Consider the following 103,001-nt stretch of genomic DNA (forward strand, 5'->3'; position numbering starts at 1 on the left):
AGGTTTCCGGGCTTTGGAGAAACAGCCAACGGGCGTTGGAGAAAGACTAAGAAAATACTGAAGGGACGGGTTGAGAGGAAGAAAGAAAAGGTTACTGAACAACTTAATAACAATAGACACCTGTACAAAAGATCATCATACAGATAATGGAGGCTAAATTTTATTTCCAGCTTGGCAGAAAAAGAACCTGCATACATAGGTGGCAGCACAAAGGATTCAGTTTCAATTTAAAGAAGTCAGTTTTGAGTCACTGATACTAAATAATGGGATAGGGTCCGCAGGATGGTGTGGGACCTTCAAAGACAAGATATGTGTGTCCCTGAAAGGCTGGCTGAAGGGAAGACTTATGTTCCCGTATTTTCTGTATGTGATACTGCGTGTTCTCTAACTCAGACGCAACACCGTACACCTATCATGAGATCCGGAGTTCCCCTGGGGTTATCAATTATCCGCACAGCCCTCCTCTACGAAAGGCTTGTGACTGGTTCATATTCAACCCTTAATGTGATAGCACTCTTGTGGGCTTCACGATGGAACAGAGGCACATGGAGATTCTCATAAATTTTATAAAATATAGTTAATTGATCCCACTTTGAAGAAATTTTATGAAAGATTAGATTTTCTTTATCAGAATAGATAGGTTCAAGATGCATTTCTTGCACTGCACTGTTTTAATGACATTTCATTTTTATATTGGTATGCCAGTTAAAAATTATGAATTGACATATTACTGGGGGATTTTGCTTAAATTCTAGAAAAATTGAAAGACACTTTTTTTTTTTATAAAGTAGGCTCCACACCTAATATGGGGCTCAAACTCAAGACCCTAAGATCAAGAGTTGCATGCTCTACTGACTGAACCAGCCAGATGCCCCTGAAAGACACTTTTTATTCAGTTTATTTAAGCCTGAGGTCATTCAGCATAGGTGATTTTTGCATTTCACAAAGGTTATTCTGTAGTTTAATAAACATTAAGAATTCAAGCACACTAAATCTTTAATATACTAAATCTAATAGATGAGAGAAGATTTAAAAGACAATATGTTCCTTTGTCCACTTGAAAGGGTTGCTTAAGTTGATGACTAATTAATCTTGCATTGTTAAATTCCATTCCTAAATATTTTGATGAGTACTGTTAGTTTGATAACTATTTGTAAAGTATTTGTGGTTACGTGTTGAATTCTCATGTCAATAGTTTTTAGTCTGTTATTATTAATATGACATGAAAAGGATGAATTCCTAAAAAACCAAATGCAAGAATCATTCTGCTAAAATCATGTGCAAAGAGAAAAGCTGAAGCTGCAATAAACATAGCAAAGCTATCTGGGTTTGAACAAAAGATTATGGAATTAGGCACATGTATTTTACACTGTATGTAACTCTATCTTTTCAGTCCTAACAAGCTCACTTGGATTCATTCTTCCTCAGATCCAAATACGTTTAAGCTCTTTAAGGATTGGTACTATCTCATTTTTTCTCGCTGGTTCATTAGTACAGCACCCACTAAAGAACAACTATTGTGAGCACAGTGACAGTTTAGAAAATATAAAATGAAAGAGGACGGAAGCAAAAAAGCCCTTTGCTTGCAGCCAAGAAGACGTGGGGATTAAATATGTATTTCTTTTGAACAACTGTCTGGAAGAATTTCCACAACTGTTTTGAAGAAATAAATGTCTATAAAATATGGAATTCTATAGTATAAACAATTTTGACATCTTTTGTTGAGAGACCAAAACAAAAAACATAGTGTATGTTCTGCGGCTCGGAAATTAATAAATCCCCAAGTTTCAATTTCCACTAAAATATTTAATTAATGATATCTTACAGAAATAAATAAGAACGGTTTTTTTTTCTAATACAGATAGGTATATTTATATATATATATTTTTTCTTTTTTTACAAAATTGAAGCATATCAAATTGTTTTCCCTAAAACTTTAGCTTAAAAAGGAATACTAGGAAACAAACAGAAATACTGAAACATGCTCATCATTAAATTACAACCATGGGCCTTCTGAATCTCAGTATGACACAGGATTTACAGAAAGACCATGAGATGTGGAGTAGGGGATCTGGGTTCCACTGCTTCCTTGCTACGTGTCACAAGCATGGCTCTCTGTATTTCTGAACCTTGGTTCTCCAACTTCAAAACAGGAATGATAATAGTTATATCAACTTCACAGGATTATTGGGCAAATTAAAGCTGAATGTGAATGTGTAGGAAAGCTCTTTGTAATGTGTAAAGAGCTACAAAAATAATAGTTTTGTTTAATTTCATATAAAAGAATTGATGCATATCTTCCTTCAACTGAGGAATAAGCACCAAAAACATGTGTGTGTTTTCTTCAGTTGAATTATGTCACCCTATAAACCTAGAATAAGAAAATGCACCTTAACTAAGCACCAAAGCTTCTTGGACAAATATGATATAAGGGATATTTCTATTACAGTTTTCTGGGCAGCTGAGTAGGAGCTAATGAGTCCTGAGGGTCATTTAAAACTCTGAAGGCTCAAAGAAAACAAAACAAGAACCTCTGTATTACATCAAATGGCTAGGATGAAACAAGCTACTCCTTTAGTGACTTCAAAGTCCATTAATTCTTCACAGAAGAAGAAACACTCAGGTGTTATCAGTTGCAATTATTTGCTTATGTAAATATGACATTCTCTTGTTCCAAAGATCAAATACTAGTCCTTGAGAGAAGTCCTAGTGAAATAAAATAACAAATTATCACAAAGTTAGATACCAGTGGTTAAAAGTCTAGTTTCCCAAGAACACGGGAAAGGAAAAGAACCCAAAACATCAGTATAATAATGATAAAAAACAAAACAAAACAAAAAACTAAAAAAACCCCACAAAACCCTGCCATAATTTCCATGTTATAATGATTAAGAACTAAAATTATAAAACTTGCAATATTTACAGACACATCGATCTTAAAACAAGTAAAAACTTAACGATAAGAAAAATTAAAAGTAGAGAAAGCAGTTTAGATCATTTTATGGTAAATATGAATATACTTAAAATGCTAAAGTTCACTGCTTACGCTGACACTACCTAACACATCATAGAAATAAGAAGTGTTCAATGTTTCAATTTTTAGTAGCAACACACAGAGAAAGGAATTACTTGCCTAATATTAACTTATTGTTAGGAGTTGTATTACTGTAAAGTTACTATGCATGGAGTTACAGTCTAAAACTACTCAAATAACTAGGAGTTAATATAATTCCCCATGTACTTTAAATACTACTAGCAAGATATTGGTGAATCATGTGCTAAAGATACCGAAGGCCCTTCCAAAACTGAGATTTATGTGGGTCAGATATACTAGGTCATATAAAACCAGATCACTTTACTTTTTTCCCTTCCTCCAACTCTTTTTAAGACTGATCTTATCAAAAAAAAAAAAAAAAAAAAAAAAAAGTACACGTTACCTCTCTTAATTCCCTCGCCTTATCAGATACAGATATTCTTTGGGGCAAAAAATAAATGTTTTATTAGGAGTGTAAAATTAAAAATCTTTATAGATCTTTTGGAAACAAGATATTGGAAAGGACTCAGTAACTACTAGGACACTGTACAACTAAAAAAAAGAAAGAAATTCATTCAATGAAGAACAGTGTATTTACTGACATCTACTGGAGTTTTTACTTATAACTTTGCTCTATAAGCTATGAAAAAATTTAAATACATTAAAGTCTGTGGATTGAATCAAGTGTACTTCATTCAAGTTCTTCAGTTTCTTTGGTAAACAGGTCTGCCAGATCAGCCAAGGTTAAGACAGAGGCCTCTGGATGCTTCACCGATGAGTTCGTGTGACTGCAGGATTTTCCAAGTGAGTAGAGTCAGAAAGAAACCAAGGAATAAATGATTATATTTGTCTTATATTTTGCTCTAGTCCTGTAATAATCTAAGACATTATGAGATAAGAATATAATATTCTTATAATGTAAAACCGTATTTGTTGATAAGTGTTTGTAAGTGAGCCAGAAACTCTGAGTAGAAAGTTGGTGACAGGATCATTATTACTTCTTGTCAAAATTAGGGAAGACTTCCATACAGTATTTTCAGGCTTTGTTATAAAATGTCTTTTCTCTCCATGATTAATGAAACAAAGAAATAAAACCCATGCCAACAGCTACGAAGGCTCTCACCTTACAATTTACCTTCTTACTATCAAAAGTTAGTGTATTTCAAGAGAATTTCAACAGCTCTTCTAACTGGTATGTCATTTAAGTGGCTTAACTATAATCACTGAATTCTGTTCCACATGGAAACATGAACAAAAAGCCTTCATGTCTGATGCAGACGGCTTTCAAGGCAGACTCTTCCCTTCCCATTAAACCACAGATGGAAGGAAACTTCTGGTTTCAAATGGTTTCTTTGCTATGCACACTACCTCTGGAGAGACACCCCTTCTAGGGCAATTATTCTTTTGTATCTTCCAACCATTACCTATTTCATAAGGATGTAGTAAGCCATTGGTTTATATTTTCAAAATGACTTTATAGGAAATTATAGAATCAATATTAGAAAGTTTTATAATTCTAAAGTTAAGTTTTTAAAATTAAGGCTACTCTGGTCTCTCTGCTTCTGTTGTGCCTTTGGAACTAATCTCACAATTCCCAGCTGAGTTTTAAGTCCAGATCTTCCTCTGTGTATATAACTAAGTTGTGTGATGTATAAAGAAACACTATAAGTTTCCTTTCACAGATACCAGACTAAGGCTGCCAGGTGGGGCATAAAGATAGATTTCTTTAAAAAGTAATCCAATACGGCAAAGAAAAGTAGGACGTTTAAATATTTTTACACATTACAATCCCTATTAACAAATTAAATCAAATATAGGATGCCAGAGCATTAACTGGGACATTTTACACGGGGTAAAATGTCCCATCTTGCTTTTAAAAAGTATTTGCACTTAATATTTTTTGGTTGACTAAGTGGTCATCTAAGTGAAGAAGTCCCAAACACTCACACGATGTCATGTAAACAGGAAACGCCCAGGGGCTTGGATAAAGCGTTACCTACCTCTTCTCAGCAGTTTTCAGCATGGCTTGCATTCTTTCTTCTATTGTTGCCTTAATTAAGAATCTGTGTACAATAGTAGGTCTAGAAGGTACATAACAATGATACATTCAAAAACATCTTAAAACTAATTAGGACAAACAAGATTTCACATATTATATGCTACATTCATCAGTCACTTAGTGCCACCTGGCAGGTACTCATCAGTGTGCTGGGGTGGGGGGGGGGGGTCAGCGGTGAATAAAACAAACTAGCCTTAATGAACTGACATTCGAACAAGGGGAGACACACAATAAACACGTAAATCAGATGGTACAGATAATGACACAAGGCAGCTGAGACATATGAGTTAAAACATGACCGATGGGAAGGAGGCCACTCAGCAAAGGAGAAGCAGGAAAAGCATCCAAACAGAAGAAACAGTAAGTAAATGCAAGCTCTTGAAACACGCTTGAAACAAGCCTAAGGCTGGCGTGGCGGAAGGGTACTGTAATGTAGGGGTAGAGAGTGGAAGTGAGTTTGCAGAGGTAGGCAGGGACCAGATCGTGTAGGGTCTGGAGGGACATGGCAGGAATCTGGATTTTTATTGTGGTTATGGGGGGAAGCCATCCATGGGTTTTAGGCGTGATTTCATTTGTACTCACTTATACTTTAGACATCTCTTTGGCTCCTGCATGGGGGATGAACTATTAGGTAGCAAAAGTTAAGGAGTTCTGTAAGAGTCCAGGTAAGGGGTGGGCTGTACTCTGGTTGGGTCAGTGGCAACAGTACGTAGCAGAAGATTTGGAATATCTGGCAAGATAGAGCTGGCAGGTAGAACTGGCAAGACTTCAGTGATGGTGTGGACGTGTGGACAAAGAGACAAATCTGGAAGAGTCCTAGACCTCTGGTCTGAGAAACTACACATGAGAGAGGCAGACTATAAGATGGGGAGGGCTTGGGGTGGGTGGGAGCGCAGCCTATGGGAAACCAGAGTTTTCCATAAGCTAGGTATCTAAGGGGAGGTGGAGTCCAGATATGTGTGAAGTGGCAGAACTGGGTGTGTGGGTCTGAGACGGGAGCTGAAGGGGCATGTCTGGACCAGGGACATGCGTCTGAGAGTCATCAGCGCATAAGTGCTACTTAGAGCTCTACGACTGGATGAACTCATTTAGGAAGCATAGATGAGAAAAAAAGAGCCCTCAGGGACCACTGGCAAGAAGTAGGTCATTAATAGCATTTTGAAACCTTATTTTGGTGGCACGGTGAGGACCAAAACCCCACCAGAAAGGCTGAGAGCGGAGGGGTAAGGAAGTGGATGGAGGTGGAATGCAGGGGAGTGTTTCTACAGATGGGTGATACTAAGACATATTTATGTGGTCATGTGTTACAAGAGGAATGCCCTTGAGAGAGTAGGAGAACGGATGGCACCCATGACAAGTGGAAAGGCTGCCTTTTGAAAGAAAAGGGACACTCCCCCGACTGTGACAGAAGGGAGGGAACATACTGTGCCTTCCTGCTTTTTGCTACTGAGGAAACATCCCAATGCCCACCTATGAGCAATGCCTGCACTTGAGCGCTGTTTTACACTCTCTCCTCTCTTGCTTTACTAGTTGTTTTGTCTTTAATGAACCATTCCTTTATTTCTCCCATATGAAAGGAAAAACAACAAAAAACCCCTCTTGATCTCATACTCTTCCTTTTCTCTGCTCTTTGCAGCAAAACTGCTCAAAATACGAGTCCTACCAGGGTGCCTGGGTGGCTCAGTCGGTTAAGCTTCCAACTTCAGCTCAGGTCATGATCTCGCGGTCTGTGAGTTCGAGCCCCGCGTCAGGCTCTGTGCGGACCGCTCAGAGCCTGGAGCCTGCTTCAGATTCTGTGTCTCCCTCTCTCTCTCTGTCCCTCCCATGCTCACGCTCTGTCTCTCTAATAAATAAACGTTGCTGCAAGTCCTACCAGCAATGCAGAGGCAGCTGTGTGCTGTGCTTACAAGCACGGACTGCGGAGGCAGAGCAGCTGTTTGAAACCCGCCACCACTTTTGCTAGCTATGTGACCTTGGACAAGTGACTTAACCCCTCTGTGTTAGATAAGTGTTTGTTCATAAATAAATAAAACCCTATTCTCTCTTACTCTCAAATCAGACCATCTCCTCCCCTACCGGCTCTCTGACTTCATCTCCTACTTCTCTCCTCTTTGCTTATTCTACTTTAGCAACCCTGGCTCCTCGCTCTTCCTCAAATGTACCCAGCACACCTCTGACTTAGGGTCTTTGCACTGAGTGTGCTTTCTACGTGAATATTACTCTCCATGACACCTGCATGACTTTCACATCTCTTTCAACTCTTTGTTCAGATGTTAACTTCTCTATAAAAATACTGCATGCCATCCTGCCCAGCCAATGCCCTCTTAATCCTCCTTACCCTGCTTTACTTTTCCAGCTCCTAACTTAGTAGATGTTTTACTTCTGCTTATTGTTTACCATCTCTCTACTGGCTGTCTTATAACTAGAATTTAAGTTCCACAAGGGCATCTCAAATACTTAGAACAGTGCCTGGCACACAGAAGATCCTCAATGACAATTTGCTGAAGGAGGCATGTGGGTACCGATGCAGGCAGACGGCTCAGGTTGGTGATGGAAAGATGAGATGCTTCAAATCTGAGGTATCTGTTTTGCACATGTGAGGCAAGCCTGCCATCAGTGGGGAGCAGGAAGATACAGAAGACTTTTAAGACCATCTCTTCAGAAAGTGGAAAAATCTATTTACTAGGGAAGTATAGTAAGATGAGTCAAGTAGTGTTGAACGGTCTTTTTAGACTGTGGTCTTACATATGAGCTGCGTCTAGTCTATGCCTTGGAAAACACTGAAAAGACGAGAGGTCAATGTTTAAAAGTGTAAGAAAAAACAAACCAAAAAAACAACATAATAAGACAGAACTGCATTTTAAATGATACTCAACAGGGCTTAGAACAAGCATGCATTTATCAGTTATGTTACCTTGCCATATTTTACTAAGGGTTTATTTGATGAACATGTCTCTTGCCTGCTAAAAGTTAAAAGCCCTCATTTGCTCTCTTGGCTATTGCTTACAAGGCCCTTCAGCGTTTTGAGTAGGGCACATAAGATCAGATCCCCCGCCACTCCTCTCCGCAGGCTCTATACCCCAGCAATCCCAAACTCCTTCCAGTTCCTAGGAATATCATGGCGTTTATCTGCTCTGTGTTCCTGCACATGCAACTCTCTTTGGTTGTGAGATCACCCTTTTCTAGCCCAACGTTGAAATAATTATTTCTTCAAGACTCAACCCAATGAAGCCTTCCGTGACTTTCTAGGCACAACCGATCAGCCCCTTTTGTTACACGGTACTTCTAATGTATTTTTGCACACTCTACTGCAGTATGTCAAATCTTCTGTTTCTGGTACTACACAGTGATTTCCTTGGGGGAGTAGGTTATGTCTTACTCAGTTTGAGTCTTGAGTATCTAGAATAATGCATGACATATAGTTGCTGCTCAATCAACATTTATTTAATGAGTACTCAGTATGGATTTTTTCTAAACATTCAAGGCATCTAATATCTAGGAGGTAATACATCTAACAGGTCTTATGAAGGATAGTTTTCTATTCTAATATTTGAATAAAAGTAGTAGATATTACATAGTATTCACTATTAGGTTTGCTTTGGGTCTAAACTAAATCTAATTATTTCTCAGAGTGGACCTATGGGACTGTCTTTCCCTAAGGGGAAGAATTTAAAAAAAAAAAAATTCTTTTTAACATTTATTCATTTTTGAGACAGAGAGAGACAGAGCATGAACGGGGGAAGGTCAGAGAGAGAGGGAGACACAGAATCTGAAACAGGCTCCAGGCTCTGAACTGTCAGCACAGAGCCCGACACGGGGCTCGAACTCACAGACCGCGAGATCATGACCTGAGCCGAAGTCGGACGCCCAACTGACTGAGCCACCCAGGCGCCCCCTTAAGGGGAAGAATTTAAAAAGGGGTCATGAATGAGATCTGCCTTCTTTTAAATACAGGCTACTTTAGACAATCAAAAATCAATTCTTCTCAAAGTCACAATGGATATCTTCAACTCTGCAGCTGTCTTAAATATTTTTTTTTTTTTTTTTTAAGTTTATTTATTTTTGGGACAGAGAGAGACAGAGCATGAACGGGGGAGGGGCAGAGAGAGGGAGACACAGAATCGGAAACAGGCTCCAGGCTCTGAGCCATCAGCCCAGAGCCCGACGCGGGGCTCGAACTCACGGACCGCGAGATCGTGACCTGGCTGAAGTCGGACGCTTAACCGACTGCGCCACCCAGGCGCCCCTGTCTTAAATATTTTAAGAAACTGTTTTGGTAAAGTGATCAGGGTAGAGTTTGAAGACAAAAATCTGGGAGAATTTGGGATTTGCTCGAGTAGGGAGGGCTGGAAATCGCAAAACGTCTGTTGGTCATATAATGATACTTGAAAATTTAATACATTAAGGAAGTAATTAATGAATAGGTTTAACGAACATAAATGAAGAGCTTAAACACTGATTTGTATCTTAAAAACTTGAAGCAAAAGTAAGTGATGTTAATTTTAGGCCTTACTTGGTCTGTCCAATTCGGTGCACCCTCCCAATGGCCTGAAGCTCGTGGGCAGGGTTCAAAATGGGCTCCACCAAGAGAACATGAGTTGCTTCAATGATAGTTAATCCGTTAGAACCTGTGTGCAGGGGCAGCAGCAAAATATTGATTTGGGGATCATGTTTAAATGCTGAGAGGTTCTCCTAAAAAAAGAAAGGTACATTTAAATTTTAGCTGCATCAGTTAAAAATAAGAGCGGTATATTATAGCTCATATTAAAGAAGACTAGTGGTATCCAGGTCATTGTGAAATGTCATAATTAAGACAAGTAAATGTAAAATTATTAATTTTAGAAAATGTAAACTTGTTGTTTGACTTCATGAGGAAAAGTATCACATAAGCCCTCTTGTTCACTGAGATACGGTGGAGGCAAAAGATACATGTATGTGATGGATACAGATTAAACTACATGAGCTTCCAGGAAAGAGAGAGAGGAGGAATGTGTTAAGAGTGAGGATGAGGTCAGAGGTATGAAATCTGCTACATTTTCACTTGGTCTTTTTGTTTTTTGACTCTCAGGGTGTGTGCCTGTCATGCTGAGTGTCATGTAAGGACTTGGGTCATATAGTTTTGCCTGATGCAGTGTCTTGAGAACTTAATCCTGGCACGATGGCCCTGTCCATTCACAAGGTGAATCCCAGGCTGTCTCCTCTATTAAAGCCAACACCCTCAAGTCAGAAGATCTTAAAAAAGAAAAAAATGATCTTGCTATAGGTATAACTGAACAGATAGAAAATTAATTATAGTTTCTCCACCTTGCTTTTGAATGTTAATTTTATAATCAGTAACTCAAACCCTTACACAAGACAATAAATGGAAGTAACCTAGTTAGCAGCAGTTTAAATTTGCAACTAAATCCCCACCTCCCCAAACGCAAGTAAAATCTTCTTGACATACCTGAAATGTCTTAACACGGCTGATCTGAGCAAATTCCATGTTGTTGTCAGTGAGGGCTTTTGAAATAATATCTAATACGTCTTGCCACTAGAACACATAAAACAATAAGAAAACAAATATTTACACATAGCTTTCACATAAAAAGGAGTTGAAAAGGGACTAAATGAAAATAACTTTTGTACCTTAGAATTCAGAAAAAAAAATCTTCAAATGTAGTACCATCAATATTATTTAGTTCTATAGTTTTTTTTTTTTTTTTTTTTGTTTGTTTGAGATCAAATGCTGGTTAAAGACAGGGTAAAAAACATGACTGCCTTTGGGAAATGAAGTTAAGATAAAGAGAAATAATATCAAATAAATAATGGAGTGCTTAACGGATATAGTTGCTTACCTTTTAGAAATGAAAACTAGAATTTTTACTCATGATATATTTTTTTAATGAGCAGCAGGCAAAAATTTAATTATTAGAATATAAGAACAGAAAGGAGGAATAGTATGAACGCTCTTTTTACAGAGAGGGGACATTCAAAAGTGAACGCCCCTTTACTCAATATTTTATTCAGCAGATTTTTTCTTTTTTTTTTTTTTTTTTAAATTTTTTTTTTTCTCAACGTTTTATTTATTTTTGGGACAGAGAGAGACAGAGCATGAACGGGGGAGGGGCAGAGAGAGAGGGAGACACAGAATCGGAAACAGGCTCCAGGCTCTGAGCCATCAGCCCAGAGCCTGACGCGGGGCTCGAACTCACGGACCGTGAGATCTTGGCCTGGCTGAAGTCGGACGCTCAACCGACTGCGCCACCCAGGCGCCCCTCAGCAGATTTTTTCTTAAACAACCAATTTCATTTGTGAAATGAGACTTTCAAGGTTATAGGTTCTAATTTTTAACATATTAATACCAGAAAATCCCCATAAACCACAAACAGGACGTGTAGCTGTAGAAATTGCCTTGTGAAGCATCACCAAATTCCTCTAAAAATAATTCTATCCTGGGGCGCCTGGGTGGTGCAGTCGGTTAAGCGTCCGACTTCAGCCAGGTCACGATCTCGCCGTCCCTGAGTTCGAGCCCCGCGTCAGGCTCTGGGCTGACGGCTCAGAGCCTGGAGCCTGTTTCCGATTCTGTGTCTCCCTCTCTCTCTGCCCCTCCCCCGTTCATGCTCTGTCTCTCTCTGTCCCAAAAATAAATAAAAACGTTGAAAAAAGAAAAAAAAAATAATTCTATCCTATGGACATAGGAAAATAAAACATGAACATGGAAAATCTAACAGTAATTCTAAATCTCTACTATATGAGGGTAAACATTAAGCACGAACTCTCAGATATAAGCTGATTAGAGCCAGAAAGCCAGTGTGAGCCAAGACCAAGGAAGAACATGGTTGACTGTACCGTTGAGAAGACTAGTGCTTTAGCGCCCGGGTCTCTAAGCTGGATTCTCATCAGAGTTCTGACCACAGCTTCCACTTTGGTAGAATGGCTGCCCTTTGAACACAAAGAAGAAAACACGTCACTGCCAAATTAAATCTAGTTCATAATGGAAAGGAAAACCAATATAAGACACTTTTATTACCAAAACTACAGGTGCATCAAAACAAACTATCAGGTACATATGTGTCTATTCTTCTTTATTCTATATTTGCTGGAAGTTTTCTTTAAACTCAAATTGTAGAAGTTATAGAATTTATACCCAGGGAAAATTGGAATATGAAACACACCAGGAAGTTATAAGTGATATGATCCTGAAGAGAAGATTCTTAGGTTAAAGTCGTTAGGTTTTGTAGTTGCAAGATTTTGTTATTTTAGATAAGCAGAATTGATATAGAAAACACTCTATATTTATATGGATATAAGCTATATATAAATATACATATTTAAATATATATTTTATATAAATATATATATTTATACAGATATTACAGCATTAGAAATGTTAAGAATACAATGAATCAAATTCCAATGCAAGCAAACTGCGAAGAATCCTTTCTTGCAAGGGAATTACAAAGGACAAGGACAGAGGTACAAATGACAGCCACCTGGACAGCAGCAGATTTCTACAAAGCTAGATAAACACTCAACGAGTGGTTTTTGCATCTTCTGGAACCACTTCCATCATAAAAGTATAAAAATGCAAAAATAAAAATGGGGAAATAACAAAATGAGGAAATGAGCCAGTGTTTTTATGGCCTTCATAGAGAAACTTCCTCCTGGAATGCTCTGGGAGATGGCATGACATGGAGAAATTAAGGGCATGGGATTCTGAAAGTGATAAATCTAAATTCAACAGCCAGTTCTGCATCTCGCTAGTTATACAGACTACCCTTTCTGAGCCATAGTTTCATCATCTGTCAAGCAGGAATAATTTTACCTACTTCCAAAGATTGCTGTGATGGTTACATGAGAAAATACATGTATAACATTGAACTCAAACCTGGCAAAGAGCACTCAATACCTTATTATCTAAGACATTACATATGAGCACTATAATGACACAGATAATCCCACAAGGGCGCAGAGCTAACCAAAAAGAGTAAACCGACTCTACTCACCGCTTTTACACAGAGACACTCAAAGGTAAAATATATGAACAGATCAAGAAAGAAAGGCATAGCATTTTTAAGTCAGCAAGACAGAATTATAGAAGTTTTAAAATTCTAGTATTAAAATCCCAAGTCTACATATGCAGATTTTCTTTTTTTTTTTTTTAACGTTTATTTATTTTTGGGACAGAGAGAGACAGAGCATGAACGGGGGAGGGGCAGAGAGAGAGGGAGACACAGAATCGGAAACAGGCTCCAGGTTCTGAGCCATCAGCCCAGAGCCTGACGCGGGGCTCGAACTCACGGACCGCGAGATCGTGACCTGGCTGAAGTCGGACGCTTAACCGACCGCGCCACCCAGGCGCCCCCAGATTTTCAATTATACTTAAAAGTTTGCAGATTGTCAATTATACTCGAAGGGTTAAAAAATAGAAGGGATCTGTTTCAGTCTAAAAACTGTCTTAAACAAGAGCAAAATTATCTCAAATATGAGAAAACAGGAAATCAGCATAAAGCGAGTGTTTAACGAGCTTAGACAGAAAAATCCATATCCTTGCAAGGTCTCGTGTTCAAAAATATTTTCAAGTAAAATATCATGATAACTATAAAACCTTCCATCTATTAAGCTGCTTTTTATGAAAAGTTCAAAAGAAAACATAATAATCTTCTATAAGCAACATTCTAAACCAGAGTGCTAACTCTCTGAAGGAAAAGACAAGAACATTCGCTTTGATCAAAGTTTGGCCAGTTCGGTGATAGCTCTCAATGAGCCCTTGCAAATGTCACAGCTTGGAACCATTTGGTCCTAGTCCAGTTACTTCCACTATTAAAGAAGAATAATAAGGAAGTCTAAGAAATCCAAAACTCTGCTTGGCAAAAAGCTACATGGGAAGTGAGACTACCTTAATACCCTTTCCTTCCAGATGGATAGAAAATGGCTACTGAGAATGAGAACAATAGAGGAAGAAGTGGGTGGCCCACATATATTGGCAGGTTTTGGTTTGAGCATGCAGGTCCTGCATAATGAAAAAAACCCAAATCCAATAAATGCAAATTCCTTACGTGAGGCCAATATGTTAAGGTAGTTTCTGTCAAGATGAAAGATTCATGTTTTAGACTACTTGAAGACATTTATTATAAATGGTCATTGAAAATGTTGCCTCAAGTCACAAGAGGATATGTTGAGTTTATTTCAATAACAATTCCTAATTTGTTGCTAAATGAAAAGAAAATACTACGAACAATGAAGGATTACTGAGCTAAAAAGTTAACAGAGAAACGCAATAAACTGTCGGAGAAAAACTGAATAGAAGTTAGATAAGGATCTGGTTTCTATCTTACCTACTAGATTTATCACAGGCACATTTTAGATAATTTAGACTTAGGCATTTTAGAAGCCTAGATAAAAATGCATACATACTCCAAAATATTTGTAAATATGTTTTATAAAATGGCATTTTCACTTAACATTGTATCTTAGCAATCTATTCACGTAGGACCTTTATATTTACCTGACCTCAATGGCTGCACAATATTTAGGGTACAACAATTTATTAAACATTTGCTTATCAGTATACATTTAGGATTCTTGTTCAGTACACATTAGGCTTCACATTTAATGCATTCTTTCTGACTATTATAAACAGTACTTTGGGTACATGTGCGAGTACTTTGTTGGATAGGCACTTCAAAGTAGAATTAATTGTTGGTCAGAGGCTCAAAGAACTTTAATTAGATACTTGGATTTCGGTAGATTTTGGTATATCAAATTGCCCTCTAAAAATGCTGGAAGTTTTAACAACCAACAGTTAAAAATACTTCCTTCTTTGCATGCTTGTTAAAATTTAATTTTTTTGCCAGTCTGATAGGTGAGATAAGGGGTCAAATTTTTATTTAGTCTACATTTCCCAAGGGTGAATTTGAACATCATTAATTGGCTATTTAGAACTCCTCTTCTGTGAACTGTACTCATATCCTTTGCCAATTAAAAAAAAAACTAAGTTTTCATTTCTTACTGATTTGTACGACCTCTCATATATTGTACATGCTAAATTTATGTTGTAAATGTTTTCCAACCTCTCTGTATGTAGTTCACAGTTGTGTTAAATGCACTAATGTCAGCAAAAGTGCTATATTAATACACATTAGTTACAGTAACTCACAAATGTTGGATGAATGACCACTGGATTTAAAAACGAGGTGTTCTTTGGTTTATTCTTTTATTAGATTCTTCTATGCTTGACATTTACTCAGTCTTTCATAAGGGAAAGATGAGAGATTTTATTTGGAGAAGAGCAGCTTTTTCCTCAATTAATTGCCCTGCCATGGTTCTTTTTTTATTCTTTATTTTAAGTAGGCTCCATGCACAATGTGGGGCCTGAACTAATGACCCTGAGATTATGAGTCACATGCTTACCAGCCAGGTGCCATTGTCATGGTTCTATATGACTTCATATGATATTATATCATATCTCAGAGTATAGGACACTTGTCAGTATCAGTCAATATACTGTTTGAAGACAAGGACCAAATGGCATTTACTTTTATATCACCTAGAGCCTGGCATCATCCTTTGTAAACAGTATACACTCAGTCAGCTTATTTAATGCAAAAAAAAAAAAAAAAAAAATTTACATATAGGCTTCTCAATCCCAAATATGCTGAGTAAAAAAATGAATAAATAAAATAAAATTAAAAGGGGATTAGAATACAATTTAAAACTCCCAATGTAGTTTTTATTGGTTCAGAATGATCAACAATAGGCAAACCAAATCTTGTGATTAATCTCTGGCTTTCCCACCTACACTAGCTAGAGACTCGGACAAGAGCAGTCAAGAAAGACAGGGGGGATTTGATCTAGCACAAAGCAGGCTCTAGGTGGATTCTGTATTAGATACTAGGTAATGAAATCACTGGAACTGGTCTTAAAAGAAGCCTACAACTGGAGGGTGGTACCATTTCATTATATAGGTTGATAAACACTAAAAAAAAAATTTTTTTTTTTAACCGAACTATCAGGAGCTACAGGAGAGGTTAATAAAGTTGGCGACCCCAGTAGGCTTTTATTTTCAATCTTTAGAATCTCAGATTCCCACTACATTATGCCCTGATTCATGAACTTTTCTTCTCTTTCCTGCTTGTGCTTTTTACTTCCAAATGAAAAAGCAAGAGTCCCAAAATAATACTGAAAAGACCATGGTTGCTCTTAGAGCAAAGTCAATGGAAGTGAACAAAGAGACAGGGCAGACTTTCTTCTGCATTTTTCTCATAACTCAAGTCCCTCCAACATTTAAAGTCAGTTCATATTGATTATTCAAATCATTCATTTATTTATTCAACAAAAATTCCAAGAACTATATTAGGCACTGGATATACAAAGATCAAAAGATACACTCTGTTACTCTCCCAAATATACAGTCTAATGCAAGTTACAGAATACAGAGGAAAACAAAAAAGATGGTTTATACTGCTGGTTTGGCCTGGGTGCAATTTAAGTGGATGTTTTATTATACTGTCTTAATGAGTACTACACATATTCTACTACTTATTTATTTATTTGTTTGTTTGTTTATTTATTTATTTAAAATGATTATTTTTGAGAGAGAGGGACAGACAGAGAATGAGTGGGGAAGGGGCAGAGTGAGAGGGAGACAGAATCCGAAGCAGGCTCCAGGCTCTGAGCTATCAGCACAGAGACTGATGCAGAGCGCAAACCCATGACTGGATCATGACCTGAGACAAAGTCGGATGCTTACCCGACTGAGCCACCCTGTCGACCCTCTACTACTCTTTTTAATGTTTCTGTCTCAGATGCATAAATGAACTTTGGCTCAAATCTGTCAGTTTCTGAGAAGACTATTCAATGTTGCCACAGCTACAGAAAACAAATCTGTTAAAAAAGGTAAAAACAAAAAGAAGGGGATGGGTTATATGACAGGCAAGCCTGGAGGGGATCACAGAAGAGGCAGAAAAGAGATAAGGATGAGGCGATGCGGACACCAATCTATCCTTACGCAAGGTGTTAACAAAGTATGAATATTCTCAAGCCAGGTAAAATGGCAGCCTCAATCTAACTTGGCTTATTACTTTTTTTTTTTTTTTTTTGTTTTTAGCTATATCAGTAAATATACAGATGCAAAGATAGGTTGGAATATGTATTCTTGAGGAGGGTACATGGAGAGAGAAATCCCGCAAGACTACTAGATCACTTAATATATTAGGTTGATAAAGTTGCATTTAATTATAAGCACCTTTGTCCTCTTCTGAAATTTTTGTCCCTTTTCTCATTACCATTCTTTCTTGATAGTCTCTTCGGTTTTTCCAGATACATATCCACCAAACCTGACTTTGTGATCAATGCTTGGCTTTGATCAAGTTTCTGAAACATTAGTGACGAAGGCCCAGCTTTGGAGTAAAGATAAATCGTCTGTCCCCTGCCTTCCCTTGACCTTATCTTCATGGTTGCTCTCCCTAAGGCACTAGTTCTAAGATCAACTGGAGAGCCAGGATGGGAGACATACAAAGTACCACCAGTCAGATCAAGTCAGTACCTTTCCTGGTGTTCCACTCATGAGATAAGCAGCCAAGAATATTATAACAGTTAATGAAGAAAAAGGATGGAATTTTTCTTCTTTACAGCAAAAGAATCACAAAATGTTCTTTATGAAAATCTTTGCTCCCCTGCTTGTAATTTAATCAACAAAATCAAATAAGGTCTCTAAACTACATATACAGGAGGACTTTCACTTTCTGGAAAATAAACTGCAAAGTTAAAAGTTCTAGACTTTGGGTAGGATGTCAAGGCAATGAAAACATAGCAGATACCCATTTGCACCAAAGGCCAACAAAGACTATTTCTTATGAAGTCTGGCTTAGAAGTTGTCTAGTAGCATAACTAAAGATCAGAAATGTCATGTACCTCTTATCTACTCTAAGTAGGTGCAACTAGCTTATTTTCATCACAGAGTTAAAATTCAATGGAGTAAGGAAGCCGTATAGTCTTAGGTTCCTGTTTTAAAATTCTGAGAACCTAAAGTTTGAATTAAAATTTGTTACATGTGTTAAAAGGATGGAAAACTCACTTTTGTTTCTTTATCATATATTCACTAGATTGAAAGAATTCTTTTTTTTTTTTCTTTTTGATGTTGATTTTTGAGAGAGAGTGTGAGGAGAGGGGCAGGGAGACAGGGAGACACAGAATCCGGCTCCGAGGTATCAGCAAAGCCTGAGGCGTGGCTTGAACTTGCGAACTGTGAGATCATGACCTGAGCTGAACTTGGACACTTAATCGACTGAGCCACCCAGGTGCCCTGAAAGAATTCTAATAATAAAGTAACCAAGGAGTATCTGACTTAGACTTTGATCAACCCTTCCCCTCAAGAATGTGATTAAATATCTCACCAAGTCATTCTTAGAGTGAAATACTGCTTTTCATTGTCTGAAGTCTTATTACTGGGGAAAGAGGTGGGAACAGGTAAAATTCTACAGTATGGTGCAGAACATATGCAGTGGTTGGCTTTAGTCTATTCCCTTCACATCCATTTCCTGTTGCTGAGAATCCTTATTTAGGGAAGGTAGGAAAGGAAGGAGAACAGACAGGAGATCTCCCTAGTACAGCAGCAACGTGCTACTTGCACTTGATTTAATATAAATAAAACTAGTGTTCTATGACTGGAGAGTTATTATTGCTTTGTATTATATTCCTTTGTCATCAGTCTTGCCTTTCTCCCTTGAGCCCCTCTATATTCTATTTACGTAATCTCTCCACATTCATCTCCCACTTTTTCTCTGCAATATCTATGGATTCTCATGGTCATGGTTTGCTCCATTAGTAGAATTAAGCCACTAAAGTGGCTGCTGGGTCCTGAAGAACATCAGAAAAAAGTCAAACAGTGGAGATGATGAATGCACTCAGTCTTATTTCTCATCAAACATTAGAGAGAATATTCACGTTTAGAGACTACTTTATGTCAACACACAGGGCATATCTTTAGAGATTTTACATGTATTATATATATTCCATATATGTGAAATACATACACACTAGTTTATGTGAAGCATTTGCAATCATGTCTTACATCAAAGGGTGATGTCAGTCACTTATCACTCTATAGTGAAGTCAAATTGAAGTCATTTTTTGAAATTTGCCATTTACACACTCATCCTGCTAAAATTTCTTGAAGCAGTATAGCACAGTGAAAAAAAAGAATATTACAATGATTACATGGATACTGGTGCCAGATGAAGTTGACACAGAAATTAAGGAAGATTTCTAGAAAAAAGTTCGAAGTTTCATTAGGCTGGGGTGCTTGGAAGGTTTTTCTTTGAAAAGCAAATTTTAAATCTACAGGATTAGAATTATATTCCTTTCCACATGTCTTCAATCACTCTACCTGGTTCCACAGTGAAAATATTGTTCACTATTTACTGACTTTCTTTGATATGGAAGACATATCTACAATTAGGTAATAAAAGGTGCATGATACGTAACAGAAATTAGGATGTGGAACAGAGAAGAAACATTGAAAGAGGAAGAGATGCGCTAATTTCCGCATATTGTAAAGTGAGGAGAGAGCATATACTGTCTATGGTCTCCGGCTAGTATTTTAAGGAAGAAAATCTATGTGTGTTACCAGAAGTCATATAGGTGACCTTTACAACGAACAACAGAAACTGATCACTGTGGTAAGACAAAGAAGGGGGAAGGGAGGACAGCATTGCTTTTCACCATGTGCCATTCCACTTGATTCTGAATAGATTTTTCTTTCTTTCCTACCCTTATTTCTTACAGATGGACAAGAGATTTAGGGGGCTGGAGGAAGACCTGTAATTCTGGGACCTTTTTAACTTGTTCGCTCCACAGTACGATCAGCACTGTGCTTATCCAAGCGAACGTGAGTACTCTAGTGCGGCGTGCTACTGCACCTGCAGGCCTCTTCCTGCCCGAGGGCCAAATGGATGCCTAGCCTGTGCTGTCTGCCACAGATGAGGGGTTTCAGCTTTGGGAGAGGTGAGACAATCACGTCTAAACAGAGCACAGATTTTATTTTCATCTTTCAGTTACTAGATGGATTGATTTTTGCACTCTTTAAAACATTCTACATGCAAGAGTCAATCTTAAGATTAGAGATTTTTTGAAGATTTCATCTGACTGAAAAACACCACTTTAAAGAAGACAAATTTACACTACTTACCCAACCCCCACCACCCACGAAAAAGAACTATGTTCTCTAATCAGTAATATGACCAACTAGGATTACAACATGGTTATGGTGACAAATAATACATTTTTTTTCTTTAGGTTTCCATGGTGGGCTTGTAACTTGCAAATAACCTGAATATTCAGTACAAAGAAAGTCATTTCTGTCTTGGTATTGCCTGACATTGAGTACTTTTATTCTGGACGTTTCTTTTTAAAAGAGAACTAATTCTTTGAATGCATCTGTGCTGTCCATAGTAGTTTCTGCTGAGTAAGATCAGTTAACATTGTTTTATTTCTGTCTGCACCTGTTCACCATGCTAAAAACCCATGTTGGTAGTGGCAGATATAATTTAATGCAGTTACAAACAGCTTGGTCTGATTGGTCTCATGAAGTAGGAGTGTTTCTCAAGCACATGTCTGGGGCAAATGTTGGGTTCTTCAAGCATTCACATATTACAATAAAGTTCAATGGAAACACCACCTATGCTGTGGGAAAGCTTACAAGTGCACTAGGCCACCAAAATATCATTCTGTCCCTTTAACTACTTTGCATAAGGATTTCAAAGACATAGGTTAGCAACTGCAAAAAAGTTAAAAATTTGGGTGCTCCTGGGTGGCTTAGTCGGTTAAGCATCCGACTTTGGCTCAGGTCATGATCTCACAGTGCATGAGTTTGAGCCCCGCATTGGGCTCTCTGTAGTCAGCACAGAGACCGCTTCAGATCCTCCTCTGTCCTCCTCTCTTTCTGCCCCTCCCCTGCTCATGCTTGCTCACTCACTCTCTCTCTCAAAAAAACCATTTTTTTAAAAAAAGTTACGAATTTTGTTATATCCAAAGGCTTTTAGGGATATTATATGTAAATACTATTCAACCATTTATGTCCATCTGTCTGTCCATCCATCAGTCTATCCATCCCACTATCCACCTACATACTCAGTACCTGTTAACATACCAGGCATTGTTCTAGATGCTGGGGATACAGTAGTGAATAAACCAAAAGTCCCTACCTCATGAACAGTGTCCTTTCCACATTTTAATGACGTGTATACCCCACAAAGTGTTAAGTTTTTCAGAACAGTAATTTCATAAAGATAATTTATAATTTGTATCTTAGAAGTCTCTATTATGTGCTTGATGTTTGTAAGCTATTGCTAACTTTAACACAAGACTCACTAACAGTTCAGAATTACAAATGCTAACTTGGCCAGTGAATATAAATTGCTTTTTGTGACCAAATTATACTTACTCATGACATTTTCTAACAAAAATAAATGAATGCCTTCTAAAATTATCAGTTAATGTTCATATAAAAGTATCTTATATAAAAGTATTTAGCTAAGTATATTGAAATATAATTGCTTGTGGATTATATTCACCCAATTATTTTAGGATCAACCAGAATTCTGGAATCAGTTTTTTCCCATCCAGATGTTTAATTATATTAAGAAAGTGTAAGATAGACTTCACAACTCATCCTTGAATAAACTGAACAAAAACTCAAAAAAAAAAAAAAAAAAAAAGAAAAGAAAAGAGGGGTGCCTGCGTGGCTCAGTCAGCTGGTTAAGTGTCTGATACTTGATTTCGGCTCAGGTCATGATCTTACAGTCATGGGATCAAGCCCCGTGTCAGGTGTCAGGCTGTGTTGGGTATGGAGCCTGCTTAAGATTCTCTCTGTCTCTATCTGCTCCTTCCCTGCTCACGCAGGCTCTCTCTCCCTCTCAAAAAAGAAAAAAAGAAAAGAAGAGAGAAGAAAACAAACAACAGAATTCTACACATACAGTTTCACACATGACATCGCTAAAATACTCTGGGAGTCTGAATGTAGAAATACAGTTATTTTTGTTTTCGCTACAAAGAGGCTGTGTAAAGACATCTCTATTATCAATAAATTTACTTGTTAAGGATGCAGATTTCTGGACCAGATTCCAGATCTAATGAGTTAAAATTTAAATGGGAATGGGGCAGGATAAATACGTCTTTTTTTTTTTTTTTTTTTTTTAAGAAGGAGGCCAATTATTAGACACTCAAACGTTTGAGAATCTGAAACGGTTGTGCACCTGTGCAGGACGGTGGGAAGGCTGCCGTTTCGCTGTGGCTAATACCCATGTAGTGTATTTTCTCCTGGGTAGAAACTTCGCATGACATAAAAACCTTGCCCATCATAGGGACAGGGTTTCCACTGACAAAAATGCTTTGTATGAAACCTCTCCAAACTTAGAACACAGGGAACATGCCACGTGGGGCATATGTTCTGCCAGGAAGCCTACTTCACCATCCAAAATGCCTGGCAGTTGTCAGAACTTGCAAGGGGAATTTTGTTTACTTTGTGAAATGCCCAGTAGGTTCCAAGGGTCATTTAGGAATACTGTCACAAAGCCGTTAGGGTAGATACAGTCTTTAACTTAAGTGCATCCACTAAAGGGAACACCGATTCAGTTTGTTTCTATGGTCCATCAAAAGGATTCCTCATATTGTGAAATACCAGTAGAAAACAGGTCATGTTATTTAATACTATTTTTGTTTGTCAAATATCTCTTATCTAAGACCAGCTACATGATTAAGCACTATGTATGATATACTGTCTACTGAGAGTCTTGACATGAATACTTAAGAGTGAAGTAAACATTTCAGGTAATACAAAAACTTCAATGAAATAAAAAATTTACTTCTCAGTCTTGTGTAATAAAGGCCAGAGATTTGATAATCCACAATAAAATAAAAAATCCCTAGGTTTAGCAATAGTTTGATGTAATACTTAACAAAATTTCAAAATAATGCCATAATTATTTACATAGAGTCATCTTTATTTTATATATGAATACTCCCTCAACTTCACAATTGATGATGTGACTATTCAGTAGGATAGTTTCAGATGCAGGGAGTCTGAAAAAACAATAGGCAGATGCTTCAAAGAGAAGGTGGCAGACAGTAGGGCAGAAATATGACAACAGCCAGAAAAGGGGGCGGGCAGCAGAAGGCAGAAGTGGCAGACACAAATGGTGACAGAAAAGGCGGTGAGAAGCAAAAGTAAATGTGGCAAGAAGCAAAACCTGCAAGCCTATCAGGTCCAATATTCATTCAGTCACTGTGTTTAATAAAAAGGGAATACAAGTATTGACGCATCTGTGACAAAAGAAAAGTTACCTTTAGTAAATTCTGTAATCTTACAACTTTTTATGAGATGCATCAATTAATTCGTATGTTCATCGGTACCGAGGTAAGACAGGAAGAAGTCAGAGCATAATAAATAGCATTTGTACACCGATATTCCCATCCCAACAGGACAGCAAATGTAACTGCCTTGATCTCTCTCCTGTGTATCTAGGAAAGGTGCCATAAAACGAACAGGTGTTTGGGTTTGATGGGCTCAATGACTCAGTTTCATAGAGGCCGTGCTGTTTACTGGTAGCTAGAGCAATCACTTCCTAAACTTCACGGCATGAAGCCTGACACAGCACTTCTTTCTCACACTCATTCCTTATACTGTGATGAACGCTTTTATCTAATAAGGGTCAGCAGCCCTTCTTAGCCACGAATGCCATCTGTGGCCTTGGGATGTCTAAGGCCAAAGAAAGAATTAGAAGAGAAACAAGGGCTAAGAAAGACTTTTTTAAGGGAAGGAGAAGGAAACTGCAGGATTGGGAAGAAAGGGAGAGAGGGAACGTGGGAAGAAAGCACTTTTTAAAGAAAAAAAATTTTTTTAAAAAATCTTTATTTTTGAGAGAGAGAGAGAGTGAGCAGGGGAGGAACAGAGAGAGAGGGAGACACAGAATCCGAGGCAGGCTCCAGGCTCCGAGCTGTCGGCACAGAGCCTGACGTGGGGCTCGAACCCACAAACCGCGAGATCATGACCCGAGCTGAAGTCGGACGCTTAACCGACTGAGCCACCCGGGTGCCCCAGAAAGCACTTCTTTGGGTGGGAAGGAAGATCAGGTCTAACCATCAAATGCCTCAGGGCTGGTCAGCAGATTGCACCACAGACCACCTTAGTCTTCCTTCACTCAGTAACCCTTTGGCATGTGGCTTAAAAATACACATTTATCCAGGGGATTCACCAGGATCAGGGCTACATGACCCCTGTAAGTCATGATCCTCTCATCACTCAGTCTGCCCCATTCTGTGACTCCCCTACTGCTCTGCAGTTCCCTCCCACTCCCCGCCCTGCCTTTTCTCTTTCTACTCCCGAACTCTGGTGGTTCCCCAGGAATGAGGGCTTTATGGCCAACAAACTCTTCTACACTTTCAACCTTTTGTGGAAAAGCTGCTCTCCACTTCCTTGCTTTAACTAGAACACGGCTGTCCTTGGAGCACACCATTATCTCAGCAGGCCTCTCGATGGAGACATCCACTCTAATATTCCTTACACTACGAGCTCTGGTATCCTCTGGTCCCTGATGCAGGTTTCAGATCATTCTCTCTCACTTTTGTAAAAATTTCCATTCTTTTGGGCCTCATGAAGCCCAGTTATCCCCTAATTCTACCCTTTGCTGCCATCATTTACTGAACACTATCTCTCATTCACGAAAGGATTCGGCGGCCTATCTCAAAATCGTTAACTCTATACCTCAGCTCTAGATAGGGTACACTGTCCACGTGGACAACCCTTCAACATTCAAGTTACCTCTTCCTTTCTAGCACCTTTTCTCCTCCACCTCACTTGGGTCACCTACTTCTGCAGCCACATCTGGAGTACTGAATACCTGTGCTTTCTGAAATGACTAAAATATCCCATCCTCTGACAAGTGCCCTTACAGCTTATTTGCTCAGTAGCCCAACCTCTCTGTTATTTGATTTCAGTGGGATTTCCACTTTCTCTTTATGTCAACACTGTCTTTTCAAGAAACTTACACTGCAGATTATCCCTTCTCTCTCTTATATCTTCAAACTATCCTTCTTTGCCACAGATTAAACATACTCCAGAACATTTATCTTAAAAAAACCCCAAAAAACCCTAAAACAAAACAACCCCCCTTTCTGCACTTTGTATCTCCTGCTGGTTATAATTCTCTCTTTTCTACCTCATAGCTAAATTTATTATAAAATATCTGGGCATTTTCTCTATTACTCATTTTTTGTTCACTCCTCATTCCCTCCTAAACAGTTTTCTGCCTCTACGTTTCCAGGGAAAGAGCTCCTTCTGAGGTTGTCAATGCCCTTCATTAGCCAAAATGGTCCCCAGTGGCTGAGCCCCTTCAACATCACTGATACAGCTGATAGCTGCCTCCTCACTGAGGCAGTCCTCCTGTGGCCTCTGTGGACAGCATATGCTCCTCAGCTGCCCATGGCCCCAGCTGTTCCTTCCTGGTCTCCTTTTCTGCTCCTCCCCTTTTACTCAACTTTCAAACAGCCCTGGAGTCCTACGGGACCTGGTCTGAAGCTAACTTCTGTGTCTCTTCTCGGGTAATCTCATCCACTTCCACAGCCTCCAACATCACTTATGCCAGTGGCTGTGCTGCACAGCTGTACTTGAGTATCTTAGGCATTTCAAACACAGCATGTTTAAATATACCTTCTTCCAAATACCATCTACTGGCAACTGTACTACTTATTATCCACCTGATTTTTGACTTCAGAAACCAGGGGGTCACCTACAAAGTCTGCCTCATCAACTCCTCCAGCATTCTACCTTACCATTCACCTTACTTTAAATATCTCATGACTAGATCTGCTTCCTTCTGTCTCCACGACCAGAAACCTAATCAAAGCCACCACGGCTACTGCCACAGCCTCCTGAACCGGTCTCTCCAAAGTTTTTTCATTCTTTTTTATTCCTGCTAATCTAATTTCCACACTACAAGGAAAGGGATCTTTTAAAGATTCCAATCTAATCATGATACTTCTCTGCTTATAACATGTAATGCCTTTCTGTTCATATGAAAAGAAAATTCTCAAATCTTCAGATGGCCCCTCAGCCTCTGGCCCCTTTTTGGTTTCCAGACGCATTTCATTCAATTGTCCCTTGTGCCTTCTACACTGCAGCCACTGACTTCCACCGAGTTCCTTCTTGTCTCAGACATTCTATGTATTCTATGTATAGAATTCTGTGTATAGACGTTCTATGTATTGTTTTTTGCTGGTTTCTTTCTGGCTGCAGCCTCCTCCCCACTAATTCACTTCTCTCCTCACCCCAGCTGGGTTCATTCATTCATTCTTTGGACATCTATTTAACTGTCATTCCCTCAGAGGAGCCAGGTTTGATTTTCTTTTGTAGGGCTGATCATGATTCTAATATATTATCTGTGTACTGTCTGTGCTTCCTGCTCCAACTCAAATTCCTTCCCCAACATTGCCAAACTGTAAAATCCACGGGGGCAGCAATCATGTCCGTTTTATTCAGAAATGTACTTTGTATCAGTGAGGCTCAGTACACTGCCTGGCACACACAATGTATCCAATAAACACATATGGTATGAATGAATGAATCAATGAATGAATGAAAGGAAGTTCATTTCAACGTCGGGATTCTGCTTATCTCAACACACTAGAGAGCAATGTGACTGACATTTTCAGGTTTTACTCAAATAATAGTAGGAATAAACAGCAATTACATATTCTTCAATTCAACCACACTTTTTTCACGTGGCGGAATCCTATCACCTGCCTAACTCCTGATAGTTTCAACCTGTAGTTAATTTTCTTCAAAAAATACAATCCTTAAAAATAAGGATTTTTAACTCTCAACTACTCCTTCAGGCCCCTATTCCCTGCTACAATCATATATTGATTTGTTCTTTGTCTAAGTTTGGTTAGGGAGGAAAAAAAAGCATGTTTAAGGAAGACAAAGAACAAAGAATTCTAGTAAAGGTTTGTTACCAAATAGATGCCCCTTAGACAGAAAATCCAAGTACAGATCCTATTTGGATTTCAAATTCTAGTCACTTTCTTAAAATTTTAGATGAAGCATGGGAGAAATTAGGAAAATAAAGCCAAGTTTTGGCTATATCATGAAATACCAATCCATGTCATTTGAAAGTATACTATCTCCCTTTTGGGTTACCTGAGTGGCTCAGTCGGTTAAACATCTGACTCCTGATTTTGGCTCAAGTCACGACTGAGCCCCCAACAGGCTTCCATGATCAAGGGTCGTGGGATCGAGCCTGGCATTGGGCTCTGCACTGAGCAAGGAGCCTGTTTGGGATTCTCTCTCTCCCCCTCTGCCCACCCCTGCCCCCCAATAAGTAAATAAACATGAAAAAGAAAAAAAAAGTATACTATCTCCTTCTTGTGAGAGTCTTAATTTTAGCAACCACTGTATTTTTTCTTCCAATTAGGTTGGGCTCACCCCTTTTCCCTGCTATCTAGGGTAAATGAAAGAATGAGGAAGAAGCTTTCTTTAAGTAAATCTCTAATTTAATCAGAGCTATATTTGTAGTAGACAGAAATATTATTGAAGATGATGGAGAACTGAAATTCTAAAATGTTACTTGCTTGCCACAGTGGACCTGATGATGGCCAGCCATGTTTGAAAGTGTTCTTGTGTTTCTCCCACACAGAAAGGAAAGATGGTAAAGCTGAGGCTTTTGGGCAGTGTTCCTACGGACAGGAACAGTGGTTTCCACATAGTCACTGTGCCAGCCTTGTTCTGATTTTGATGCTCTCACTGCTAGTTACGGATTCCTATTACATTGCTCTGACTATGCTTCTACACGTTCTTAACCTACTGTACCTTCACAGGGATGTCCTCTTCCTGGCTGGCTTTCTCTGAGGTGAAGACGTACGAGATTTCTTTGTGAGATGTGGTCTGGCGGCAGATGGCACACTTAATGGAGCTTCTGTGAGACCCTACGCTGTACTGTTCAATAATAATTGAAACGCATTCATTACAGAAGCAGTGTCCACAGGTCAGTACTGCCCACTGGAAAAGAAAACACACAGAACATACCTCAGTGAGATGCTGTCAAAGATGTCTTCCAGTGTATACACATATTAAAAGGAGAAGGGAGTCATTTCACTTCCTAAATGTTTCAGGACATTAATATTCTTTAAGTCATAAACGCTAAGTTGTACTTTAAAATTAACTATTTTTTCGTCCAACAAGAGTAAGCTTCCATAGTCTTTAGTTCCACTCACACTAACTGTGAGCATAACAGCCAGTCAACCATTATTTTCTAAGTTGGTGTTCTCATTTCGGTATTTAGGAAGAATGCAAATTACTCTTAAAAATTTTTTTAAAATGTTTATTTATTTTTGAGAGAAACAGTGCGGGAGAGGGGCAGAGAGAGAGAGAGGGAGACACAGAACTGGAAGCAGGCTCTAGGCTCTGAGCTGTTAGCACAGAGCCCCATGTGGGGCTTGAACTCACGAGCTGTGAGATTATGACCTGAGCCAAAGTTGGACGCTTAACCATCTGAGCCACCCAGGCGCCTCTGCAAATTACTCTTTTAGCACTGTAACAGCAGATATGATGGAAGGACTGAGAACAACATTAATTTGGAGATAATATCATCATCAGTATATTCTATATAACTCATTAAATGGATTTACAACTTCACATGTTACAGTAATCATTATATTGATAATGAGATGGGCTAGTATCTCACATTTATTTTAACGTTTATTTATTTTTGGGACAGAGAGAGACAGAGCATGAACGGGGGAGGGGCAGAGAGAGGGAGACACAGAATCGGAAACAGGCTCCAGGTTCTGAGCCATCAGCCCAGAGCCTGACGTGGGGCTCGAACTCACGGACCGCGAGATCGTGACCCGGCTGAAGTCGGACGCTTAACCGACTGCGCCACCCAGGCGCCCCACTCACATTTATTTTAAAAGCAGTTCTGGGGGGCACCTGGGTGGCTCAGTTGGTTGAGCATCCGACTTTGGCTCAGGTCATGATCTCGCAGCTCGTGAGTTCAAGTCCCACATGGGGCTCTCTGCTGTCAGTGCAGAGCCTACGTCAGATCCTCTGTCCCTTTCTCTCTCTCTCTGCCCCTCCCCACTTGTACGTTCTCAAAAATAAAGAAAACATTTAAAAAATAAAATAAAAGTGGTTCTGGATACATTAAAAAAATGTAATAAATAAATAAAAAGACATTTTTGATACCCCTTTGCCCTATTTCAAGAAAAGTACAATAATTCTGACTCTTGGAATATACCATGGAGACACCATGAGGGATGCAGAAGTCTATTGGCTTTAGGTGAGATGTCAGTTCTGAAAGCTGTACATCTTATGCAAGTTATTTAACTTTCTCCCCTGGTGAACAACAACAACTGAGCAGTGTTATGAGTGACTAGGTCCCTAAGCACTAAGCTGTATTTTTCTAGGGTTTGGACACATATGGACGTGCATGGAAAGAAGGTGCATGGGTGGGTCCACCTGAGGAATTTTGCAGGACAGACTAAGAAGCCCCTTAGGAAAGAATTCACAGTCAGGGAAGAGAAAAATGAGGCATATCAACTTGTTTTTAAAATAGTTTTTGCCAAGGGGGAGGGGCTGTTTGGGGCTTTACTGGCTGATGCTGTTCATGCCGTTGTTCAGCTGCACACGTGCTCTCAGGGACTCGTGTCATTCGTCAGGAGTTGAAGCTTCAGTAAAATTAAAGAGCTGTTTCATGCGCATTTCTGTAGACACAGCAGCACTCTGCTGTGCCTGTGTGCCTCCACTGCCAGTGGGGGTGAAGGGCACTTCCTCCAATAAGAGAGCTTTTGTGGCTCATGACAGCTTCGTATGAACAGCTGAACAAGACAAATTCACCTATATCTGCAAATCAGGAGAACCCAGAGACACCTGGCGCTGGGGCCTCAGGGGTGACTGGAAGTTGACTGAACCAGCCCAAACCCAAGACCAGACAATTGGCAATGGCTCCAGGGATTATCTCTGGATAACCAAAGATTATCTGGATAGCCAGTTATCTCTGACCGATTCTCTAAATCAGGAGGGGAACAGGAGAACCAGGAAGCTAATCTAGATTTCCTACAGATTGTGGCTAGGAAAAGAGTTAAAAAAGTAAAGTTTTGTTACTCTTATTATAATCCAGAATGTTCTCCTAAATGTAGGAAATACAGCTTATACTACAATATGGGCTGTACTAAAATTAATGAAATAATGTATATGAAAGAACTTTAAAAACTGGAAATGTTTAAGACATAAATTAAACAAAATTTCTGATTCATCCAGTTGCATGAATCTCATCAAAACTAAAAGTAAAAAAGATACTACTTACATCATGATTCTTTCCATTTTTATCACTTTTATCACATTTTCACCAGTGACTTTTCTCAGAAATCACCAGGGTCTGTACATTTCTAGTCTCAGTTTCCGAAGTAGCATCTATCTATTTAAGATTTATTATCAATAAAATGTCCTTTAAAAAAATCTCACTTTCTGCATAACTTGTGTAAACTAAAAGGTACTTTTTTTCCTGATTATTGGTGGTCAGAATGTGGAGCTCATATAGTTAACTTTCTACTCTCAGTTCATAGAAAAAACAGCCAAGAATACTTTTACTCATTTCAAATTTTGAGGAGCAATTAAAATTAATATTGTATACATTGATTTATCATACAAAGTAGAAATTTATACTTTCAAAAATCACAGTTGGTAGGATAAAAGAATCTGAGGAAAGCTAATACGGTGCCATTAAGTTTATAGACATTTGTACACCAACATTCAAAAAGAAATATTCTTAACTGACATAATAGGCTTGTAAAAATCACATCTAAATTCCCCCAGGAGAGATATTATTTATACTTTAAAGCCTGGTATTACTAGATATTAATAATCCCAAGTAAATGCCATGTTACTATACCCTTGTAATACCTTACGTAAATCTATATATGCTATATTTCTGTATGATTACCAAATAAACATGTTAAACTGACAAAGTCAAATTACTTAGACTTGATCTTGTGACTGGAAACAATAAGCAAAACTATGCACCTTTAACGAAAAACGTGGGGTTATTCTAGAAACATGTTTTTACCTATCACTTAAGGAGGAACACTGCTCAAGCATATGTAGCACTAAAGCTTATCACCTAACCTTTGGCCCTATCTTAAGATGGAGGGAATTTTTGCCTTGGACGTAAAAGTGTTATGAGAAAAAAAGAGAGATTGTAGGTAAATGCCTTTGAAAGTGTAAAGTGTTTTATAAATGCATATGATATTTATTATTTCACCTGTTTTCCCAGCTGCCGAGCACAAATTGGACAAGGTTCTGGATTAATGCCTCCTGATGTTTTATCTTGAGACTGTTCAAAAAAATAAAAACTAGGTTAGTTGCATTTTAAAACCTGATATGCATTTTATAATTCATTTATAAAAGTAGATGCTGGCAATTTCTATTTAAACAATCCAGTAATTGGGGCGCCTGGGTGGCGCAGTCGGTTAAGCGTCCGACTTCAGCCAGGTCACGATCTCGCGGTCCGTGGGTTCGAGCCCCGCGTCGGGCTCTGGGCTGATGGCTCAGAGCCTGGAGCCTGTTTCCGATTCTGTGTCTCCCTCTCTCTCTGCCCCTCCCCTGTTCATGCTGTGTCTCTCTCTGTCCCAAAAATAAATAAACGTTGAAAAAAAATTTTTTTTAAACAATCCAGTAATTAAGGTGATTTAATAATATATTATTATAGGTGCCTGGGTGGCTCAGTGCACTGGTGCAGTGGGTGAGCACTGACTTCAGCACAGGTCATGATCTCAGGGTTCCTGAGTTCAAACCCCGTGTCAGGCTCTGTGCTGACGGCTTAGAGCCTGCAGACTGCTTCAGATTCTGTCTCTCTCTCTCCCTCTCTGCTCCTCCCTAGCTCACACTCTCTCTCTCAAAAATAAATAAACATTAAAAAAAAATTACTTAATACTAATATTCCCAGGTTTTACAAATAACATTCAAGGAACAACAACAACAACAACAACAAAAAGGAAATAAATTGCATTAAAGTTTGTTAAAAGTTATCATATTACTATATATGTGACTATTATAGCAGGCAAAATGAAAAGCACAATGTGATATAAAAGGTAAATTCTCAAAATTTTATTTTCAAGCTAAATTTTGTTATAAATAAATATGTATTATTTTAAAAAATGTAATTTGGAATTCTGAGATAAAGGCTCCTTAAAAACTGGAAAGATAGTATTTATTCTGTACATCCACTGGGTTTGTGATCATAGACTTGGGAAGAGGCAGCATTTATTTACAGGTCTCCTTAGGTTTCTTTTCAGTATCTTTTGTAATCTCATTAGGGCAAAGCAAAATATTTTTGATTTGAGACTTATTTCGCCTGGAAATTATACTGAAGTATAATAGTTCTCTTCAAAATCTCTTTATAACTATTTCAAAAATTTTTGAGCTTCAAAAAGGTCATCAAATTGTCAGGTTTTAATGCTGAGGAAACCATAAAAGAAAGTAAATGACTCACAGATCAGTGAAGTTGTAAGTCTGTGGTTTCACTGACCAAATAAACATTAAAAAAAAAATTATTTTTGATTATCCTTTGACTTTTGCAAGTAGTTAAAAAAAAAAGGTAAATTGTGCATAGATTCAGCAACTGAATGTGTTCAAAACAATTCCTTTAACTTAAATATAAGTATTTTTTTAACAAGCTGAATTATTCTTTTTTTCTATTTGTTGATTTTGGTTTCAGATAACATATAACCAACCACCTAAAATCTGAGCGGCTAAAACAAACATGAACTTCTCATGATTCCATAGGTCACCTGTGTGCTCTGGGACTGGATGGTGCACTATGTCGCCATGTTGATGTCTAGAAGCCAGAAGACTAGCTAGTCTGGGGAGAGGGCTGAGCTGAGGTTTCTGCTCCTCAAGAAAGATAACTTGTGCTGCTTCACATAGATTCAGAGTTCCAAAGAGCAACAAGGTTGGGAAAACTCTAATGTGCACATACTTTGCAAATCTCTACGCTTGTGTCACATGGCCAAAAGTCAGTGTGGGAGTTTATCCACAGGCATGCATATAATAAAGGGCATTATGTAGCATTCTGTAAATAATTTATCATAATTTACAACATCTCTTCTCTTTAGATTTGAAGTACGATTACTGTTTTTCCATAAAGGGCCTGGTTGGTTCAGCTGGTTGAGCGTCTGACTCTTGATTTTGGCTTAGGTCATGATCCCAGGGTTGTGGGATTGAGCCCTGCATCACTCTCTGCACTGAGCGTGGAGCCTGCTTAAGATTCTCTCTTTCTCTCTGCCCCTCTCCCCCTCTCATGCATGATCCTTCTCCCTCTAAAAAAAGAAAAAGGGCCTGGGTGTAAATACTGTAGGCTTCGTGGCCATGTGGTTTCTGTTGCAACTACTCAACTCTGCTATTGTAGCATGAAGCAGCCATAAACAATATGTAAAGGAACGAGTGTGGCTGGGTTGCAACAAAACTTTATTTACAAAACAGGTAGTGAGCTGGATTTGTCCCACGTATGGTACTTTGCAGATCCTGACTTAAAGTTATAAATTTCCTCTAAGCACACCTTAGCTGCACATTGTCACATAATTTTTAAAAAAAAAAAAAAAATTTTTTTTTTTTTAACGTTTATTTATTTTTGGGACAGAGAGAGACAGAGCAGGAACGGGGGAGGGGCAGAGAGAGAGAGGGAGACACAGAATCGGAAACAGGCTCCAGGCTCTGAGCCATCAGCCCAGAGCCCGACGCGGGGCTCGAACTCACGGACCGTGAGATCGTGACCTGAGCTGAAGTCGGACGCCCAACCGACTGAGCCACCCAGGCGCCCCCATAATTTTTAATTTTTATTTTTGTTCAGAACGTTTTCTAATTTCCATTGTGACCTATTTAACTCACGGGTTATTTAGGAGTGTGTTGTTAATCTCTGAATATTTGGTTCTTTACCTGGTTATCTTTCCATATTGATTTCTAGTTTAATTCCTCTTTAGTTAGAAAACATAATCTTGTATAATCTTAATCCTTTAAGAATCTTAAGAGTTGTTCTTTGAATCAGCAGAAGGTCTATTCTGGTGAGTGTTCCATGTACTCCTAAGAAAAGTGTATTTTGTATTTGCTGGGTATTACTGGTCTGTGTCATTTAGGTCATGGTTGTTCAGTGTTCAAATGTTAGATATCCTTACTGACTTTTTTGTCCATTTTTCTAACATATGGAAGAATCTTGTAATAGTTTAGCTCTGCTTACCTTCTTCCTCTGTGTTACAGTTATAGCTTTCAGAGTTCTGTATATGATGTATATCCTATACAACAGTACTATTGCTTTGCAGAGTCAATATTCTTTTTTATTTACCTACATATTTATGCTTACTCTTAACCTGTGTTCCTTCCTGTAGTTCCCTTCAAACTGGGATAATTTCCCTTCAGTCCAAAGAACTCCCTTTAATATTGGTTGTGGTGTGAGTCTACTGGGAAGGAGTTCTTTCAGTCTTTATCTAGAAACATCTTTCTTTTACTTTTTGTTTACTTAACATAATTTTTTTTTTTTTTTTTTTTTTTTTTACATTTATTTATCTTTGAGAGACAGAGAGAGACAGAGCACAAGTGGAGTAAGGTCAGAGAAAGACGAAGACACAGAATCTGAAGCAGGTTCCAGGCTCCAAGCTGTCAGCACAGAGCCGACACGGGGCTCAAACTCACAAACTGTGAGATCATGACCTGAGCCGAAGTCGGATGCTTAACCCAATGAGGTACCCAGGCACCCCTTTGTTTCACTTTTTAAAACAGTATTTTAAAGATGTTCTTCCACTGTTATGTTTACACAGCAAAGCTATGGAAACGTGGTAACAGTGGAATGACATCTTTAAAATGCTAAAAGAAAAGTTTCCCTGTGTAGTCAACAAGGAGAAGGTATACAGTCACCATTTTTATGGTGCTACTTTGGAAGTATTATTCTTTTTTTCTCCCAGTTCTAGTTGCTTAGTTTTTTTTTGTTTTTTTGTTTTTTTTTCATTATTTTTTGGTTTCTGGCAGATTGATTAGGATACTTGTAGGTGTTTAAAAAATTATTTATTCTGTTTGGGGTTTTCTGAGCTTCTTGAATCTGTAAGATATTACCATATTATCTTTCAGTTTTGGAAAATTCTTAGCCATTATTTCTTCACGTTGCTCTAGTACCATTTTATCTCTTTCTCTCCTGGAGCTTCAATTACATGTATGCCAATCATATGACTTGTGTCCCACATCTTTCACTTTATGCTGCTCTTTACTTTTATTTATATGCTTCTTCAAACTGGGTATTATTGGTTGAACAATACTTGATTTCACTACTTCTGTCATTTTGTGTCTGGTCACCATCCAACGAGTTTTTAATTTCAGGTACTGGATTTTGCCATTCCAAAATGTCCATTTGATTCTACTGTATATATTCCAGTTCATTTTATCTATGTTGTCTAGCTTTTCCTCTCTTTAATGTATTAATCATAATTACTTTAAAGTCCTTTCCTGCTATGTCCACAATCTGGATTATTTATAGATCTGCTCTGACTGTCCACTTATTACCTTTTAAATTTTTTTTTTTTTCAACGTTTATTTATTTTTGGGACAGAGAGAGACAGAGCATGAACGGGGGAGGAGCAGAGAGAGAGGGAGACACAGAATCGGAAACAGGCTCCAGGCTCTGAGCCATCAGCCCAGAGCCTGATGCGGGGCTCGAACTCACGGACCGCGAGATCGTGACCTGGCTGAAGTCGGACGCTTAACCGACTGCGCCACCCAGGCGCCCCACCACTTATTACCTTTTAATTACTGGTCACATTCTCCTGCCTTGCACATTTCTTGGAAATTCTTATTGTGTGCTACATTTCCTAGTTTGTTTATATACAACAAACTGACATACAACAAACTGACAAAATTAGATGTTATTTTCCTTCACAGGGATTACCCCTCCCCCAGTAGGTAGTTAGGTTAAGGGGTGAGTGGCTACTCAATCCAATAAAAAACTGAGCTGGTTTTGGGGATCTGTTTTAAGTTTAGTTAAAAACGCAGGCCACTATGGTTTCAAATGTCTCAGTGGTTAAGACCTGTTATGTTCATTGTTGGCTCCTTGCTCTCTTGGGGACGAACTGTTTCCTGAGTGCTGTGAAACTAAGATTTCACTGTGTATTTCTACTTCAGGCCTAACTGTCAAGTGTCACTTAGCAAACGAGTAAAGTTTGTTGTGCATCTGAGGCTCCTCTAGGTTCAAAATATAATACTAACTCACCTGGCCATCAAAAGTACTACTGATTTCTCTTTCTCCTGTTTGAGTCCCTCTGCAATACTGACCTTAATCTCAGTCTGTACCCAGGTATGGCAAATGTTTTCAGGCAAGACAATGGCCAGCAATCTCAGCTAACCTAGAAAGAGCTCTTCCTTTCCTAGAACGTCATTTCACTCAACCTTTTTGCTTCTATAGGTCTCTACTGTCTTTAAAAACAAAATGTTACTAAGGTAATGGCAAGACATCACTGCTATTCCCATATAGAAGTAGCAGTCCTCAAATAAATAGAGTATTAAAGATATCATGTGGTTGCTTAGTATTCAGAAAATTTCTTCTGAACAACTTATTTTTTTAACTGAGATAGTTGACACATATTAATTTCAGGTGTACAACACAGTGACTCAATATTTATGTACTGGAGACCTTCTTTATGCTTTGAAATCTTACTGGAAATTTACCAGTTTTCTCTTACTTGATACTGAAAACTGCTGATCAACAGTGTAACACGTTCATCTTTAAATTTCTTCAGAGCTCTTAAATGTATACCGCTCTGCTTTAAGTGATTAATTTATATTTTATTTCCCAAGTTTAGTTGACTTGCTAACTAACATCTTCTTAAATCACTATTTGATCAGTGCTTATGATCTGTCTACATCAAATTACATCAAATCACATTAAGTTCCTTGAGGCCAAGGACCAACTCTGTCTATCTCAAACTCCTACTATAATGCATATACGTTAAATGGTGCTCAGTTAAGTCCCTGCTGACTGCCAGAAAATTTTGAAAATTTGTTTAGTTTACTATTTTTATTTACTTTAACTCAACACAGTCACATAAAATTGGGATTATACTCCATTTATAGTTTTATTTTTTGTTTAATTTTGTTATTTTTTTCTCTCAACTTTCTTATTTTGAGAGAGAGAGCGAGTATAATGTTGTAATAAATATCCTCATATCTAATTTACCCCCCAAATTTCTGTTTCAGGAAAAGTTCTAAGAATTACTGAGTCAAAAGATATGAATTATCTAAAATTGTTAATATATGTCCAAGTATTTTCGGGAAAGGGCTATATAAATTTATATTCCCATTGGTAATACACAAAATATCCATTCACTGCCCTTTCACCACTGTGGAGTGTTAAAGATTTTTTTTTGGTTTATTTATTTTTGAGAGAGACCAAGAAAGAGCATGAGTGGGGGACAGGCAGAGAGAAAGGGAGACAGAGAATCTCAAGCAGGCTGTGTGCTGGCAGCACAGAGCTCGATGTAGGGCTTGAACTCATGAGTCATGAGATCATGACCTGAGCCAAAACCGAGAGCTGACACTTACCCCACTGAGCCATTCAGGCGCCCCTGTGGAATGTTATTTTAAAAATCTTTCCCTATTTGGTGGCAGGAAATGGTATGAGCTTAATTTGATTTTCCTTCACTTACAGATTAAATGTTTTTTTCTTATATTATTAGCTGAATTGGGTTTTCTAGGCAGATTATATACTCTTACTTAGAACTTTAATTAAAAAAAACCCATTCAACAAATCGATATCCTGATTTATATCCTATAACTAACAATTACCTATTTCTTTGTTTTGACTTTCACATGTAAAGTGTAGAAATCTAACATTAAAAAAACTCACATTTAGGAACAAGAAGAAATTTTTTCCAAATGTTATTTCTCTAGTGCTAGCATTTTGCATGAGACCGACTTTTAAGTTTTCTCCCATCTTTTTTCTCCTGCCAGGATAACAGCAGTCATCATAGTAATATTAGTAATAATATAATAATATTAATAGCAAAGACCTAGTAAGTGCTTAATAAATTAGGAACTGCTCTAGCACTCTTCCTATATTAATTTACACAGTCCTCAAGAAAGTCCTGCAAGATAATGTTATTATTCTCATTTTACGATGGGGCAAAGTGAGGTAAATAACTTAAAGACCTACATGTAGAAAATAGTGCTGTCAAGAACCAAACCTGAACTGTCTGGATCCCAAGACTATCTTCTTAGCCACCGTGCTGTTTTACTTATAATGAATGTTCAGCTTTTCATTTTATCACCACTGGGATTTACAGATCCACTTAAATGTATTTTGTATCAGTTTTCAGGACCAACTCTAGTCTACTGCTTTCCTTCACTTGTCCTATCCAAAAATCTATTGTATCTCTTTCTGGAAGGTACTGTCAAAAGCTATTTATTCTCACAATCAAATGGAATTACATTCATCAATGTCCAACACAGTATGTTGCTCACAACTCAGAAAATGTGTTTTGAATTACATTAAATAATTCATTGTTATATTTTCTGATTTAGTAGCCTTCCAAACATTTTATAACTCCAAATAACAAATTAAAAATCTATTTATGTATTAAGGAATGCGTGTGTGTATATATACCTATATATAGACATATATATACATCTATATATAGACATATATATATAGATATATATAGAGAGAGAGAAAAAGAGGAGAGGGAGAGAGATTATACAATGTAATCTTTGCCTAGAGGTATGTTGTAATACTTCCACTATTCAAGGTTTTGAACTACAATCTGTTTACATTCTTCTATACTCTACAGTACACATCCTTTATAGAATCTGTATAACACAATATCATCTGTTGTGATCTGTGTAGCTAGTGTAGATATAACTTGTGTTCTGATACAATTAACACACACAAAAAAGACTGATTATAAACAAAATGCTGTACCATTAATTGTGGGACTAACAGATTAAAAGGAAAGAGTCACTAAGGTTTACAGGTATACAGCATGGGAAAAAGTAGCATCTTTTAAACACAATACCTTCTCCAAGTTAGTTAGGTAAAGAAGCTGCCCAAGTTTCTTCTGAAGTTGTGATGTAGCAACAGCTTTATCATTTAGTAGTTTTATACGATTTTGTTCTACCTAAAAAAAAACAACAACAAAACAACTTCTTTACTGTCTCTTAGAAAGATTTTATTCTATTAAACATGCACAATTCTTCCTCAGTAATTTAAGGGTGTCCTATTTAAGCAAATCCATTGACATATGAAAACTCAAATTTGCAAAAACGGATACTAGATATTTCAAAAGGGCATCTCTCTCTATATATATGTTGCTCTACAGAAGACAAACTTCAATAAATACGAAGTTTCCCCATAAACTTGAAGTTGGATAAAAATCAACCCAAATTCTATTTATGTACCATTTTTCAGTAATACCCATGAGATAAAGAAAAACTAAGTGATTTGCTGCTCTGGTCAGAGCAATTTTATGAAACCCAGGCAGCCTCTCCCTGCACACACACACACTCATATCCCCACCGCCACCCCGTCCTTCTTTTGCCCAGCAGAAAATAGCAGACAGAAGATTATAAAAATAAGAGGAATTTGGTTACACAGGAAAAAATTACAATTCATGGTTTAAAGGCTGACACAGAACAAAATGAGTATTTCTAAGTTTAACTAAGGTATAGTCTCCAAGCTTTAGAAAAGCAAAAAGATTTAAAAGATAAAACACATACAAGAAATAAAATTATAAAGGAAATAGTATTTTAAATATGGGAGAGAAAAGGTTGGAAGAGTCATTTTTTTATTCCTGGGATATAAAGAGAGATTTATTAGAAGATAAGTTATTACTATCTGTTCATCATTAACAAAGGAAAATTGCAAAAAGAGGTTTTTTTTTAAATGTTCATTTATTTTTGAGAAAGCGCATATGCATGTGCGCACGCCTGCACACATGTGAGCAGGGAACGGGAAAAGAGACAGGCAGACCGAAGATCTGAAGCGGGTTCTGTGCTAACAGCAGAAAGTCTGATGGTGGGCTTGAACTCACGAACCATGATATCAAGACTTAAGCTGAAGCTGCACGCTTAACTGACTGAACCACCCCGGGGCCCCGCAAAAGAAAAGTTTTTGATTGTTCTTACAGAAGCTTTTTCTATTTCTGAAAAAACTGAGGCAAGAACACAGGTCTAAAAACTGACTGAGACCACCTTAAGATTCTGACATACAGAAGGTGCTCAAAAAAACACAAATATGCAATCTGGAGAGAAACAAACAAACCAAAATAGTAAATTCTACGCATATGTTAGATAGGATATTTCTCTCCTTGTCTTTTTTAACCTACAAAACCAATCACTTTTATATGGTTTAAACTAAGAACAGAGATTAAACGCATTCTTAAAGAAGAGATCACTGCCTTGACTCTCTCTTCTATGGGCCTTGGATTTTTGTGACACTTATTGGCTGTGCTCTTTTCTGTGATTTACTTGCAAATTACCTCATGTGGTTCAATGATATGAAGAACAGGTGGGTTGGGCTTTGGCTCCCTAGGATGACGTACTCTCAGTCGTTCTGTAGCCATTGCAAGTTCATCAATAGCAGATACACGATTCCTTAGAGCCATCCAATATTCATGAAGCAACTGAAAGAAAACACAAAGACAGTGGTATTTAATGCACATAATTAAGATTGGTTAAAACCACCGAAAAGTGCCATGATCAAAAGTCTTCAGTGAAGTCTAAGACATACACATTTTTTCGTTAAGTTGTGTCTAAGACACAAGCAATTTTGGGGCCATTTTTTAAGATGAGGACATATGACGAATAACCTCCATAGGCCACAGAATAATACGGTGTCTTTAGAATCTTAGAAACAGAACACCCAAAGATATCATGGTGGCACCATAGATCTTCGTAGGTCATTGTTAGCCTGGTGGAATCTTTATTTTTTTAAGAAATATTTTTATTATAAACTATTTCACATTTTCAAAATCATATATATATATGTATATACATATATATGTGTGTGTGTGTGTGTATATATATATATATATATGAGATAATGAGACTACTAAAATACACACACAACTGAGTACTCAACATCCGATTTAAGAAAGAGCAATACCAATGCCTTGGTGAGCCTCTGTGCTCCTCCCCAACTGTATCACTCTTCCCTCACATATTCTTCCCTCACCCCTACAGTGGACTAACCACTGTTCTGAACTGGACTCCCTCTTCTGTACTTTTCACTGGAGCTATACTAATCTACGCATTCTTAATAATTTGGTTATACATTTTTCTCAAATTTATGGAAATGTATCAGTGTAAAATCTTTGATATGCTTTCTTCACTAACATTATGCTTTGAGGTAGACCCCAACTGACGTGTATAACAGTAGCTTATTAATTTGCATTGCTGTACGAGAGTTCAGTCTGCAGTGTTACAGAGAAAAAATTCACAAAGATCTGAGAAAACAGACATAGGAGGTCATCAAAACAAGCGCAGAGGAAAAATGCAGGGGCAATTGGATACTGTACAGAGTACTGTCTTCTTCCGATCACTTGCTATAATTAACTATGTTAATGTGCTTTTGCATTTAGAATAGTAATGTGAGAAGAAACAATTTACTATGAATCAATGATTTCAACTATAAAGGTATTATCCCCCAATTTACCAAACATATGAAATGATATTACAGACAACATATTTTCTCTTTCTGGATAGAAATTATTATCTTGCTTTAAAAGTCAAGACCTTCAGATTTTTAAAGAAATATATAAAAGGAATTATAATATTATAAATAAAACTGTTCTTTCATTTCCTCACAGATTTCACCTTCAAAGCAGGATAATGGATAACAAATCCAAATATAAAGAATAATTCAAAATCAATGAATTTTGGAATCTCATTTCAAGCAAAGTTGTAATATGACAAAATTATCAAAATATAAACATAAAGGGTCACTTTCTACTTTATCAACTGCAACAGTTTCCAGTGGTGTAGGGTGAGAAATATTTACTGTGTTCCTCAATCTTCGAAATTATTGGCGTTTGGTTATTACTCACAGAGCAAAAGCAAAACAAAACAGCAAAAAAACAAAAAACTCTACTTTCACAGAATTGCAGTGTAAGATCAAGCTAAGAAGAATGAAACACTTTCACAGCTAAATTATAAGGCTTCATATCAATTTCATTTTAATAATGACTTTCTTTTAGTAATTTAATATATAGAAGTTCCTTATTTGTTCAGTACTATTGTATTTATTATTCTTCATAACAACCATTACATTTTAGGGAAAGAGAAATTATGATACCTCAAGTCTCTGAAGCAGATTTTTAAAAACTGAAGAGAGAAAAATAGTAATAATATAAAGAAGAAAAATTCTTAATATTGGAAAAAATATTAAAATACTATACCTTATATTCCTTTTTCCATGCTTCAAAAAGATCCATTGAAGTACTTCCTTCATCAATGAATTCAACATCAAATCTATGTGATTTTGCAAATGATAGCAATGCTTTCATAGATCGCTCTGTCTCACTTACTGCCCACAAACCCCGGCTGGTGGTGGGTATTCGATCATCCACCAGTCCTTCTTCATCTTCTATCATCTCCTCAAATATTGCAGTCTGGCCTTTCACTCTGAAAACAAATGAGAGCAAAACAACAGTAACTACTGTCAGTGGGTAATGAGCATGGTAAAAGTCCTACTGGCAGAGCCAATCGAGTAGCAAGGTCAATAACTTTTCATCAATAACTTTCAATATCATGTCTACAAGATCATGCCTTCAAGTCTTTGGGAAACTGCAGCAATTCTGAAAACGCTGGAGGCATAATAATAAATTTGTCCAGTGTCTTGACCAGCAGTCTGACATCATAAAAAATGGATATAAAGTTCAGGCTAAAATCTAGCTATGAGAATTACCATAATATAAAACACAAACTACCACCACCACCAACCATGGAAAAACAAACACAACAAAATGATAAGATGATCTCAAAGTACACTGTTGATCTGTTTATTTAAGGTGACCAGAACTTAGCCTTTTCTCAATTTCTGTTTGTAAAATAGGAATAATTTTGCTATACCATAGCTATTATGATTCACTGGGTACCTTAATCCTTGACACGGGATGAAAACTTCAAATTTGTGTTGGAGAAAGTATATTGAAAACTAACCTTTTATAGAACTCTTACCATGTACTATGCTAAGCAATTATGTGCATTTTTAAATTTAATATTCATAAACAACTCAATGAGGTAAGTGTTGTTTTTATTATCATTTCATGAATGAGGATACTGAGGCTTAGAGAGGTAATCCGCCCACAATAGTGGGGAGGGATCTGAGTTACAATGTGTTGGACTTGAGAATCTGTCACTCCTCTAAACTGTCCCTCCATCACACATGATTAGATGACATGAGTATTTGGAAACAACTTTTATGTAAGTAAAACTGAGCATGTTAAATGATCACATGCAAAAGTTTACTGAATTGATGTAATTAAAGAAAAAAAAAAAACACAGGAAGGTTCCATGAGGAAAACACAGTCTTATAAATCGAAACACCAAGTCTTATAATGGTTTCACTTTCCTGATGGTAATCAGAGAACTCACGTGTGGGAAAACAGCTTTGATTCATACTCTGTGAACAATTCATCCGCCTTACAAAAGACACAACTGAAAAAGAAAAAAAATGATCAGAGAAATACTTGCAAACATAACAACAAGGTAATTTCTAAAAGAGGCTTATTAGTATTTTATATTTCACTTTTTCTTTACAACAAATAGGCCATTTAAGAAAAAAAATTACAGAAGCGCCTGGGTGCCTCAGTCGGTTAAGAGTCGACTTAGCTCAGGTCATGATCTCGCAGTCATGCTTCAGATTCTGTGTCTCCCTCTCTCTCTGCCCGGGCCCCCCTCCCCCCACCCCGTCTCTCTCTCAAAAATAAACGTTAAAAAATATTACACAGTTTTCAGTATGTGGTTCTTGAGAATTTTTTAAAAAGTACATTAATAATACATCTCTTTCCACTTTTGTCTGAATTTAAATGAAGAAACTTTTATTAGATGAGCCACTGTTCTTTCTCTCAGAAGAACGCTAGCATAATGGAGTGATGCCATTTCACTGCATGACGTCTCCTGTCACCTACCAGTTGAGAGGAAGTCTGGTTGGTCGGAGGTGGCAGATTGTTGCTGATTCAATAACATTACGAGATGGAGGTCCCTCCAGGTTTTTTACAGCCTCTCTTACTAGCTTCTGGAATTTATTCAGCTCTTCCATTTGTGTTGTAAGTAAGAACTGAAGACCTCTGCAGTCATGGAACCTGATTCACATCACCAGCATCACCACACAAGGCAAACAAAAGAACAGTGGGTCAATTTCCTCAAATTCACAAAATGATCGTCAAAGTGTTAAAGAAATTGTGCAACATTCTACGTAGCCTACCTCGAGTGAATTTACTTTAGTAGCATGTTCAATCTACTAGGAGACAAGGTATAACAACATTGGGTTATTTACTGTAAAAGACACCAAAATTCCGATAGTCCCTGTCCTCAGGACCTAAAACAGAGTCTGCAAAATCTGTCTCTGCCTCAGGTGTCTTTGAAAGACCAAGATTGCCACATTTTTTCTTTTTTAATGCTGGTTTACTACAAATGTCCCTCCTGAAATTCTTGTTTTATACGGAGAAGGAATTTTAGGATGAAAAATAAAGAGAAAAATTGAAAAGAAGAAAAACAGCCAAGAGTTCTATTCCTTGCTACAAAGAGTTTACAAATACGTACACACATATATATATGATATGTGTATATATGTATGTTATCACATATATTTATATTATTTACATATATATACATTTTATTAAGCATTCACTATATGATGTCAGGCACTTTGCCAAGCTCTTTCCCTATATAATCTCAACAGATACTATTGTGCTCATGTTATGGATGAAGCCTAATGAATCAAAATAATTTAATTAAAGTTAAAAGTTATCATGTAGCAGTTAGGAGTTACACCCAAACACAATGCTCTTAACTGTTTTTGATAAACTGAGTAAAATGTGCTAAGGAAAGAAATGTATGGGTGTGTATGAATGGGTTTACGAAACAAGAAAGAAAGCCTAGAATAATAAACCAGAAAATGAAAATACAAATTGGATTTGTTGGCTTAAGAGTATATCCTTCTCCTTCCTAAAATGCCATAGACACTTTTCTCCAAATTGTTCAAAAGAGTCCACTCTCCTTTCTGAAGGCTTCCTTAGTATTTTACAACACTAATCGATATTTCTTTCTGTCCATGGAGTTTATTGAGAATATCATTCATTTTAGTCCTTTGTCATCTTCAAGTTTTTACACATACTCATATTTCTCAAATTGTTCACGGGTTGGTCTTCTCATTAAGCTAATATTTAGATGAGAATTAGATCGTATCTTTAAAAAATATGTAATACTGAGGCGCCTGGGTGGCTCAGTTGGTTAAGAGTCAGACTTCAGCTCAGGTCATGATCTCACAGTTTGTGAGTTTGAGCCCCGCATCAAGCTCTGCATTGACAACTCAGAGCCTGGAGCCTGCTTTGGATGCTGTGTCTCCCTCTCTCTCTGTCCCTCCCCTACTCACACTCTGTCTTACCAAAATGAATGTTAAAAACAAAATAAAAAAAAATTGTAAAAAATATGTAATAGATACAGAACAGGTGCTCAATAATTTCTAAAAGAATTTGCACAGGGATACAAGAACACAATTAGGTTAGGTATCAGTATTATTCACAAATTACGCAACTAGGGACTAAAAAATGATCACAGATCAGCATTTAACAGAGTTAGCTATATTCTCTATTGTAAACATTTTAAGTTAAAAAGAACACATAATAATAACATTATACTAAACTGTATGCACTATTCTAAGTACGCAAGCACCTTGCATATATTAATTTACTAATCCTCACGACAATGCTGTGTGGTTTTATAGATGAGGAAAATAAGGCACAAAGAGCTTCAATAACTTTCCCAAGGTCACAGAGCTAGTACGTGGGGGAGTTGGGATATGAACACAGGCACCCTGACTCAAGAATCCACCTGTGCTCTTAATCACTAAAATTTTCCTTTCCTAAGAAGTGTTAAGAAGCAAACATGAATAATTTGACTCTAAGACTCTGATCTCACTGAAAAACACAGCAGCAGTGCTAAAATAATCTTTGAATGTATATTTAATATAGAAAACATTAACTCACCTAGAGGTAATGTAAGTTATACATTTAAAAATTTTTAAATTTTATTTCCAGTATAGTTAGCATACAGCGTAAGTTACACATTTGGAAGTGTTTTCTTACTTTCTATTGATGTCTAATGTTTCTGAGAAAAATGTGTAATAAATGGTATGTTTTACATTACCTATAGGTCCCATTATAGCCCTGGGACCTACTTTTAACAGGACTATGTTCACATATACAGGAATTTGCAACATTTAAATAGTTTCTATGTGATTTAAGAAAAAAACCTTCAAAATAATTTTAATATTTTCTTATCAGCAAATTCCACAACGCTGGCAGAACACATTTGTATATAGCTCTAAAACTGGATAAAATGAATCACGACTTAAATGACAACTTATCCTGGAATGGTGACTCTTGGGTTTAAGAGAGAAAAACGAAGTGCAGTGAAGAGTATAATGTCCTGCATATATCTCAGAAATGAAGCCGTCAAGTTCTGTATGGTGAAAAAGAGGATGACTGTACCTCTGAATTAGTAATGGAACATGGAAAATGTAGTAGGCATTTGGAAGGGCTTTTAAAAGAGTAAAAGAAAACACTTTAAAACGTTTTAAAGATATTCTTATGCTGAAAACTAACACTAATCCCAAGGCTGACCTTATACTGGGATATGATCTGAGAAGCAATAAAAGATCCTCTCTCTGTCCCCTCCCTAGAATCAACAGTCCTGCCACAACATCTCAATTCCTCACATTAGACCGACATTCCTTTGGGTTAAACCATTGAATTATTTTTGAAAAAAAAAAAAAATAACTTTGGTCTTTGGAAAGAATTATTCACCATTTCTACATCAAGAGCAATAATGCAACTTACCTACAAAGACTCTGAAGAATGGTGAGCGTTGATGAGAAGAGAGAAAGATGGGGGAGACCGCAGGAAACTCTAGAACACAAAACCTGGGCCCCTGTGGTGCTATGATGGTTATTAGTCTGTGAGGCTGAGTTACACAGTGGAAGCATGAATGCCTTACCTCAATTCTCCAAAACAAAGTCTATTTCAAGACTTTGCTTAGAGTTGGCTTTGGGTGTGTCCAATGAAGATACAAAGAATATACTTTAAGTATATTAAAAAACAAAAAAAGCATTAAAAAGGGAATATTTTAAGATGAGTCATATATAGAAAACAGGTTTCCTTTTTCAGACTTATATCTAATGTTTTAGTTTGAAATCTACTCTTAACAATATGTAAAATCCAGATGTTCGTAACCACAGTATGTTCTGATATTTAATTGCACCTCTTAACATCAAATGATCTGAATATTTGGGGTCACTACTCATAAAGTTATTCTATTCTGTACTATTTCCTTACTTCTCTGACATAGAAAGCTTCCCAGTTTGTTGCTTGTAGTGGCTGGTTATTTCATTTCGCACTCGCTGAACAAGTTCCTCGTCAATAGAGAATTCTATTGCTCTGTGGATCACATTCAGCCACCAAGGAGAATTTGAATAAATCTGTAAAAAAGACAACAGCTGATCAGTTCATGTTTTTTCAGTACTATGTTTTGGTTTTTAAAAAAAAATTTTTTAACATTTATTTATTTTGGAAAGACAGAGACAGAGCACTAGTGGGGGAGGGGCAGAGAGCGAGAGCAAGAGCGAGAGAGACACAGAATCTGAAGCAGGCTCCAGGCTCTGAGCTGTTAGCAAAGAGCCTGATGTGGGGCTTGCACCCACAAGCCATGAGATCATGACCTGAACCCAAGTCAGATGCTTAACTGACTGAGCCACCCAGGCATCCCATTACTCACTATGTTTCTGTCACTGGGAAAGGTGCTGTGAAAAAAATCAAAGGAAACAACAGCATGCTACTTTCCAAGGAATTATAAGGAAATATATATAGACTGTATACTCTATATATAATGGGTGTGTACTACCTTTGCATACATAAAGAGAATACCCACCTGTCTCCTGACTACTGTGGATAAATGAGAATTTACTGTATATATACTTGTGTAACAAAGTTGTGCTAACAAAATACATTATCAAAATGAAAACTCAGTATTCATTGTATATATTTGAAAAGGTGGCAGGTCTCTTTCTCAGCATAATAAAGACATCCTGCTAATCCTCAACCAACTGAACTAGATTCTACTCCATAATACTCTGATAACTGGCAAAATTATATGCCTGAATACTAAATAATTAATGCACTAGGAAGAATAAAATGTGGAGTAACTGGTTAGAATAAAAAAGACTGTGTGTTCTGTGTAGCCTCCTCTTCAGGCTTGCTACTGATTTCATAAAAAAAAAATTTAGAAATGACAAATGGCACGTGTTCCATAAGAAAAATACCCATGTTTCTAATGTTCTGACATCTTAAAAGATTTTGTAAATATACACACTAAGATCAGAAGGAGGTGAGGCAAGTCTTTACTTTTTTTTAAAAAAAAAAATTTTTTTTTTTCAACGTTTTTATTTATTTTTGGGACAGAGAGAGACAGAGCATGAACGGGGGAGGGGCAGAGAGAGAGGGAGACACAGAATTGGAAACAGGCTCCAGGCTCCGAGCCATCCGCCCAGAGCCTGACGCGGGGTTCGAACTCACGGACCTCGAGATCGTGACCTGGCTGAAGTCGGACGCTTAACCGACTGTGCCACCCAGGCGCCCCAAGTCTTTACTTTCTTGAAAAGACAACTTGTTATCTCACCAGATAAGAGAAAACCCATGAGAACTTAAAAAAAAAATGAAAGAGAACAACTTCCAAATGGATGATTTATCTACGCATCTGCTCCCATCCAAGTACTAACCAGGCCCGACCCTGCTTAGCTTCCGAGATCAGACGAGATCGGGCGCGTTCAGGGTGGTATGGTCGTGGACTCTACGCATCTGCTCAATCAACAAACACTGCTAACAGCAAATATATGTTTATTATGGGATAGGCATCATCCTAGGTGCTAAGAATTCCAAGATGAATAAGAAAGTTCAAGTTCCTCTCCAAAGCAAGACACAACCCAAAATGCTCCCGGAGACAAGCACAGGTAAGGGGAGTCCTTCTGGGGATGCACCTTTCTCTGCAGCTCCCGCACGGTCTGCTGCACCGGCTGCACAGCTTGCTGTGCTTCTGCAACTTCCGTGTTACACTTGCTCATGTAATGCTCTCGCAGCTGTTTGGCCTGTGTTGAAACAGGAAACAAATACAAACTTTCATTCCAGGCCTAGAAAAGAATTCAGTATAATGCTGCAAGAACAATGTGGTTATTTTATATATGTAAAGTTACTTAACACAGTTTAAGCACAAAACTTCCAAGTATGCTGTCAAGGACATAAAAACCATGCTAGTAATTCCTAGGATATATATGAAAGAGATCACATCTACCTGTAAGTCACAAAATTTAAGAAATCCCAAGGTCTGCTTCCCAAATTTCTATCTAAGTTTTTAACCAGAAAAAAAAGCGGGTGGGGGGTGGGTGGGGGGGAATGGGAAGAACAGTAGTAGTTCAAAATGAGACAAAACAACATTTTAGAATTTGTCTGACTCACTTATTTCAATTTCTTGGAATTACTTCAGCTTAGAAATAACACTTGAGAATATACAGTAACATAGGCGTTGTGGACTAAACTGTGTTCCCTCAAAAACCATACGGTGAAGCCTTAACCCCCAAATTGAAGATAGGGCCCTTTAAGGAGGCAATTAAATTAGTAAATGTAGTTAAATGAGATCATAAAGGTAGAGTCCTAATCTAATATGACTAGTGTCCTTAAGAAAAAAGAAAAAAAAAAAAAGGAGAGACATCAAGGATGCAAGCACACACAGGATATGTCATGTGAGGACACAAATGAAGGCAGCCATCTGCAAGCTGAGGAGAGGGGCCTCAGGAGAAACCACTGCTGCTGACACTTTGGTCTTGGACTCACAGCCTCCACAAGTGTGAGAAATAAATTCTTCTTGTTTAAGCCACCTAGACTGTGGTATTTTGTTAAGGCAGCCCTAGCTGACTAATACAAAAGGATTTAAAAATTCTTCCCCTTTCAACTTTCCCAGGTAAGAAGGATCACATTACTTGCAAAGCAAAAGAAATACTGAAAAATTTGTCCTTATTAATTCCCACTAGGAAACTTATACAGTTCTCTACTCTCTTCCATTTAACTGAAATATTTAACTGGTTCTTGAAACTACTTTATGAATAAAGAGAGGGGATCAAAGGTGATATGGGATAGTGGGAGGAAAACCAGAAAGACTACTGAACAGGAAATCCTAACGTTTCCACTTAGAAGTGGGTTGAGCCATGTGAAGTTGTCAACACTAGACCCTTGGACTTACAAAGATGGCGGTTTCATGAGGTTCAACTGAACAGATACATGTCTTTGGATTAGCCACTTCCCTGGGCTTCTGTTATTTCATTTGCAAGAGCTGGAGGTTGAAATAGATAATTTCTTGGATCTGTGGTTTCACATTCTATAGTAGGAGTCAGGCAAAACTGATACTATGGTCTCCTTGGAAATATATCTATACAGTGCGATACATTTTTCTTCTTCCTTCTCTCATGATGCATTTTTCTTGTTCCTGTCACAACCTTCCAATTAATTTCTGTTAAAATTCCTTGGCTATAATTATTTGATCATCACAGCTATCTACCAACAGACTCAACGGCCTCCCAGAGCTTCCTGTCGCTGAAGGCATTTAAGCCAAGAATTCCTGATGTATGTAAGGTGAGACGCCTGCATAGGGAAGAAGATTTCACTCCAAAATCTCCAACACTTAGATTGCCATCTAACATCAAGAAAGGCCTGTACACACTTCTACAATCTTACTTTGTATTTTAATTCAAATAAAAAAGGTCCCACTTACAGGTTCAATTCATTTCAAAAGTATCTACTACTCTTTTGATTTTAGCTTTGCTATCTCTGACTTTTAAAAAGGTAAAAATCCATGGGGCCACTAGCATATCAGGCTCATTAACAATTTACAGTGAAATAATTTGTAGCATTCTTTCCAATGAAGCAAGACTCACTACAGAAGTAACTTCTTTCAGAGGACACAAGAAACACCACCGAAATATTGAATTTATTTACGCCTAGGTAATAGAAAGGTGGAGGAAGTGCAAAGCTTTTTATTTTTTACTAAACCACATCTTTTGCAGATCTGTCACGAGATCAACAAGGTCTTCCTTCCTTTCCTTCCTTCTTCCCTTTTTCTTTCCATGTGCTGCTGGCTACCAACAACCATATCTACAAAAGCAGTTACCATATAACTGCAAGTGGATTACAAGAGAAACAACATAATATGGAGTACTGCAACTGTCTACCATCCAAAATCTCTATGCAATTCTCTACCAACCGAGGCAAACTTTGGAACATAAAAGCAGCAGAAAAAAAATATCATTACTTTTATTTAGATGTGGTATGCCCTAGGAAATGTTAATGAGATGGATTATTAACATTACATGAGATGGATAAATGTTGAGATGGATAAAGTCTGAAAAAAATTCTTTTATAGACTGAATAAAAAAATAATTACCTCTTCTTCAAGTCTGCCATCTCGTAAGGTAGGAGGTATTCCTGGGTGCTTGGCTACCAACAATTCCATCAAGTTATGGGTAGCATGAAGTCTCTACAAACACACAAAAGGCAGTAATTTTGAGAGCCAATGCAGTGGACTCTAAAGGGCAAATCCACTATTCATACAGCATATAGATTACTAACACATTAAGATCAGATCACTGAAAACTTTTCCTCTAACACAATTTGAGCACCAACTTCCTCAGAGAAAACCAAAATCAGTTTCATAGTAAAGGTCTTAATTCATAATGGCATAAATTTTCTTCATTTAAAAATATGCAGTCTTATGAAATATATCTATGCATTTAGCAGGATGTCTGATACAGGTACATGTCTTCTATTATACGTGCATATGTCTACATATGGAACTACGTATGATTATGCCAAGTAAGTCCAGTAAAGTAGAAAGGCTGACTGCGCAGACTTGACTCCTCTTCTGGGAAATGAGTCTGCATGAACCTACCAATTATATTATGATATTATCATAATGAAATCCATAGGAAAACACAGCTGTGACCTAGATCTGTTGAACTGAAGGGCTGGAAAGGGGAGAAGCTGGAGGTAAAGACTATTGGAAGAAGGAGAAAACTGTATCTTTTGTCTCTGTATTCAGTATAAACCAGGCTTCTCACTATGATACTGAGTTTGCAGCTGGTTAAAGGCTCCCCCTGGAGTCAAGCAAGGGCTGTGAGAAGAAATAAAGTGAAAGTAATTTCTATCTGTTAACTTGACTCTTTACTTGGGAAGACAGCTAAGGGCTAAAGAATTATCAGAAAGAGTCCTGGTAACATCTGACTTGGTGCCAGTGATTCGAGACTATAAAGGTTTATTGTGTTTGGCTACAGATTACAGGCCATGGTAGAGATCTTTGTAGAGTTCATCTCTGAAGAGTCACTTCAAATGTCTTAGGTCTTTTCAGCATGGCCACATGAATAATACAATCAGCAACACTATCCGATTTAGTAGCAACAACAAACCTGTAAATAACATTACGGAAACAAAGTGGTAGCAACTCAGCTCCTCTTCTCTGTGTGTGTCTGTGGAAGAGGACTTCTACTGCTTCCTGAACAAGGTGGAGGAGTGGACTGGGAAGAATACCTCTTTCCACCCCCTTCCACATTTTATCCCAAGGGAGCAGAGTGGCTAATCTGACTGAATAGAGCAAAACATTCAGTGGGCCATGGTTTACCAGTAGTTGGGATTATTAAGACCAAAAAGAAGAAACAGGGTGATTGATTACTCTTCACTCTTGAACCATCAGGCACACTGGACTTAACCGTCTTCTTGCCCACTTTTCTACTTTTATTTCCTTTATTCAGGAGCATGTTATCTTTGTACTTCTTCCTTCTTCCACGAGGCAAACACGTTTGCTTCTGACCCAAGGTCTGAATTCTATAATCCTTATCCATACAGAAGGCTTGTATTTAATTTTCTCCTCTTTCCCCCCAAACTCTTCCTAATACTCACTGAGGCACAGATGAACATGTGGGTCCCAAGGTCTAGATTCTGAATGATAAAGAAGTCCCATTAGGGGCTCAAATCTAAACTTACTAAGACTAATAAAAGTAGTCCTTATTTACCATTTAGCTAGAGAGCCTTGTCTATATGACCCACTGGACAGAACTAAGAAAGGGAAGAGATTCAAAATTTAAATAAATGTTGAAATTCAAATATTCAACTCTTCCTAAAATACCTCTAAAAATTAAATCAGAAGATCAGTGGGAAGGTTTTATTACTAAGTTCCACTGCTTAGTTTACAGCATTTTTCTTCTTTCAGTCAAAACTATGCCACTGTGTTAACATTTATATGCAAAAGTGATAAACCTCACCCCGTTCTTTTAAGCACAAATACTTTAACCTGTTTTTCTAACGTAGGTTAGATTTATCCAGTCAGCCTTGTGCCAATAATGGCCTGAACGTACGGAATAGTAGTGATTCATCTATCTACAAATCACCTTGAGTGCTTATTGTTGAAAGCACTGAATCCAAAACTTCATCCTCAGAGATTATGGCTCAGTCCATCCATTTTGTTACCCTTTATTTTCTTAAATATTCCGAAAAATTATTTTGTATATACTTGAAATTGTTTAGTTTTTACTCACTTGGAGTGAATCGGTTTTGAGTTTTCCTTTGTGTTCCTCAGATGAACGCAACACTTCTCTGTACAGTTCTGCTGCCACGGCATACTCACCTGATGAATTAAGGTGATTTAAAGCACAAGAAAGTCATCTATTTCGCTCCCAATGTGAGCTGGTTATTTAGTATCTGAAAAGATCTACTATAAAAATGTAACAATGGTTAAAACTCACTACTTTTTAAAGAAAAGAAACTTCACTTAATATGAACGTCCCAATAAAAAAGCTGACGATAGCTGCTCTTGTTCACTCCATTGCAGAGAACACCAATCAGATATATTTATGTTTTAAAATTATACTGAAAAACAAACTAAATTAACTTTCAATTTAGACAAATGGTTTTCCTCTTACTAAAGTTAAATGGTGCCAATTAGTAGTCATTTTGATGTTTGAAATTAAGGATAAATTTATAAATATTCAAAACACTATGATCAACCTACACATAATTCTCAGATAAATCATATATTCTTCTTAATAGGTATTGTTCTTCTTGGTGGCCAAATGATTTGCAATGAAAAACCACATTTCCAAAACTTAGGGATTCTTTCCATTTCTGGTCACATGAATCTCAATCAGTCTGAAATTAATGATTTTTTAAATTATTATTCATAACTAGCAACTCACTCAAATAAAGTAACTTAAAAGTATCAAGTAAAGTACAGGCCCATGGGTCATATCTAACCCTATGCATTTTTGTAGGGTATCGGAACTCAGTCATGCTCATTTGTTTATGTACAGTCTGTAGCAGCATAGCAGCGTTTGCATTACAACAGTAGAGCTGAGAGGTTGCAACAGACCTTCTGGCTCAAAGCCTAAAAGATTTTTTTTTATTAAATTTTTTTCAATGTTTATTTATTTTTCAGAGACAGAGAGGGACAGAGAATGAGCATGGGAGGGACACAGAGAGAGGGAGACACAGAATCCAAAGCAGGCTCCAGGCTCTAAAGTGTCAGCACAGAGCCTGATGCGGGGCTTGAACCCAAGAACTGTGAGATCATGACTTGAGCCGAAGTCCGACGCTCAACTGACTGAGCCACCCAGGCGTCCCTAGCCTAAAATATTTATTATCTGGTTCTTTCAGTAAAAATTTTCTGACACTTCAATAAAAGGAGACAGGAAACATTTTAAATGGCTTGAATAATAGAACTTATCCTATTTGCTGCCTGAGGAAAACCTCAAAACTGATTATTGAGAAATATAATTAAAATAAAAATCTAACAGGAAAATCACAAGATACAAAAAAAAAAAGAAGAGGATTTTGCTTTTGTTTGCTGAGAAAACTTTTTTCATAATCATCACATACATTCTTTTCTTTTCACTTCAAACTAGTTTTATTAATATCATGGATTTAGGACTTTGTTCACAGCCACAGTAAGATATTTTTTTATATATATATATAAATTATTATATATAAATACTATATATATTTCATATTATATATATATATAAATTATGTTGGTTCTCTTTTTGTTAAATCTGATTATATACATATATATATTATGATAAAATATTCCTAACATAAAACTTACCATATCAATCATTTTTAAGTATGCAGTTTAGTGGCATTAGGTACATTCACATTGTTGTGCAAGACATTTGTTTTTATACCATTGCTTTATATTTAGTTCTACAAGCTACCAAATACAAAGTTTTCTAAAGCATACATTTCACAGTATTTTACAGTCAATTTCTATTGACTTTGATAAAAGAGAATATTATTTTTGCAAAATTACTATCACATTATAATGTAGGAGTAACACTCAATTATCTTCACACAAGAAGCTCTCTCTTTTTAGTTTTGAAGATTCTTGTGAAGCTTTTCAAAAGACTGCAAAAGATTCTATTAGTATTTATACTATTATTTATAAAGAATAATTCACTTAACAATTCTTTCTTAATTACTATACTTTTTAAAGGTGGCTAGCCTATAATACAAGCAGTTGAATTTTAACTATTCACTATAATACTTTTTAAAATGTTCATTAAAAAAATATATGCTTTCGGGCACCTGAGTGGCTCAGTCATTAAGTGTCTGCTCTTGGTTTCAGCTCGGGTCATGATCTCATGGTTCATGAGTTCAAGCCCCACAATGGGCTCTGTGCTGGCAGTGCGGAGCCTGGTTGGGATTCTCTCTCTCCCTCTCTCTCTCTGCCTCTCTCCTGCTCTGTCTCAAAATAAATAAACTTAAAAAAAAAAAATGCTTTCTAGGAAAGACCCAAAAATATGCACGTTCAAGAAGTTATACAAGTTTAAACCAAATTTAGAAATATCCATTCTTTGCCACTTGATGGCACTAACCTTTCTAAGTAAACTAAACAGTACTGAATTTGATACTTGCCAAGCTAATTTTCTCCAAAAAATATGTGCAGAAAACATACTGTACAAAGTTGGAATAACACGTTTTTAATAGCATGATCAGTGAGGGCCTTAGAATATGCACTGTATATCATACATATTTGTATATAATATAAGCAAATCCCTCAAATTTGCAGTTAATTTCAGATTTCTTTTAGAAGTCAGATCTCCACTGTCTGATTTCTATATTGGAAAATATTAAATCTCTAAGTCAAATATGTAATGTTACCTCCAAAAATGGTTAATATACTACTATTAAGCAACGGAAACTACAAGTAGTAAATGTAATTACTAATTACAATTAAATTAAGAATGGACATAACCTTTATTAATGCACTTTCTGATAGGAATTTCTTTTTTTTTTTTTTAATTTTTTTTTTCAACGTTTTTTATTTATTTTTGGGACAGAGAGAGACAGAGCATGAACGGGGGAGGGGCAGAGAGAGAGGGAGACACAGAATCGGAAACAGGCTCCAGGCTCGGAGCCATCAGCCCAGAGCCTGACGCGGGGCTCGAACTCACAGACCGCGAGATCGTGACCTGGCTGAAGTCGGACGCTTAACCGACTGCGCCACCCAGGCGCCCCTGATAGGAATTTCTCTTAATCAACCAAGTTTTCATGCACAGAAAGACAAAGAACTCTAATGGGAATGCAGTCGAAGCTTTTTGAAAAGAACAGTAAGACACCTCCCATTAGGCCTCAGCTTGGTATTTTGTCTCACAGCCCACTGCACACTGAGCCTTCCAGAGTGCTACATATAAGTGCTTAGAAACAATCAGATGAACCATTCCTTTTACAATCGTCTACCACACATAACTTCATACCAGGGAAAAGAAGGTAATAAATCTGAAAAGGAAACTAGAAAAGAGGCCAAGGGAAGAAATCCATTCACTCTCTGAGCTTGAGTCATAAAAAAAATAGAATAAAATGATGATTGCAGTTTTAGAATCAAGATGGGAAAACAAAATTTATTTTTATTATTGTGATAATCTGCAGGTAATATATTAGTGACTTTAGAAATCTTTGATGAAGAGCTTCAACTTACTGTAGATAGCATAATATTGAGGTTTAAAATGTCCATTTGATAAACAAGCAGACATAGTATAATAAAAAATTAATTTTTAGTCAAAAGATTCAGGGCAAATTCTCTGTCGTTTATTAGCCATAATCTTGAGAAACCACCTAAGCCTTCTGAATACCAGTTTTCTTATGTGAAATGGGAATAATACTTTAATCATTGGGCAATAATGAGGATAAAACAATATATACTTAAAGGTGTTAGGTATAATACAAAATGCTTATAGAAAATGATCATTTCTCAGATATGATGCTAGATTTTAAAGACTTGAAAATATTTTAAATAGTACATTGATTATTCACATATCTCCAAGAAGAGGCCTATGTATTTATCTGTGACACTCAAATATTCTCTAGATTTTAGTCACAATTATCCCACTCAAATAATTTGGGACTGTGACAGAATATTATTAGGTAGGATACATAATTTCCCAATTTTTGCCTAATTACTTCTAAGCTGAAATAAAGGAAACAGAGAGAGACAGAGCATGAACGGGGGAGGGGCAGAGAGAGAGGGAGACACAGAATCGGAAACAGGCTCCAGGCCCCGAGCCATCAGCCCAGAGCCTGATGCGGGGCTCGAAATCACGGACCGCGAGATCGTGACCTGGCTGAAGTCGGACGCTTAACCGACTGCGCCACCCAGGCGCCCCTCACTACGCATTTTAAAGGACTGATCGTTTAAGATTTTAGATCGATTCCAGAAAACTATAATCACAGGCACACTTAGTAATTGAGAGGGCAACGACAATGATGGTGATGATTAATAATTTGAGAAAATCCAGATTTGCAAACACTGCTAGCTAAATTAAGTATTTCTCAGGCAATGTCCTTGAGAGAAGATTTGTACATAAAGTTGCATGTACTATATTTGTACAATTTATAAGAAATATGTAATAATGTCTTTTTCCTGTTATTAGTTATTGATAATAAAAATCTGCATATGAACAGGTTGAGAAGCGGTAAGAATCTGAGGTTACTTCATATTACCATGGTTACTAACACCACTCTTCATTTATGTTTCTATCGAGTTTCCAATGTACATCAACACTTCACATTAAGAATAATAATACTTCGGGGCGCCTGGGTGGCGCAGTCGGTTAAGCGTCCGACTTCAGCCAGGTCACGATCTCGCGCTCCGTGAGTTCGAGCCCCGCGTCAGGCTCTGGGCTGATGGCTCAGAACCTGGAGCCTGTTTCCGATTCTGTGTCTCCCTCTCTCTCTGCCCCTCCCCCGTTCATGCTCTGTCTCTCTCTGTCCCAAAAATAATAAACGTTAAAAAAAAAAAAATTAAAAAAAAAAAAAAAAAAGAATAATAATACTTCAAGGGGGGCTAAGTGAGTGGTACTATCTGTATTTTATTGATAAGGAAACGGAGATCCATAAACTTTGCACAATACACCTAAGTTCAGAGTGCAAAAACTATAGCAAGTAAGAAGGCCCATCTTTTTCACAGTTCCTGTCTAGAGCTACTTCTACTCATCTTCTGTGAGTCTTCTGAACTCTACGCAAGTATTCAGGACAAGAGACACTTCTAGTGCTGGTTCTGTTATGCTGAAAAACTAATAACTAAAGACAGACCACTCAGGTCAAAGAGGCTTAGAACATTTCCTTGTATTAGACAGAAACAAATTTCTCTGGGCAACTAATTTCTTTAAGGTCTTATTAGGTAAATAAGAAAAATGGTAAATTCTCTCCGTGACTGTGTACCCAAAGAGACTAACTGATTAGCAATCTTTGTGGGAAGGTCAAAAGAATTGGAATTTATTCCAATATGCCTTTTTAGTTCTAACAGTGAAGAGCTATATACATGACTTTTTTGAGGAAGGTAGAAATAAAGAAGCATTTACATATCTTGAATTATAAAAGTGCTTAAAACTGTACCTGACCATTATGAAATACTTGTATGATTTTAAGAACTATATTCTACTTAGTTTTGGAGAGAATAAAATCAAATGATCTAAACCAAAGCTATAAGAGAGGTTTTAAAGGTAGTTTTGTAAAAAGGCACATTTACATCAGTAATTTTCTCATTACTTACAAGAAAGCTCTTAAACGTCATGGTATAAAAGCTATAAAACTATGCAATCTTATATTACAAATACAGTAACAGATTAATAACAATAGACTCTGTTGAACAGAATATTCAGTGATTCACTACAGGTGCAAAAAAATAACACTTTAGTTTAGATAGCCAGAAAAATTACCATAAAAATTTAGAATAAATTTCTCAAAGAATGAATGCTTCCAACACAAAGATAGAGGCACTGTGCTTAGTGCAAGTTTAGTATAAAAGCTGAGGTCATGGAAATGAGGCTAGTGAGTAACTGAAATAGAACGCTGATTTTACAATTTTATATTCTAAAGAGCACTGTATGAATGAGAATTCCACTTGTTTCTACATCCTTGCCAACATGTGATCTGTTTAATTTAAGCCATCTTAATAAAGCCATATAGGGGTGTTCTTGTGGTTTGAATGTGCGTGTACCTAATGACTAATGATGATGAATATCTACCTTTTCCTATGTTTTATTTGGCATCTCTATATATTCACTGAAGTCTCTGTTCAAACATTTTGTCTATTTTCATTGGGCTGCTTTCTATTATTGGTTTTTAAGAGTTCTTTTCATATTCAGAATAGAAGTCCTTTCTCAGATATGTGATTTGCAAATATTTTCTCTATTCAATGCCTTATCTTTTCTTTCTTTCTTTTTCTTTCCTTTCTTTTTTTTAATCTTTACTTATTTTGATTTATTTTTGAGAGAGAGAGAGCAAGCATGGGGAAGGGGCAAAGAGAGGGACAGGGACAGATGATCCGAAGCAGATTCTATGCTGACAGCAAAGAGCCCAACGTGGGGCTCTAAATCAGGAACTGAATCATGAGATCATGACATGAGCCAAAGTTGGTTGCTTAACCAACTGGGCTACCCAGGAGCCCCTATCTTTTTATTTTCTTTAGAATGCCTTTTGTGGGGTGCCTGGGTGGCTCTGTCCATTAAGTGTCCAACTTTGGCTAAGGTCATGATCTCATGGTTCGTGGGTTCGAGCCCCGTGTTGGACTCTGTGCTGACAGTCAGAGCCTGCAACCTACTTCAGATTCTGTCTCTGGCTCTCTCTGTCTCTAAAATAAATAAACATTAAAAAAATTTTTTTATAAAAAAAAAGAATGCTTTTTGAGGAGTTGAGTTTATTAATTTTGATGAAGATAAATACATCAATGTTTTCTTTTATGGATTGTGCTTTTGGTGTCATCCCTCAATCTTTACCTAATCCCAAGTCATAATTTTTTTATCCTTTGTGTTTTTCTCTAAGTTTTATAGTTTGAATTTTTAATTTGTTTCATATCTTCTGTATTATGAACTGTTTATACAATGCAACGTTAAAGTTTTATTTTTTGAGTATGGATATCTAATTGTTCCAGCACCATTTACTGAAAATATTAACTTTTCTCCACTGAAATACCTTTGCATCTCTGTGGAAAAATCAAATGAACATAAATAAGTGGGACTATTTCTGGACTCTATTCTGGTCCATTGGTCTACCTGCCTATCTTTATGCCTATGTCACACTGTCTTGATTATTGTAGTTTTAAAATATGTCTTGACTCAGGTAGTATAAATCTTCAAACTTTTTTCTTTTCTAAAGTTGTTCTGGCTAGGTGAATTTCAGAATCATCCTGTCACCTGCTATAAAAGAGCCTGTTAAAATTCTGACTGGAAAATTCTGATTGCATTAACTATGTATCAATTTAGGATGAATTAGTCTTAACAATGAAGAGTTTTCTGATCCACAAACATGGTATAATTAGGTGTTCTTTAATTTCTCTCAGCAATGTTTGTAATTTTCAGTGTTTTCATGACTTTTGTAAACATCTTACACATCTCTTTTCAAGCTGATGCTTAAGTATCTCATATTTTTTTGATACTACTATGAACAGTATCATCGTAATTTCTAATTTTTCATTCCTAGCATATAGGAATAAAAATCAGTTTTTATATACTAATCTTGTATAATGCCACTTTGCAGAACTCACTTACTAGTTCTAGTAATTTTCCTACATGGATAAAATCATATTAGCAAATAAAGACAGTTTGATATACTTTTCCTATTCAAACTGGTAACTTTTATTTCTTTTGTCTTGCAGCACTGGAGAGAATTCAGGTAATGTGTTGAACAGAAATGGTGATGGGACATTCTTGACTTGTTCATGATCTTAGAAAACATTCAGTTTTCAACCTTTAAGTATAACAATAGCTATAGATTTTTCAGAGATGCCTTTTAACAAAGTGAGAAAGTTATCTTTGATTTCTAGGTTGCAGAAAGTTTTTTTCAGGAATGGATGTTGGATTTTATCAAATTCTTTTCCTACATTTATTGAGAGGCTCACAAAGTTTTTCCTTCTCAGTTAATTTCGTGAATCATGTTAATTTTTTTAAATTTTATTTTTAATTTTTAAAATTTTACATCCAAATTAATTAGCATATAGTGAACCAATGATTTCAGGAGATTCCTTAATGCCCCTTACCCATTGAGCCCATCCCCCTCCCACAATCCCTCCAGTAACCCTGTTTGTTCTCCATGTTTATGAGTCTCTTCTGTTTTGTCCCCCTCCCTGTTTTTATTTTTGTCTCCCTTCCCTTATGTTCACCTGTTTTGTCTCTTAAAGTCCTCATGAGTGAAGTCATATGATTTTTGTCTTTCTCTGACTAATTTCACTTAGCGTAATACCCTCCAGTTCTATCCACGTAGTTGCAAATGGCAAGATTTCATTCCTTTTGCTTGCTGAGTAATACTCCATTGTATAGATATACTACATCTTCTTTATCCGTTCATCCATGGATGGACATTTGGGCTCCTTCCATACTTTGGCTATTATTGATAGTGCTGCAATAAACATGGGGGTGCATGTGTCCCTACGAAACAGCACACCTGTATCCCATGGATAAATGCCTAGTAGTGCAATTGCTGGGTCATAGGGTAGTTCTATTTTTAGATTTTTGAGGAACCTCCATACTGTTTTCCAGAGTGGCTGCACCAGCTTGCATTGCCACTAACAATGCAAAAGAGATCCTCTTTCTCCGCATCCTCGCCAACATCTGTTGTTGCCTGAGTTGTTAATGTTAGCCATTCTGACAGGTATAAGGTGGTATCTCATTGTGGATTTGATTTGTATTTCCCTGATGATGAGTGGTACGGAGCATTTTTTCATGTGTCAGTTGGCCATCTGGATGTCTTCCTTGGAGAAGTGTCTATTCATGTCTTTTGCCCATTTGTTCACTGGATTATTTGTTTTTTGGGTATTGAGTTTGATAAGTTCTTTATAGATTTTAGATACTAACCCTTTATCTGATATGTCATTTGCAAATATCTTCTCCCATTCTGTCAGTTGCCTTTTAGTTTTGCTAATTGTTTCCTTTGCTGTGCAGAAGCTTATTTTGATGAGGTCTCAGTAGTTCATTTTTGCTTTTGTTTCCCTTGCTTACGGAGATGTGTTGAGTAAGAAGTTGCTGTGGCCAAGATCAAAGAGGTTTTTGCCTGCTTTCTCAAGGATTTTGATGGCTTTCTGTCTTACAATGAGGTCTTTCATCCATTTTGAGGTCTTTTTTGTGTGTCTGGTGTAAGAAAGTGGTCCAGGTTCATTCTTCTGTATGTCGCTGTCCAGTTTTCCCAGCACCACTTGCTGAAAAGACTGTCTTTATTCCATTGGATATTCTTTCCTGCTTTGTCAAAGATTAGTTGGCCATACGTTTGTGGGTCCATTTCTAGGTTCTCTATTCTGTTCCATTGATCTGAGTGTCTGTTCTTGTGCCAGTATCATACTGTCTTGATGATTACAGCTTTGTAGTATAGCCTGAAGTCTGGGATTGTGATGCCTCCTGCTTTGGTTTTCTTTTTCAAGACTGCTTTGGCTATTTGGGGTCTTTTCTGGTTCCATACAAATTTTAGGATTATTTGTTCTAGCTCTGTGAAGAATGCTGGTGTTACTTTGATAGGGAATGGTAATTAATTTTTAAATAGTAAACCAGTCTTGCATTCCCGGAATAAATTCTACTTTGTCATAAAGTATTATTTTTTTTTAATATATTGTTAGATTCACTTTGTTAAAAATTTTTAAAGAATTTTCTATCTATGTTCTTGAGTGACACTGGTCTCTAGTTTTGTAATCAGGATACTGGTGCCTCAAAGTAAGTTGAAAATTATTTTTTCCTTTTTAATATTATAGAAGAGCTTATATGGATTTGATATTATTTCTTTCTTTTTTTTTTTTTTTTTTTTTTAATTTTTTTTTTCAACGTTTATTTATTTTTGGGACAGAGAGAGACAGAGCATGAACGGGGGAGGGGCAGAGAGAGAGGGAGACAGAATCGGAAACAGGCTCCAGGCTCTGAGCCATCAGCCCAGAGCCCGACGCGGGGCTCGAACTCACGGACCGCGAGATCGTGACCTGGCTGAAGTCGGCCGCTTAACCGACTGCGCCACCCAGGCGCCCCGATATTATTTCTTCCTTAAATGTTTGGTAGAATTCACCAAGGAAGTCACCTGGGCTTCTCGTCACCTAGAATTCACTTTGTGGTTAAGTTTTTTAACAGTAAAATTAATTTCTTGAATAGATACAGGGCTATGCAGGTTATCTAGGTTATCTATTTCTTATTGAGTTGGTTTTGGGAATTTGTGTCTTCTAAAGCACTTGTTCATATATGTAAGTTGTCAAATTTCTGGCATAAAGTTGTACATAAGATTCCTTCACAATTTTTTAAAGATCTGTAGACTCTGTAGTGATGTTACCTCTCTCATTCCCGATTCCTACTAACAGTAATCTGTGTCTTTTCTTTTTTTCTAAACAGTTTGACTAGAGGATTATAACTTCCCACTGATCTCAAATAATCAGCTTTTGATTTCATGGTCTCTTTTTACTGGTTTTGTTTTCTTTTTAATTGATTCCTGCATTGATCTTTATTATTTTCTGTCTTTTCCTGACTTGGTATTTCATTTGCTTTTCTTTTTTTAGTTTCTTAATTAGGTATCAGCTGAGGTCAATGACGTACAACTTTTTTCCTAAGTTAGTGTTCAGTCCTATAAATTTCTCTTTAATCACTGATCAAGATTCCACAGCTCTTGATGTTTTCATTTTAATTCACTTGAAAATATTTGCCAGTTTCCCTTCTGATTTATTCTTTAACCCAAGGGTTACTCAGAATTATTTTAATTAGTTTCAAATTATTTGGGGACTTTCCAGTTATCTTTGATACCTAATTTAATTCCATTATGGTCAGAGAATGTACTTTTTAAGACTTGAATCCTTTTAATTTTTTTCAATGTTTATTTATTTTGAAAGGGAGTGAGAGAGAGAATGAGCAGGGGAGGGGCAGAGAGAGAGAGAAGAGTGGAGAGAGGAGAGAGTTAGAGAGTGAGAGTGAGAGAGAAAGAGAAAGAGAAAGAGAAAGAGAAAGAGAAAGAGAGAAAGAGAGAAAGAGAATCCCAAGAGGGCTCAATGCGGGGCTCAAACTCATGAGCCGTGAGATCATGACCTGAGCCAAAAATCAAGAGATGGATGCTTAACTGAGTAAGTCACTCAGGCGCCTCAAGACTTGAATGCTTTTAAATTGACTGAATTGTTTTATAGCCCAGAACATGCTCTGTCTCGGTAAACATACCATGTGCACTTGAAAAGAATGTGTATTCTTTGGTGGGGTAAAGTGTTCTATAACTGTTGACTATGTCAATTAGTTGCTACTGTTGAGTTTTCCATGCCTCTTATTTTCTGTCTTCTTGTTCTATCAATAATTGGAAGAAGGATGTTGAAATCTCGGACTATAGTAATGAATTTGTCTATTTCCAATTATAGTTGTATCAGTTTGTATTTTATTTATTTTTAAGCCTTGCTTTTTGTTTTCTTAAAAAAATTTTTTTTAAGTTTATTCATTTTTGAGAGAGAGAGAGAGAGAGAGAGCATGAGCAGGGGAGGGGCAGAGAGAGAGAGAGGGAGACACAGAATCTGAAGCAGGCTCCAGGCTCTGAGCTGCCAGACAGAGCCCGAAGTGGAGCCTGAACTCATGAACCGTGAGATCATGACCTGAGCCGAAGTCAGATGTTCAATACACTGAGCAACTACCCAGGAGCCCCTAAGCCTTACTTTTAAGTGCATGAACATTTAGGTTTATTTTCCAGTGATAAAATAACACTATATCCTTGGTAATACTCTTTGCCTGGCAGTAATATAATCACTCCAGCTTTTTTTGATTAGTGTTAATATAGCATATCCTTTTTCATCCTGTTACATTTGTATCTTTAAATAAAAAGAGGGTTTCATGTAGATAGTGTATTATTACTGTTTTTTTAAATATCCATCTTGAAAATCTCTAATTGGGGCATTTAGACCATTGCATTTAATGTAACCACTGATATGCTGCTTCTGGCCATTACAAAATGAGAGAATGAATTTACCCTCCTTTCTGAAACGTACAAAATATATGAAATAATAGACTATAAGACACCGGATGTTAGGCAAAAAAAACAGTATCCCTCAGAGATGGGAAATACCAATTAAATATCTTTCCATGAAATAAAAGATTCTCGGGGCACCTGGGTGGCTCAGTCGGTTGAGCGACCGACTTCGGCTCAGGTCATGATCTCGTGGTCCGTGAGTTCGAGCCCTGTGTCGGGCTCTGTGCTGACAGCTCAGAGCCTGGAGCCTGTTTCAGATTCTGTGTCTCCCTCTCTCTGACCCTCCCCCGTTCATGCTCTGTCTCTCTCTGTCTCAAAAAAATAAATAAACGTTAAAAAAAAATTAAAAAAAAAAAAAGAAATAAAAGATTCTCTATTAATGTGCTTAAATTTTGTGTATAATGTATAACACCATAACTATATCCATACACATTATGTGTGTGTATTTGTCTATCTCTCCTTGCTAAGAATTTAAGGTCCAAAAGATCAAAGACTTACTTTGCTCTACTCTATTATCTTTAGTACTGAGATCATACCTGGTGCAGAGCAGACATGCTAATATTTGATGAAAGAATGAATTTACAAATAATTTTATTTTGTCAATTGATGACTAGCATTCCCTTGAATGTCAGAATTTAACCATTCTTCTATTTCTAGGTATTTTACTTATTTTCAGTTGTTCACTACTATAGACTAAGGTGAATAATTTATTGCCAAATCTTTGTTTACATCCTTTCCCAAACAACAACAAACTTCTACAAGTGGAAATGTATGGTGAAAGCATATGCAAACTTTGAAGGTGTTTCAAATGTTCTGCACAAGTGCTCTCCATTAGGTCGAGCCTACCTAAACTAAGATCAGTAGTGTATAAGAATGTCTTCCTTGGGGGATTTTAATTTCTACTCTACCTAATCTGCCTCATTAGGTATTTAGAAGAATCAGAGATAACAAAACAATCACCTTCTACCTTTAATGATGTGGATGCCTGCTAAGCCATTGAGAGCGCAAACTAGTTGCCGATGTGCTTCTTCACACTCTGTTCCACATTTCTTCTGTAGAGATGTTAGCAGCTCTTCCATTGTCATGGTGCTAAAAGAAAAGGTAGATTGTTCCTGAAGAGAAAATCCTAAGTGCCAATATTACATCACATAAGATCAAGAGTATCAGACTCTTACAGAGTCTTTGTATATCTTCGGAATCTTTCTTTCCACTTCCATTTTTACCACTGTCACTTTCAACTCAATTGCCTCTTACTATTCTGGCAAGCATTCTATTACCTGATCCCATCCTCCTTTACTTTTTCCCAGTTAGGTCAATGGAGAAGGGAAGTAGAAAAATCTTCCCAAAATATGAAGTACCAACACGATATGTTTGAAACAGTATGGGTGTTAGAAGATAAGATTAAGTCTGAATCTCTAGCATTATAATTTAATGAATCTCCATAAGCCTGAATTTTTTTTTTATCTGTAAAAAAAAATGAGGATTCTTCAAGGATCAGATCAAATGCCATTTCTGCCAAGAGGCTGTCTAACGTTAACCATTTACATAGAAATTATTTCCGTATTCTAACTGTCTACAGCCATGTATAAGTACCTCTTATGAAGTAGGTTTGCCTTATTTTATAGGAATCACTAATCTTTGTCATTTCCCTTATTTGTCTATAAACTGTTTAAAGGCAAAGACAAAAATATAATTCCTCTTTCTATACATTTTTAATAACACCTTATCTTTTTAACACCAGGTGCTAAAACAAAACAAAACAAAACAAAACAAAAAACAAAACAAAACAAAACACGCCAGTTGCCGAGTCACAGAATGATGAACAATTTCTGGGATAACAGTGGACTAGATACTGTGGACACAAATTACAAAGAAAATATAGTAATCTAACTCAGTTAAGTCCCTGATGTAGGAACAAAAAATTAGAATAAGAACAAAAGCCTTTCATATCTGAAGTGCAGCAAAAAATACACAGAACAAAACAAAAAAACAGAATAAAACAATAAAACCCCCAAATAGTCCTAACTTTAAAAGAAATGTTTAAAACCATGAAAATAATTTTGAGAATGTGGCTCTCTTTCATAAATGGGGTTCATGCCAAAGAAAAACCGCACTGCCAAAAATAACTGACAACAGCTCATTTATAAGACCCTGAATGAAACTGGGGGCTGGAAAGCTAATAGCTTAAACACTGTCTATCACTAATATAGTGTCAATTGCAGTGTAAGGAAATTGAAAACAAAACCTTTTCTGGAGTGGCAAAAACTCCCCACGAACGGCCTGTGGGTGGCAGCAGGCCTGCCTGAGCCTCAGCAGTGGATACAGAATGGAGGTGACTGTCCTTCGGTCCAGGCTGCTGAGCTTCAGGGCCCAGTCAGAAATCTTCCTGAGCTTTACTACTGCATCCTGGCAGCACACTTCATGCTGGCGGTGATAGAAATGTCTTTCCACTGGAGAAAAGTGAAGCCAGTGGACTTCTTCTGTCTGAGGGGGTATCTGGATCTGTAGGGAGAAGAAAAAAAAGGATTTCACCTGAAAATTTAACTTTCCATCCCAGCTCTCGCTTCCCTTTTCTTGTAATGTCCTTAATCAGTAAGAACTTATGCTACTGACTTGGTCAATCACATCTTTCTTTGCAGACCTCCATAGTATCTTGGCAATAAAGCTGTAGAGGAGCTGAGGATTCTTCCTGCAGTAAGGGCGATAGAGAAGTCGAACCCACCAGTGTTTGACACAGTAAGGTTCAATACCAAGAAAGACCACCAACCCAAAAAGATCTGAGAAGAAAAAAAAAAAAACAACACATTGAGAATAACTGTTTCTGTATTTCTACATTACTATTTTGAATAACCACTTTCATAGATATTACACAGCACATAGTACTTTCCATGAATTAAAACGCAGATTGTATAGACTCTTGAGTCTGAAAGTTAATTCCACTTTGACTTACGTTTGTTGATATTGCACTAGGTTTTGTGCTAGGAGCTAAAATGTGTAACCATTCCACAAACCTCGTATTTAATTCAAAAGTCTGAAATTTCCATCAGAAGTAAAACTAGAAAATGACTCACTTGTGTGCACCTGATCAAGAGATACATAAGAAGAATCAGGCACTCTCATGAGACTACTGGATTTAAGGCTTGCTGGATTAGAAAAGAAGTCTGAATGACATAGGTGATATGAAGAATATTCACTGATCCAATATTCATTACATTTTTTGGTCTAGTAATTCTACTTTTGGGAAATAAGACTAAAACCATAATAAAAAACTAGAGACAAGATTAATCCACACAGTGACATTCATGCCAACAACATATAGAATAAAAATGACTCAAATAAAGAAATGATTAAATAAATCATATAGTACTCTCCATAAGACAAAACCTTTCTTTTCCTTTTTTTTTTCAAATTTTTTTTTTTTTTTTTAAATTTTTTTTTTCAACATTTATTTATTTTTGGGACAGAGAGAGACAGAGCATGAACGGGGGAGGAGCAGAGAGAGAGGGAGACACAGAATCGGAAACAGGCTCCAGGCTCTGAGCCATCAGCCCAGAGCCTGACGCGGGGCTCGAACTCCCGGACCGCGAGATCGTGACCTGGCTGAAGTCGGACGCTTAACCGACTGCGCCACCCAGGCGCCCCTTTTTTTCAAATTTTTATTTAAATTCTATTTAGCAAAAAATACTCGTTTTAGGAGTAGAATTTAGTGATTCACTTACATATAACACCTGGTGTTCATTACAACAAGGGCCCTCCTTAATGTGCATCACTCATCTAGCCCATCTCCTCACCCACCTCCCTCCCTCCCTCGACCCTCAGTTTGTTCTCTATAGTTATGGTTGGCTTCAGCCCTTCCTTAGTTTCCCTCCTTCCCCTATGTTCATCTGTTTTGTTTCTCAAATTCCACATATGAGGGAAATCGTATGGTATTTAAGATAAAACTGACCTTCTTCTAATCCAATAGGCCTTGTGTTTGTTAGATTTACTTCGTTGTACTTGTATGTTTTATGATTGGGGAATCAATATTATAGTCCATGTTTTACTCACTTAACATTATACCTTACAGTGTTTGCATTTATGATGGATTTTTAAAACAGGAAAAATTGCTTAGAATATAATGTTAAGTGAAAAAAAAGGTATAAAATTATGCATGCAGTATGAGGACAAACATGCAAACATTTATATAAAAAAGACTGGAATAGTGGTTATGTCTTTAAATGAAGATTATGGCTCAGTGTAATTTTTTAAGTATTTTTCTGCATTAAACATGTTCACATTAGGCTATATTCTCTTTAGAAACCATGAAATTTTTTTTTTTTCCAAAAACGTGATGCCCCTACCCACAACATTTATTCTGAAGATGCCTAACAAATATTTAGGTTGAATTAAGTTACTTTGACACTTTCTGAGAGTCCATTAACATCTAAAAAGAAATACTGCCTACATGCAGATATCAATGGAGTTGTACTTCTGTTTAAATCAATCCAATTGCCTATGTGCTCTCTCTTCTTTGAGGTCCCAAAAGTGCCTCAAGCTCAACTTGCCAAAATCAAATTCATACTCTTTATGCCCAAACATGCTTCTCCTCTAGTGTTATTCACCAGGAAATACAGTCACTGTACATGGAGTTATGCTACTTCGAAGTTCTGGCATCTCCCCATCACTGAATAAGCCTTATTAATTTTTTTCTTATCCACTTTTTTGCATTTCTTCAGGACAATCCTAGTTAAAACTCAGGGTGTCAGTATCAACTTGCCTAGATTACTTATTGTAGCCAACTGAGATCCTAGTATCCACTCTGTCCCACTTCTAAACCATTCTCTACACTGCAAATAGATTGAGTTTTTGAAATCCAAATCTAACCACGAGATGATACCCAACCACTTTGTTTAAATCTTTCCAATAGCTCCTACTATTCTTAAGAAAATAAAATTATTCATCATGGCCTACAGAGTCCTCCATGGTCTGATCTATATCCACCTATTCAAATCTACTGGGTTTTCCAGTTTTCCAGCTCTCTGTATTCTAGCCACACTAATATCCTTCCATGCTCCTCCTGCCAGATCATCTTTGTATCTTCTGTTTCCTTTACGATAGAGAATTCTTCCCTATTTACTTAACTCATATTAATATTTCAGATCCTGGCTCAGCTGTCCCTTCCTTCGACATCCCTATTATGTGATGTCACAGAATGAGACATCTTTTCTGAAGCCTATTATAGTTTGAATTTTACATTTCTCTTATACATTAAAGTTACCTTGACTACAGTCTTAACATTTGTCTTAAGTACTTAATAAATACATCTTCCCTTCTAAGCTGTAAGCTCAAGAAGGTCAGGAACCGAGTCTTTTTTTTTTTTTTTTTTATTATACTTCACAAAGAATAAATGAACCAAGTGTACTACAAAGTACTTAAGTAATTTAGAGTCAACACTTTCGAAGAAGCTAAAATGAATACACAAATATATAAATGGGAAACAAGAACAACAAAAGCAGCAGTGGAAACAGCTACCACTCACTGAATATTTAATACCTGCCAGGTACCATGCTAAATGCTTTGCATACTTTATTATAACTAATCTTAAAACATCTTACTTCGCAAATAAGGAAAATAAAAATTTGAATGTTTATGTCATTTCTTTATGGACATACAACTGAAAAGTCAGTATGTCACCATGGTTCGTATATCCTGAAAACCAGTGCTTTGTATACTATACAAAGAAGTATATTACATAGACATGGAGTGGGGAGGATGGGAGGAGAGGGAGGCGTTCTTGCTACCTGGCTTTATTTCAGCCTGCCTGTAGAAACATACTAAAGGCCTCGCAAATTATGGAATGAAAACATCCTAGCCTCATGTCCTTGCTCAGTGTGTAGTCAACCTGGGATTCACAAGATCTCTGGTTGTTGCTAATTAATAAATCATCAAATCTGGTTTATCTCCATCAGTCTAGCACAGTGGTTCTCAATGGAGGTGGAGGTGGAGTGGTATGATTTTGTCCCCCAGGGGATAATAGGCAATGTCTAAAACACATTTGTGGGTGTCACAATTGCAGAAGTGCTACTGCCATCTAGTGGGAGAAGCTAAATATCCCAAGACGCATAGGACAGCTCCCAACAAAAAAGAACTATCCAGGCCCAAATGTCAATGGGGCCAAGGTTGAGTAATCCTGCTCTAACACCAAAAGAAAACCAATGGGACTTTCATTTTCAACTACAACATCGTGACTATGCATCTTTTCCTTCTCCTCTCTCTCTCTTGCTACCTTCTTTCTGTTTTCTACCTACCACTTTGGAGCTTTGAGTTCAGTTTAGACCTGCATCTACACTGCTCAGGAGGGCACAATGACTGTTCACCTTAGGACAATGGGACTACTCACCATCTATCCATTCTCATAAAAACAAAAACCATCCAATTCCATTTAAAAAGATGAATGCTTAAAACTACTAGGAGTGAAATATATGTACAATCACTTACATAAGGATTTCAACAAAGGCTGAAAATACTTGTTCCTAAAAACAAGCAAGCTTTTCAAATATATGCAAAATGTGAAGAAACCATACATTACCCTCCAATCCTCTCTGTACTGGAGTGCCACTGATACACCAGCGATTAATCCCACTCAAGCGCTGAGCCATTTCTGCAGCCTAATGAGAGAGAAATATGCAATAAAAAGAGAAGGAAAAAAAGGCAGGGGAAATTAGGAATGTTTACTCCTGAGAATAGCCCATGAAAAGCTATGCTTCAGGTCAGGCACACTCTCTCTTATTCACAGTTATCACACTCAAAGTTGAAGGTCATATTCAATGGGCCATCTTCTAGTACAGTGGTTCTCATTAGCAGAAGGCTGCCATGAGCCCTCCCCAAAAGAGGAAGAATAGTTCAAGTATGTATAGAATGAAAAGGCTCCCTGAATGATTGAGACATCCCCAATGCCACCCATCCTTAAGATGTGAACCAATGTACTAACAGATAAGATTCATAAATTGAGTGCAGATTACAAACTGGCCAAAGAAAATGGAATAAAGACATATGAACAAAGGCTAAATCAAACTCTATCTTCTAAAGTAGTATTTTCTGTTATGATATGATCTCTCCAATAAAAAGGTCAACTTTGGCCCAAAGTTATCAGAGCCTACACGATGAACTTTCCACTTAGCAGAAATGCTAGCAGAAGTCCCTAAACAGGGACTTTGATCTGCATCACACATAAATTGCCATCTTATTCAAATACATATGGACATTGCATATAAAGCAGTAATTCCTACAGTACCAAAATAACTCCTGAGGGTTATGTAGTTCAGAGCACAAGAGAAAAGCAAATTACTATGTTTAACAACAAACTTTTGGCCAATGTCAACACTGTAGGTTAATTACACTTAGATTATTAATATTTTTATGGACAACTTCCTCAGTCGCTTTCCTCTTTTTACTCCCCAGCCCTCAGAAGATTCTGCAGAAATTCTCACTTTTACAGCAGGACATTCAACCATCTGGGCTTCATCAAGGCAGATCCTCCACCACTCCACAGCTACTAGGGGGCTGGGAATGGCCATATAGCGCTTCTGGTTCCGTAAACGACGCCCATCCTCACTGTTGCTATGTGGGATATCTACATAGTTAAGTTCTGAACGAAGGACATCATAGGTAATGATAACTATATCCTGTTCAGCCAAAAAGTGAGGCTGTAAAAAACCATCTTTCTTCACTCCTTGATATACCTAGGAAACAATCACAGACACAGTTACTGCAGAAAGGCTCATTAAAGATAATGGAAATATTCATTCTTACACCCTTACTGAGTTCTTTCCACTGTTTAGTTTAGTACAAAACATGCTATGAGATACACTCCATGTGTATCTAGACTCACGTGTCTAGATACGTGTCTGGAGAAAGCCACGTTAGGGTAGAAGACCGGTAACATAAGCTTCGTGAAGGGAAATGTAAGAGAAGTGAAAGTGATAGCACAGTGGAAAGACCAATGCTATGGCTGAGAAGGTAAGTTCAGAGGAGTTAAAATCTGAGCTGGCTCTTAAAGAACATTTAGGAGTTCTCACAGGTGGAGAAAGGGGAAAAGGACTTAAGGGTATGTAGGTAGGTAGGTAGGTAGATACAAAAGCACAGAGGTATGAAGAAGTCGAACAAGAAGAGCTATAATTTCCTGAATGCCTTTTATATTTCAGACACTATGCTTCACTTTATCTCCTATCTTCAGCAACAATCTCATTAGTGATTATTTTTATTCCTATCCCACACATAAGAAACATGAAGTGACTTGCTCAGAACTTGCAGAGCCTAGATTCAAATCAAGGTTTATCTACCCAACAAAACTGAGCTCCTCAATGGCCAAGAGGAGGTTTCACTTATTACTGTGTTCTCTCTCCCTGTCTATGGTAGTAGATGAAATATTGAACACCTTAAATAACATTTGTATGGAAAGAAGGAAGGAAGAACAAAGGGAGTGAAGAATACTAACATTACTCAACAAAATGGATTTAGAGGGAACATACCTCAACATAGTAAAGGCCATATATGACAAACCCACAGCTAACATTGTACTCAACAGTGAAAAACTGAAAGCTTTCCCTCTAGGGTCAAGAACAAGATAAGGATGTCTACTCTCACCACTTTTATGCAACATAGTTGAATAGTCCTAGCTGCAACAATCAGATAAGAAAAAGAAATAAAAGGTACCCAAATTGGTAAGAAAAACCTGTCACTATTACCAGATGACATAATAGTATCTAAAGAAAACCCTAAATATTCTACCTAAAAACTATCAGAATCAGTAGTGAATTTAGTAAAGTTGTAGGACATAACATTAATGTACAGAAATCTGTTATACTTCTATACACTAATAAAAAAGAGAAATTAGGAAAATCATCCCATTTACAGTTATACCAAAAAGAATAAAATACCTAGGAATAAATTTAACCAAGGAGGTGAAAGACCTATACTCTGAAAACTGTAAGAAACTGGTGACAGAAACTGAAGATGACAAATAGAAAGATAAATCATGCTCATGAACTGGAGAAATTAATATTGCTAAAATGTCCATAGAACCCAAAGTAATCTACAGATTCAATGCAATCCCTATCAATACCATTAGCATTTTTTCATAGAACGAGAACATATATTCCTAAAATTGGTATGGAACCACTGAAGACCTTGAATAGCCAAAGCCATCTTAAGAAGAACAGAACTGGAGGGGCGCCTGGGTGGCTCAGTCGGTTAAGCGTCTGACTTCAGCTCAGGTCACGATCTCACGGTCTGTGGGTTCAAGCCTCGCATCGGGCTCTGGGCTGATGGCTCAGAGCCTGGAGCCTGCTTCCGATTCTGTGTCTCCTTCTCTCTCTGCCCCTCCCCCATTCATGCTCTGTCTCTCTCTGTCTCAAAAATAAATAAAAATGTTAAAAAAAAAAAAAAGAAAAAAAAAAAAAAAGAAGAACAGAACTGGAAATATCACAATCCCAGATATCAAGATACACTACAAAGCCTGTACTAATCAAGTATATGGCACTAGCAGAAAAATAGATACACAGATCTATGGAACAGGATAGAGTCCAGAAATAAACCGATGCTTATATAGTTAATTAATCTATGACAAAGAAGGCAAGAATGTACAATGGAGAAAAGATAACAAATGGTGCTGGGAAAACTGGACAACTATATGCCAAAGAATAAAAGTGAGCCACTTTCTTACACCATACAAAAATTAACTCAAAATGGAATAAAAGTCTAAATGTGAGATCTGAAGCCATAAAATTCCTAAAAGAAAACATAGGCAGTCAACTTTCAGATGCTGGCCTTAGCCAAATATTTACAGATATGTCTCCTTGGGCAAAGGAAACAAAAACAGAAGTAAACTGCTAGGACCAGTGAAAATAAAAAGATTTTGCATAGCAAAGAACACCATCAAAATTAAAAGGCAATCTAGTAGATGGGAAAAGATATTTGCAAGTGATCTATCCATTTAGGGGATATTAGCCAATATTCAAAATATATAAAGAACTTACAGAGCTCAACACCAAAAAAAAAAAAAAAAAAAAATCGATAAAAAAATGGGGATTTTTTTAAGAAGACAAACCGATGGCCGACACATAAAAAAATGCTCACCAGCACTAATGACAAATGCAAATCAAAGCACAGTGATATATCGCCTCACACCAGTTAGCATGGCTAGTATCAAAAAGACAAAAACAAGTGTTGGTGAGGATGTGGAAAAAAGGAAATTCTTATGCACCGTTTGTGGGAATGTAAACTGATGCAACCACTGTGGAGAACAGTATGGAAGTTCCCAAAAACATTAAAAATAGAAATACTATATGATCCAATAATTCCACTACTGAGTATTTACCCAAAGAAAATGGAAATGCTAACTCAAAAATATAGTCACCCATTTTTACTGCAGCATTATTTACAACAGCCAAGTTATGGAAGCAACCTGTGTCCACTGATAGATGATGGATAAAAAAAATGTGGTATATATAAACAGTGGAACATTAGTTACAAAAAAGAATGAGATCTTGTCATTTGTGACAACATGGATGAACCTAGAGGCATTATGCTAAATGAAAGATGCCAGACAGAGAAAGATAAATCCCATATGATTCCACTTATATGTGGAACCCTAAAAAAACCAACCAACCAACCAACCAACCAACCAAACATAAAACATAAAACAGTATCATAAATACAGAGAACAAATAGTGGTTGCCAGAGGGGAGGGAATTGAGGGGGTGGGTGCGTGAAACAGGTGAAGGGGATTAAGAAATACAGACTTCTAGTTGTAAGATAAATAAGTCACAAGGATGAAAAGTACAGCATAGGTAGTCAATAATACTGTCCTAACATTGCATGGTAACAGATGGTAACTACACTTGTCTTGGTGAGCATAGCATGATGTACAGAATTGTCGATTCGTTGTTATACACCTGAAATTAACATAACGTATGCCAACTATACTTCAATTAAAAACAAAATACTAACATTAGTAAGTTACAATGAACTATGTGCCAGCACTTTATCAATTCATTTAACCTTCACAGTAAGTCTATGAAGGGGTATTAATTTTAGAACTTAGCACAGTTCCTGGCACATTACAGGTGCTCAATAAATATTTGCTGAATGAGTAAATTCTTATTTTACAGATAATGTAACTGAGGCCTCAAAGGATGACTCTGGATCTAAGAGGTAGAGATGAGACGGCAGCTACTATTACACAATGCTGCCTTTCTGTCTGAGAGTGTAAATGTGTATATGAAGTCTTTTTCATTTACATGATGGATTTTTTCTTTAAAAAAAAATTTTTTTTTTAACGTTTATTTATTTTTGGGACAGAGAGAGACAGAGCATGAACGGGGGAGGGGCAGAGAGAGAGGGAGACACAGAATCGGAAGCAGGCTCCAGGCTCTGAGCCATCAGCCCAGAGCCTGACGCGGGGCTCGAACTCAAGGACCATGAGATCGTGACCTGAGCTGAAGTCGGACGCTCAACCGACTGAGCCACCCAGGCGCCCCTACATGATGGATTTTTTTCAAAAGCTTCCACATCTTTTAACTCAAAGCGCTTTAACTTCTGAACTTCTGATGTCAGAAAAGAATGCAGAGTCTACTGTTTCATTTCCCATTCTCAATTTCCTCTTCAAATTCTGATTTCATAACTATCTTATTAATTTTTGGAATAAACAACAAAGTGATAAAGGTTGTAAAAATTACCACAGGGAAGCAAAAATTGGGATTTTCCTATTCATTTAAAGAGTCCAAACTGCCTTACCAAGACTCGAAGAGATGATGACCTCACATGCCTGTTGATTTCATCCACCCACTGATGACAAATGGAACTGGGCGAGATGATCAGAGTTGCTCGTGTTGATACTGGCTCCATTGCAACAAGGCAATGGGGGCAGTAAAAAGGCTTAATCTTCAGATTCTTCTCTTCATAATTCACACATTTTGCATGTTGCCATAGGTGGCATTTCAGGCACTGAACACGAGGTTTACGGTCTACCTGATCAAGCTCACCACATATGCACTCAAAGCGATAATCTGAGGAATTACAGGGACTCCCGATATTAGATTGTGGCACATCACCGTCGGTAGGGTTTAAAGATTCAGCTTGGTCCTTTGCTCCACGTTCTTCCTTGATTTCAAAGATACATGTACTTTTAGATGTGGTAACATCAGTAATTCCAGAGTCACTGGTAGCTGGACAGTGATCTTGTGAACTGAGATTGATATTAGGCTGACCTTTTCCCTTTTTTGTGGATAGAACAGGCTTTTTCTTGAATTTACTACGATTTTTCCGAGGCTTATAGTAATAATAATAAGGATCATCATCATCATCATCAGATGTGTTTGATGGCAAGTATTCAGAATCTGTGTCTTTGTTCCCTGATTTTCTGGATTCTTTCTGAATTTTCCTTGGACTCCCTATTGCCTATGAAAAATATTATTTAATTAATTTGTATCAATATAATTACAATACTGAAATTAAATCCCCAACCTTATTTATAAGCTTTCCATAAAAATCCAATAGCCACTCTTGCTACCATTTTCTCACTAGAAGAATCACTCCTGATCACTGGCTTTCAATCTGCCCTCTGTAAGAAGCCTCTCTGTGGTCTACAGGTCTAAAAAGGAAGGCTCTACTATTGTATAAGTAAAAGCTGAAGAGAATAAAAATTAGATAGGAAGCTACTAATATTTTGACATTAACCTCTTATAATTCATATTTTGTCTAAATCAATAAAAGACTAATAGTTTATAATACATAAATATACAAACTCGGGCAATTAACATATCAAGTACGAAAATATAGCATTTAAAGAAAGTGAAAATCTACTAGTTACTGCAATTAGCAAATAAACTCCTTTTTTCTTTCTGCTTTCTACCTGTACCCCTCCTGAAATTATTTACTGGATAACAATTCTGTGCCAGGCATAGTGTTAGATGCTGGCAATACAAATATGAGGAATATTTAGTTCCTGGTCTCCACGAGGTCTATTGGAAAAGAAAGAACAATAAAAAGTGAAACAATCAAGAATGCCTAAGAGGAGTACAAAACAGACAGGGGCTGGGATGGGGAGGTAGGTGCCAGCATGAGCTTCCTAGAAGTGATGTCAGACCTGAGGTTGAACAGATGAGTTGGGACACTTGCCATGAATGGCACTAATTGAAGATTTTCCTTTTTTGGTGACAGAAGGATTATTAGAAGCATAGAAGTTCATTGCAGCTTTCTACCCTGGCTGGGGAAAAATGTTGGGAGACTCCCTACTCCAGAAAATGAACTTTTTTATCTGTCATTTCCTTCACAGTAGACAAGCTAGTAGCTCCACACTTTGATTTACTGTCATTAGTCTTTACTGGATTAATTGATTGATTTTAAAGTCTATTTATTTATTTTAAGTAATCTCTATACCCAACCTGGGGCTCAAACTCACAACCCCGAGAACAAGAATCTCATCTGACTAAGCCAGTCAGGTGCCCCATTTACCTGATTTATGTTTGCATAGCTATGTAATTATTTTTTTTAAAGCAAGTTTGAAATTAATAGCCCCCCAAAAGCAGTTTTATAACAAAATGTAAAAATTTTATAAGATGACATGGGAAAAATGAGAACTTACATAAAAGATTGAAAATGTATATAAAAAGCTAAGCAAATGTAAGGTATCATTAATATTTTTAAACTACAGAACAGATTTTTAACTGCTGACAACATTAGGATAAGGAGAGAGTCGTTTTATTTTTTTTCTCTCTCTTTTCTTAACGTTTATTTTTTTGAGAGAGAGCAAGAGTACTGGCGCACGAATGGAAGAAGGAAGAGAGAAAGGTGAGAGAGAATCCCAAGTAGGCTTCTGCACAGAGCCCAATGCAGAGCTGGATCTTTGAGCATGAACTTTGAGATCAAGACCTGAGCCAAAATCAAGAGTAAGACACTCAACTGACTAGCCACCCAGGCACCCCTACTTTTTTCTCTTTTTTAAAAAAAGATTTTTTTGTGTGTTATTTTAAACTCTTTAATATGCTTAACCCACCGGGGGGTGCCTGGGTGGCTGTTGGTTAAGCGTCCGACTTTGCCTCAGGTCATGATCTCACAGTTTGTGAGTTTGATCCCCACATCTGGGTCTGTGCTAACAGCTCAGAGACTGGAGCCTGCTTCAGATTCTGTGTCTCCCTCTCTCTCTGCCCCTCCCATGCTCATGCTCTGTCTCTCTTTCCCAATAATAATAAATAAACGTTAAAAAATTAATATGCTTAACCCACCAAAATAATTCATTCAAATATTTATTGAGTACTTGCTATGTGCCAAGCACTCTTCTCTGGGACTAGTAAAACACAGTTTCTACTCTGATGAAACTTCTACTCAGGAGGTAGAAAAGAGATGATACAGGCATATGTGATTTTCCTAGTTTGTTTTTTATCTTCAGTCTCTAAAAGCCTTCGTGTCAAGTGGGATCTGTCCACTCCCTCTATAAGGCATCACATAGAGCAACTTAATAAATGTTGTTACCTGCTTTTTTGTTTTATCATATGTATCTTCTTCCTTGTAATTCTTCCCCAATGTAAAAGTCCCAGAAAAACCATGCCCTTTGATCTGTTTCACAAGACCTTCAAAAATTAAACATTTCAGCATCCGTTTCAGAAGACTCCTGTTCCGCTGAACATCATATCTATATATAGAACTGACATACTTATAGATGGAAAGGATGGAAACTCCTTTTTTTCCATTCATTTCTTTCACAGCTGTCAGGATCATCACACGTGTAGCTATATGCAAAAGGATATGCTAACTTAGAATAATTGAAATTAGAAAAAAAACAGAGACATATTAAGAATAATATGCACTGAGAACTAAGACAAAAAAAAGACTTTTATTGAAGATATGTTGTCTGTATATCATTTTGAAGAATATGTAATAAAAATTATCTCAATATATTAATAATATACTATGATGGAAATAACCTAAAGAAGAATTGCTCATTAATTTGTTAATCTACCAAAGCAACTATCATTTAAAATTATATTCGGGGGAAAAAAAACTTACTACAATTGTCCATGTATATGCTACCATCAGTAAAGGAAACATTTGTTGGTTAGCAGAATTTGAAGTGGCTATGCTGGAGAATAAACAAAGCCTGGTGTAAACTGTAAGCTCAAGAAATTTAAATGCAACAGACTGAGCAAGATTTATACCAAGAAAGAATGAATCAATCAAATGAAAGAATATATCTTTACTTTTGTTAAGGTAATATGATTTGTAATTGACCCCATTTATACAAAGTATAAACCATGAAAACAATTATTCATAACAACTACAAGATCTCTCCCTATAAGAAATGCAAGAACTATGACAAAGATGACTGTAAAAACGTATTTTCTTTCAGAGATTTCATACTTACGGGGACACTGAACTTTTTCTTTTGGTTCAAATTCCGTATTTGGGGTTTCTGTGTTTTTTACTTTTCCTCCAGACTGATGTGATGGAATGAAATAATTCACCACTTTTCCCTGATATAAACAACATTCAACAGTCACCCAGTGCTTTGCTTTCAGTAATTGGAGCTGCTTGTTAAAATTAACCCTTCTATTAGGAGATGTAAAAGAGTTGTAAAAAAATGATGAAAGAAAGAGCTAAATATGCTATTCATATATACAAACCTTATGTTTTATTTCAGGGCTACCGCTAGCTATCACTTGAAAACTGTGCATATTATCTTAAATTACCTAAATGTTAAGTGTGAAACTTCTGAAATTAACTTAAAAAAAAAATTTTTTTTAATCTTTATTTATTTTTGAGAGGGAGAGAGAGACAGAGTGTGAGTGGGCAGAGAGACAGGGAGGCACAGAATCTGAAGCAAGCTCCAGGCTCAAAGCTGTCAGCACAGAGCCTGACGGGGGGCTCAAACCCACAAACCGTGAGATCATGACCCAAGCCGAAGTCAGACACTTAACAGACTGAGCCACCCAGGTGCCCCTTCTGAAATTAACTTTTCAAAGGCTTGTTTAAATATGGAATTAACATAGAAGTTACCGAGAGTTAAATCATATAGTTAATACAGAAGTTACTGTTAACACTGGGGCACCTGAGTGGCTCAGTTGGTTGAGTGTCCAACTCAGGTCATGAGCTTGCAGTTCATGAGTTCGAGCCCCCCATCATCTGCTGCTGTCAGCATAGACACTGCTTTGGATCCTTTGTTCCCCTCTCTCTGCCCCTGCCTTGCCTGCACTGTCTCTCTCTCTCAAAAATAAATAAACATTAAAACAAAAAAAAGTTACTGTAAAACTATATATTCCAACTCATTTGTTTTTTAACAACGAAATAGATATTTTCTATTCCCTACTCAAATCTATGAGGTTAACTTTGCAAACTTGACCCTATCAGAAGATCACATTATCCCTAAAGTTGTGGGCACAGTGAGCCCTACACGTAATGATACTCTTACCTAGTGTGTTGATTTTAGGTTTTATTACCGGAAATTATGAACTATGAGCTGCACGTGCTTCAGTGGAGCTGTTTCTTTTTTTCCTCCATAAACTCTAAAATTTGTATTTCTAAACACAATTATATATTTTAGAACAAGGACTCAGAGTTTGATTCATTTAGCAATCTAATTACAAAGCTATTTAGCCTTTAACAAAGTTTGAAGTATTAGATTCTATGACTTACATATCTGAGATTTGTACAATTAAAAAAAATTACTTTCAAAAATATTTACTGGTAATATGGAGGCTTGTAGTAGTGACAAAACATTTGAGGGAGTAACAGTACTTTCCTATGAGTTTCTCTGCCAACGAGAAGGAATCTTGGTGACAGCATATCCCCTTTCCTAGTTGGCCAATATCACTTAACGAAAACCCTGCCAGGTCACAAACATCCTACTCTCTGTGCCCACTTGAGGTTAACTAATAACTAGTACAATTAATTAGCCTCAGAGGAGACTAAAAGTGTTGGCTTAAGTGCCAAGCAAATGTTCAATATATGATGCTTTTTGAGAACATATGTCCCCTGCTTTCTTGGCCCTATGGTACTACTCCTACCTCAGGAAGAGTGAGAGCATCTTGTTTGACATCTTGTCGGGTATGTGTCAGAATCAGAGCCAAAACCTCCACTGTCTTTCCAAGACCCATCTCATCTGCTAAGATTCCGCCAAGCAACTGTGGCCCAGCATTTGGGTAATCACGGATGATGCTGAAGGAAAAAACAAGAAAAACGTATCACAGGAAGGCAAGTAAAAATTATACTACTCCTAAAGAAAACTGGAAGAAATCCATAAAAGTCAAAGTTTTTTTAAACTACATTTTAGTGTGAAACAATCTGAAATGCTAGGTCACTGAATAAAGAACCATGATAATCAAAAAACTGCCTGAGCTGACAAGTGAGTCTGCAGAAACAGGAGTGGTACTGGTAAATAACATCGTTCTTTTCTCTTCTTTAAATAAAAGGAGGTGTGTCTGCCTTCTTTCTGTGTCTGTGAAGAAAAAAACGAGGATAATAACTACTGATTCACCTATGATGTTGCTATGTTTAATGATTCCTATGACTTTAATAATAGAAATTAACAAATCTAATGAAAATATGAGAACTGGTCCGTAGAAAGATGACATTTTTGGGGCGCCTGGGTGGCGCAGTCGGTTAAGCGTCCGACTTCAGCCAGGTCACGATCTCACGGTCCGTGAGTTCGAGCCCCGCGTCAGGCTCTGGGCTGATGGCTCAGAGCCTGGAGCCTGTTTCCGATTCTGTGTCTCCCTCTCTCTCTGCCCCTCCACCGTTCATGCTCTGTCTCTCTCTGTCTCAAAAATAAAATAAACATAAAAAAAAAAAAATTAAAAAAAAAAAAGAAAGATGACATTTTTATTTAAAATTAAAATCTCGGGGCGCCTGGGTGGCACAGTCGGTTAAGCGTCTGACTTCAGCCAGGTCACGATCTCGCGGTCCGTGAGTTCGAGCCCTGTGTCGGGCTCTGGGCTGATGGCTCAGAGCCTGGAGCCTGCTTCCGATTCTGTGTCTCCCTCTCTCTCTGCCCCTCCCCCATTCATGCTCTGTCTCTCTCTGTCCCAAAAATAAATAAACATTAAAAAAAAAATTAAAAAAAAAAAAAAAATTAAAATTTTTTTAAATATGAGTAACTAAGCTTCTTAAATCCATTATTTTCCATTCATTATAGAAAAATGACAAGTACTATTAATTTCTTATTTGTCTTACCTATAAAAATGATAAAAATATAAAGTCTAGTAAGACTTCGACTTAGTATTCCTTCCTAAGGTACTGCCAAGGCTAAAGACATATGCGACCAATGTCATACAGGTTTTTGTAACATTTACTTTTAATACCTAGCACATAAAGTTTGCCTTACCAGCCTGTGTACGGATTGTAGTAGAGTTTCAAACCCTCAGATGTAACAATCTCTCGCCATAAGAAATGCAGGGTATTTTCTAAAGAAAAATATAACCATAAGAACAAGTTTTTGTTTGTTTTCCTTTCTGCCAGAAAATCACGTTAAAATAAAAATAATAGTCAAAATACTCCGGGAAGCCACATACACATGGAAAAAGGCTAGGATCTCATTCTTTTTTTCAGATACTATTCTTGTAATTATTCTTCCTTTGCTTTGGGCACCAATATTTTCCACATAAGTGTTATGCAGAAAAACGAAGTACAGCATATCACAGAGAATTAACAGGAAAAGAAAATGAATACAGGAAAACAACTCCTACCCAATGAAGGAAAATAGCTTATCCTCTATAATTCCTTCAAAAAGTTGCCGAAAATCTTTAAATAACCCAACAGACATATGCTTGTGGGCTAATACATTAACTCAAATCAGACCTAACCTTTTAGAGGGGTCTGATAGCAGGAGGAAAATCTTATTTAACTGAAGAAAAAATATCTTAAACACTGAAGTATTGAGTGTATTTCAACCAGAGTCTTCCATATTTCTTTCCCTTAATATTTTAAGTTGTTTAAACCAACTGCCAAATTAGGAAGAATGTCTGTATCTACCAGTGAAATGGCAAGTAATTTTGCTACCTGCTTTAGGGATTAACAGGTGAAGTAGGAATATAGATACATAGGGTTTATAAAATGAAAAAAATTAAAAGATTAAAAAGCTTCAATATATGGGAACCACAGGGAACATAACTATTAAATGGCACATGGGATTTAATCAACAAAATCCATTCTGTGGATAAAAAAGAATGAAATACTGCTATATGCAGCATGGATGAATCTCAAAAAACAGTATGTTCAAAGAGGCCAACTTCTCCCCCGCCTTAAGTGTCCGCGTTTTGCCATTCTATTAATTGTTTCAAAAACAGGCAAAGCGAACTTATGGTGGCACTAGTTGCCTCCTGAAGGGGTTGAAGTAGGAGAATTGACTGGGCCATGAGGGAACGTCAGGGAAATATTTCATGTTAGCACTGTATCACAGATATAAAAAGACAAAATCAATTTTAACAATTTTATTTAGCTTAACATAAACAAAACCTTATCATTTCCATATGTAATCAATATAAAATTATGAATGAGATACTTGGCCTCTTTTTTTGTACTATTTGAAATCTGGTATATATTTTAAACTTACAACACATAATCTGGGCAGTCATTCGAAGTCTCAAGAGGGACGTGTGGCTAGTGCCTTCTGAGAAAATCTAGTTCTATGTCTTAATTGGGTCATTGGTAACACAGATGCATAGATTTAGCCTAATATATCAAATTGTGCCCTTAAGAGCTGTGTATTTTACCCTAAGTAAGTTATACCTTAATAAAATTGTATAAAGAAAAGTTACTGCATTTTGGAGAAAAAATAATCCAGTCTGTAGGACACTACAGAGCTAACAATTTCCTCAATGAATAAATTATAAGAAAAAAATACAGAATGTGAAGAGATAAAATCTATGGATTAAAGAAACTTAAGTGACAACAATTCCAATGTATGAATGCTATTTGGTTTCAAATCTGAATCAACTGCAAGACAGAAAGAGAAACAGAGAGAGAGAAAGGGAGAAAAAAAGAAGGAAGAGAGGAGAGAGATTTGGCAGTATTAAAGAATTACTGGGTTTAAAAATCCATCATAACATATATATTTTATATCTGTTTAAAGCAACCCTTTCTTTCATTGAAATAAACTGTGACATTACCAGATTAAATGATATGATAATCTGGTATAATCTGGTATAATTATTATCACAATATATGAAATTATTACTTCAATATAATTTAGAGTACGGATGAGAAGTAGGAAGAAATAATGTTGGTTATAAATGAATATTTTCTAAAATTAAAAATTAAAAAGTGACATTTGCTGGATTAAAGAAGTATAAACTGGAATCTACGGGAGAAACAAGAGCTATACCTCATTAAAATAAATCTATACGGAATGGAAGAGAAATGGTCAACACTTCACTTCCTAGAATCATGCAAAAATCTCATCTTCTGCCCATTCCTTTAAAGATAGTGATAAAAAGGAATAAGTGACTCCGATAAACTTACTTTCACAAAAACACTTAATAGATAACATTTTATTTTATCATTTATTTTGTGGAGTAAAGAAAATAAATGCAAACCTAGGAGAATTAGTCACACACCAGTCTCCCACTTCTGTAAATTTGCTTTCTGTTGCTAATAGTCATCATTAAGTTGTGAAGCTTATCGCAGATGATTAGCAAGATTCCCATTTGATCATGTTCCAAAAGCAATTCTTAGTTAGAAAGGCATGTAAAAAATTTATTGGTTTTAAAAAATTCCAATCAAGGCAGTCTTTATTTGGCAGGAAAAATTAGTTTAAACGCTTATAGTTGAGGGAACTTACAAATGAATTTCTCTGCCTTTCAATTTTAAAGAATTTCTTAGACTACCATTTTGTTCACAGGAAAATTCATTCAATTATAATTAATTCCTAATTATCTTTCATGAAATCCCTCAGATCAATTTGTCTTTGAGCATCTTATACTTGCCACTAGCAGGAGCACTTCTGAAATGCTCTTGTTGTAGCATCCAATTGACAGCCTCTCTTTGGTATGGTCTCAGCACAGGAATCAACGCAGGATGCTGGACATCCACGTGGATGGACTGCGTTTCTTGCTGATGTGTTTGCTTCACAAACTGATAGAGCTCATCGATGTCCTGTCCCTCTGGCTCACTCTCTGAATCTTCTTCATCCTCTTCCAACACATCTGTACATCCAACAACAAATGTACTCAAAACAACCCACTTTTTATAACTATAAGCAATTCTTATTCTAAGAACATACTATGCATTTTCCAAACTCTGGGGTCCTGCTCAGTGTGTTTTGGGACTAGAAGGCCCTATCGTTAATTCTTCACTGATCGAAAACCTACCCATCTATCCTTCAAGATAGTTCAACTTTTTCCATGGCATTTTCTTTTGTTGTCCCTGGTTAGAATTAATATTTTCCCCTGTGTTCATGTAATACCCTTCTATTTGGATATAGCAATATATTGCAATCTGTCTGGTAGTGCAATCATTTATGTGTATTCTTTCCTTGTGCACTGAACTGTAATGCAAAAGCTGTCTTTTGTTTTTATATCTCCTCAGAGTAGCTGGCATACGCTTTGCTCAGTGCAGATATTTAATAAACATTTGAATGTGAATATCTTTTACAGTTTATAAAAGGATAATCTATTTCACTTTTACATCTTGACATAAAAAAACTCCATATGCAGACATAATTTTTCTGTCTAGTAAGACAAGGGTTCCCATTTTATTTCTTATGCTAAAAAAGGACAGGCATTTGGTAGCAGCAGGAGCCAACTGAGAAGGGCGTAAGCCATTAATACAAATTTGTAATGACATCAGATTCATTTGTTGGGCACAACTGCCCTGTGAGACTTTTGTGCCTACTAGAACATGAAAAAAAAAACCCTCAAAATCTTGAATAAACGTACAAACCCATTTTAGCTTACGATTTATTTCTGAACTCTTTCAAAAAGACCTATACACTTTTATTTATTTTATTTTATTTTATTTTATTTTTTTTAATTTTTTTTTTTTCAACGTTTATTTATTTTTGGGAGAGAGAGAGAGAGACAGAGCATGAACGGGGGAGGGGCAGAGAGAGAGGGAGACACAGAATCGGAAACAGGCTCCAGGCTCCGAGCCATCAGCCCAGAGCCTGACGCGGGGCTCGAACTCACGGACCGCGAGATCGTGACCTGGCTGAAGTCGGACGCTTAACCGACTGCGCCACCCAGGCGCCCCGAGACCTATACACTTTTAAAGAACATACCTCATATGCCCTAGAATGAAGATTGTACCACAAAATACTTAATTTACTTTTTTCAATAAAAAATATTCCATGTGAGATTTACTCTTACTATTCTTGTGTAATCTAGTATTGATAACTAAATTGGAAGTTTTCCTTTGAAATCCTTTGATGTTTTCCTTTGAACAGTTCAACTTGTAGTATTTTTAAAAAAGCAGAATAATTCTTACCGTACCCTTAAAAATTCTAGATGTACTTAAAAGCATCCCTTCCAATCATGAAACCAGAGACTGTCCTCCTTTTAAAGTCTTCAACATGCAAAATGATTTACTTTTATTAGTAATTTATTATTTTTTTAATTACGTAGGCTTCACCCCCAACACTGGGCTTGAATTCATGACCCTGAGATCAAGAGTTGCAGGCACTATTGACTGAGCCAGCCAGGCGCCCCTACTTTCATTAGTATTATGAAGCTTTGCAAAGAATGTACTACAGAAACAACTCAACAGTCAAGCTTAGAAAGGGATTTCCCAAATATTCCAGTATGTTCTACAATTTGCATCTGAAATAATGCTGACCCACCATGAGCAGGGCTTGGAGAATTTGAGCCGTTTTTCCAGTAGTGTTGATGGGCTGCACCAAGCCATCCACACTCTCCCCTTGGGAACCAATGGCAGACAACTCTGAAGCTGCAGTCCTGACCAAGGATGCAACATCTTGGCAAGAAACAGTAGCAAAGTTAACTGGTCTTTATGGGAAGCAGGCTCTTGAGATTATTTGTCAGACTGCAAAGGAGAGGTGGAATAAGGCCAGCCAAGAATCTCTGGCCATAACAAAATAAAAGCACAAGAATAATGCAAAAATTCCAATCAGCTCAGATCCCTTTGGACTCTATGGACTCTGCAAACATTTCTTGAGAACCTAGTCTGGGCTAAGCACGGTATTTAGCAAATAAAGACACAAATTAGTGGGGGCATTTCAGATACGTGTAATTTTGTCACACAGTGATTTTATAGAGGCTGTTTAATTTTATGATGGTTTTATTGTTTTTCTCATTATTATGTATAGGACTTGGGAAAAACCCACAACTCTCAAGTAATGTCAAATTTTTTAAGTTTATTTATTTATTTTGAGAGAGAGAGAAAGAGAGCACGTGTGCACATCCACAAGCATGGGAAGGGTAGAGAGAGAGAGGGAGAGGGAATCCCAAGCAGGCTCTGCATTGTCAGCGCAGACTGACAATGGTGGGGCTTGATCTTGAGAACCATGAGATCATGACCTGAGCCAAAATCCAGAGTTGGACACTCAACTGACTGAGCCCCAGGTGTCCTAAGTAATAGCAACTTTTAAGTTTACCTGGAATAATAAAATTGTACAACTTTTCCATCACTCTTTTCATAAGCTGATTAAACTTCTTCATTCTTGAATTCGCATCACTCAAAAAGTCTAGTTTTGCTAGGCCACCTTCCAAAAGATAAATTCCAACCTACAAAGGATTAATCAACACAAAAATAGTGTTAATTGTACTATTACATTCTTCATGAAGACATTAAAAAAAGTTTTTTAATACTGTTTTTAAAGGTATTCACAGTATATGCCCCACAATCGTTAAATATATACCTACCAAATCTCCGTCACAAATTTTTACTTTCAATAACAAATTCATTGTACAAATGCAGTGTCTACTATGTGTAAGGCACCATTCAAGTTGCTAGAAAAAAATACTTCCCAACCTGGAACCAAACCTGAGATAAGGTGATAAGAACACCAATTCCACCTACCAAGCCAAAGATTTCCAAATTTGATGAGTATCAGAATAATCAGTTAAATTGGTTAAAAATGCAGATTGCCCCAGAAGATTCTGATGCACATGCCAGGATTCTTAAGTACAGTTTGGTGTGGGAATTGCCATTACTAGATCAAACACTACAATGTATAGGAAAACAGATCTTGACTGATGTAAGATAGCTTAATTCTGGTAAAACAATGCAGCATGAAGTTCCATAGTCAAAAGACTTGAAGTTGAATACTAGCACTGGTATTTAGGAGCTAAAAAAAAACAGGCAAAGTAATCGATTTATTTTGACCCAAGCACTGTCATTTGCAAAATGGAGAGAAGACTATTATGAGATAGCCTAGGTAATACAGTTTTAAACTTCCTAATGGTATATACTCACTAAATGCATTTTCTTTCTTTTCCCTAAATTATCCTGGACCTGATTCCATAATCATGCAGAGTCTCATATTCTTTTACTAAAGAACAAGAATCCAAACCAGCATTATATGGGAATAAGTAACAAAGAATGTATTTTTGTATATATTTGTACTCTGCCTTGTATACACCTAAAGTTAGCTTACTATAGCAGCAAGAAATGTTTAAATATTTATACAAATTGGGATAAGAAGACAGAAGAGATCAAGTCTATGGGGAACATAGACAGAACACAGATAAACAAGCCATGAATTCTTACATACTTCCTATCACCGAGCCACAATTTGGGCTTTCATGATCAACCAGGAGAGGGAATGAATACGTGGTTGCAAAGTTTCATTGTCCAGGGAAGAATTAATTACAATCTAATGCTTCCAACTTTTTTCCTTTCCTTTTGTCAATTCTGAAACTACAGATAGGGCTACAATACAATTGTTTTTTTTTTTTTTTTTTTAATTTTTTTTTCAACGTTTTTTATTTTTGGGAGAGAGACAGAGCATGAACGGGGGAGGGGCAGAGAGAGAGGGAGACACAGAATCGGAAACAGGCTCCAGGCTCTGAGCCATCAGCCCAGAGCCTGACGCAGGGCTCGAACTCACGGACCGCGAGATCGTGACTTGGCTGAAGTCGGACGCTTAACCGACTGCGCCACCCAGGCGCCCCAATACAATTGTTTTTTAATGTGAGAAAGACACAAAAGACACAGTTTTCAATCGAACAAAGGTGAATTTAATAATTTTAATCTTTATGTTCATTTATTTTTGAGAGACAGAGAGAGAGAGAGAGAGAGAGAGCAAGCTCATGCAAGTGGGGGAGGAGCAGAGAGAGAGGGAGACACAGAATCTGAAGCAGGCTATAGGTTCTGAGTTGTCAGCGCAGAGCCTTACACAGGGCTTGAACACGTGAACCATCAGATCATGATCTGAGCTGAAGTCGGACACTTAACTGACTAAGCCACCCAGGTGTCCCTGAACTTAACATTTTAGAATTTCTTATCCTTTCAAGTTTTGGCATGAAGGCACATTAACCTGCTTCACAGTTTATAAAGTACGTCTACTTACACTGTCTCATCGGATTGCCAACACAATTGTATGAGGTAAAAGGAATGATTATTATTTACATTTTATACAGAAAGATGCTGAAATTAAATGATTCACATAAAGTTACTTGGCTAATAAATAGAAGAGCCTGAAATGAATTACAAATTTACTCATTCATTTGCTGAAAATCTGTTCAGTATGGGGCATTTTACTAGGCTGTGAAGATAAAATGACTTCATAGTCTACTGAAGGAGAAAAATTTTAAATCTAAGTACACTACAAGTGGCCAAGGCAAAAATAAACATCTGTACAGTGTTGTGGAGGAAGGGCATGTAATACCATCCATGAAGTTTAAGAAAAGATCCCCCTCGAGAAGTAAACTCTGAGCTGAATATTAAAGAATGTCCAGGAGTTATTAGGGAACAGGAAGGGAACAACCCAGGCCGAGGGAAGTGTGAAAGCAAAAGCACAGATGCAGAAATAGAGCCAGAAAATGTGCAGGACACAAATCAATTCGGAATTTCTGGAACAAAATAAAAACCAGAGTGATAAAGGATAAGGCTGGAGAGTACACAAGGGTCTATCAAAGAAAGGAGTTACACACAAGATTACACTTAATTCTGTAGGCAGTAAAGAACAGAATTTCATTTCATTCATATTATACCATCCCAGAGACAAAGCAGAAAAGGCCAGCAGGGCAATCAAGAACGGCTACAGGAAGAGGGAGAGATGAGGAAGACCAAAAGAAGACACTGAGAGTAGAGCTGGAAGGGAGGAATCCGGGATGTCTTGAAGAAGGACAGCCTGGAAACGATCAGCTTTAAGTATATATTTCTTATAGCTACTGAAAGCCCAAAATAAAGTACACTTTGAAACTTAATGATGAAAGGCTTATTGCTGGCTTTTTACACCTTCCTTCTACGTTAACTTCAAAATGGGACTGCCCAATGCAGAAGAACCTTAAAAGACACCACAGAAATTGAGTACCTTAATAATGTGATTCCCTTCTGGTTTTTGGTAAAGTTTTATTCTTCTCTTCTTTTGTAGCCACCCCAAATCTTCAAGCATTTCACCACTGAAAGATGATTCAACTCGAATACCCTTATCACAAATACTGACTGGCTCGTTGAGTCCTTTTTCTTGTTTCTCTGCATCTTCGCTTTCTGAATTAACATAAATCAGGAACTGACCGCTTGACTCTGAACTCATCAGTGTAAAACTCCTTTCTGAAAAATCTTCAGTTAAACTCTGTTCGGGAAGGAGCTGAAGAGTGAATTCTCCTAGAAATGCCCTCCAAGAATTATCAAAGTGATAGGGAGAAATCACAATATTCAGCTTTACAGACAGAGGAGAAAGAATGCCACCGGTCTCTTCTTTATCAACCGATTTTGCGATGCTCACTGCTTCCAAACACCTCTTCTTATCTCTGTGAGCCACTTCTTCTTGTAGGCTATCACCGAGGATGATGCAGTGAGCAGAAGAGAAATCTGAACCCGAGCAGGGGTGCTCCTCATCAGTTAGGATGAGAGGCTCATTCCTTCTGTCTTCATGCATATTCCAGCGAAGCTGCTGTTGCTTTGCTTCATCAACTCTCACTGGGGGAGCACGTTTCCGTCGGCTGCTCATTTTCAAGTTTTCTTGGTTGGCAACTGTGAACTCTAGAAGACAAAGGCAACAAGTAAGCATTCCAACAGAGGATTTTAGTAATAAAGTGCTCCCAGATGAAGAATTCACCACAAACTAACAGCCCACATACACAATATGAACTCTTCGGAGAGATAAAGCAATGGATAATTTTTTTTTTAAATAAGTCAAATATAGGTAAGGACCACATTGACCATAATCTCACGCATCATAGAAATTCTAATGGTCATAACAGTACTTTAATGGATACATTTAATAAAGTTAACATGCTGCATAAAATAAAATACATTTAATGAGCAGTAAGACAGTAAGGTAAATCTCTCAAATATCCTGGAAATGCATAGTTGAAGAGTTTTAGTAACATCTGAACTCATAATCATCACAACAAAAGTTCATTTTTGTTTTATAATTCCAAGGAGTTTATAGAATCTTTAAAAATTCTGAAAAAATATTTTCTCTTTTAAAAGAGGAAGATGAAAATCCAGAATGTATTTCTTTTTGTGGATCAGCAGATAAAAAGGTAACAGGAATAGCTGGGAAGGAATAAGGTGGTGATGGCAACCAGGGGAAATGGAGCAGAGACAATAAAGGAAGAAGAGAAAAAAAAATTAGGAAGAAAAAGAAAAAGAAAGCTTTGTCATCTGAGAAGAGGAACTGGTCTGACAGCAGCCTGTATTATGGAGGCCCAAACTAAACTTTTCCCAAAATAATAGCCAATTCCTATATGAAACACAAACCAACTCACAGAGATTAAATCATAAAGTTGTAATGATGGCTGATGCCTATTCCACCTATTCCAACAATGTAGTTGGGAAAAAAAAAAAAAAAGGATGTGTAAACAATTAAAATTTGGCTTCAGGATAGTTTCAGAAATATTTTCAATTTGGAATGTTTATGGACTGGAAGACTCAAGATGTCAATTCCTAGATACTGATCCACAAAGTAATCCCATTCAAAATCCCAATAGGCTTTTTATTTTTTTATTTTTTAATTTTTGCAGAAACTGACAAGTGATTCCAAAATTTATATTAAAATGCCCAAGATTTAGAAAAGTCAAAATAATTTTGAAAAAGAATAAAGTTGAAAGACTTACACTGACTCCAGGACTTACAATGATGGTAATCAAAACAGTGTGGTAACGGTACACAGACATGGTAATCAAAACAGTATGGTAATAGTATATGATAGATATATAGAGCAATGTAACAAAATAAAGTGTTCTGGAATAGACCGAAACACATATGGTCAATGATTTTTGAAAGAAACTCAAAGGCAGTCAACAGGCAAAAAGTATCCTTTTCAATAAACATATGCAAAAAAAAAAAAAAAAAAAAAAAAAAATGAACCTGGACCTTTACCTTATACCACATGTAAAAATTAACTTGAAATACATCAAAACCTGAACTACAAAAGCTAAAACTATAAAACTTCTAGAAGAAAACAGGAGAAAATCTAAGTGACATTAGATTAGGCAAAAAGAAATTAATTTAAATAGGTTACAAAAAGCAGAGAATATAAAAAAATTGATAAAGTAAGCTTCAACAAAATGATATACTTTGGCACTTCAAAAGATACTGTTATAAAAATGAGAGGGGAGCCAGACAGGGCACAGTATTTGTAAAACACTATCTGATGAAGGATTTGTATGTGGAATAGAAAAAGAACTTTTACAAACCAGCAATAAGACAACCTTATGAAAAAATGACACACACTTCACCAAAGATGATCTACAAGTGGCAAATAAGTACATGAAAACATCTTCACCATCATCAGTCATTAAGCCAATGCAAATTCAACCTACAAACCACAATAGGAAACTATGTATCCACTAGAATGGTTAAAATTTAAAAGACAGGATGTACAGCAGCCAGAACTGAACTCTCAAACATTCTAAAAGGACAAATTTGTCAATTTCTTATAAAATTAAACACAAACGTTCTGTTCTGCTCAGTCTAGTAATCCTGCCCCTCGACATCTACCAAAGAGAATTAAAAACACAGATTCACAAAAGAGATTTAAATTTGAATGTTAATAGCAGTCAATTATTAGCAGTCAATATTGGAAAAAACACAATTGTCCATTACGTGGTAAATGGATAAACCGGTGGAATACAACTCTGTGATCAACTACTGATAAAACATAGATGAATTTTTAAAGCATCATGCTAAGCAAAGGAAGTCAGATGTGTAAGACCATATACTGTAGGATTCTATTTACATGAAATTCTAGAAAAGGCAAACACCTACTGATAGAAAGCAGGTTAGTGGTTACTAGAGGCTAGGAAGTGCCTCAGATCTCTGGTCCCCATCCTGCCACATTAAAGTTGGATTACTGTAATATATAATTTATACTTCTGAGAGCTACCACTCATTGAATATATGCCAAATTTCTGTTAACCATACTATTGCACTTACATTATTTTTTTTAAGTTTATTTATTTATTTATTTTGAGAGAGAGAGAGAGAGAGAGAGAAAGAGAGAATCCCAAGCAGGCTCTGCCTTACCAGTGCAGAGCCTGACTCAGGGCTCAAACTCAGGAAAAACCATGAGATCATGACCTGAGCCAAAATCAAGAGTCAGAAGTTTAATCAATTAAGCCACCCAGTCACCCCTTAATAAATCTGATTTTAAAAGCACAAAAAGTAAATACAGGAAAGATTTAAAATTATGAGATTATTAAGAACAGCTTTATTCTAATAAACTTGAAAAATCTACATAAAGTGAGCAATTTACTAACAAAATATAAATGAATAAAATTTATTTTCTTAGTAGCCACGCTGCATGTGGCTTTTTAACTTTAAATAAAATTAAGTAATACCATAAACTCAGCTGCTCAGTCTCACCAACCACACTTTAAGTGCTCAATAGCCATACGTGACTAGCGGCTACTACACTGGACAGGGCAAATATAAAACCTTCACAAAACTGCAAAAAGGCTATCAAGTATTGTTGGTCTAAGTCAATCATGAGAATTCCATTTCCTTAGCTAGTGACTGCTTTATGAATGTGCAGGTAATAGACTAAAAATCAATCTCTTACTATGGTTAACTATAAGCATCATATCTCCTCTATTATCTTGGAAGAACAATACAGGAAGCCCCTAATAACCTATGTGTTTATCTTTGCCCAATTCTCATCAGAACACAGGCTAGAATACTGGAATTTGGTCATTCTGGAACTTTGAAAAGTTCTGCTCATCAGCTTATTAGTTAACGATGACCACAAATATGCTGTATAACACACCATCTCAAAGCTCAATGCTTCGAGAGAGCAATCACTTATTCTCTTAGATTTGCAGGTTAGCTGAGGGTAGGCTGACCTAGGCTAGGTTTCTGGAGGAGCAGTTCAGCTCGGCTTGAATCCTCCTAGGACCAGCAAAGCAACCCACAAATGTGCATAAGGACATGGGTGAGGTGTAACAGTGTAAATCCAAACACACAAGTACTCTTCAAAGTGTGGTCATAGCAAAAGCACCAGCTAAAGCAAGGCACACGAATGGACCCAAAGTCAAGAGGTGGGGAAACATACCATACTTCTTTACTGGGTAGAACTGCTCATGACAAAGAGTGTGGATACCAGGTAGGGGTTACACAATCTATGACACCAACTCTAATATTAATAACACGGTAATTATGGAATTGTTAACCCTGAAAGCCCCAAAACAAATGGCTATAGAGTCTCACATCTGTAAAACAATGTGGCTTACAGGAGAAAAGAGTCTAATTCTAGCTTTGGCATCGAGTGACTGTGTGGCAGAGGAATAGTTATCTAACCGCTCTGTGCCAGTTTTCTCATTTCTAAAATGGGGATGATAGGACTGTGCTTAGAAATAATATTGGAGTGCCTGGATGGCTTAGTAGGTTAAGCATCCCACTCTTGATTTTGGCTCAGGTTACGATCTCGTGGTTTGTGAATTTGAGCCCTACACTGGGCTCGGCACTGGCAGTGCAAAGCCTGCTTGCGATTCTCTCTCTCTCAAAATAAATAAATAAATGTAAAAAAAATACTGTAAATGCAACAGTATAGTTAATGGAAATCTGGCATATATTCAGTGAATGGTAGCTGCTATTATCATCACCCTCAGAAGTGTAAGCTATATATTACAATAATCCAACTTTAATGTGGCAGGGACCATAGATCTGTGTGTCTCAAACTTTACACGTTAGAATCATTTGGGGAACTTAAAAAAAATACTGATGCTCATGTATACCCCAGCCCGTTAAACCAGAACCCAGCACACATTCATGATTAAAAAAAAAAAAAAAAAAAAAAAAAAAAAAAAATTGTTTTGGTCAACTCTTTTTCTAAGGGATTTCTATCCAGGGATAATTTCTTGAACCAAAGAAGATATTATTTGATGAAACTACTTACAACCATAATGTTAACTGGAAGCCAAGAAGTCAAGTACTGGTAAAATTCTATAAATCTCTAACCATATTCCAAATACTTCTGGTTTTCTTCATACCACACGAATCCCATTTTTGGTCATTGTATTTCTTATCACTTCCCCTTAAATATCAATGTTTGGGTAAAACATTATATACAGTTTTTTAAATACGGGCCACGCTTTATACAATAGTCCTGCATTTAAATGTAAAAAGCCTGTTGCTTGAAATGCCCTTTTACACTTTTCTGTCTGTTGCTGTCCCAATCTTCCCCCGAAAACTTTCCATGAGTGGGCATGCTGAGTTAAGGGCCTTTCCTCCTTGATCCCAACTGCTACAGTGCTCTAGCTTGAAGGACTTGAAAGCTGGGCAGAAACAGTATCCTATTCCCCATTGTACACCCAATGCCAGGTCAGTGCCAGAATGGAAATGATATTCCAAAACAAGGTGAAACAAGTTATCTTGAACTCCCTGAATACCGAATATCCTCCCTCTTTTTTAAGTGCCATGTTTCTTTTTGGACAAGAGTCTCTTAACCACATTCTAGAAGATTATAGGTAATGTGAAACTATTCTTTACTATTTCTGGCCCTGAATGAGACAGAGAAAACTGACTGACCCATATCTTCGACAGAAAACAAAGACAGCTGTTAGAAAAATAAGCATAAAATGCTAAGTTACTATGACATTGTAACAAATGATTACCAATTAAACTTAAATTCAGATTTTTTTCCTCTCCGAATTATTATCTCTCTATTAAAAGACACCTACAAATCCTAAATTACGACAAATCCGTGGTAGACCCAGGTTTAGGCTATTAGGAGCAAAAAGTATACATCTGTCACCCTGCTGCCCAAGGTAAGCCTTACGTAAGCAAAGCCCAATCATTGCTGATTAGTGAAAAGCTCTTAATGATCTAGCATTACCACGATCCTTCTGTAGTTCTAACTCCAACAAGATGAGAGTATTTTAATCTACCGAACCCCAAAATATATGTCACATAAACTTAAAAAATGCCCCGGTAAGAAGCTTTTTCACCAGCACATTCTGTTCCCACAAATCTTTGTAGGCTGAACTCTTAATAAAAGATTTGTTTTAATAATTCTACAAGTGCAGTTCTTTTAGGCTTGGGCAAAAAGAGGACATATACACAATAGCATCTTTCAAAAGTAAACTATTTTATTCTCAACTGTTAGCTTATTGGTTAACTCGACCTGGGAAGCTCTAGAAAGAGCAGGTTATCCAGTACAGGCACACTTATCTCGCTAATGCTCAGTAGTACTCAGCTTCCAGCATGGTTTCTGATCATAAACCAACATCTAGGATTTCTAACTCCTGGCTAATGTCCAGTCACTTAGAAAAAAGTCACGAGATTAATGCCATTATTTTAAAACACTGTATATCTGACAATGACAGTCAATCATCAGATAACAAATCTCTGTTCATAAACCTAGCAGCGACCACGGAGCCAAAATGTACAACGTACAAGGGTGGTTGTGAGTGCGAATGTAATTAATCTGACTCTAAAGGTAGCTGAGAACTTTCAGACTAACTTAGAAGCCTCGCCTCCCGTTTACCACATTACAACCCCGCGCACCTAGAAGCTCGGTAGTCAGCTGCCCAGTTGCAGTCTCCAGGGGCGTTTGTGTTAGGAATGGCGATACCTACTCCGTTTTCCTCCAAAACTCAAAAGCGGTTCAAGGAATCAAAGCTGGGCTGTCAGCGCCAGATCGCTCCCAGCAGGCCCGGCAAACAAGCTACCGCGAGGCCGAGGAGCGCGACAGCCCCTCGGGCGCTCGATCTAAACACCGCTGGCCCCAGCCCCCGGGGAGAAGCACAGCCTCCTTTCCCACGGCCCTACCTTCTCCCGGGGGGGCCGTGGCGGTCCAGAGGCCCCCAAGTCTGGGATGGGAAAGGGTCGGGGAGACTCGCGCTGCGGTTCTCTCTCAGCCCTTTAGCTTCCTAGACTCCAGACAACCACTTCGTCTCTCCCAGGGACCTCCGTCTTCGTTTGGAGACGTCTTCCGTCCCCAACCTCTGACCCCTGACCCCCCACCACCCAAGAGCCTACCTGGTTCTCCAAGCCTCTTGAGACTCTCTGCACCAAGGCTCGGGGCTCCACTAAAGCCCCCCACAAGTCCCGGGCAAGCATTCACCACCCACCGAACACCCGTCTGAGATGGGCACGCGCGCTTTACGCTGGTTTGTGTTGGGGTTCCCGGGGGGCCCAGAAACCAGAGCTCCCAGCTACCGGGTGCGCGCTGGAGCGTAGGGTCAAGGTGAACGCGCACGTCGGAGCGCCCCGCCCCTTTTCTCCAGCAATAGCTTCATACGTCGCTTCTGCGCAAGTCCACACGGTTAAAGTCTCGCAGAGGATACGTTGGGATCTCGCGATAGCTTTGCCCCAAGCTATTAGGAGTACAGGATTGGCTGGAACCTCTAAGGAGGAGGTGAGGCTCTAAGCAGATATTAGATGTGGGCGGGGCTCCCCGCTCAAGGGGCGGTACTCCGCTTGAAGCTAGTGATGGGAGTGATTGATGGATTTAATAAAAAGGCAGAAGAGAGTTCTGCAAATGCACCTTTGCTATTGCTTCTAGAAAGCAGCTGCTATCTAGGTATGGATGAACCTTATCTCTGTCAGAAAAGTTATTTTAAAAGGCTTCTCAGGAAAAGTGAGTAAATAGTTTAAGAGGAGAGAAAAACTACATGTATTGTACCGAAGCAGGCCTTCCATTATCTTAGTTTTTTTTTTTTCTTTTTCTCTCCGAGAGGTAGCCTCTTTCTCATGAGTGAAGGCGTACGTTTAGTTAACTTTGGAATAACTCTGAGAGGCTTCAGGGCCAAGAGCTTGTAACATGACCGTCAGGAAACATCAGGCACTCAATGACTAGTGAGTACCTAATGAGGATTCAGCATAATGCTCAAAAAGGGGAGTCTCGGCATGTGTGGTCAGAAGCACAGAAGTAAGTGTTTGTCTAAGAAAACATCTGTTGTGGTTGCAGACAGTTCAGCGTGGTCGTATCCTACACAATACAGAACTTCATCACAGACTTCTAAGCCTGAAAGAAGCCATTTACATAAAGTAAACCCGGTAAAATTAGGTGGAAATCAGTTACCTTCTCCCAGGCTTCATGAGGCAAGTTGAAAAAGGAGTACAAATGCTGGAGCGTTTGTACTGGCAAGCAGACTTCTTTGGAGAACCGATCATTTTACTAAATACAAAAAGATGGGCCCTTTCTTTTGGACGTGCAAGCTGAAACTCACGTTTAAATGTATATTGAGCTGTAAAAGGTTATCTTTGGCATTTTTATGTCACTTCTTACCATTGGAGCAGAGAATTAAGCTCATACTTTGGCTAAGTCCAACTGGTGCCAGGCAGAAATATGTGAAAATAAACACAGCATCATTTCATCTTTGTTCACCTTAATTGGGGTAATGAATCTCTACAGACATAATTATTGTTAGCCTGTACAAATATTAAACTACAGAGATTCAGTTGTAAGTGTGCAGAAATGCAGTTTTAACTATAGAGATGGAATCTATGCACTATCACTCAGTAGTTACAGTTAAACAAAATTCTTCCTATTGAATATTCCAATGATATATTCAATCCTATATTTGCAGAGTGTCCTGTATATTCTTTGAAAAATGTTCTCTATGGAGTAATGTGTTGCAATATCAGAATCACCAGAGCTAATTTTAGAAAACATGGTTCATTTTTGCACTTAGGTATCTGGAAGTTCCCAGCTGTGAAACTCCTTTTTACCCCTTACAAAACTGAGCTCATCCACCTTTTAGATACTAATGATCTAATGCCACTTCACAAGTATAACCCAGATACAAACCAATAAATGAACTACCCAGTGTTTGTAGAGTTCAACTACTTCTTCTTAAAACTATAAATGTGATGGCAGTCAGACCATTTGCTTCCTGTGTGGTCTCACTAGACCAAAGCTATACATCAAGTTCCTTTTGGGGACAGTAGCTTTATTATAGCCATATTCTTAATTAAAGTCATCTTTTTGGAAATTAATGTTCTTTTTTAAAAAAATGTTTATTTTTGAGAGGGAAAGCACAAGTGGGGGAGGTACAGAGAGAGAGAGGGAGACAGAGGATCCAAAGCTGGCTCTGTGCTGATAGGAGGGAGCCCCAAGTAGGGCTCCAACTTACAAAGGTGAGATCATGACCTGAGCCAAAGTTGGATGCTCAACCAACTGAGCCACCCAGATGCCCCCCCCTTTTTTAAAAAAATAAAATGCTAATTTATTTTTGGAGAGAGAGTGAGCGTTTATTTATTTTTGAGAGGGAAAGCACAAGCAGGGGAGATGCAGAGAGAGAGAGAGAGGGAGAGAGAGGATCTGAAGCAGGCTCTGTGCTGACAGCTGAGAGCCTTATGCAGGGCTGGAACTCCAATCTTGAGATCATGACCTGAACTGAATTTGGATGCTTAACTGACTGGGCCACCCAGGAGCCCCTGAATAAGTTGCTTTTAAGGAGGAAGACTGGTGGAGAGAGAATAGATGAGTTAAAACAAATTTACCTCCCTTTCTGGGTAGAAACAAGGTAACTGATGATTTATGAGTAGAATTTTCTATTTTGCAAAGCTCTTTCATGTTCGTTTTTCTATGAAATACTTAAAATTTCATGAATTTTGAAATATTTAAAATTAATTTAAAATTTAAAATATTTAAAATTCTCATTTTACAGAAGAGGAATCTGAGAGTCAGAGAAATTTGGTGATTTGCCACTGTTTAGCTCTGAGAGACAAGAGGATATAGAGCTCCCTTGACTATTCTGTGTAGGCCGTGGCCTCTTATTACTAAGTCATGTATTGGGCTATCAGATAATAATAAGCAATTATCACCAGACTTCCTGGGTTGGCCTGCAAAAAATGAAGGCAAAAAGTTTGTAATTATTTGCTGACACAGGGCTATGTATATCAACAGTAAGGATCATTCGGGTCCAGGACTGTTTCTCCTTAATAGATCACTAATAAATTTGCTTGAGAACTTTATTCCTTATTCTACTTACCGTTGCCTGCTCTCTGGAAGTGAAGATAACAGCCACTCAGTATGACTGAGGCTTGACAAAGATGACTCTTTTTTGCCATTTCCTCCACTACCAGCCTGTCTTCAGACTACTTTTTCTCCTCCTGACCAAATGAAAGTATTAGGGTCAAAGTAACTATTCCAGAGTGAATTGCAAGGGCCGAAGGCCATTGTTAAAAATGTGTGTAGTTTTAACAGAGAGTGAAAGAAACACAGTCTTGCAAAATTGGCTCTGGCAGGGGTGATCAGCTGTGACCAAGGGAGTGATGCCAGGTCAAACAAACAAAAACTGGTATCAGAGGGATTATGCATGCTTTGCTGTAGTGTGAACAGGATATGTTGAAGGGCAGGCGGTGTGTGACCTGAACACAAATCTTCATGTGTAGAACCTCACAGCTTTTCCTCGGGCTGGCTGTGGATAAGTCTAATTATTAACTTTCAATTTAATTTTCCCACGATGATTTGCAGGTTGGATTTATTTCAAACTGCAAAGTTTGTCCTGTCTCCCCTGCTGAAAACTCAACCTGAAAAATGAAAAC

General features: G+C 37.3%; 1 protein-coding gene across 2 annotated transcripts; it reads right to left on the minus strand.

The window, feature by feature from the left end:
• Positions 1-1,785: 1,785 nt before the first annotated feature.
• Positions 1,786-99,702, minus strand: SHPRH (SNF2 histone linker PHD RING helicase). Of its 2 annotated transcripts, XM_025925366.2 has the most exons (30): positions 99,486-99,702; positions 92,374-93,044; positions 89,491-89,620; positions 86,867-87,085; positions 84,268-84,346; positions 82,952-83,102; positions 81,313-81,421; positions 80,424-80,680; positions 77,688-78,350; positions 73,382-73,633; positions 72,481-72,559; positions 68,526-68,689; positions 68,158-68,414; positions 66,880-67,001; positions 54,002-54,090; positions 51,859-51,951; positions 49,406-49,513; positions 47,709-47,851; positions 44,283-44,456; positions 43,747-43,809; positions 42,549-42,774; positions 40,632-40,775; positions 39,171-39,272; positions 31,388-31,459; positions 27,940-28,128; positions 11,925-12,017; positions 10,540-10,626; positions 9,607-9,785; positions 5,035-5,115; positions 1,786-3,822 (listed from the first exon to the last, which is right to left on the minus strand). In XM_025925366.2, exons 2-30 carry the CDS (start codon positions 93,010-93,012, stop codon positions 3,726-3,728), a joined length of 5,061 nt encoding a protein of 1,686 aa, XP_025781151.1. In that variant the 5' UTR covers positions 93,013-93,044; positions 99,486-99,702; the 3' UTR covers positions 1,786-3,725. The 2 variants fall into 2 exon arrangements, with proteins under 2 accessions (XP_025781151.1, XP_086564197.1); XM_086708071.1 differs by lacking the exons at positions 86,867-87,085; positions 89,491-89,620; positions 92,374-93,044; positions 99,486-99,702 and having other exon boundaries at positions 1,786-2,706; positions 3,695-3,822; positions 84,268-85,847.
• Between the last annotated feature and the right edge of the window lie 3,299 nt (positions 99,703-103,001).

Source organism: Puma concolor, chromosome B2, assembly GCF_028749965.1.
Source record: "Puma concolor isolate L17-30 chromosome B2, mPumCon1.1.hap2, whole genome shotgun sequence".
NCBI classification, from domain to species: domain Eukaryota; kingdom Metazoa; phylum Chordata; class Mammalia; order Carnivora; family Felidae; genus Puma; species Puma concolor.

Excerpts from the sequence above, each read along its gene's own strand:
- SHPRH (XM_025925366.2), bottom strand. The coding sequence starts at position 93,012 with ATGAGCAGCCGACGGAAACGTGCTCCCCCAGTGAGAGTTGATGAAGCA. Across the intron at positions 73,634-77,687 it reads CATCATCTCTTCGAGTCTTG|GTATATCAAGGAGTGAAGAA; the intron begins GTAAGGCAGTTT and ends ATTGTTTCCTAG. Across the intron at positions 31,460-39,170 it reads ACCTAACTAACTTGGAGAAG|TCTCAAGATAAAACATCAGG; the intron begins GTATTGTGTTTA and ends TTTTTTGAACAG.